This window comes from Haliotis asinina, chromosome 10, assembly GCF_037392515.1.
Source record: "Haliotis asinina isolate JCU_RB_2024 chromosome 10, JCU_Hal_asi_v2, whole genome shotgun sequence".
In the NCBI taxonomy this organism is placed as follows: Eukaryota; Metazoa; Mollusca; class Gastropoda; order Lepetellida; family Haliotidae; genus Haliotis; species Haliotis asinina.
In genome coordinates this window covers 25721427-25865605 of record NC_090289.1, presented here as the reverse complement: position 1 = coordinate 25865605, position 144179 = coordinate 25721427, and the positions used below count along the sequence as shown (strand labels likewise).

Genomic DNA, 144179 nt, shown 5'->3' with positions numbered 1-144179 from the left:
GGTGCGTGGGGCGAACACAGGATGGGTGATCCACTGACTTTGGAAGTAGTCTGTGAGCTGTGGCAACTTGCCATAAGCGGGAACCCGATCAGATATCCTCTGAAATAATCTTGACACATCAGCAGCTTGAAGAAATGGGAGCGCCATCAGGATTGAGAATGGGATTGAGCTTCCTCGGCAATGCTGGCTAGCGACCTGTAAAGGTTTGCTCACTGCTTTTTCCTTCAAATGCAGAACATAACAATTTCAAATTACGAAACGGTTAAGACACTAATCTCAGTTTCACAGGCCGATTAATTACTCAGATAACAATCTACTAAAACACTGTAACTGAGACACTATCGGCAGAGTAGACGTTATCTAAACACACGGCAAGCCGCTTGCAGTATAACAATAATAATCTTTGGCGGGTGGTAAGTGTTCTGTTACTTTGTCGGCTTACTTGAATGTTGATCATACTTACCGAATATATATTTTTATTTCACCCAATACATATTTTCTGTCACAAAATACTAAAGTCATCATATCAATGTTCATCCAAATTTTATATGGTGCCGTTTTCGCCATAACATTTGTAGCCGTTTTCGCTAAAGGGGGGTTCCGTTATGGCCAAATGGTGCCGTTTTGCTGTGGTGGCGTTTTAGCCTAGCCCTTGTGATATCAAACCTGAGCTGTTTTGGATCACGCCACACGCACGGGACGTAGCTTTGGGTGGCTTTAAGGGTGGGAAAACATGATGACAGTCTCACGTGTCGCACATGACGCGAAGGCTAAGACGCAGGGCTTCCGATCCACAGTAAGGACAAAACCATGGGGTCGATGTACGAAACATGACAGGTACCTACAGCGTGAAAAACTGCCGTGAATCGGGATAAATCGGGCTTAAAAGCGCACCGGTGTCGAACCCGGCAACGTCTAGTCACTTCTGATAATGGCACCAGGAACACTGGAAACAATGTACAAATCCTTTATTCCACCATTATTTGATTATTGTTGTCATATCTGGGACAATTGCACAAACGAGCAATCATTGTCACTAGAACATCTTCATTTAGATGCCATACGCACATTATGCGGCGCAGTCAGAGGCACGAGCCAGGATAAGTTGTGTAATGAGACAAATCAAACCTCCTCAGCGAAGAGAAGAGAAAGATGCAAAATTAACATTGTTTTATAAAATGGTAAACCACATGGTTCCTGATTATCTTTGTGATCTTGTTCTAGGGATTGTATATGACAATAATAATGTATTTATAATCTTAGAAATTATGAAAATTATCAAACTATCAGATGCAGATCTACAAATTACGCCAATTCGTTTCCACCCGATAAGTCAGACTGTGGCATAATCTACCTACTAATGCGACTAGTGCTTCTTCTGTTGGACACTTTAAGAATCAAATCACATCCCGCGCACAAATCTCATATTAAGTTTGATCTAGACTATGGTAGTCGATTCTGTCAAATAATACACAGTCGCCTTAGGCTGGGATGCAGTGACTTAAACAGTGACAAATACAACCGTTTCATTTCTGATAATGCTTCTTGCTCCTGCTCACATGTTCCTGCTCACATGTTCCTGAGGATGCTTTCCATTATTTCTTCACGTGTCCTAAATATAACAGTACACGACATGAATCATATTTCTATACGAAAGGTTTCACACTACGTAACGTGCTGAATGGCAATAATTCAGTTTCATACCAGACAAATATGGATATTCAACACTCAGTTCATTATTGCATCAAAACGATCTGATTCTTAAAAAGTTTTGTAGGTAATAACTTCCGTGTATTAACTGGTCACAAAACAAATATGAACAAATATTAGTAAAGCTACTACGTTTACTTCTTAATGTCACTTAAAGCTTATAATACCAATGCAATCTGTTTCTATTTTGATGACTGATCTTGTTTATCGCACGAAACATTCTGACTCATCTAATACAACATTATTGTAATGTATAGTAATATTATGTACAATTTCCACGTACAAATGTGAACAAAGTATTGTTCTGGAGAGGTATTAATATAAGCCATACAGGCTTGTTTGCCGATCCATTTCCAAGTGAATAAACTATGTTTAAACCATAATGGCACTAGATAGTCCTGGGGACCAGCTTTACGTCGATGAGCAACATGTGAATAGGATGTGAATATTCAGCGTTCGAGTGACGTTTAAAAGATGCTCACAAAGTAAGGCTTTTTTTCTTGGTAGAATCACATGTCTATAACAGATGGTAAAATGGGCGTGGACGCCCAACCAGGTGCCCAATCTCGACCCCGTGACAACCTCATGTGCTCCATTTATGATATGCACGCAGTATGTCTCTTTCTCCGGTGAGAGACAGTTAGTGCAAGCAGGATGCAGAGATAAAACCCTTGTGATATCAAATCTGAGCTGTTTTGGCTCCAGTCACACGCACGGGGATTGGCTTTGGGTGCCTTTAAGAGTGGGAAAGGCAGTCGCACGTGTCGCACATGATGTGAAGCCAAGATACAGGGCGTCCGATCCATAGTTAAAGCAATCACTGGGGTTGATGTACGAAGCATGACAAGTACCCGATAACACCACCAAGAGGGGAATCAGTTTTACGTCGATGTGCAACATATGAATGGGCTGTACATATTCAGCTCCCACGCGCTGGCATAATAACGGCATCCAACGTGTCTCTTGCCGCCCGATACAGGCCTAATACCAGAGTATCACATCACAGGTACTTACTGACTGACACATGTCTGATGAAAACCACTTATTGACCGGTACGTATCATATCAAATACACTCACCGACTGGTACTTAACTAATGAAAAACATCACGTCGGCGACAACCTAATGAAAAGAGTAATTAAGCTACATGAGTGGGACCACATGGGTACACTGATGCCATGTAATGATATCCTTTATATAACCAAGGACCCGTGAAGGTCCCGGGGTAGAATAGGCCTTCAGCAACCCATGCTTGCCATAAAAGGCGACTCAGCTTGTCGTAAGAGGCGACTAACGGGATCGGGTGGTCAGGCTCGCTGACTTGGTTGACGCGTGTCATCGGTTCCCAATTGCGCAGATCGATGCTCATGTTGTTGATCACTGGATTGTCTGGTCCAGACTCGATTATTTAGAGACCGCCGCCATATAGCTGTAATATTGCTGAGTGCGGCGTAAAACTAAACTCACTCACTCACTTATATAACCAAGTGTTTACACTGGACATTACTTACAGAAGGTGTCTTACATCTCCTCCACTGGTATTGTCTTTCTCACGAGCATCGCACTCTCCGTAGATTCTAAGATTGCTTCAGGCTAAACAAAACATGTAACGTTGAAGTGAGCGCTTGTTTTTCGATCGTAAATAGACTAACCGATCATCCACATCACATCTGTATGAACGTCTACATCCACCAACACATCTGTATGAACGTCTACATCCACCAACACATCTGCGTGAACATCTATATACACAACACATCTGTATAAACGCTCACATCCACCAACACATCTGCGTGAACATCTATGTACACAACACATCTGTATGAACGTCTACATCCACCAACACATCTGCGTGAACATCTATATCCACAACACACCTGTATGAACGTCTACATCCACCAACACATCTGCGTGAACATCTATATCCACAACACACCTGTATGAACGTCTACATCCACCAACACATCTGCGTGAACATCTATATACACAACACATCTGTATGAACGTCTACATCCACCAACACATCTGCGTGAACATCTATATACACAGCACATCTGTATGAACGTCTACATCCACCAACACATCTGCGTGAACATCTATATACACATCACATCTGTATGAACGTCTACATCCACCAACACATCTGCGTGAACATCTATATACACATCACATCTGTATGAACATCTATATTCACAACACACCCGTATGAACATCCATATCCACAGCACATCCGGATAAACATCTATATCCACAACACATCTGCATGGACATCTATATCCACAACACATCTGCATGAACATCTATATCCAAAACACGCCTGTATGAACATCTATATCCACAACACATCTGTATGAACATCTATATCCACACCATCTGTGTGAACGTCTATATCCACAACACATTTATATCAACTTCTAAATCAATCAATATCTATATACACAACACATCTGTATGAACATCTATATTCACAACACACCCGTATGAAGATCTATATCCACAACACATCTGTGTGAGCATCTATATCCTCAACACATCTGTGTGAGCATCTATATCCACAACGCATTTATATTAACTTCTATATCAATCAATATCTATATTCACAACACATCTGTATGAACATCTATATCCACAACACATCTGTACGAACATCTATATCCACAACACTTGTATGAACATCTATATCCACAACACATTTATATTAACATCTACATCAACCGACGCATCTGTATGAGCATCCACAATACTTATGTAGGAACATCCGCATCCACATACACACACACGTGCACATACATATCTATCAAACATCAGTATTAATTGACACACTCACATCCAACTACACCCCTGCATCCTGACCTATCAGCAAACAATACAATACACTCATTAGTCAGTATTATATAACACTTCCACAGCATCTACCCTATCGTACACACGTTGTTTCCTGACCTGAACATCCCGCTCCACGTCATCCTTGTCTGGCTTCTGGTCTGGATCCATCATAGACATGACGGTAAACACACTGGAGGCATACACACTGTGCGTTACACACTTTAATGTAAAGGATACTTATACACCAGATGGCATGAAGGTGAACAAATAATGGGACAGACTCTGATCAAGTCTATTTATATTAAGGAATTCATGTTCAAATGAGGAAATGTATATTACATCATCTTCATCCAATGTATTTATCCTCGTCAAACTTTAATTTCAGTGTTAAAAAACCTTTAAATGTTAGTGTTAAAAAATGTTTGAATTTCGTACATTCGTGTATCTAGAGGTGAACTTAAAAACCTTCTAATACTCTCCTTCCACTTTGCTAGATACATGCCCAAACATCTGTCATAATCATAGCTAGACATATTCATGGAGAATATTTTGCCATTGTGTGGGATATTGATGACTTTGTCTCCTTGTTTGAAAATGTATGGGCATTCTTAGAGTGTGTCCCATCAATGTCAGCGACTTAGAGCTAATAGTCAGAAACAATTACTCAGTGAAATAAATACTCGAAATGTTCCCACATGCGTTGTTTTATTGTCTATAAATTATCATGAATTATTCGGGCCAGTGGGGTGCCTGATGGGTCAGTAACATTTTGGGTCAACAGCCTCACTGTGACGTGGGACACATACATGCTGTAAGGAGTAAGATAAGATGTACAAGATACACAGAGACATCGGACTGTTTACGTCCGTAAGGTGTGAGATGTACAAAACACACACAGACTTACGTAACGTGCATTGGCTGACACAGTGTGTGTTTCTGTAAGGCGTGAGATAAACAAGCTACACACACACCTCCAAACATCCATGTGCTTTCTACTTCTGTGAGGTGTGAGATGTATACAGAGTCTTGGGACACATACATTGACTGTGTACTTCCGTAGGATGCGAGGTGTACAACACACAAAGTCACTAACATTCAATGTGTACATACAATGTGAGATGTACGAGACCAACACACGCGTAAGTTACACACATTGACTGTCTGCTTCTGTAAAGTGTTATTATACAAGAAACACGCAAACACACATTGACTGTTTACTTCTATAAGATGTGAGATGTACAGGACACACAGACGTTCACAAATACATTGACTGTGAATTTCTGTAAGGCGTGAAATGTACATAATACACACAGACCTGGGACACATACACTGACTGTGTGTTTTCTGAAAGATACACAAAGACTAAAGTCACATTCATTGACGTGTCAGATGTGCAAGCCATACACAGTCTTAAGTCCCATACATAGAGTGTGTACTTCTGTAAGATATGAGATTACAAGATCTACACAGACTTGGGACACATACATTGGTTGTGTCCTTCTCCAAGGTGCCAGAATGCATGCTACACACAGATACATATACATATACATGTCATATACATAGTCTATGTGCTTCTGTAAGTTGTCTGATATGCAAGTCACAGAAAAAAAACTTTGAAACATGATTCAGTATGTACTTCTGTTTAGTGTAAGATGTAGGAGATACACACAGACTGGGGAATTATAAAGTGACTCTGTACTTCTGTAAGGTGTAAAATATACAAGACACACAGATTTGTGTGAATGTGAAAGATTTGCCTGAAACAGTTTGCTACGTTAATGAGAGGCGTTGTTTGCGATTCACCAAGTACCTTATAAAGCATATTCACATAATAAATCCGAGATCTACACTCTTCCAAAAAAAGACATCCACATGTGTTTTCGGCAGTTCATTTCAGCACATTTTGACAGTAGTCGTAATGTATAGACGATTCCGTGGTTCTTGAGTATTGCGGGCAAACGCAAACCCAAATGTTTTTGTAAATGTTTGTCTTTCAACATGAAAACGATACAGTGGAAGTTGTCAAATCCGGCACTCAGCTTGACTGAAGAAATAATCCAGCTTAGACAATGTGCTGGATTGTTAACCTGTTGATAAATGTTCAAGCCACAGACGGGACTAAGATTTTATGCTGATGTTGACACCTTGCCGGATTGGACAGATGTCGGTTTTGAAAGGTTCCACTGTACATTAATAGTGCAGTAAACGTCTTCCTCACAGTGCATGTGCACGTTTTCCACACATGAGAAGAGAAATCGACTGTAAATGGCAAAACCAAATTCATCAGTTCATTGCGAAAATTACGACGTAAACGAAGATAAAATATGCTAATGTCACTGATCGAATTAAATCAAATCAAGTGAAATTAATATTGCGAATCCATATAATTTTATCTTGCCAAATTTAAGTCTTAGATTTTTATTCATCATAGGATAAAAGTTGTTTAACACATGATCATAGATTCAAATCGTTATTACTAGGTGTATTGCAAGGGGTATGCGCAGCAGTTAGAACAGTGAAACAACAGCACGGATGTGATGATCGTTAACTTAGACCAACCCAACTTCTCGGCGTTTTATTTAATGTGCAAACCCCCTTGTAATACAAACAAAGAAAGTGACTTGAAATTATGATCGTTTGTAAAACAACTTTCATCTTAAGTTGAATACAATTCTGAGTATTAGATGCTCAATTGGCAGGGTAAAATTATGAGAATCTTAATCTAATTTCACTTTATTCGATTTACTTTTAGGTTAAAGAGACATTCATCGGTTCGTTTTCACGGCAAACAGACTATAGTCGCAGAACAACACGAGTGAGTCACGAATGCGATGAGCAGTGATAAACACATCACAGTTTACAACATTCCCACCCACGGACGACAGTTTGTTTTAATTCATTTGTATTGCATGATCCATAAACCTATGTCACTGTGATTTAACTTGTAATTTTAAATTAGCCGTTCATTATGGTTTAATTATATTGCCTTACATAAATAATAAAAGAAACTTTTTGTTTCGTTTTGCTTCAATGAAGAATATTACCAGGCCTTACTTGACTCACACTAAATCAGAAAACATGTCTCTACGAAAACACTTGTGATTGAGGTGTTTTCAATACCTTTAACCCTTTGTTTCGGGTTCGGCGACTGGGATTAGGTTGCGTAAGGTGGCTGCTTTGCCCTTCGTTGTCTCCAGCTGCACACTTTAAGCGAGCGACTGAAGCCCGCTTGGAGTCTGAGCACCGACCCACCGTGATGTGAAATATTCGTCTGGGAGACAGAAAGTCTACAGACAGGACGATTCAAGGAAGCCGACAGAGGACCGGTAATTTTTACCAACTTTACTTTCAAGAAAACATACTTGTTTACGATAATGTCTCGTCACTGTATACGGCACACTCATATCATTAAAGTCCAGCCACGTAGATAGATACAGTTACACTATTTTCAGTATGGAAACGGAGAGGTAATGTGGGATAGTTTTTTACGTGCTGGCTGAGTGCCAGCGCTCGAGTCCCAACTTAGGTACCACGTGTCACGTCCGCTGCAAAGACACTCGAAAGTATCCCCACTAAATTTCGTACACGTCAAATCATTTGTCCTGACTATGTATTACTCGTGTGATAAGGATCAGTTTCACCGTGGTTTGTATCTAAACATAGTGAAAGACAATTAGCACATGCCCACTTCTGATGCCCTTCACTGGAATATTGCCCAAAGCGGCATAAAATCACACTAACTCGCTCTTCTTAAACCAATCTACATACATGTGAAATGTCATTCCTGATGCTTATGCATGACTCATTTCTTTCAAACGCAGGAACCCTGGCACATTCTGGATTTGGTGTTGTGTCCCTCCGTCTCCTTCTACACTGTCTTTCCGAGAGACCTATGGGATGAGCTTTTGTCTGATGGTGGCTCCATAGTACGTCCGCTCTCCGCGTAGCCCCCTGCCGAGCGTACATGGAGTAGGTTCGGTGCTAGGGCCTGATTGTACAGTCAGGTTGGTTGTTACAGCAACCCAGCTAGTTTAGGGTTGGCACACTCTGTGGCCCCAGTCTTTTCAGCACCCCCAGTAGACCCATTGCTGACTGCACTTGACTGGTAGATTTAGGTGGTAGAGTAGATAGGTCCCCCTCGTGCATGTCCTGCATGATGCTATCTATAGATGGCATAACTTAGTGTTAACCCACCATTCCGTCCTTCAGTAGGTAGTTTCCAGACAAAGCAAGTCCCGGATGGTCATTTGGAGCATTAGTGTACTGGACGACAGCGTGATCACCTGCTGGTAAAGTATTTCAATATTTCAGTTTACTATTTAGATTAAATATTGTTTTTCACGACCCGACATATTTGTTTTGCATTTCTATCTACGGGGAGCGTCGAATAACCAAATGGTTAAAGCATTCGCTCATGACGCTCCAAACACCCCTAATTCGATTTCCCATATGGGTACGTTCTGTGAAGCCTATATTTGTTGTTTCCCGCTGTGATATAGCCGGAATATTGCTAAAAGCAGTGTAAACACTACTCACGAAGTCATAATCTGTGTGGGAAGCATAAATTATGTCAAGTGTTTTTTGCCTTTCTTAGCAGATGTCTCGCATACGCAAGCAGCTGTTTCTTTCAAACAAGCTGTTAAAGAAATATTAAATGTAAGGCATCCTTGTTTACCATGACGTCTACTGCAAAATTACAACTTGAGTTTCATGTTTGAACGTTTTTCACGTGTATGCATATATCTTGCATTGATACGCACAATAAGTGCCAATGATGTAACGTATATTCACTTTACTGTTAGGAGCGTGGATGCCATCGTCCAGGGGTCGGAAATGGGCCCTGAAGTCCCCCAGAGGCAGGACGACTGCCAAGAAGATATTCCATGGACAGAAGTGGGCCAAATACTCTTCTAGTGGCAGGACGACTGCCATTAAGACGACAGAGGACCAGGCAGGCACATGTTTACAGAAACCATAAACAATATCCTTCTTCACCATGGCGTCATGTGCAAGTTCCAACTTATTTTCAGGTTGCAACGTATTTCTCACGAATAAGCATATGCTTTAGACATGCATTATCTATACAGTAAGTATCAATGATGTGAAACATTAACCTATTTTTACTATTAGGACCGTGGATGCCATCGTCCAGGGGTCGGAAATGGATCCTGAAGTACCCCAGAGACAGGATGACTGCCGAGAAGACATTCCTTGGACCAAGGACTCTTCTAGGAGCAGGGCAACGACCACAAAGCCTTCAGACGACCAGGAAGGCAAGTTCTCCATATTATCTTTTGAACACAACATACAAGATATTCTTGACAATGACGCCATATGAAAGTTACAACTTGGGTTTCAGGCTACAGCGTTTTTCTCGCTAAAAACTATACACTTTTGATATAATAATTCATTTTATGTGTCGTAAGTGTCGGTGATGTGAAATATTAAGCTACTCGTTAACTTTACTAATAGGACCGTGGACACCGTCATCCTGGGGTGCGCATATGGACCCTGAAGTCGCCCGGAGGCAGGACAACTGCCAAGGAAACATTCCATGGACAGAAGTGACCAAGGACTCTTGTGAAGGATAACTGTTAGGAAGGCGACAGAGGACCAGACAGGCAGGTGTTTCCAACTCTATTTGAAAGAAAATATGCGTCTTCATGAATGCTTGCTTAATATACAGTGCACACCCATTCTCTCATAGTATACAGCTATTTAGTTATAGATGGGAGAGACTGATACTGGTTTCTGCATGTAAACAGAGTGGTAGTGTAGCCTAGTAGTTCCATACGTGAGAAATATCATTCCTGATGTTTATGCATGACTCATTTCTTTCAAACGCAGGAACCCTGGCACATTCTGGATTTGGTGTTGTGTCCCTCCATCTCCTTCTACACTGTCTTTCCGAGAGACCTATGGGATGAGCTTTTGTCTGATGGTGGCTCCATAGTACGTCCCCTCTCCGCGTAGCCCCCGCCGACTGTATATGGAATAGGTTCGGTGCTAGGGTCGGTCTTTTCAGCATCCCCAGTAGGCCCAATGCTGACTGCACTTGACTGGTAAATTCAGGTGGTAGTGTAGATACCCCCCCCCTCCCCCGTGCATGCACTGCATGATTGTAACGGTATAGCTAAATGTGCATTAAAAATGGCGGCTGTCGATCGTCGATCCAGTGGTTAGTGTGCTCGACCGTAGTATTTATAGCTCGTGCCCACCTTTATGTTATGTCAGTTTGTAGCCCACCTCTGATAGTATTGTTACATTATTGTTAGTGTTAAGTAAGTTTTGGATACACTGAGAGATTAGCGTTTTCTCAGTCCCTTATTATGAAAGTAGTGAAAAAATAACTACTTTATAATTAAATATCTATATGATAGGTTGTTTTCTCCGACGTCCGCTTCGGTCATACTTAAGCGAGAGGACCAAAATAGTACAGTCAGTAGGTCATATGCATGTAAACAAAACACACGTCAGTCAGGCACACACGTCAGTCAAATTGGATACCTAGTGGAATATATATTGGGCACTTGGGGAAATTTACACTCTGGAGATGGAACAGTGGTCTTAAAACTGAGTGAGTACCTTCTCTAGTGATGCTAAGACGGGGGAAGTGTGACTGCCAAATGTCAATCTGAGCATATTGAAGTTTTCAATCACTGACCTTTACATTCGAAAACGTAGAATGTGCCTGCTTAATAGTTAGGCTATCCTTACTAACCTTGTTGCGTGTTGTTTTCACGTTTAGTCTGTCTACATGAGTACAGGCAGGTCAGATAGATCGTTGAATGACTGTTAGTGCATTCCACCGTAACACACCAACACCTTTCGCGACTAGCGGAAACATTTTGGTGGCTCGTCCGGGATTAATACGTATACAGTAGTAACTAGTGAGAGCTAATACCGAAGCAGACTCGGTGATGTTTTGTTGTAGAGAGGTTGTGTTAAAATATTGGGTGACTTGATGATGGCCAATGTTTCCCGGCAATTTGAACTAGGTGACGGACGTGTGTCTCTTAGCGATGTGTGTGTGTGTGTGAAGTAATTAGCGAGAGCAGGGAATTATAATAACGGGTGTTGGGTTTTCTTGGGTGATGAAAAAAGGCACTAAACTTGACGTCTAGGGATCAAATTGAATTAAGGCAGGAGATGAACGTGGCAGAGATCAGGCGTGCTAAAGTACCAGAGTTAGCACAATTAGCTGTCAGAAATGATATTGAAATTCCTGTGGAGATTAAGACAAAAGTCAGAGCATTGAGAGAATTCTTCATTGAAAAGATGTTTGGTCATGATGGCAAACATACTGAGCAGGAAGAATTAGACCAGGGCGAAGAAATTAAATCTGTAAGTAGTGAAGGCTCGGGTAGTCTAACCCTAAACTTAACTTTTGAACAGCAATTAGAGCTTAGAAGGTTAGATGCAGAAGAGAAAGAGAGAGAGAAGGAAGAAGCAAGGAAACTAAGAGTATGATCCAGATAAAAGAATGTTTGAGGCTCAGGACAGAGAGAGAGTTAGAGAGGGATAGGATGAAGTTCCAGTTGGAAATGAAAAGAGTGAGTGAGTGAGTTTAGTTTTACGCCGCACTTAGCAATATTCCAGCTATATGGCGGCGGTCTGTAAATAATCGAGTCTGGACCAGACAATCCAGTGATCAACAACATGAGCATCGATCTGCGCAATTGGGAACCGATGACATGCGTCAACCAAGTCAGCGAGCCTGACCACCCGATCCCGTTAGTCGCCTCTTACGACAAGCTGAGTCGCCTTTTATGGCAAGCATGGGTTGCTGAAGGCCTATTCTACCCCGGGACCTTCACGGGTCGGAAATGAAAAGAGCAGATGCACAGTTAGATCAGAGGTCACAGGTTAGCAATAGCTACAATGGAGGGTATAGGTTTAGGATCCATGAGTGTTATCAGTCTGTACCATATTTTAATGAAGCAGAACTGGATCAGTTTTTCTCCCAATTTGAGCATGTGGCAGAATTTTTACAGTGGCCTAGAGAATATTGGTGTCTCATCTTACAGTCTAAGTTTCGAGCGAAAGCAAATGCAAAACAATTATGACGTGAAAACTTCCGTGAAGTTGGCTCAGAAATGAACAAGTGAAGCCTATAGACAGCGGTTCCCTGAGATGAGGAAAGAATCTATTGAGTCGCACTGTGATTACTTAGCTAAAATCACTGACGCATTTGATCTGTGGCAACAGTCAGAGCAAGTTGATTCTGATTTTGATCATTGAAGGCGTCTTGTAATCATGGAGGAGTTCAAGAATAAACTACCTCACGCAATTAAAATTCATCTGGAAGATCAGGACATAGGCGAACTTAGAATCGCAGCAGAGATTGCAGATAAATATGCTTTGATCCATAATAATAGTCATAAGTTGGAGCACAATGACCTGTCTAGATCTCTTCCCAGAAAGGATCGGTTTGGTTTTCATAGAAACAGGCAAAAGCCAACCATGTTGATAAGTTCGGGTCACAGAAATCGGCAGCGAATCAGCACTCAAATGACTCTCTTCCGAGTGGTAAACAAGCTCAAACGAGCAAATCACGTGCTGAAAATTCAAAATTTCGTCAAATGCACCTCGTTTATCCCTCAGTGCAATTATTGTGGAAAGTCAGGTCATACTGTGCAAAACTGTTTCAGTAGGGAACGTGGAAATGACCAGGCTGTGGCTTTTGTGCAAATAGATGCAAACCCTAGGGATTCTGATGTGATCAGGCCTGCTGACAACTTCAGTCAGTTTATGTCTCAAGGGAAAGTTGGCAGCTGCGAAACTGATACGTTAAATGACGTAATTGTATTCAGAGATACAGGTGCTTTTTGTTCAATTGTCCGAAGGAGTGCAGTTGATTTGTTGGATCATACTGCTATTCGGAAGACAGTAGTGATACGATTAGTAGGAGGAAAGTATGACTCAATTCCAGCTCATAAAATTTACCTACAGAGTAACTATGTCACAGGAATGGTTGAAGTAAGTGTAGCGGACAAGTTACCTATAGCAGGTGTAGACTGGGCTCAGATTTAACTGAGAAATGCTATGTACATGAAACCTTGAAAGTGTGTCCGGTTCCTGTAGATTCATTTGAGACGTCGGACATAGGTGTATTTGAGGCATGGTAGTCACTCGCTCAATGTCAAAGAAGAAAGTAGCGGGTAATTCTGTGATAGACATCAGGAACAGCTAGTTTGGATAGTTTGTGTGAGGAAACTGAATCTGAACCAACTAAGGCAGTTGTTAAGGAGGTATCGGAGTCTGAATACATTCCAGAGTCCAAAAGTAGTGCTATAGTTGGTGGTGACGTAAATGCCAGCTGGGATATGCTGGATTTGTTTACACAGCAGAAAAGAGATGAGAGCCGGAAAGAATTATGGGATAAGGCTCAGTCAAGGAGCAGACAAAACAGATGAGTCAAGTGTTAAGGAGTTTGTCGTACAAAATGGTGTAGTAGTACGGAATGCAATTTAAGGAAAGCAACCGCAGCATTGGTGGCTAAAGCACTGATCAGATCCTTCACAATGACAGGGTTACCCTAAGAGGTACAGTCAGACAGAGGCACAAATTTTACCTCCAAATTATTCAGGCAAGTGTCAGAGATACTTGGTGCTAAACTTGTTTTCTCCTCACCTTATCATCCTCAGAGTCCAGGTGCTTTTGAGCAGTTTCATCAAAGCATGAAAAACTTACTAAGGTGTTATGTACATGACAATCAGAAGGATTGGGATACTGGATTGCCTTTTATCCTATTTGCCATGAGAGACGTAAAACAAGAGTCATTAGGGATCTCTCCTTTTTGAACTGTTCTATGGACAGCCTCGTGGTCTGCTAAAATTAATCAAGGCTAGCTTGCTTGAACCTAATATTAAGGAGAGTATGCTAGGTTATGTATCTAGAATTAAAGACAAGATGTATAGGGTTACTGAGTTGGCTAAACACCATCTAACTCAAGCTCAAGCTAATGCTAAAGTCAGGCATGATAAGCAGGCAAAAGATAGGGAATTAGCAGTTGGTGATCAGGTCTTACTGTACTTACCTGTTGAGAAAGCAACATTACAAGCTAGATATTTTGGGCCTTATAGGGTGTTAAGGAAGCTCAGTGGCACTGGTTATGTTGTATCAAACCCAGACAGACGCAAACATGAGAGGTACTGTCACGTAAATCTTCTGAAGCCTTACCATTAGCGTCCTGTTGAATCCAGACCAATGGCATGTATTACACCTAAAAGTGACCCAATCGAGCAGACAGTTTCTGCAAGGCTGAACAACTCCGATGCCCTGCCCAACCTTGGCAAGAAGCTAGAACATTTGTGACCCCACGAACACGAAGAGCTGGCCAAACTGATTCGGGAGTTTGCCTGTATCTGTCCAGACAGTCTGACAGCGACCCACCTGATCCAGCATGATGTAGATGTCGGCGACAACAAACCTGTACAACAGAGGCCATACCGGATGGACCGGTATAGATCTGTTCTCAAAGATCAGATAGACTACCTCTTAGCCAATGACATCATAGAGCCATCCAACAGCGAGTGGGCATCACCCATGGTCCTGTTACCCAAGCCTGGTGCAACAGCATACCGTCCTTGTGCAGATCTGAGGAAGGTAAACCATCTCAATACAGGGGATGCATTCCCTTTACCCAGAATAGATGACTGCATCGACAGAATCGAAGCAGCCAAGTACCTGACCAAGATTGACCTTCTGAGGGGATGCTATGCCATTCGAAGAGAATATTGGCAATCTACACACCCACCTGACTCTATCAATACAAACGTCCGCTGTTTGGACTGAGGACGGCACCAGTAGCGTTTCAGCGGCTCATGAACGTTATTCTTGGGGACCTTAAAGATGCCCACAACTTCATGGAAGACGGGGTCCTGACCAGTATGACGTGGGAAGAGCATATGACACTTCTGAGGGCAATGTTTGAGAGGCTAGTGCGAGTTTGGGCGAGCCCAAGTACAATTTCTTGGACATGTAGTCGGCTTGGGAAAAGTGGCGCCCATGGAAGCCAAAGTCAGCATCCTCATTTACTTCCCAGCACCAGCCTCCAAGAGAGATGTTCGCCGTTTCATGGGGATGGCCGGATATTACCGACGATTATGCCCAAACTTTGCCTCAGTTACAGCACCCCTAAGAAACACAGATTTGTGAGGACGCATTCGAACAGTTCAAGGTGATGTTGTGCTCTTCACCCGTGCTTGCCGCACCCGATTTAACAAACCATTTAAGCAATGGATGCCAGACTTGTGGAATCTGGAGCTGTGCTGTTGCAAGAAGGACAAGACCACCTCGACCACCCTGTCAGCCATTACAGCAAAAACTTCAACAAGCACGAACTGAACTACTCTACCGTAGACAAGGACGGTTCTAGGTCTTATTCAAGCTTTGAAACATTTTGAGGTGTATCTTAAGTCAAGTCCAGCGACTGTCTGACAGGTATTTACTGATCACAGCCCTCTCACCTTCATCCACCGGATGAATTGCACCAATCAACGGGTACTGAGGTGGAGTTTACTCTTGCAGGATCTCGACCTGTCGGTCCAGCACATTCCGGGAACACAGAACGTCATCGCAGATGCTCTGTCCTGAGCTCCTGCACAATAATATGATTCTTGTGATGGACGCTATCCAGTGTGACATTGCGAGTGGACTTTCTTAAAGTGTAGGATTTATTCAAATAAGACTTTAATGGACACTGTCCGGAGTGACACTATAAGGAACTTTATTATTGTGGAAATTAGTTCTATTTGGATACTAAAGGACGCTAGTGGGAGTGGCAAAGTTAAGCCGTGTTGGATGCTATTATTGTCGGGGGAGGGGGGAGGAATTTACGCTCTGGAGATGGAACAGTCGTCTTAAAACTGAGTGAATACCTTGTCTAGTGTTGCTAAGACGGGGGAAGTGTGACTGCCAAGTGTCAATCTGAGCATGTTGAAGTTTTATATTTCTGACCTTTAGCCTTTGAAAACTTACAGTTGGCCTGCATAATAATTAGTGTACTGCCTAGTGCCATTTAGAGTATATTGTAGTTTTCAATCACTGACCTTTAGATTTAAAAATGTGCCTGCTTAATAGTTAGGCTATCCTTATACAGTAATACTCTGATAGTTGCCTCGTTAAACCGCATTTATTCATGTCTGGTCGAACATGTGGAAGTTTCCATAGTCTGCTAGTGAGTTGTCACTACTTCCGGCAGAATGTTGTTTTCACCCGCGATAGTAAGTAGCTTCCTCGTTGTTGTTGGTATGGCAGGGCAAAGTATCTCTTATAGTTGCCTGTAGGCAGGTTCATGTTGGTGACTCTGTTATATGACTACCTGTTAAACATTAGTTAATTGTAGAACGTATCTGCATAATATTCCTCTGTGACGAAACGACGCATTTGGTCTTGCGTTGGTTCTAATACAATTTTTGAAATTCATCGACCTTGTTGCGTGTTGTTTTCACGTTTAGGCTGTCTACGGGAGTATAGGCCTAACAGATAGATCGTTGAATGACTGTTAGTGCATTCTACCGTAACAATGATGCTATCTATAGATGGCATGACGTAGTGTAGAAAAACTGGGTTAAAATTCTATCCTAAGCACGGGGCATGGGGGTGCATAAATGTATATTTCATCATTACATACCACGTATAGAATAGCTGTGTATTGGTTAGTCTTGTAGCACATTGTTTCACTTGCCACTGTTATGGGATAACTTTCCGACCGGGGTGACTGGCCATCGTAGCGCTAGATACATTGGGTAAGCCACGTGGTTGGTGCTAAATATGTTAGGTAGGCTCTGATTGGCGGAGACATCCGTGATCAGTAGGTGAAGTCTGACCCATGTCGGAGGTCGTTCTAGAGTGCTATATAAGTGACCTGGCTTTCCATATTCAGTTGTCTAGCTTCGGTCAACCGGCATCAAGTAAAATCGGCCTTCAGATCCTGTTTTCCCTCCCCGTTTAAAGAGTGGAGCATTAAACGAACATTAAACTAGGCCATGTATTGTTAAGTTTCTTTTATTAGTGTTAGGATGGGTTGAGGGAAAATTAGGAGTAGGAAACGAACTAGGATTTATAGCTTTTAAGTAAGAAGAACACATAGGGACAGGGTTGGTTTAGGGGTGGTTTAAAAATAGAAGTTTAACTGATCTGTGTCATTTATCAGTTGTTAGGTTTTTGTTTGTATTTTTCTACGTATTCGCAACCCGTGAAGGTCCCGGGGTAGAATAGGCCTTCAGCAACCCAGGCTTGCCATAAAAGGCGACTCAGCTTGTCGTAAGAGGCGACTAACGGGATCGGGTGGTCAGGCTCGCTGACTTGGTTGACACATGTCATCGGTTCCCAATTGCGCAGATCGATGCTCATGTTGTTGATCACTGGATTGTCTGGTCCAGACTCGATTATTTAGAGACCGCCGCCATATAGCTGTAATATTGCTAAGTGCGGCGTAAAACTCAACTCACTCACTCACTCTACGTATTCGCTTTTGTAATAAATTATTGTCAGTTGTTTCCTTGTTTCTGTTAGTTTCCCTACTTGCCCGATTGATGAACTGGTTCCAGAGTTTGAAAGTAGAGAACACATCAGCCTAAAACACTACATCTTAAAAATACACAACGCAAAGTCCAATGAAGGTTGATTAACTTCTTGTTCCTACCTAATTATTTCTCAAACTCAGATGTCACTGGGCGAAGGTAACGAACATCCGAACCAGGCCTATTACATTAGTGTTAACCCACCATTCCGTCATTCAGTAAGTAGTTTCCAGACAAAGCAAGTCCCGAATAGTCACTTGGAGGATCAGTGTACTGGACGACTGCGCGACCACCTGCTGGTAAAGTATTTCAATATTTCAGTTTAATATTTAGAATAAATATTGTTTTTCATGACCCGACATATTTGTTTTGAATTTCTGTCTATGGGGAGCGTCGAATAATCGAATAGTTAAAGCCCCCTAATTCAATTTCCCATATGGGTACGTTCTGTGAAGCCTATATTTGTTGTTTCCCGCTGTGATATAGCTGGAATATTGCTAAAAGCTGTGTAAACACTACACTCACGAAGTCATAATCTGTGTGGGAAGCATAAATTATGTCAAGTGTTCTTTGCCTTTCGTAGTGGAAGTGTCGCATACGCAAGCAGCTGTTTCTTTCAAACAATCTGTTAAAGAAATATTAAATGCAAGGCATCCTTGTTTACCATGACGTCTACTGCAAAGTTACAACTTGAGTTTCATGTTTGAACGTTTTTCACGTGTATGCATATATCTTGCATTGATACGCACAGTACGTGCCAATAATGTAACGTATAGTCACTTTACTGTTAGGAGCGTGGATGCCATCGTCCAGGGGTCGGAAATGGGCCCTGAAGTCCCCCAGAGACAGGATGACTGCCGAGAAGACATTCCTTGGTCCAAGGACCCTTTTAGAGGCAGGACAACGGACACATAGCCGTCAGACGACCAGGAAGGCAAGTTCTCCATATTATCTTTTGAAGACAACATAGAATATATTCTTGACAATGACGCCATGTGAAAGTTACAACTTGTGTTTCAGGTTACAACATTTTTCTCACGAAAAACTATAATTATACTTTTGATATTCATTACAAATCTCGCAAGTATCAGTGATTTGAAACATTAAGCTACTCGTTATCTTTACTAATAGGAACGTGGATGCCATCGTCCGGGGGTCAGAATTGGACCCTGGTCATGAAGTCCCCCAGAGGCAGGACGACTGCCAACAAGACATTCCATGGACAGAAGTGGACAAGGACTCTTCTGGCGGCAGGTCACCTGCCATAAAGACGGCTGAGGGCTAGACTGACAGGCAAGTTTTGTAAACAGTCTTTTGAAGACAACATAAAACATTCTTGTTCACCAAGACGCGATCGGCAAGTTACAACATGTGTTTCAGGTTACAGTATATACACTTGGTATTCATTATCGACGTAGTATCATTGATGCGAAATGTTAAATTATTCTGTACCTTTATTATTAGGACCGTGGACACCGTCATCCTGGAGGCGGAAATGGATCCTGAAGTCCCCCAGAGGCAGGACGACTGCCAAGGACACATTACATGGACAGAAGTGAATCAAGGACTCTTCTGTTAGGAAGGCGACAGAGGACCAGACAGGCAGGTGTTTCCAACTCTATTTGAAAGAAAATATGCGTCTTCGTGAATGCTTGTTTAATATACAGTGCACACTCATTCTCTCATAGTATACAGCCATTTAGTTATAGATGGGAAAGACTGATACTGGTCTCTGCATGTAAACGGAGTGGTAGTGTAGCCTTGTAGTTCCAAGTGTTGGCACACCATGTTGAGTGTCAGTGTTCGAGTCCCCACTTAAATACAATGTATCACGCGCACTTCTGATACCCTCCGTTGGAATATTGCCCAAAGCGGCATAAAATCACACTAACTCGCTCTTCTTAAACATACATACGTACATACATGTGAAATGTCATTCCTGATACTTATGCATGAGTCATTTCTTTCAGACGCAGGAACCCTGGCACATTCTGGATTTGGTGTTGTGTCCCTCCGTCTCCTTCTACACTGCCTTTCCGAGAGACCTATGGGATGAGCTTTTGTCTGATGGTGGCTCCATAGTACGTCCGCTCTCCGCGTAGCCCCCGCCGACTGTACATGGAGTAGGTTCGGTGCTAGGGCCTGATTGTACAGTCAGGTTGGTTGTTACAGCAACCCAGCTAGTTTAGGGTTGGCACACTCTGTGGCCCCAGTCTTTTCAGCATCCCCAGTAGGCCCAATGCTGACTGCACTTGACTGGTAGATTTAGGTGGTAGAGTAGATAGGCCCCCCGTCGTGCATGCCCTGCATGATGCTATCTATAGATGGCATAACTTAGTGTTAACCCACCATTCCGTCCTTCAGTAGGTAGTTTCCAGACAAAGCAAGTCCCGATTGGTCACTTGGAGGATCAGTGTACTGGGCGACTGCGCGACCACCTGCTGGTAAAGTATTTCAATATTTCAGTTTAATATTTAGAATAAATATTGTTTTTCATGACCCGACATATTTGTTTTGCATTTCTATCTGCGGGGAGCGTCGAATAACTGAATGGTTAAAGCGTTCGCTCATGACGCTCCAAACACCCTTAATTCAATTTCCCATATGGGTACGTTCTGTGAAGCCTATATTTGTTGTTTCCCGCTGTGATATAGCTGTGATATAGCTGGAATATTGCTAAAAGCTGTGTAAACACTACATTCACGAAGTCATAATCTGTGTGGGAAGCATAAATTATGTCAAGTGTTCTTTGCCTTTCGTAGTGGAAGTGTCGCATACGCAAGCAGCTGTTTCTTTCAAACAATCTGTTAAAGAAATATTAAATGCAAGGCATCCTTGTTTACCATGACGTCAACTGCAAAGTTACAACTTGAGTTTCATGTTTGAACGTTTTTCACGTGTATGCATATATCTTGCATTGATACGCACAGTACGTGCCAATGATGTAACGTATAGTCACTTTACTGTTAGGAGCGTGGATGCCATCGTCCTGAGGGCAGAATTGGACCCTGGAGTCCCCCAGAGACAGGATGACTGCCGAGAAGACATTCCTTGGTTGAATTCTCCATCACAAGGGATAAGTATTTTACAGTTAAAACAATTAAGGATCTTTTTACCAGCGTTAATTCTCATTTAATTATAGGTTTTTTAGAAGAAATTGATTATTTGGTTGAATTTTGAATAATATGTTTCTGTAAATAGATGTATTTTAATGACTGGTAGTTTGAATTAGTAACTTGAATTGTTGGTGGCTGTACCCTCAAAGGGGGTTGAAGTATTGTAAAATTATTGTCCTCCTGAGAGGGTACATAAGTCCACAAACATACAAAGTAAATTCTAAATTTCCACGTTTTTAATGGTAGTATAAGTGTATTTTTATTGTATGGCTAGATTTCCGAAATTGCTGACGGCTGAGGGGATGATGTAAATCCAGCTAGGGTCCATGCAGGTAGCAAAAGTACTGTAAGTCCCCATGGTCCCTAGTATGGTGATCTACCTTCAGTTGTTGGCAATCTATAGCCCGGTTTTATATTATATTGTCCTCTATAGATAAATTGTTTTAGGCATAGCTACTAGTTTTACATTCATTTCTGTGATGTTCTAGTTGTTTTACTGTCCTTCGTCGACTGATTGTTATAATACTCATATATTCCATTTTAATGTTCCGTTCCCGTCACGATATGGCTGAAATATTGCCGATGTGACATTAAATTTTAACTCACTCACTCACTCATATTCCTTGGTCCAAGGACCCTTTTAGAGGCAGGACAACGGACACATAGCCGTCAGACGACCAGGGAGGCAAATTCTCCATATTATCTGTTGAAGACAACATAGAATATATTCTTGACAATGACGCCATGTGAAAGTTACAACTTGTGTTTCAGGTTACAGCGTTTTCTTCACGAAAAACTATAATTATACTTTTGATATTCATTACAAATCTCGCAAGTATCAGTGATTTGAAACATTAAGCTACTCGTTATCTTTACTAATAGGAACGTGGATGCCATCGTCCGGGGGTCAGAATTGGACCCTGAAGTCCCCCAGAGGCGGGACGACTGCCAACAAGACATTCCATGGACAGAAGTGGACAAGGACTCTTCTGACGGCAGGTCACCTGCCATAAAGACGGCTGAGGGCTAGACTGACAGGCAAGTTTTGTAAACAGTCTTTTTGAAACAGTCAGTTCACCAAGACGCGATCGGCAAGTTACAACATGTGTTTCAGGTTACAGTATATACACTTGGTATTCATTATCGACGTAGTATCATTGATGCGAAATGTTAAATTATTCTGTACCTTTATTATTAGGACCGTGGACACCGTCATCCTGGAGGCGGAAATGGATCCTGAAGCCCCCCAGAGGCAGGACGACTGCCAAGGACACATTACATGGACAGAAGTGAATCAAGGACTCTTCTGTTAGGAAGGCGACAGAGGACCAGACAGGCAGGTGTTTCCAACTCTATTTGAAAGAAAATATGCGTCTTCGTGAATGCTTGTTTAATATACAGTGCACACTCATTCTCTCATAGTATACAGCCATTTAGTTATAGATGGGAAAGACTGATACTGGTCTCTGCATGTAAACGGAGTGGTAGTGTAGCCTTGTAGTTCCAAGTGTTGGCACACCATGTTGAGTGTCAGTGTTCGAGTCCCCACTTAAATACAATGTATCACGCGCACTTCTGATACCCTCCGTTGGAATATTGCCCAAAGCGGCATAAAATCACACTAACTCGCTCTTCTTAAACATACATACGTACATACATGTGAAATGTCATTCCTGATACTTATGCATGAGTCATTTCTTTCAGACGCAGGAACCCTGGCACATTCTGGATTTGGTGTTGTGTCCCTCCGTCTCCTTCTACACTGCCTTTCCGAGAGACCTATGGGATGAGCTTTTGTCTGATGGTGGCTCCATAGTACGTCCGCTCTCCGCGTAGCCCCCGCCGACTGTACATGGAGTAGGTTCGGTGCTAGGGCCTGATTGTACAGTCAGGTTGGTTGTTACAGCAACCCAGCTAGTTTAGGGTTGGCACACTCTGTGGCCCCAGTCTTTTCAGCATCCCCAGTAGGCCCAATGCTGACTGCACTTGACTGGTAGATTTAGGTGGTAGAGTAGATAGGCCCCCCGTCGTGCATGCCCTGCATGATGCTATCTATAGATGGCATAACTTAGTGTTAACCCACCATTCCGTCCTTCAGTAGGTAGTTTCCAGACAAAGCAAGTCCCGATTGGTCACTTGGAGGATCAGTGTACTGGGCGACTGCGCGACCACCTGCTGGTAAAGTATTTCAATATTTCAGTTTAATATTTAGAATAAATATTGTTTTTCATGACCCGACATATTTGTTTTGCATTTCTATCTGCGGGGAGCGTCGAATAACTGAATGGTTAAAGCGTTCGCTCATGACGCTCCAAACACCCTTAATTCAATTTCCCATATGGGTACGTTCTGTGAAGCCTATATTTGTTGTTTCCCGCTGTGATATAGCTGTGATATAGCTGGAATATTGCTAAAAGCTGTGTAAACACTACACTCACGAAGTCATAATCTGTGTGGGAAGCATAAATTATGTCAAGTGTTCTTTGCCTTTCGTAGTGGAAGTGTCGCATACGCAAGCAGCTGTTTCTTTCAAACAATCTGTTAAAGAAATATTAAATGCAAGGCATCCTTGTTTACCATGACGTCAACTGCAAAGTTACAACTTGAGTTTCATGTTTGAACGTTTTTCACGTGTATGCATATATCTTGCATTGATACGCACAGTACGTGCCAATGATGTAACGTACAGTCACTTTACTGTTAGGAGCGTGGATGCCATCGTCCTGAGGGCAGAATTGGACCCTGGAGTCCCCCAGAGACAGGATGACTGCCGAGAAGACATTCCTTGGTTGAATTCTCCATCACAAGGGATAAGTATTTTACAGTTAAAACAATTAAGGATCTTTTTACCAGCGTTAATTCTCATTTAATTATAGGTTTTTTAGAAGAAATTGATTTTTTGGTTGAATTTTGAATAATATGTTTCTGTAAATAGATGTATTTTAATGACTGGTAGTTTGAATTAGTAACTTGAATTGTTGGTGGCTGTACCCTCAAAGGGGGTTGAAGTATTGTAAAATTATTGTCCTCCTGAGAGGGTACATAAGTCCACAAACATACAAAGTAAATTCTAAATTTCCACGTTTTTAATGGTAGTATAAGTGTATTTTTATTGTATGGCTAGATTTCCGAAATTGCTGACGGCTGAGGGGATGATGTAAATCCAGCTAGGGTCCATGCAGGTAGCAAAAGTACTGTAAGTCCCCATGGTCCCTAGTATGGTGATCTACCTTCAGTTGTTGGCAATCTATAGCCCGGTTTTATATTATATTGTCCTCTATAGATAAATTGTTTTAGGCATAGCTACTAGTTTTACATTCATTTCTGTGATGTTCTAGTTGTTTTACTGTCCTTCGTCGACTGATTGTTATAATACTCATATATTCCATTTTAATGTTCCGTTCCCGTCACGATATGGCTGAAATATTGCCGATGTGACATTAAATTTTAACTCACTCACTCACTCATATTCCTTGGTCCAAGGACCCTTTTAGAGGCAGGACAACGGACACATAGCCGTCAGACGACCAGGGAGGCAAATTCTCCATATTATCTGTTGAAGACAACATAGAATATATTCTTGACAATGACGCCATGTGAAAGTTACAACTTGTGTTTCAGGTTACAGCGTTTTCTTCACGAAAAACTATAATTATACTTTTGATATTCTTTACAAATCTCGCAAGTATCAGTGATTTGAAACATTAAGCTACTCGTTATCTTTACTAATAGGAACGTGGATGCCATCGTCCGGGGGTCAGAATTGGACCCTGAAGTCCCCCAGAGGCGGGACGACTGCCAACAAGACATTCCATGGACAGAAGTGGACAAGGACTCTTCTGACGGCAGGTCACCTGCCATAAAGACGGCTGAGGGCTAGACTGACAGGCAAGTTTTGTAAACAGTCTTTTTGAAACAGTCAGTTCACCAAGACGCGATCGGCAAGTTACAACATGTGTTTCAGGTTACAGTATATACACTTGGTATTCATTATCGACGTAGTATCATTGATGCGAAATGTTAAATTATTCTGTACCTTTATTATTAGGACCGTGGACACCGTCATCCTGGAGGCGGAAATGGATCCTGAAGCCCCCCAGAGGCAGGACGACTGCCAAGGACACATTACATGGACAGAAGTGAATCAAGGACTCTTCTGTTAGGAAGGCGACAGAGGACCAGACAGGCAGGTGTTTCCAACTCTATTTGAAAGAAAATATGCGTCTTCGTGAATGCTTGTTTAATATACAGTGCACACTCATTCTCTCATAGTATACAGCCATTTAGTTATAGATGGGAAAGACTGATACTGGTCTCTGCATGTAAACGGAGTGGTAGTGTAGCCTTGTAGTTCCAAGTGTTGGCACACCATGTTGAGTGTCAGTGTTCGAGTCCCCACTTAAATACAATGTATCACGCGCACTTCTGATACCCTCCGTTGGAATATTGCCCAAAGCGGCATAAAATCACACTAACTCGCTCTTCTTAAACATACATACGTACATACATGTGAAATGTCATTCCTGATACTTATGCATGAGTCATTTCTTTCAGACGCAGGAACCCTGGCACATTCTGGATTTGGTGTTGTGTCCCTCCGTCTCCTTCTACACTGCCTTTCCGAGAGACCTATGGGATGAGCTTTTGTCTGATGGTGGCTCCATAGTACGTCCGCTCTCCGCGTAGCCCCCGCCGACTGTACATGGAGTAGGTTCGGTGCTAGGGCCTGATTGTACAGTCAGGTTGGTTGTTACAGCAACCCAGCTAGTTTAGGGTTGGCACACTTTGTGGCCCCAGTCTTTTCAGCATCCCCAGTAGGCCCAATGCTGACTGCACTTGACTGGTAGATTTAGGTGGTAGAGTAGATAGGCCCCCCGTCGTGCATGCCCTGCATGATGCTATCTATAGATGGCATAACTTAGTGTTAACCCACCATTCCGTCCTTCAGTAGGTAGTTTCCAGACAAAGCAAGTCCCGATTGGTCACTTGGAGGATCAGTGTACTGGACGACTGCGCGACCACCTGCTGGTAAAGTATTTCAATATTTCAGTTTAATATTTAGAATAAATATTGTTTTTCATGACCCGACATATTTGTTTTGCATTTCTATCTGCGGGGAGCGTCGAATAACTGAATGGTTAAAGCGTTCGCTCGTGACGCTCCAAACACCCTTAATTCAATTTCCCATATGGGTACGTTCTGTGAAGCCTATATTTGTTGTTTCCCGCTGTGATATAGCTGTGATATAGCTGGAATATTGCTAAAAGCTGTGTAAACACTACACTCACGAAGTCATAATCTGTGTGGGAAGCATAAATTATGTCAAGTGTTCTTTGCCTTTCGTAGTGGAAGTGTCGCATACGCAAGCAGCTGTTTCTTTCAAACAATCTGTTAAAGAAATATTAAATGCAAGGCATCCTTGTTTACCATGACGTCTACTGCAAAGTTACAACTTGAGTTTCATGTTTGAACGTTTTTCACGTGTATGCATATATCTTGCATTGATACGCACAGTACGTGCCAATGATGTAACGTATAGTCACTTTACTGTTAGGAGCGTGGATGCCATCGTCCAGGGGTCGGAAATGGACCCTGGAGTCCCCCAGAGACAGGATGACTGCCAAGAAGACATTCCATGGACAGAAGTGGATCAAGGACTTTTGGACCAGGACGACTGCCACGGATGTTCGTAGATTTTGTGACAATGTACTATGTGTGTCTACTATTGTAAACCCTCTAGCAGAATAGGTAGTGTTGGATACGTTGGGGGAACACGGTTTCCAGAGTGGGTTTTTTTTTCTCAAAAAAGTTCTTTTTTATCTCTGGTTTTACGTGTCGGGCTTCAGTTACCAGTGGCCTTGTTCAAATCTTAAGTTTGAACAAGGGAAAAGATTTAGACACACATTATGCGGCAACAATGTTGGTGTTTATGTTCGAGAATTTGTTATTGTTGGGAATGATGACAATAAAAACGTAATCTGCACAGCAGATCCAATTGTACTTGCTTTTGTTTTGTTTTAAAAAATTGTGAACTCAAGAAGAACTGTTTCTGTCCATGGAAGTCGTATGTGCCCGGCTTAATCGCCGTGTATGAATGCTTGTTTTTGCAATACACTGCCATGCACTGCCATACACTGCCAACACAGCAACACATCCCACTTTTATTATATTGTAACCATTTAATAATCGGGTTTTTATACAGTGCGTTATATTGTCTTTACAGAATACAGAAATTGTACATCCATAAAAAGTCTTCACCCTTATTCTACCCCGACTCCGTTAAGTTAGTGTTGGACTCGCTAGATACTATGCATGTCATTCCTACTGCAGAATATTAACCATCCCTAAACACGCTCACGTGATAACCTAGAATAATGTACCCGGGTAATCCGAAGTAGCAGATTGGAACAACTTGTGTACAGAAAGGGGGAAAATCTCAACTAGTATGCCATTCCGTATCATCATGTTTTTTTAACCTTACGTAAACTGACATTACAGCGCAGTGACTTGAGAAATCAATAGATTAGCCTTTGAAAAGTAAATATGACTCCCTCCTCAACTGACAGCTCAAAAATTTCCTTTTTGTTGACAACCCCTTGAACACACGGCCAGTCTTCATGGATGACAATAGAAGCCCACATCGTGCTGGCACAGGTGGTGATTTCGCACATCAAAACTCAGTAGAAACCCCTCGCCCCGTCAGGAGTCAAGATATCAATCCCATGGAACATGTTTCTGACGTTATGGCTTGCCGAATACCCTGAGAGGTGATCCAGTATATGATCAATCAAGAATCAAACGCAATGCCTCAACGTCAAATTCAACGTAAGGTCTGTACACGCTATTACAGTTGAAAGACGTTATACCATGTGTTCTGACGTTATGGCTTGCCGAATACCCTGAGAGGTGTTCCAGTGTATGATCAATCAGGAATCAAACGCAATGCCTCAACGTCAAATTCAACGTAAGGTCTGTACACGCTATTACAGTTGAAAGACGTTATACCATGTGTTCTGACGTTATGGCTTGCCGAATACCCTGAGAGGTGTTCCAGTGTATGATCAATCAGGAATCAAACGCAATGCCTCAACGTCAAATTCAACGTAAGGTCTGTACACGCTATTACAGTTGAAAGACGTTATACCATGTGTTCTGACGTTATGGCTTGCCGAATACCCTGAGAGGTGTTCCAGTGTATGATCAATCAGGAATCAAACGCAATGCCTCAACGTCAAATTCAACGTAAGGTCTGTACACGCTATTACAGTTGAAAGACGTTATACCATGTGTTCTGACGTTATGGCTTGCCGAATACCCTGAGAGGTGTTCCAGTGTATGATCAATCAGGAATCAAACGCAATGCCTCAACGTCAAATTCAACGTAAGGCCTGTACACGCTATTACAGTTGAAAGACGTTATACCATGTGTTCTGACGTTATGGCTTGCCGAATACCCTGAGAGGTGTTCCAGTGTATGATCAATCAGGAATCAAACGCAATGCCTCAACGTCAAATTCAACGTAAGGTCTGTACACGCTATTACAGTTGAAAGACGTTATACCATGTGTTCTGACGTTATGGCTTGCCGAATACCCTGAGAGGTGTTCCAGTGTATGATCAATCAGGAATCAAACGCAATGCCTCAACGTCAAATTCAACGTAAGGCCTGTACACGCTATTACAGTTGAAAGACGTTATACCATGTGTTCTGACGTTATGGCTTGCCGAATACCCTGAGAGGTGTTCCAGTGTATGATCAATCAGGAATCAAACGCAATGCCTCAACGTCAAATTCAACGTAAGGTCTGTACACGCTATTACAGTTGAAAGACGTTATACCATGTGTTCTGACGTTATGGCTTGCCGAATACCCTGAGAGGTGTTCCAGTGTATGATCAATCAGGAATCAAACGCAATGCCTCAACGTCAAATTCAACGTAAGGTCTGTACACGCTATTACAGTTGAAAGACGTTATACCATGTGTTGACATTGTTCTCTGTGTTTGATGACTATGTGACTAGCTGGGTAATATATGCTAAAATCTGTAAGATGACCGCACTTGTTGTCATACAACTTCCCTTACCAGGACCAGAAAATGTGTCAATTCATTTGTCATGTATACAGCTATAAATAAACTACGGTTTTTCGTTCTTTTTATAATTCCCTGAGAGTCCATATACCCGGTACCTTAAGTTGAGTCTTAGACCTATTCATTTGGTATGGTTAGTTTACTATGAAACAAATAAAGGTGTTTCGATACTTCTTTCCACGTTTACATTTACGTGTTTGTTATTCCATAGCTGAGTGTCAATGTATCCGGTAGCTTAAATTGAGTCGTAGACATATTCCTTTACTATGGTTATTTCACTATGAAAAATAAGGGTGTTGTGATACTTCTTTCCACGTGTGTATATGGGGCACGGAGGCTCTCCTATCGACCATTTTGAAATGTGTATGACACATATAACATTAAATCATGTAATCGCTCAGTGAGATGAATATCTTGTTTAAAGTTTATGAAAACTTCAAGAACCTTACCTGTGTAGGTGTTGTTTGCTGTTTCTATGTTGTCTGTTTTCAATCGCTGCACTGATCCGTAAATGGAACTCTCCATTTTGTTCCGAGAGCAAGTGTCACTGAAGTGACCGAAGGCTGCAGCCAAAGAGCCAAACGATAGGGTTAAACGACACCTGGACTGTTGGACTGCTTGACACGGGAAACAGTCAGTGAGCTGTGTACATATCTAACAAGGTGTACATTTTGGTCTCTCTCCGTTGAGAGTTTCTCTTTTATTTTTAGTCACACAAGTGCAATTAGCCCCATAATAGTAATCCGTCCGTGACCTCCCCACCATTATTGTCTTCACGTTTAATTTCCTTTTCGTTTACAGTACACACTGTCCAACTCGGACTCTTTTTCGGTCTTTTTCGGATTGCTTCATAAACTCAAATTAACGCACTGTCTGGATCACTGGCTCTAAAACAATAACAGAATTTGAAATCTAAACAAAACACTGTAATTTATTCAGAGAAGCAAACATGACCATAATTTGACTCAGTTTCTACTGCAGATGACAATGGTCGCCATCTCTGAGCAATGTTTAGTTGAGGAGGATCAATGCGCGCTTATCAACAACGAAATCAAATGATTCTGTAGTTAGCAAGTCCCAAGAACAGAGAACGGTTTATTGAAACTTTATATTTACTCTATGACGAGTACATGTATTCGCTGCATGCCTAGTCAATGTAGGGTGCACCCGAAGAGTTTAAGTAATCATACAAAGAAACATAACCTTGACATGAACCTCAATACCTATGTGGGGGTTCATTGATGTAGATGTTGCAATACTACAGAAATACTTGCATGTCTACAGAAACACATACAATGATTTTGTAGGTATGGTAGGGCTTTTCAAAACACACAGATCATATATACTCCGGTCCATGTCCACACAGATTTGCCACATGAATATGACTGAATCACCGTTAAATGGATTATCATTGATGTGTGATAAATGCATGAATGATTGTCGTGGGCAGATGAAAAAAATCTCTTTACACTATACTCAAGGACAACCTCAGTGGTTACATTTACACGTCAGGGCAACCTCAGTGATTACGACACTCGTCAAGATCAACCTCAGGGGTTCAACAACATATTCAGTTTTGAATAAAAACAGACGAACCGTGACCCTCATGCCACGAATGAAGGCTACACACAACGAAATGAGGTTCCACGTTGGTTCCACTCTGACGCAGCTGTTCAGGTACTGTGTTGTGAAATATCCTGAATGATATTTTATTGTAAAATGGCCTGTCAAACATTAAATGTTACTGTGTTTGTCAGTTCCTAGCTGGGCTATGTATATATGTCTGCACCTAGTCAGACTACTAGTCATCATACTTACGATGACGATGAGAAGAATGGGTGCCATGAAAGTCAAGATGAGTCGTGTTCACGATACAGCCAACAGATGATTGGCAACGAAGGGTTGGTTTAGTAGAAGTCATTACGGTAGATCATTGTGGGTCTGGTCTGTATGGTGATGGTCAGAGTACAACCATCCAGGAATCACTGGCTTCTTTATCTTAGGACATCAATCTTGTATCACAATCAACATGGGCCCCGATCCACACAATTGGTAATTGTGACATAGCTTAATAGTTTACCATCTAGTTACTAAAGTCGTAGTGTTACAAACCCTGTGTCGGTTGGGATCCAGAAGAGTTAAATGAGCACTAGTTCATGTTCCGTTCTACCATACCGGACACTACCATAAAGCACACCCAAAAACATATAATACTACTGATCACCTCAAGTACATCAAGATCGCCACCTTGCAGTTCAACAAGCAGATGGGATGCACAACGAAGATAGTTGTACAGTTTGCTTAAATGCGTGACGTTTCGGTGCAGCTGCTAACACCGTTATCATTGAAGTACTGTATGGAATGCGAGAAGGGACATTGTCGCGTTGTCGCCCTCTCAAAAACAAGCAACGTGAGGCAAAAATTAACCATCCTTTATAAAAATAACATCTTTACAATAAATCACAAAACTATACTCAAACGAATCTAACCCTGCGTATAACTGCATATAACTCTTCAATCCTCTCTATGAAGATTAATTTTGTGTAGCAAAAGGTCTTCTCTTGTTCCGCCCCTTGGGCTCAGATTTAAGCCATGTATTGCTGCTGCGGGCACTGAGTTGGAAAAAATAGCTCCTTCCCGTCTTCTTTATTCTCCTCCTTGGCAAATGGTTCGGCCACAGGCTGACCTAACATTAACTACATTTTAAAAAATCAGAAACAAATGACTTACAATATAAACAAGAATGTCATCAAGTAAAAGCCACACCAGATAACTATGATCAGAAGTTCAAATGCCAATGAAAACCAAATATAACAATTACAAATTCTAATTTACAGACGGGTCCAAGAATTATGGCGCAGTAGCTTGTGCCACTGCCATTGGATCCAATAATATCTTCTAGATTACCGGATAGTAGTGCTATTTTCACAGCTAAAGAAAACGCCATATTAACGGCTCTTTAATATATTCAAAGACACTCTAAACATAAACAATACATAATCTATTCAGACTCTCCTTCTTGTCTCCAGGCGGTTAGAAACATACCACATAAACATCGACTTTTAATAGAAATTATTGCGTCCCATGTATAGTGATCTTGTTACTGGCCAACTACTGGGTAGTTGTTTACCCAGTCACGTTGGCATTTCTGGGAATACAGTGGCCGATCTTGCTGCCAAGGCAGCACTCAACAAATCTGTAACACCATTTCATATTCCTTATTCTGAGTACAAAGCTAGCATTGGAGCTTATACCCGGGATCTGACGAAGGAGAAGTGGGACAGCCAAGTAGGTATAAATAAACTACATGAAATTTTATACCCTACATTGGTTATGCCTACTTTAAATAGGTCATCATGCCACGATGCCGTATTGGCCACGCAAGATATACACATGCATACCTGTTAAAAGGTGAAGATCCCCCGTTTTGTATCCCTTGTGATGAGACAGTCACGTTCAAGCATATCCTGCTTGACTGTGTTGAATTTTCCATCACAGGGGATACATATTTCAATGACAAAACTGTTAAGGATCTTTTTATCACTGTTAGTTCTCATTTATATATTTATTTATAAATTGATTTCATAGATGAATTTTGATTAATATGTTCTGAAGAGAGACGTTTTTTATGATCGGTAGTTTAAATTAGGAACTTGAATTGTTGGTGGCTGTACCCTCAAAGGGGGTTGAAGTATTGTAAAATTGTTTTCCTCCTGAGATGGTACGTAAGTCCCAAAACGTTCAAAATCAATGTAAACTTACCAGGATTTTTAAACTTATTATTTTTGTTATTTTCATTTTAGCTATTAAAACTTCTTATAATCGCCAGCCGCTAAGGTATAGTGTAAATCCAACTAGGATCCATGCAGGTAGCAAAGGTATTGTAAGTCCCCAAGTACCATGGTATGTTCATCTACTTTGTTGGCGATCTATAGACCGATTTTATATTGTATTGACCTCTACTGTTAAACTGTTTTAGATTCAATTACTAGTTTTAAATATCTGTCAGTTATAATCTAGTTGTTTTACTGGCCTTCGTTGACAGACTTTTTAACATAAAAAAATTCACTATTAAGGGCTCTCGTCACGATATGGTTGAACTATTGACGTTAAATATTTACTCCCTGACTCACTATACACAACGTATAGAGATCACTGAGATTTAGACTGTATCCATGTAATACTTCTGATCTAACCTTATTAAAGTATCAGTTTTATTCAGTTTGTATCTATGTTTTGACAACCACCAAAAACCGTTTTCCATATATTAATTTCTAATATATCTGCCCGCTGATATGGCGCTTATATCCAGGCACATTGCTCATGGTGCTACGTAAAATTTATATTACCATCCCAACTCACAGGACACTGTCGTACCTTCAGATACCTGTTTTCAACTCCCTGGGGACCATACAACCATGTGTCCTGCTGGCCGCAATAAACTAAACACTCACACTTCCAGCACATTCTCACGGGTACCCATTTTACAACCGGGTGAACTGAGACAATGTGGATCTGAGTATCTGAGTATCCAAGGGTACTACGCAGATGTGCCCACCTCGGAACCCGAACCTAAGTGTCTCTACCGGGGACCGAGCCCCGGTACTTCGGCGTGATGGGCAGACGCCTTACTACTGCACTATTGTGCCCCTTAACGTATGTTTCTGCTTTGATATCCTTCCACCCTGACACTCTTTGTCGCAGTAAGGACTGTATACCGAGCTGTGCGAGTAGAGCTCCCCGAGGGGCCGTCGTCAAAGCAAATGTCAACTGTGTTTATATTACCTAATCTGTAAAATGTAAGCACAAATGCGATAATAATTAATTCAGCAGCTGCAGCTGTCAGAAGAGACCCATAGCGCAGCGCAACCGAGCTAGTCACAGTGTCACAGCGGGTGGTCGGAGATAGTGGGTGAAAGGTTGAAGGGGTGCTTGATTATGATACAGCTATATCTGGTTAACTGACTTCATTCGTTTAAGATTTGACAAGCCGCTAAGCTGTTCGAATGTTGCTAACCTTTGTAGACACATGCCCCATAACGATATGAGATACTCTTGATGTGTAGTACTTTTGGAAAATGATTTATTGTGCATTTACTGAAAAACGAACGTTCCTATCCAAAGAGTAACGCATTTTGCCCATACTTTTACTGTCTACTACCGTCTATTTTGTCTAATCCCTTGCTGTTTTCACTGGTCATTTGTTACTTTGGTCGTTTGTTGTGCCTAGGTAAGCTTCTGGGTGATGGCAGTCGTCTGTACATGTCCGAGTTCGAGCCCGACATCCAGTGATTGAAACCATCACGCTGGAATGAATCATATCTGATCCTTTGAATACCGATTTGCTTATAAAAATATTTGATATTGTTGTGTTAAATATGGTTTGTTTATACACTTGGATTACGTCAGCTGAAGAGCGGGATAGGAGCCTAGTGGTTTAAGCGTTTGCTCAAGATCAGAGTTTTGTTTCCAACATTTGTACAATGTGTGATGCCCCTAGCCCTATTTGGTATCCCCCGCCGTGATATTGTTTTCATATTGCTAAAAGCAGTTAAGACCATACTTTTAATCACTCGCCCACACGCCCACACGCCCACACGCCCACACGCCCACTCACTCACTTACTCACTCGCCCACCCACCCACTTACTCACTCACCCACTCACTCACTCACCCACTTTCTCACTCACTCACTCACCCACCCACCCACTCACTCATAGTTGAATATATAATAGCTTGAGACAGGACTTCGTGTTACAGGAAGTCAGCATAATAGCAATGGAATATAAAAAAAATAAAGTGTGTGGGGGGTTTCAATTCTGTGTGGAGCAAACATGAACTTACGCACCATGAGAAACTGCTGCCATTAGTTTTCTAGTAACAACAGGGGAGCTGGAACGTCGAACAGCATAGCCTGTACAATGTTAGTGTGAACAGGCCCCTTGAGATGCCGCCTGGACCTCGTTAGTCAACAAACTCAACAACAGCAGTTGGTGCAACGACCTCGAAGCCCTTCACTGTAGAAACACAGGTGGTGACACAGGTGGTGTATCGACCTCGTGGTGGTGTAGCGTGGAGTGCATCCATTAGATCTCTGCCATCTTGTTTGGAATGTCTTAAGGCCACTTAAATCGGTTGGACCATGACCAGTTGTCGATTGGTGTCTATATGTTGTATATCAGCTTGACTTCTAATCAGTCAACAGTTATAGACTACTGAAATCAGACAAGTGAATATCAGACGCGTTAGTATGTTCCTACAGACTCGTCACGTCGATTGGACCAGAGCTAGACCACGCTTACAGACTCGTCACGTCGATTGGACCAGAGCTAGACCACGCTTACAGACGTTTACGTCAACTGAACCAAAGCTAGTGCACTCCCACGGACTTGTTACGTCAGATGGACCAAACCCAGTCCACTTTTACAGACAAGTTACATCAGCTGCACCAAACATAGTCCACTGCTACAGACAAGCTACGTCAGCTGGGCAAAAGCCTGTCCACCTCAACGGACAGGTTACGTCAGATGGACCAAAGCTAGTCCATTTATACAGTCAAGTTACGTCAGCTGGACGAAAGCCAGTTCACCTCTACGGACAGGTTACGTCAGATGGACCAAATTAAAGCTAGTCCATTTATATAGACAAGTTACGTCAGCTGGACCAAAGTTACTAGTAGTTGGTCCACTTCTACAGAACTGCTACGTCAGCCGGACCAAAGCTAGTCTATTTCTACAGATAAGTTACGTCACACGGGCAATAATCGATTTGTATATTGGTGTCGGGCTAAAAATGCCAACTGATTTTAACTATATGTTGAAAGACAGTCATCGATTTCCACACTCAGACTGATCGTCAAGACATGAGAGATCGATGTAATGCTAACATAGCCATATTCAAGTTAGATCGAACTAAAAATCATTCACTTGTTTTTAAAACATACAAGGTTGATTTGTTTACATAAGTCATGGAGTCTTTAGATCTTTCAACAAACGACAACTACTCACATTGTGAGTTAACTATGTCAGCAAAATTACTTTAGAAACAAGTTTGAAAGGTCCTTAAGAAACAGCATCTGATTAATTATTCTATTGCTAATTATTCACGTAACACAATCCGAGCGTTAGGTATGCCATTTACAACCAGAATTTGATATCAGAAAAGTCAGCATGGCGTCAGCCTCCGTTATGAAGTGTGTCATATCTCCATTATGTACATATACATATGTATACTACTCTGTCGTAATGGGATTGGTGTAGCTTAAACTGGATAATCGAGGGTTGGCGCAAAAACAATCACAGTCAAGTTAAAGTTTTAAACCATATTTAACGTGTGCCTTCACTATTTGTTATCTGATTGTATTGTGAGATGACAAGCGGCGTTATTAATAGACATGGTTGATGACCTGAGTGTGTCGTGATTTATCACTGTTACTCTATAAACTAACCAAAGATAACATGTCAGTCAACCTGCAGAACAGTGTGGTCTAAACAAACGCGTATCATAATACTACACACCACTTTCCCTGCAGAAAGTGTATGGAGCATTGAGAAATTTGCATGAGGTTACGAGGGTTCTACCATTCCGCGACACTTGTACAGTCAAACACAGGGTGTACGTATCTTACACACCGTCAAATTTGTCACGTCACACACACACGGGGGTTGTACGAATGACCTTGACCTTAGATGGAATGTGGCTGCCAAACGGCTGATCGCTTCGAAATTTTAAGGTCAACGTATACATTTGTGAGTATAAACTGAGTAATAAAATTGTTGCCATATTTTTTGTTTTGTTTGGGTCAATAAATATATTAAAAAATAAAATGCGTCTATATTTGATTTGTCGTTTGACAAAACCTCAAATTCGATCATACATAATCATTAACTAGAAAGCCATCCCGAGTTCTCTTTCTTTATGGCCGTTCAGGAAATATCGTGGTGAAATGTTTTGCGTCTCATTCGAACAAAGGTTGAATGTTGTTGTTTACTGATAAGCTTATTTAAAAGATCTTTTGGGTAATAAATTCGTCACACGGTGTTTTGAAAGGGTGTACAGGACTGTACTTTGACTCTTGTAAATTCAGTATTTCCCGAGGCGCAGCAGTCCCATACACTCTTTCAAAACACCGTGGAGATCGAACTAGATCTAATAGCGTACGTGATGGTAGGGGTGTGGTGGGTAGGTGGCGGTTCCAGATGACATGACTAAAGACACATGGCAGTCACTCAGTGAGGGTACAACGCACACATATGATATCATATGTTCTTAAAATACGTGTAGTTTCCATTTTCTAAATATAAATACATGTGAAAGGTGGTTCTGTACGATTCTCCTATATATATAAAGATGCACTGACCCTTAAGTGTGATTAGCATGTCCAGATTGTTTATTTTACCAGTGTCGATGAGGAACTTGTGGAGAGTTTACTTTTAAATACATGTAGCATACTTTCCTCACATTACCATCCACAAATCAATAATAATTCTACTTTCCCTTTTCTGGCAGCTGTGAAAGGAATGGAAATGTGCACTTCATCGTATTTCCGGTGATCACAAGCTTTCGTTAATCCAAACAAATATGATATTGCTTGAATCCAAACTAAAATCAAATTTGCAATGTCGGCTTTACTGATGCTATAACTGATAAATGCCCCCGTAAAATCTCCGAGACCGATCCAGGATTGAAGCAGTTACTGTAAATGAAACAACAGCCAGAGAACAATTTATACCTTATAGGTTCCTTCTCTGATCATAAGATGTAAATAACAGACAGAGGCACAAAACATCGCAATTTAACTATCATACGTGCTAAAAAATATAAATCACTATCGATGCTTTAAAATTAATAATTTGTTTTCCACAGAAAATTTAGTTATATATAAGAAAACTAGTGGTAATTATTTTGATGTTTTTTGTTGTTTGTGTTCTTCTTTCTAACTTATTCTAAATTGTACTTAAATGGTTAATTCGGGATCACGAGTGGTCTATAATTTAGGCGTGCCAGAAATAAGGTTTTGAATCCCTGTTGCACCAAATCATGTTTCATCATTCTTGATGTCGGCACCATTCCTGTATTCATGAGTTTCACGCGACTAAGGCATCCATCCAACTCTGAGCTATTATCGCATACCAAACAGACAGTCTGTGGTATAACAGAAATTCTGTTCAAATAAACAACCTCACTCACTCCAAACTATAAGTGAAGAAATGCAATCGAACTTATTTCAAACTGTCCGAATTTACTTTTTAACTGGATTTTACTGCAAAATCTGAGATCACTTTTACTGCTAATTCAGTGAAATGTTGCAAATGTTTATTATTTACATATAAACTCCCACACAATCAATGGTCACGTAATCATTCAGCTCAGTGATATACAATCCGATTGCACACGGAATAACACGAGAGATAGCAAGTGCGTGAATGTATCATTGTTTTTTATTGGATACTATTCATAGTCTATCCAATCAAAATATTTCTCTTATCCGTGATCTATCCCGTGTCGGGGAGAGGCTGTGGCTATATACACGACATCGTGTATATAATGCTCTTATATACACGACAAGACAATGTCGTGTATATAAGTCTGTTATATGCACGACGGTCCTTTTATATAATGGTGCCATTCACCCTGCAATTAACTAATTTAATATATGGTAGCATAATAATTGATACTGAAGTTTTTTTGCGTCACTACCAGTGTCGACTCAAATTTCTGTCTAAAATTTGAAGTTATGGTACAAATGCTGTGTAGATATATTTTCGGGGCTTTTTATAAGACTTTGTGAAATGAATTTAATTATTACTAATCTTGCATGCAGATATATTTTGTGCTGCGATTTTTTAAATTTATAAATAAAATCTAACACAAACTAAGTTCATTCAATATTCGTACAAGTGTTATTTTCAACATATTTGTACATGCTCATATATTGAGCATATCTGTAACAAACAATACGATATCTGCAACAAAAGATTTATTTTCCGTAAGTATTAAATGTAGTATTTTCCCTTATAGAAAGGCAATAAGCTCTGCAAGGCAGCTGGTCAGCAGTTACATATGTTTGGAGATGAAATGCTAAAAAGCAGCGGTTACCCCTGTATATGTCAGATGACAAAGTACACACCTGGTGGGAACTAAGTAATTAATTAATGAATATGTAATAAGGAATAAACCACCCTGAAACCACAATAAGCTTGTGATTGTGTATGTGAGCGTGTGATTATCCGATTGCTAATCTGTGTAAATGATTGATTGCGTGTATGCATGGGAGAGTGTATGAGTGAGGAAGAGCATTATTGTGTGCATGCGTGCGTCAACGTGGTTATAACTTCCATGTGATTGTTTTCTCTTATTTTATTGTAAAGCTGTGATATTCTGTCATTTTAGTGTCTCACAGGCCATACAGCCCAAGTGCTTATATATTTAATGTATGTACATATTGTAAAAGCACGTGACACTTTAGAAAACAGTTTCTCTATATATGTCTTAGGAGAAAGGCACCGTGTCCCATGTCTGTGTTAGGAGAAAAAAATCTACAAGGCAATTTCCTTTGAGTGTGTTTGGGGACAAAACTCTACCAAACACAGGGTAAATGCGAGTGTTAAGAGATAAAACCATACTAGGCAGCTGACATCTCTAAATGTATCAGGCGATATAACTCTACAAGGCCGCAGATGCCTCTGTTTATTTTAGGAGAAATAAGTAACCAAGGCAACGGTTACATCAACCGGGTATCAGTGTGTATTAGGAGACAAATTCTACTACGCAGCGGGTACTTGTGTGTATTAGGAGATAAACCTACAACGCAACAGGTACATGTGTGTATGAGGAGTTAAGTCTACAAGGATGCGGGTATCTGCGTGTTAGGATATACACCACCCAAGGAAGCGGGTACCCGTGAGTCTCAGGATATAAAATCTTCAAGGCAGCGGGTGCCTGTGTGTATTAGGAGAGAAACTCTACAACGCAGCGGGTGCATGTGTGCATTAAGAGAGAAACTCTATAACACAGAATGACAAGTATGTGACATATTTTAGTCCAAATAAGTCTTAACATGTAACGGAATACACTTATGCAATATGACAATATTATAATAGAAGACACGAATACAGTACAGGTGGGACAACAAACATATATGCGGAATGACACTCATATAGGTGGGACAACCCCTGTGCAGCTGGAAAAACACCCATGCAGGTAGAACAACACTCATACAGGTGTGACAACACCGACATAGGTACATGAGGTAGGACAAGACCCATATAAGTGGAATGATGCTCATGCAGGTGGGACAACACTTATATAGGTGCGACACTCATACTGGTAGAATGCTCGTGCTAGTGGAATATCATCAGGTGGAATGACACTCATGCAAGTGGGACAGCACCGATACAGGTGCAATGACACTCATACAAGTGGAATATCACAATGGTGGAATGTCGCTCACATAGCTAGAATATCAAACAGGTGAAATGACAGTGAAATGAGTTCCAGTCATTTAAGATTCATGATGTGTTTACGGTGTGATTTCAGTGATATCCCTACTGTATTTGAACATTTGCAAAGGTATATCGTTGTTTACACCTTCGCATATTTCAGGGTCTGCAAACGCGTCGCGATATAACGAAATTTGCGACAATATAGCCCACGATGTGCGTTTGAAAACCATCACATACAGTAGGGTTATCACTTAAATAGCACCAGCACCAAATAATAATAGAACTACATGTATGTCTACGTTCTGAGTAACAAATCTTCTGCAGTCACACATTGTATATAAAACATCCAGTCATTCACCAGTGACGAATGTAAACAAGACGGGGTTCATACTATAGAGCAAAGTGGACACATGTATCGGCCTTTCAGTTGCTCTTCAATTCCAGCACAAACGAAATGGCACCAACGGTCACAACCACCGCAGAAGACCCACTGATGTTTCTTTTGCCTTTCGGGGGGATCACTACAAAATGGTAGGTCGCAAAGAGTGTCTCGATTGTCCTTCATTTTCTCCACAAATGTAGCGGCTGCAATTCCCCTGAACTACTCGCAGTGACACTGTCGGAATACACAACACGACATGCCAATGAGTACCGTCACAGCATTCTGAAGCATACTGACAAATAAGCAAGGTGTGTTTCAAGACTCCACTCATTTTAGTTTGCCCACTTCACATAAGATATTACTCTGTTCATTAAATGTGTACTGAATTGTAGATAGACTTCTCAATGGATGTGTCAAGAGTGTTTTTATTATAGCCGTTTTCTGTATTGCAGCTCTTTTTTGTTTTTGTATTTATTGTTTTTTAGGAACCACTTTACCATAAGAACAAATACGCCACAGCTACTTCCATCCGCCTGTAGGCTACAGGGCACTTCTTTTTGTGTCCAGCATGCATCCCCAGGATATCGTTTTTTCTCATGAACTCCCTGTAATATATGTATTTTGAAAGGTATGCATAATGTAGACACAGTAGCGTTTCACATTCAGTACATTTACGATGATATATATTTTTGTATAAACGAGGCATCTATTAAGCCCAACAGCAAAACTGTGTATCTGGGTTTTTTTTAATATGCATGTACAACGCATATGAGTAAAGAGGTACTCCTCTGCGGAATCACGGCACTATATTAATTTTGATTGATTAGATTAGATGATTAGTCTGGCAAATAGAAAGAATATTAGGTAAGTGGACACCTATTAAATGTAATAAACCTAAGAAAAGTTGCCTGACGACTATAGTCATCACAAATAGTTGACGAATAATTGACGAGTGACATTGGCGTAGTCGTGAGTATCGGGTACTGTTGGGTCCGTCTTGTCGAATTGAGGCTTCACTTGCAATTATATGTCGACTTCACTCGCAATCCATCGTGGAAAAGATAACTACCGACGTCTTCAGCCTGACCAGCATTACCCAACAGAGATAATGGCCGTTATGTCATTGTGACAGGTACATACCATATTGTGTATAGAACGGCAGTGTACAGGGAGGCAGGAACCCTCACAGATATACTTATGTCACGTTGTAAGTTGGACCATTTTAGGTGGATGTAACGGAAGAGGTCAAATTGTTAGTACTTACCGCCAGTGTGAAATGTATCTTGTAGCTCTCACTGTTGACTTTATGGAATCCAGAATGCGTATATCATGCGTCCTCATATTGGCAACCATAAGTATCCAGTGGTGACTAGTGCAGATCGACAGAAGGACCTAGTGGTATTCTGCAAGTGGTACCTATATCGAAGTCAAAACTCATTACTGTCAGAGCATTTATTTATCACCTTTATATAACCTCAGGTGAATTTCATAACTGCAAAAAGTTACATGTAAAACGACGACATATGCCAGATGATACTTACCTGATTGAAAAAAAACAGAACGTTGAGCAGAAAACTGTTTCTTTTAATACACCAAGACTATGTCAAGTTATCCATTCTCCGTTAAATTGCAACATGATTTGAATGCCGATAGCGTTGACAGACATAACAAGGACAGTTCATGCTTCTCTAATTGTCATACTTAAAACAAAGTTACGTGAACGTTCTTGACATTTGAATAGATGTAATCATTTTGCTGACTCTCCAATAGTTGGAGTATAAATATCAAATCGTCCCATAGTTTTCCTAGAATTATTACCCTCCCATAGTTCAAGAAGAGCCATGACCCTCCCATAATACAGCAGGATTTGCACAAAATTATGTTGTGACAAATTCCCGGACGACCTTACACCAGGAAATGCGTTTTATGTTCTCAACTGTCTTAATAAATAACAATAGATTATGTCATGGCCGGTATAACGTTTATTCTCAACTCAGAATGTCAGCGACAAGACAACACCGTCCCTCAGAACAAGTTTCAAATCACGTTCCTTTTCCGAAGCAGTGCCGTCATCACTCTTTTTGGTGGTGGTCAAAACTGGTGCAGCTGTTGGTGACGGTGCCGTGTCTGTCTCAGTAGGCTTGCTGACTGTCGATAGAGCCGCGCATGTACTTTTACTGGACTTCCTCTGAATGACACCATCTACGCGGGCTTCCATCTCTGCTGAGGTCCTCTACAATAAAGGAATGAATTATAGGTTATGGAAATAGTTCCCTTGAGATTTTTCTTATGCGCACACTGAACGATTTTCATTCTTTATATTTCGGAAAAGCAAACAATACAAACAACATTCAAATGTATCAGCAAGCCATGCCTTGTAGCTTCAGATTGCCAGAGACTTGTGTCCTGTCCTCTCAGCTATCAGCTGCTCGTCTAGGCCAGAATCATAGAGACGTGTTACTGTAGTCGCCCTCAGTGAATGATTTGAATAAAATCCACCAAATCCTGCCATTTTACACAGTCGTCCGACAGTGCCTCTCAAAGGGTGCAACCCAACCGGAATATCTGCATACCACGCATCTCTTCGAATAAATTTCAGAGGCCTCAAGTAAAATGCGGTGCACTTTCCGTCTTTAGGTCTTAAAATAGGATCAATTTTCAAATGTAATTACCATAAACACACGTTTCCAAAGTGTGAAGGGAGGGAGTTTAGTTTTACGCCGCACTCAGCAATATTCCAGCTATATGGCGGCGGTCTGTAAATAATCGAGTCTGGACCAGACAATCCAGTGATCAACAACATGAGTATCGATCTGCGCAATTGGGAACCGATGACATGTGCCAACCAAGTCAGCGAGCCGGACCATCCGATCCCGTTAGTCTCTTACGACAAGCTGAGTCGCCCTTTATCGCAAGCATGGGTTTCTGAAGGCCTATTCTACCCCGGGACCTTCACGGGTCTCCAAAGAGTGAAACATAGTATAGTTAAAGTGATTAATGATACTGTCCCTTGCATAGATTTAAGCATCTCATTTTAATTATGCGTTAGTGAGTGAGTCTACTTTTACGTCGCACTCAACAATATTGTAGCGTCATGGCGGCGGTCTGTGAATAATCGAGTCTGGACAAACAAGTGATCAGTAACATGAGCAATTGGAATGAATATACGATTATGTGTGTCAAACAAGTCAGCGAACCTGAACACTCGACCCGTTAGTCGCTTCTTACTAGCAAACAAGGATAAGATGGACTGGAGCAGAAAGAGTTTTACGAGAAGCATGCGCTGTATACGGCAATGACTAAACCCATTTGGTTTGTAAAAGGTAGAGCAGATGAAACTAATTCTGCGCGTAGCTCATAAGACTCCGACGTCTGTACAAACTATGAAGATATATCAGGAAGCATATTTTCCTGCCAAATCCATTGATAACTCACCTGAGTGACACGTATTTTTCATAAAGCTGGACAAGGCATCTGTCTGGACGCACTAAATTCTGGGAGACGTAGACACATTTTCTTTGACACTTTCGATGTTTTAAGCCACCTCTTTTGGTTTTCGATACATTCTCCATGTATCTGAGACGTTTTGACCCATCTACACCTACTGTTATTTCGAACTGTGAGTTTGGACCCGTTCTGAGATACCTATGCTCATCGCCTTCTCTAGGAGCACAATTGAGGCCAATGAGGTACATCACTGTATCTAATAGCTGTTGCGGACTGTGCTCCCCTAAGATCTCCTTCTCCCACAACACGTCCTCCTTATCTACACTGATCACTTCAGCCTGTCTTTTCTCTATTCCAATTCCGTGTCTAGCCAGCGACTTCATTCTTGCATCTAACAAAGACCTTAATCCCTGAAAGAAGTAAGACTCGAAAAGGTTTAAATGCGTCCATTTCTTCTGATGTAATACTGCAGAGAAGAGACAATTTCGTAAAGCGTATTTCCACGATATTCCTCGCCCTTCTGATTTCTGACCTCAGCTATGAAAAACATCAAGTTTTATTTAGTTCACATTCCTTCTGAGCCAGTGGCATAATGCCAGGGTTTAAATCCATATCCTCTCTCCTACCCCTCTTACGCCGTTCTCTCACCCACACTTGATACAAACGAAGTGCCCACTTACTCTTGCTTTCAGTATTCGATGAATATGCTGAGTCGCACAATTTCTTAATGTCAAAATCTGATGCTGGCTGGCCAAACCTTGCTGAATTAAAATCTACGCTATGTTCTGGAGTTTCAGGTGTCGGGGGTTCTTTTCACGTCACTTGCGGGGGAGGGTTACAGGGCAACATATTAAAAAGGTTGGATTCAATTTCTTGGCTTGCTTTGTACAAATCAGTATCAGAACCAGAAGAAAAAGCTTCAAGATCAACCAGTTCACATTTTCCCGCATCAAAGTTTGGAAGTGCATTATAATCACAATCAGAATTTAATAACATCTCAAAATCTGAATTAACGTCAACCTCAAAAGTGTCTGTGAAACGGTGTTGTGTAACAAACACGTCGATGTCGGAATCACTCATACTGCATAATCCTACCGAGTCCCACGATGTTCACTGATGTACGTGTCATGATGTACGTGAATATATAACCACCGCCCTCCCATAGTTGAGCACGTTTATTTGCGTGTTTTAACGACACTTTTGGTCATGGCCATGTACAGCTAGAACAGTCCTCCATTAGTTTGGCTCGTGAACCTCGCTATTATTTTCGCACGTGAAACTTGTCTCGGCCTAACGGCCTCGAACAAGCTTCACGTGCGAAAATAATAGCGAGGTTTCGGACATTCTCCTATACATAATGCCATACATTACTGTTTCTCCACATGCAATTAATACATGTAATTATAACTAAATTCATTCTTCTATTTAAAGGGATTCAGCATGAACACATTTATGGTAACAGCGTGAGCGTGCATGGTGGGCGAACTGGTTGAGGCACCAGGCTCGTGATCTAGCAAGTTTGAGGTGTCGGTATCGAGCCCAACTATACTGACGCTTTAAGTGTTGTCACAAATCCTAGTGTACAGTACACGACCCTGTACGCTTAAAAGAATACAAGAGTCCGTTGGCAGATGACCAGATGATGGACAGTGAAATACGTGCAAACACTTAGTTACGGGTTCAGGAATGCGCAGTAAAATTGGACAAAGCACTGTATGCGTCCCAGCTGATATATGCTGATATATAGCAATTGTATCATTATTAATATTGTGTCAGCTCATTCTATACTTGCTTGTATCTCTATATTTTAACATGGGAGCGACGTTCGTCCATTCATGACTTGTATATTTTCATGAATAATATATGTTTAAAGAAACAATGCAATGCGCCCGCCCCAAACCCCCAGACACAATACATATAATGAAACTGTGAAAATATAGACTTGCCACATATTCTACACTTGCATGGGTTTTCTTGGACATATTTATGTATTTTTGGGTCTGTATGACAGATTATGGATCTGTGAGTGCTGTTAAGGTGGAGGCATGTTCTACTTTCCAACTGAGAAATGTATCCGTGTAATATGCGTCTCTCTCTCTCTCTCTCTCTCTCCCTCCCTCTCTCTCTCTCTCTGCCTGATTACATTGTGGAGATCAGTTCCGTAGCCCCTACTATTGGACAATATGACGGAATATCTTGATTGGGAATAATATATAACTGATAATTTATTTAAAAAGACATTCGAGAACCAAAAATATAATATTGCAATAATAGAATACGAGACAGGGCCCAGTTCAATGTAGCGCTTGTCCTCCGACGGCACAAGGGCTTGTAACCGGTGTACAAGCGATCTACCAATCACAGCGCGTCTTGCAAAGCGGGGAAGGAAATTATCCAGTCGTGTATATTGTACCACAATATACACGACGTCGTGTATATAGACGATTCGTCGGGGAGATAACTCGCGGAAGGTCAATATCTGCCTGGAGCTAGGTTCCTGATCGATTTGAGGACATATACGTGTGCTGGAAAGAATTAAGTTGGTTATCTGTAAATTGTAATTGTATCTTGTGGCCATTCAAAAGAGAAGTCGTCCTCGGATGTGGATGAAAGTCAGCCAGGACAGTTCGACAGGTGTGTAAGACAGAGCACGAGCAGTATGGCAGTGAGGTTCGCTTAGCTGTTTCTGTCTGAGATAATATTAGTTAATGCACGTTCAGTTCGCGTGATTTAATTCAGAGTAGATACAACAGTGTTTGTGTGACAGGAATAGTCATTGAAAAACAATTTCTGCGTTTATTTCCAAGCTAGTCTTTCAGTGAATGTTTCACATTTTGGCGAATTTTATGTTGTGATGCTGCCAGTAACAACTTGTAGAAAAATCAATGACAGTGAGTCAGAGGTAGAACAGCTTGAATTAAAAAATGCTCTAAATATGTTCAAACTAGCTACTAGCGGAACATGATTTAATAGCTATCAGGTAAAGCATTACCAATCAATTCAGGAACAGGTTGAACCCTTGGGCTGTAAGTGTTTCACCTTATGCCCAGTATCTATGATGATCAGTTGTGTCTCAGTGCTTCTGTTTGAATGACACACTACTGATCAAATGAAACATTACAGTACCCATTAATATATCACTTGTATCATGATTGTAGTTGTCATCCTTCATTCTCACGTGTATATGCACTTGATGTAGACACTTGTTTCACCATTAAAGTCACAGTGTAAAAACTAAAAATCGAGGCAAAACACATGATATTGACTGCATGACTAATCTGTATATGAAGTGATTTAGTTTTATTGATGATTACTAGTATTTATCATGTTCCTGGAATATTGCTGAGTGCAGCATTAAACAACAAGGTAAGAGTTCCTCCCATTCCCCCATCCGAAATAACATTTATGTATTGATACATACTAGAATTATTAACAAAACCTGACACAACAATTACTGGAGGACTCACAAAAATTGCAATATATAGGGTTGAACCACTTAGTATTGCCTCTGATTGTCTGAAGACAAAAGAAGTCTTGAAGAAAGAATATGGGAGAAAGGAAGGAATTCTTTCCAACACAAACCAACCAGCCTTCATGTGCCTAGGATGACAAACTGTTTGTCAATTAAAAACATTTTCAGCTTGCTAGTCATGGTAAAGAGTGATGTTTTCAGTGGGAAAGATATCAGTGATGTCATATTTCGAAATTGTCATAGTAACCACGAGTGTTTTCATAATGTCCACAAGGCATTGTGATACCTGCTAGCACTGTGTCCTGTTGGATACTTCCCTGATAAATGCAGTGAAGAACTAACCATATTCATTACCTAGCAGGGTGGTGGGGTAGCTCGTGGCTAAAGCATTAGTAGTATAGGGAATAGGGGTTTTAAAACACTTTCAAGAAATGTCTCTACAAAGCCTTATTTACTAAATAAGGCTTTGGTTGGGCCATTAGCTCTTGCTACTATTACCCCTACTACAAAAAAGTTGGCGGTAATTACTATGCCTACTTTGTGTTGGTAGGAGGTAACACTGTGCCGTACGGTACGATCAATAATTCTTCTCTTACAAACCCCCTACCCGGCCCACCCCTCAAGTAGTACAAGTTAGGTTCATCGGCTTTCATATCCACTTTATCTATGTTGTAAGTTTTGACTGACCATATAGGATCGGTGGCTCGCTTACGGCTATCACCCTCGTGTTCCCCCGGCTGGTATAGATACCTCACTAGGGCCCTATCTGGTATCTGTTTCTCCTTCCCATGCAATGGAGCGGCCGACTCTGCAACTATTGATTTTAGTTTGATAGCGTCTGCCGGTTTCTTACCGGTGAGACGGGTGACTTCATGGTTGATTGCCGACACCACCTTGGGTAACCTCGTGACCCATTCAGTCGATCGTTTTCCAGGGGTGGCCATCTCCCTAGCATACTGATAGCCGAACAAGCGCTCAGCCAAAGTCCTATTAAATCTCTCAACTATGGCTTGGCTGCGATGGGCTCCGGCCGTGCCACGCCTGACCTTTGTATCGTGTTTGGCTAGCAGTTGTGACACGGCACCCATGAACTCCCGTCCGGGGTCAACTTGCAGCTCTGTTGGCCACGTCAGCGGACTGCGTTTGTATATGCGTTCGAATCCTCTGGCTACCTGGGCCGAATCTTTCGTGGTCAAGGGTTCGGCTTCCTTGTAACGACTGGCTACGTCCACTACGGTTAAGGCATACTTGTACCTCTTGTCGTGGGGTAGGAACAGTAGGTCTGCCTGGTGAACGCTATTAGGTATGTTAATACCGAACCTCCTTCTAGGCACGTAGCGTGGTGCCGGCAAATAGATCTGCCACAGGGCTTGTTTTTCAAGCCACGCTTTGGCTTCCTCCGGGGGTACTCGCGCTATTTTAGCTAGCTTATCTACTGCGCTAGCTCCTTTCCAGTACCCACGCGGGCTGTAGTAAATAGCCTCAAATTTTTTCATGTCTATACGCGTATGTGTTTATCCCATCAATAGCTATCCAACGTTTCGTGTCCATAGGCGACAGGGACGTCTTGTTTATAGTCAGTCCGTATATCTTATGTCCATCACTTCTAAGTGTGTTCATTTTATGCCTAAAGGTACGGGTCTTGAACAGGGCTTCCTTGAATCTGGCGTGTTTGATGTGTTGTTTCACCACATACTTCTTAACCCCCTTAGCCTTCCGGATCTCACTATTGTCGGCTTTCAGTATGGAGTACATCTTAGGTCTCAAACCTATGTACTCGGCTATGGGCGTGCCAGCACACTCGTCCTTCATCTTACCTAGGACCTTTTTATTTACAGTACTGTGTATGGCATGGGTCTTAGGGTAATCGCTGGTGTCGTATAAATCAAGGTGTTTTTTCATGTCCTCGTACACGTCCTCGGTTCGAATCTCCATCAGCAGGGAATCCGTGTCAGTGTACAGCACTTCACACCTGTCGCCGTACTGTTTCTTGAGCTCGTTGTAGTAAAAGTCGTACATCAGGTGTTTGGATAAATCGAGGATGCTCATCCCCACGTAAACAGGCCGGTTGAATTTTATGTGACTTTTCTTCATGTGTAGGGCAACCAGGTTGTCTGTGAATATCTTACTACGGTTGAATGCCGGACTGGCTATCAATCTCCTGAGCTTGTCTTCCTCACTCGACCGAACCAGCTTCACGGTCACGCGTTTCCTCAGGTTCTCCATAGTCTTACCAAACACCGAGTTGTTCATGAGCTTGTAGAGATTTTTCTCAAAATCACTGGTGGCTTTTTTTCGTAGGTCTGTGTTCATTCTGATGTAGGGTTCCATCCATGGACTCTGGTCGAACATGAGCACCCTGTGTATTTTGGTCAGCCTCATACCCAACGACAGGTACAGCTGTAGGTTGCGATAGTGAACGATGTACTTGGTCTTATTCATTAAGTTAGGCACGAGTTTTTCAACGTCTGTCACACGCCCACCTGACAAGTTATGTTGGTACTCAGACATCCAGTCTGGGTTAACCCTCATACGTTCGGGGGCCAGGGGGTAGCTGTTGTGCGATGTGTGTAATTCCTTGGGATACTCTAAGTCAACCTCGAGGATATAACCTTTGTTCGAATCTGGTGCAACCCCCATAACATCAACGTGGGGTACCCATTCGAATCCCCCTGTAGGTAGATACTGACTCATGGCCCAGCCGTACAGGTTGTTTGCGTCGAGGTAGAGAATGTGATTGGTTGGTTTGTTAGGATCGTAACCTTTCACGTATTGATTATTTGCTTTCGCGTATCGTTTGGATGCCATGGAAATCCCACCTCGCAAGCCTTTCTCAATGAATAGGTGCATGTCGTAATCTGTGAGCAATTCCAAATTAACTCCGGTCTTTTTAAGCAAGGCATCCCACGACAGACCTGGGCTGGTGTAATACCATGCGGGGTCGAGTTTATACTGCTTGAAACATGTCCGCCTAAACGTTTCAAACACGTCGGCTAACAGCAGTACATCTGTCCTCAAGTACAGGTCGTGATAATCACCCAGGTTCTTACAACCCAGTTTATTCCATACGTTAGTCGCGTGCGAGTAATCATCTCGTGAGACGGACGCCTCATTCAGCTTGCTATAAAAGCAGTCAATAGGGGGTAGTCTGGTCTCTTTGAACTTAGCCCAACTATCCATGTACTCATAGGGGTACACACCCTTCCTCATAAGCAGGGGTCTAGTCTCGGCGTCTGTGTATCGATCGGTGATAGGGAAGGTATTGTTGGCCTTGACCAGACTGTCGAGTGACGACAGGAGGAACTGAAACGAGTCAATGAACCTAAGTCCGTTTAAGCTGAAGGAGATGTATCTCTCCATGTTGTTGGGGATGCACGTTATATTACCATCGATTTTCGCGATGGCCTGCATGATCAAGTGTGAGTCGTACCCTCTCAAGTTGTGAAAGACAACGGGGATGTTTATTGTCTTAGGGTTGATTTTAAGCTTGAGGTTGCACGCGTTGTGAGCGGCGCCTCTATACTTACCAGTTATGTGACAGTGATCTCTCACCGAATCACCGTTAAGTGGTGATTCACACACGTGACAGTTAGTGCTACTAGCGTGGGCTAGCCTGTCGACTCGGGTCAGACGCATGGGAGCGATTTTATACAATGCATTCCTAATAATTTTTTCTTCCTCCTGCAAACACTTTAGAAACCTTTCAGCCGCGTCAGGCCCCCTATACACTACCGGAGCTTTCGTTTCCCCGTCACAACGGACGACAATGTATCCAAACGAACAGGCTTTATGCTCTTGTGTTTTGTGGGTGAAGCTACCACTGGGAGCCTCGCCGGCGGCAGCCACTAAGGCTTCGAAGTCGGCATATATAATATAAGGCACAGACATTTGGTTCTTGTGGTTATTGAATTTTAGGATATTGTCACCTTCCTTAGGCATGTCGACTCGTATGGCCGTCTGCCCCACACCTTGACAATCATCCCGGTGGGATTCTAATAAATCAGCTCGGGTGAAGCCATGTAGACATCGTTCACAGAAGTGGGTCTTTCCTTTGTATGCTGATTGGTCATACAACAGCTTGCTAAAGTGTTTTATCCATGTGTAGTGATACTTTTCACCTCGTTGGATCATGAATATATTGATAACTTGGCGATCCTTCACCGGGCTGACCCTGTGTACTATTGTTGTGTTACCTTCGTGCCCAAAGACATTTATAGCCAGATTATTCTGTTTTTCTATTTTAGTGATCTGGGATATGGGGGTGGGTTCATCTATACCATCCCAGTTGAGCCCATCATCCTGAGGATAATTAGAAGGCCTGTTCGGATTAGTGTCAGCTGGAAATAAGGCTGACCTGATAGCTAACCTCAGGCAATCGTTTCCTCTATTCTTAACGTTTACTATAGCATGTTTGTTCCTATAGTAGGGAGGCAAGGCTAGGTATGACCCGCCTCTGAACGGCACGTAGTTAGCTATGTCTAGATAGATATTATCGATTTTATCTACAACCCACCCGGACCCCAAGTGTGTGTAGCGTTCTAGGTATTCTCGTATCTGCTGAAAACTGGTATCGATTGATGTATCAATGGTCTCTGTATGTGTGGCGATCTCTTGTTGACCTCGGAAGTAAGGCTGAACATACTCAGTGGTACTCCCAACCTGCTTATCGAGCGACATTTTCACTGTGATCTGAAACTTGATACTTCCTAGGTTATTTAGTTCCTGGTTGACCTTATCAGCTATCAGAGGCTTGATATCTGTAATGTCTATATTTCTATCAACGTGCATGCGCCAACCTCTCAAATAGTTGCCTACAGCGCGCTCAGTGCGCACGAACTGTAGGTCAATAGCTCTATTCTGTCGTAATAATTCTATAAGCTGTGGTTTTCTCATACGGGAATACCCGCCTAAACCCAAATCGTGTGCCTCGACTTTCAGTTGTTTTACAGTGGGTACGGGGGCATGTGATAACAATGCGGTTAACCCGGCTCTCCCCAGGTTTGAATAACCCGTGTATCCAAGCTGTTTTGCTTGAGCTTTTAATTGTTTTACTGTAGGAGGGGCTTCTAAACCTAGTAATCTCAACAATGCTGACTTCCGCATTCGAGAATACCCGATCACACCTCTCTGTTTTGCGACCCGCTTGAGCTCGCTTACAGTAGACATCGTGTTTACACCTAAGAGAACCAATGTCTAATTGGTTCACAGTAAGGGGAGGTAACCCTTAAGTGGCTATCTTGAGCAGTCGCCTACGTTCTTTTATGTAGCCTTTTTTATTCTCGTAGATGAGTTGATGTCTTACTACGTTCGCTCCGTGAGCTTTACATAGACAGTAGTGTCCTTTAACTCCGATACCACACACAGAACACGTGTAGTTAGGACTTCCCATATGGAAACAACAGAACCCCTTATTCCTGCATTTCCTACCACAGGCCTCGGTCTTCCCCATAAGTATATATTCGCATCGGTATGGAGCGGGTCTCATGTTTACTTATATAGGTATTTTAATTTAATTGCTTCGCAACCAACGCAGTAGCTGCTATACCCAACACTATGAAGCCCAGTTCACGATTCATTTGTCCCTTGGATGGTGTGTAGTACTGAGCGAGTGTGGGTTTATTGAGCGGTTCCAATTGTTTACCAGTTAGTAGGTAGTATTCTTTCATTGCTTCATCGACATCGTTGAATGTTTTAATGGCATGGTTTTCACGCTTGAGTTGTTCGTTAATAAAATCGATCCTCTGGAGGCGTTTTTTAGCGTACTCGGCCTGTGCTCTTTGTAATTTCTCAGTAGCGAGATCGTGCCGCTTCCTTTCTTCCTGTATTTCAGCCGCGTGATCATCTCGTAGTTTCGAGAAGAGGAAATTACTCCCGGAAAATGCCAGGGCATTCACTAACGCCCCACCGACCATCATAGCTATCGTGGCCATCCCTATATTTATTTCATTATATTATCAGGTATTATTCCTTGTTTTACTAGGATGTCTTTTGTGGCCATCGCCATACCAAGGTTCATTATGAGCATACCCATATCCTGCAGGTTGAAATCTAGCTTGATAGTTGGTTGTTTAAGCACCATTTTAGTCAACCGAGCGTACCCTACGGCTAGACTGGCGACCACTGTGGCGTGGTATGCGTCGTTGACGAACGTTTTCCCCTCAGACATTATGTATATGATATAAAATATTAAAATTATAACATGATATGCGGGTCAATAGTGGGGGATACCCCCACACCCCCACTGTTGGGGGTTACCTCACTGTTGGGTGGTGGCTCACTGTGGGAGGGTACCCCCACGTATAACCATGTTATAACCACGGCAGCAGTTACGCCTACAGCCAACAACAGTCGGGTTGGGTTGGTCACTTTATGTTGGTTACACCACCGTTTTTTACCGGCAGCTACTCTCTTAGGATTCTTCTGCCTGGTCACTTCCCTCACTGGTTCCTGTGAAGGGGTCTCCTCCACTGTTGGGGGTACCTCCTGTGCAGCATCCATCTATACTATTATTATTATTCTTTCTCTCAAATTGACAATGTTTTGCTGTGATAATCGCCGCCGTCACTGGAGCCAACAACATACCATATTTGTGGTACAGCCCGCAGCTGATAGAGCTCACGGCGTGTTCGATAAAAGGGTCTTTCTCGAGGTCTTCCCACAGGTAAAGTCGGCGCTCTGGTGGAATGGGAAGGAAGTGTGATACAATACCGGTGTATATCTGGGTCATAGCCGATCCTATTGTCTTTGTCATTTCTGCTCCGAGCCGGGACTCGTATCTAGTGTATAGCTTATCGATTTCTTCGGCTGACATTTTGTGAATTTTATCCGGAGTGTAGTCTCCAAAGTAATGTTTGGCTTTACCGCCAACAGCCAACGCCACCAGTTTCTCTCGCTTGGGGGAATCCCCCACACCCCCAGTGGGGGAACCCTCCAACGACAATTGTTCGAGCAATTCCTCACACTCCATCTTATAATATAACAAGTAAGATTTACTTTTAACTATATAATACCCGATACAGACAAAACACAGACAAATGAAGGTTAAGTTGCACACAACAAATACTTCAAATATCATAGCTTTGCTTAGCTTTGCTTAGCTTTGCTTAGCTTTGCTTAGCTTTGCTTAGCACACTCTATATGCTACTGGTTGGTCGGTTTTTAGAACGAGCTTAGCGTGTTTAGTTTCAGCGTGCTGTTTCTTCACACGTTCCCGTTCTAATTTGCTCATCACATCGTTCTCTCTCAAACACTCCTCGAACGAATCCCTGTCCTTGCAGTGAAATAAGGCCACCCATCGCGTCTGCTCCCTGAGGTCTTTCAACACCGAGTTGAACTTCTGCGTTAGCACCCAGACGCTGTGATTTGCATGCCGGCCGGAGAAGGCCAGGTACGATAGCATGTCTCTCTTTTTTGTTATCTCGCGATTAGCGCTGCAGTCGTCCAGTATGAACAGCGTCGGTTCCCCTTTAAATTTCTCGTGAAGAGCTTTCAACCAGTCCTGCAGGCGTGTTCCAGGGTCGATTTTATGTACGTCCGGGTCCGTCATCACCCAAGGTCGCGCGTACGTTTTATTCATGCTCAGAGTAGGGCACATGATAACGATGTTATCGAACACATCCTTGTAGTAACCCTCCAACATATCCAACACGAAAACGGTCTTCCCACAGCCAGTCTGCCCGCACACTATGGCACAGTGTGGGTCAGTGGGGAGGTGGGGGTCTCCCCCACTAGTAAATGGCTTGCACGAATCTCCCATTGTCTATATTAAGTTGCGCGTCCATAATAACGTACAGATATAATTTCAACTTACCAGCGGTTTGAGCCTTCTTAGTAATCTGGATGGTTATCCCTTCGCTACCGTTATCTATACGGCGCCCGCTACCGTGCAGTTTATCATCATCCGTGGATCGCATGTCCAACCATAGTGCTTACTTGGTGGTCAGGTATTCACCGATCTGCACGGAGCCGAGGTCCAGGTCCTTTGTTATGTAGTCCCCCACTGGTAGCTTTTTTATCTCATCCCACTGCTGGTGTGGTCTCATACCATGACTGAACAGCTGGTTGGGCACGCCCTCGATGGTCACTTCCACCTTTTCAATCTCGGGGTTGAAAAACTTCTCGCTGTCCCTCCGGAATGGATCGTAATCCTCCACGGGGACGACCAGGATACCTTTCATCGATCGCGCCGGCACGTTCAGGTTGATATTCCACACAGTGTCGCTCTTATCTCGCACGACTGATCTATGCCTCAGTACGCGATCGTACAGGATGGCCATCTTCCCAGAGTACTGGTTTCGAACCTGCCTGGCCAGCTCCGGGCTAGTGACCATGTCGAACTCAAGAGAGATGTTGTCTATGGCATAACTGGCCTCATCACCGTTCGGCGTACGCACTACTTTGCTATAGTCGTTAAACGTGAGCTCGTATTCGAGCCTATCACCCAGCGCGGCCTGGTAAAACGGTGCGTGTCCCGTGAGTAACTCGAAGTCGAGCGGCACGCAGAATCGATTCCCGTATGCTAGAGCGATGGCCTTTTCACCGTCCGATAGCTTGTCTTGCTGGTCTTGCGTGAAGACATATCCTATGCGCGCCTGGGTTGATTTGCTGATGCCCTGGTACACATCATTGACTCGTTCTCTCTCGCTTTTCCAGAGATCCTTGTAGCAGTGAAACACGTCGCTGTCGTCGATGCTCAACACCTCGTTACCGCTGATCTTGACGGTCGTTTTCTTGATGATAGCTCGGCCCACGTTCCGCACTAGCTCGCGTTTGTCGTTGTCGGAGGTCAACGTGATACTGAACGCCAGTCGAACAGTGCCTGGTACAATGAGGTCATTCTCACCAAGATTTGGAAATCTAACCAGCAGAGTTTGATTCTGGTCTGTCTTGCTGGGATTGTTGGTGATGGTCACCGACTGGCGCACGGCTCTGGCTCCTAATGGCTCTCTCAATCTTCTGAAAGGATCTAATTTTCTGCCGTACATTGTTATATAAAAGAAATATATTTTTAATACTAATGGATGAAGACATAGATATGACGGAGATGCCGGGCGCTAGTGCCCAGGCATTCGATGATGAGCAGGAGACCTCATTTACTAGTTCACCATTGAACCAAGAACTCTTGGAAACAACGGTAAATGATTATTACGAAAGTTTAAGAAGAGATAAAAACTACGTTGAACCACAGGGTCGATACCATAAGAATTTTTTTATTGATACAAAGGGTGTTCTACGCCTTAAGTCTGACCCAGGGGTTGACCTCTTTAACAAGAGCAATAAAAAACCACTGGCCTTGTCAACTCTAGCCAGCCGCCATGGTGTTGAATTTATCCGTAAAAATCTAAACATGAATGATTACGGTGGTGCAATACCTAAGGCCGTTAAAGAAGATCTGCAAGCTACCAGATCCCACCTCACCACTAGAGATGAAATGACACCACAGCGTGCTACAGAAGCCTCGGACAGCATAGAAAAACTGTTGAGCACCTACTGGGACAAACCGTTACCGGGGTTTGACTTTCCGGTAAGGGAACTGCGCGGCTTAGACGAAGCCGTAAAACGCGTGCGTGGAGAACTCGTGAACAACATGGGGAAACTGAACGAAATCGACGAGCACATCGCTAGGGAAAAAACCAAACTCAACGAAACTGAAAACGATGATATGAAGCGTCGTATCAATGAACGAATACGTGATTTAGAAGACGAGAGACGTACACGATTGGAAGCCGCTTCCTCGAATCGTGAACAGCTTCGATCCCAGATCAGTCGTATTCGGGAAACAATCGATAGAATACTGAATGAGGATACAACTTTAGCCAACAGGATTCGGATATTGTTCCGGGAGCAAGGGATCACCATCGCCAGTATTCTGACTGCATTGGGTTTCATCATATCAACCCTGGTGGTGTCACTGACAGGGGGTACCCCTGTTGGGCCTACAGGAGGCGGCGGAACTCCAAGTGGCGGTGCGGATGTTAAAGACTGGATAAAAAAACTCGGTGAAGGCCTAGCTAAACTGGCTGGTAAAGCCGCCGAAGCCCTTCCCGGCATCCTGGGTAGCATCGTCTCGTGGTTGTTGGGCGCTCTGTCTAAAACTGCCATGTGGCTCAGTCAAAACCTGTGGGCAGCCATCGTCGCCGTGGCGGGTCTGGTGTACGTAGCGGCTAAGAAATCTTTAACCAAATAAGTCCCAAAGTTACCCCACCAACCACTAGGGCCGTTTTATTATCAATATGCTGCTGATTGGAGGCCTGAATATGGGGGTGTGTGGGGGGTACCCCCACATGAACTTTAGGCTCCGGAGGTGGCGCCACTATACCCTTTTCACGTGGTGGGATGTGTGGGATATAGGGGGTGTTAATATCGGGGTTGATACCCAACTTTTGGTCCGCCGTGGCTATGACTATTTTGTTGTTATAACCCACCACTTTTTTTATTCTCAGTTGCATATCACTCGGAGCCATGTACAACCCCACGCCGAACACGTAATTGACTTTCGATCTGGCGTATTCTAACACGTTTTGGTAACGGTCGATGGCCCTCGGGAGATCAACTGGAGAATTGATAGCATCCTCAACGTTGGAAACGAATTGTGTCTGAGCGTCGTAAGCAGTTCCCTTACCGAGGATGTTGGAACGCGTCATCGACTGCGCACCCAACAGCGCCCACACGTACGTTCGAATCGAGTCGTTCAACCTGACTACCCCGGCACGAGTGAATCCTTTCGACGTGTCCAGCATGAACATTTTCCACCCGTCTGCGGTTGACTGCTCCACTTTCTGGACTGTGAAAGCAACACCACCTTTAAAGTTCATACGATCATCCCTCCATTCATTACTCGACAAAGCAAAGTCCTGGCGTAGTATATCTCGTTTCAGTAAATCATCACTGACTTCTTTCACTGATCGCGCGCCATCATAAGGAATACCCAACCCGTGGTTCGGCCCCGGCAAACGCCAATCCGTCTTCGGGTTTATTTCGAATTCATTGCAAATACGTTCGTAGGCCCGTCTATCGTACGGGTTGTTTGTTGCGCCCCACGCTTTGTCCTGTGGGAGGGGGGCGCTGATCTCTTTAAGGATACGTCTGACCTGGTAGTACACGTGGAACTTGAACACAGACTGACTCAGCGGGCCACGCCGAGTGTCGGCCAATGTCACACCACACCCCGTTGTAGCGCACCACACGGCAAAGTTTAATTGATTCTGCCAGAACTGCATAGGGTTGTTGAACCAAGCGTGGACTGCCTCAATGTTAGTCACCGAAAGCTTATACTGATCGAACACATCTAAAAACTGGGCATTGAAATACAACCCAGGAGCAACCACGATCTTCATGGGGGAGAAATCTACGTCCAGTTTAGGGTAAAACACACCAGGGGAATACATTTTAAAACTATTATATAATGAGCATATATACTCTAACATGTACATAACACTTCCAGGAATAACGAGCGGTGAGGCCGTTCAGCTGACGCACGCGATCGATAACACGTCAGGTCAACTCGAAGTCGCACTCTGCGATATCACCTACCTACCGCAATGGACTAACATTAATATCAGCAACAATAAGCTGTTCGTCAGTGGAACTCGCAGCCAGATAACTGACGGCTACTACAGCGTGTGCTCTCTAAACGACGAGGTCTTCAAACCCCTGGGAGCCGAACTCAAGATGAACGACTCAAACGGTACAGTGGTGTTAATCAACAACGGAAGAAACCCCTTGAGGCTAGGCCGACCATTAGCGAGGATACTCGGTATGTCTCCTGACGAGATAAAACCAACAACAACCGTCACAGGCACGAAGTTACCCGATCTAGTACCGTACCGAGAGCTGTACATTCATCTCGGTCAGGTGAGCACAACGTACAACATTCAAGGAGGTCACCCTTCCACTATACTGAGAGCAGTGCCGGTGAAAACTGAGAAATTCAACGACGGTAGAACCGAGTCGTTTTCACCACGGCAGTATAAGAGATTAACCCAGGGCAACATACCTGAGCTGACAATATCGGTGTTCGATATAAATCATAATCCTGTAAATATAGGATACCTCAGCTTAACGCTTCATGTAAAATGACCAGCGCACAAGGGCCCGGAGTGAAAAAATGCGTCAATATCGGGATCTCCGACCTCGGAGACACGCGCGGTTTCGATGCTCCCGGAGTAGATGGTAAATCGTACGCCTTGCAACTAAAAAACAACATTTACAAACGCGTTGAAATCCCCTCCGGTGGAACCCTAAGTGATATAGTAGATACCACAAGAGCAACAGTCAACACTAAGTACGCACTTGTCAACACCGGTGATAATAATTGGGTAATATACCCATCATTCGGGGGTAAACTGTTCGACTTAGACGATGTTGAGAGCACTACCGTCGTCCAAAACAAACCATATATGCTCGTCTTCACCGATGATGACATGTGGGTGTTGTTACCCGATAACAACTGGTTTATCAATATTAGACTCGTCTCCCCCTACGTGTTCACTGATAACAAAGACAACCACCTAAACAAAGTCGTGAACAATGGAACCCTGCTCGTGGCTTACGTCCCAACTCAGAGACGTAGCATAGTCGTCAGCCCAGTCAACACTATAGCAGCCCACATGCTATCGAGTAAACCAGCCATACAAAACGTGAAATTGCAGTTGGTGTCTGAATTCGAAGGTGTGGTCACTATACTAGAGGATCTACCGGCAAACTCAACACTGATCATCAAAGTCTACCTAGGGGAACCATCGGGGAATGATGTCGAGATCGTGAAGGGGATCAAACTCGGGTGGGTGAAACGACACCAGTATCAAGTTTGCAACATTTACGTGCGGGTGGGTGTCGACTCCAAGACCAGTCTGCAGGGGGTCAACGTGATCGTGGAAAACAAGATATCACTAATCAATATCTTCCTGCCTGACAACATACACTTCATGGGTATGAAGTTAACCCCTGAATTATTATCAGAAAACCAGTTGGAAATTATATCGTAATAGTATAATAATGACCAGTCATCGTCCCAACACTACGCTTAACGACCTGGGAGATACGGAGGGATTCGATCAGCCTGGTGAGGAAGGTGAATTATACATCCTGCACTTCAAAGACAACGTGTACAGACGGGTGCCATTACCAGATTTAAAAGAGCCCAAATGGCTGATCAACTTAACATTCACCTCACCTTATATCACATTAAATAATAGGTTGGTCTCTAAGATTAAGAACAACGGTATCTGGGCCGGGGATTTCATTCCGGAGAGGACATTAATACACATACCATCTACTGGTTACGAAAAAAAGGGGTTAAGTGCTTATCCACACAATAAATTAATATTTAGCAGTAATCTTGATAGAATATCCTCCCCTTTCACCCTCATCATAGAAGTCTTCTTTACGGCTTTATTCGATGGAGCTCCCCCAATAGTACACCAAATTTTACCCGGGGTGTCAATACGCTGGTCTTACATAGACCAATATTGTCGTATTGTTATACAACAGGATACCACGGGTCCTATAAACCACTTAATAAACCTCAGTGGGGTTTCTATTACAACAGGAAATTCTATTAGCCTCTCACCTATTGCCATGACTAGTAGTCTAGAACTTGTAGACTTCAAATTCATTGATAGATTTTTAACTGAAACCCAATTAAAATATCTTTCAAAATATACATTATAGGATGGGTCTGTACCCAGTCGTAGAGGAAGTAGCGAAGACGCTGGAAACCGTAGATGGGTTCCGCTTGAGACAGTTATGTGATATGAAACGTCAACTAGAACAAGACCGTGACACGCGGAAAGCACTATGTAAAAAGTATAATAGAGCTTTCAATATCGTGGACGGGGCTGACACTACCCTTATGGCAACCAGCATGGGACTAGGGGCGGCAGGTGTTGGATTGTTGGCTACCATCGTGGCTGCACCTATAGTGCTAGGTATTGAAATAACAGCTAGGGTGGCAGGGTTGGCAGGGTTGGCGCTTAAGTTAGTATCACGCAGGCTTAATCGTAAGGCATTGAAACACGACGAGATCAGGGTTCTGGCCGAAGCAAAGCTGAACACAGTGAGTGAGCGTATTTCCACGGCACTCTCTGATAGTAAGATCTCAGAAGAGGAGTTTCGTTCAATCCTCTCTGAACTTAAAAAATATAACGGAATGAAACAAGATATTCGATCCAAGTCTCGTAAGTCTGCTATCAGCGAGGACGAGAAAAAAAAGTACATAGAACAGGGGATACAAAAAGCCCAGCAAGCCTTTATTATGAACACCAAAGAGATCGTAGGCGGTTCACGTTAAACTGTTTCATCGATATAAACATAACATAGGGGAACACGAGGGCGATAGCCGTAAGCGAGCCACCGATCCTATATGGTCAGTCAAAACTTACAACATAGATAAAGTGGATATGAAAGCCGATGAACCTAACTTGTACTACTTGAGGGGTGGGCCGGGTAGGGGGTTTGTAAGAGAAGAATTATTGATCGTACCGTACGGCACAGTGTTACCTCCTACCAACACAAAGTAGGCATAGTAATTACCGCCAACTTTTTTGTAGTAGGGGTAATAGTAGCAAGAGCTAATGGCCCAACCAAAGCCTTATTTAGTAAATAAGGCTTTGTAGAGACATTTCTTGAAAGTGTTTTAAAACCCCTATTCCCTATACTACTGCATTTGCTCTTCACACCAAAGACCTGGTTTCGATTCCCCTCATAGGTACAGTGTGTAAAGCCCATTTCTTGTGTACCCCTCTGTGATGTTGCTGGAATATTGCTAAGAGTGCCATTAAACCATATTAACTCACTCATTAGTTATCATGGCCATAGGCGGACATTCACAAAGTCGTTAGTGTGAATTCATCAGCTACCCATCAAATATGTTCAAAGCTCAATTGCTTTGTCACAAGTCAACAACAGATTCTTCACCATGTCCAGCTCCAGATACAACACTGAATGAGTAATGCAGTGTTCATCTTTTCCAAGGTATCATTCATTAACATCACCTGATATACTATAATGGCAGGTTGTCCGACATTGAGTTATTATTGTTTCCATTTTTCATATTTACTGAATAGCAGTTAGTCACTATTACTCAGAAAACTGTTGTGTCGGACTTTAAATAATATGTTACTAGCTTGTTATTGCAATTTTGACATGGGGTTGTGGCCAGTTTGACTCGGGTTTGACGCAATGATTTTCAGACCACTGTCATATAGCTGGAATATAGGTGGGTGTGGCATTAATCAACAAACTTAGCGTCTGACTATTTGACATTTCAATAACAATAACTAGGCTGCATATTGTAATAGAGCTGCTCCAGTGCAAGTAACAAAGTGCTAAATCAAGACCAGCTACCCTTTGTCCTTTTCATTCAGAGCTGTAACATATCATTATCAAGAGTCTCTTAGAAATCATTAGATGTTTAAGGGAACATATACAAACATAGCAGGTACATCCATTATTGAGAACATCTTTGTCTGTTCTTCCAATATTGTCTATCAGTGCTGAGAACAGTGTTAACACTCACTCCAGTGTCCGACCAAATTATTCCGATTGCTTACGAATGGCAACATCATGGATGACCAAGCCATTAACAAACCACCGGATTAATAAATCCAAAAATTATCCTTCAATCAAAAGTTCATTGAGAAATACACTTGGGAATAAGCAGGTCAACTAAAGGAGGCAAGTATGTGTATAGTGCATATTGCTGTGCAGAAATTGATAATGCACATTCTGGAGACATGCTGGGATGAGCCTGATTATATTCCTTATGAGATTGTCCACTTTTACACCTCAAAATATGCTTGAATACCGCCGTGAATACACTTTGAAGACAAAGTAGGCAGGTCTGGTTTAAAGCCTGTTGGTTTGTGCCAAATCCTATACATCAGAATCTTTGTACAATACTTGGAATACTTGTATCCCCAATGGAACAAAGTTTTTACTGGATCGTTTTGACATGTGTCTAATTAGGTCGTTTCTTTTTGCCATCTGATTCTTTAAGTGTCGTGCAGTTTTTGTGCTTATCACCAAGAATGTGTGAGCGCTGGCTGTTATAAAGGTTTGATTAATTGTCTCATGACATGGTTAGCATGGCTGATATCAGAATAATGGGGTTCTTTTTAAGTGTGGTCAAATAATTATAGTTGTGTACTTTTGTAGTTCTTTAGGATCATTTGGTTTGTTTTTTGGATTTTTTTTTCATTAAATATGCAACTCTAAGTCTCTTATTAGTTCTGTATCCTGCCATGATTTTGTTACAATATTGTTAAAAGCAGTATAAAACCATGCTCGTGCACTCACTTGTCACTAAACACAATATACTAAGACATAATTGCACTGCAAAGTGTTTGTACATATTTCAGGGTGATTGTTTATGTTAACCTGTGGGTTATTGTATGTTTTTCTGTGTACAGGTACAGGGCTTCAGGTAAACTGTGTATTTGCGTTGAATACGCTATAGAAAAGTCTTCCTTCTCCAAATCTTGAATAATTCTAAATGTAATTTAGATGCACAACACTGATGGAATTCCAATCATGGTTTGTCAACCCTTCAGTGATTGGCCTGTCTGTAAATATCAACCAATCAAATAGCAGTTTCCTTTCTACATTCTAGAAACTCGTAACATTACCTGTTCGTGGTATCAAAACAAATGTAGGCGTAGGCACATATTATTTCTCTCAGAACATGTGGATAAAGCCATGTTAGCTATTAGCTATATGTAATCATTATTAGTTAACCTGGAGGATATTGTCTTATTTCTATTGTTTAATGCAAAAAATGTGGCACCTCTTAAACTTGTTATTTGAAATAAATACCTAGATCTTAAAAATATTATGGATATCAAAAGTAAGATTTGGAAGTATCCATTTAGCTGGAAAAGTGGGGGTATCATACCCATGTGTTCAAAAGCTTATCTTTAGCTCGACTGATATTATACAGGTATTGCACTACATTGTTCGGTACATCCTGCTAGGTTCTTGATGTCTGAATGCATGTAATTTATTCCATAATGACCAAAATAGCACCAAATTTCAGCTTCTGTCCATGTTCCTTCAAGATCAGCTGTCATTGGTAACATTTACTCAAGGGAGGTAATCCAGTCACAAATAGCAGTGTGCAGGGAAAGTACTATTAATCTGAGATAAAAATAATGTAGCAAGGAAAATTTTGAATTTCCTTCCATTGCTTCTATTTTCATGTATTTTTTTATGTACAAGTCTATTTTGATCATTATGCAGGCACATTGTTGAGCTTATTTCAGCTGTACCAGCAGTCTCACTACTGACACTAGTGCCAGTTGTTTGTATTGTGAATATTTATAATGCATATTGTACCACTGAGGCCCACACCCAACTGTCTGTCACATGCCAGTAAGTAATCCGTGAGGAAGCGTTCGTTGAATTTGCTATTTATGATTACAATCATAATAGTGTTTCTATCATGGCCATAGCAAAAGGTGTAGATATGCCTTTGTTTGAATATTATATGCAACTGAAATTGGTTTGATTTCTCATGTTATTCACAAAACCTTTCTTGATCATTGTTATTTGGGAAGCATTTAGTACCACCAATAAGGCAAAGACTGTCCCCTCACTTGAAAAGGTTCTGTCTTTCTGCTCTGAGGTGCTGAGGGTTTCTTCATAATAAATTGCCTTCCAGAAGACTGGACAATGACTGGAACATATTACGCTGCACATTTAAGGCAGTTACAGAATGAAATTAAGACAGGAAGATGTGGGTGTGACGTGTCTGTGAAAGGTGTCCTCTACCACCAAGTCAGGGCAAAAATCTGTCCTTGCCATTGCTACAAATGCTTTCAACTCCATCAGAACCCATGTTTATCTCCTGATCTGGTAGATTTTAACCATGAAATAAGCTTAGCAAATTCATTTCAACTTAGATGATATCATACGAGTTGTGAAGTACTTTTTCTACAGCCAATACTATGCCCTATAAAACTCGAATAAAAGAATGTAATCCCATGTTTGTTTACAAAATGTTTCAATATGAAGGTAAACTATGTTGAAAAACATTTTCTATCATTTAGAAACTTAGACTATCATTTGACTGTCACATGATATGCATTCATTTATTACCATGATTACTGTTGCATATATTCACCTGAAGTCAGTTGAGCACAACCTGTTTCCAACACATCTATCTTGTACCAGATGTCTAAGTAAAGAGCTTGAGGTGCCAGCTGTCACATGTGTTACTGTCTTTCAAGGCTTGGCTGAATCATAGGACCAAATCAGTTAAAATAGAGCATGAGTGTGTCATATGTGATCTCAAGATGCTTCCGCTTGTGACTGTTCTCTGTAGGTTGTGTGTCTTATTTGTTTTTGTCAATTTTGTTATTTCGTGTTATCCGTTATCAAAATGTTCCTTTACAATTTCGTTTGTCACATATATTGCAAGTCTAGCTTCAGTACTTGTGGAAATTATACTGCAGGATGAAGCTTGTCTATAGCCTCTGAGGAATGGTCTTTCCACTTTAGATTGTGGCCTAGGGTTTGAAGGGTGTCTAATTAGTTATGTAGTTGCATCCTATGGTGTGCCAGCAACTTGCAATCTATGGTTCTAATCCCAGATTGGGAGGTCTGTCAGACAGGTTGCTAGCCCAGGTTGTGTGTTGAAGATATTTTCATAACACTGTAAAACCAAATATACCCAGCAGTTTAACCTGTAATCATGATGATGCACCCATCCCTGGTGTGTCTCTGAGTCCTACATCCACATTTTTTCCCACCCACCCAGCGCTTTCTCAGGTTCTGAATCTCCTAACCCCTTTGTCACTTCTTTTGTTCAAAAGGAATTTTTTGTTTGTACCAATATCTTTTTTATATTCAAAGACTAAGTGTTACTCTAACTCATTCTTTTTAACCTGTGAAATATTCCATCCTCCTTGGCCAGCCAGCCTGAACAGTAGGACACTATACAGGACAATGGACCCATTGAGTGACTGAATAAATAAAAGACTAGGTCAACTGTCCTGCTCTGTTAGTTCCCACATCTACACTGAATATACATCATACAGCCATTGCTACACATTCCAGTCACAGGTCAGAGGTCAGGGGGTCAAGACAAGACGACCAGTCAGCTAAAATCTGTTATGTGTAAGTTTTGAAATTCTTTAAAAATAATCTTGACATTTGAAGTCCACGGCCAAATCATTCTGATTTACTGACATCTGTGTTTGTTTATAAAAGTTGTTCATAGCAAAATGACTTTCTCAGTAATCAGTAGGCGAATAGTGGAAGGAGGAGAGTTGTGTTTTTTCCTTAGGATTAGTCCCATGTTTTTAGCTTCACCATTCTCAAATTATGAATTACTAAAGGACATACATAGCTAAAGTGCTTGAGAAGTACACTGGAAAGGAGTCCCAGTCATATTGGAACTTTGAGCCCGTACAAATGAGTGAGTTTAGTTTTATGCCACATTCAGCAAAATTACAGCTGTATGGTGGCAGTCTGTAGATAATAGAGTCTGGACCAGACAGTCCAGTGATCAACAACATGAGCATCGATCTGTGCAGTTGGGAACCAGTGACATGTATCAACCAAGTCAGAGAGTCTGACCACCGGATCCCATTGGTCTTCACGCACCACAATTATGTGTACCTGGATATCAATTCCAACCAATCTTCACGCCCTGAAGGAATATAGACTTGCCTCATTTAAGGCTTCAACACTGCAGGGTTGGAAATGTGAAAAGGAAAATAATGTGGTTCATGGACTTTGACAGACTGCCAGAACCATACCTTAGTGAAGCAACTCTAGATTTCCTCAGGTTTATTTTCAGAATGCCCCAGTCCCTCTTGGAATCCTTTTGAATTCATGGGAATTAGTTGTTTCGCCCAAAGTTATATACAGATGTGGATTCAGAGATGAAGCATTAGTCTTGTTCAAATACTGAATTATTTAGAAAATCAATACAGATGACGCATACATCAGTGTGTATTGTACACAATATGTACATCATGGAAGTTAATATGATTAACAAGCAATATGACCATAACATTTTGTGTTTATTATATTTATGGTTTGTGCATTTCATAATAAATAACCAGCAGAATCAGATAACCAATAACATCTTTTTTTAATGAGAAATGCATGTGTTCATTGTTAAATGTGCTGTCACCTGAACAGTGAATAATAGATTCAGTGTATTGTGCTTTAGTATTTCCTCATTGGTCTCCTCTAAACTGAGCATGTTGATGTGGGCTTGAATATGAATGGGTTTAGTCTTTATTCATCTTTATCTTTTTGTTTCAGTTTCATCTTTATTACCTTTCTCATTCAGGGCGGTGGCGTAGTCTGGTGGTTCATAGCATTCACTTGTCATACTGAAGACCGGGTTTCGTTTCCCACATTCGTAGAATGTGTAAAGCCCGTTTCTGTGTTCTCCGCCGTGATATTGATGGAATATTGCTAAGAGCAGCATAAAATCTTACTCACTTTTCTCAATCAAAGGTTTGTTCTGAAGATATCCTGTGAAAATGTATTTGTTACCAACCAAGCTGCACAAATGAAGGAGGAAGCAGAGAATTATTTTAAAATTTGAATTACTTTCATTCCATAACCTCTGTAGAGCTCTTATTGTGTTCATAAATTAATGGTTTTTTTACTTTGATGTATCATCCAATCTACTTTGAGTCTGACATGTTTGTGTTTATCATGAAGATTCTTTTTGCAGATGTCTGAGTTTGAACATGTTGGTAATGGTAGTTTTGGTGGATGTGTTGAGATAAATATATTTGAAAATGTCAGTGATAGAGTTATGTATTCAGTCACACCATTAAACTGCTTAGGAAGATAAATGGATATTTTGACACAAGTTTGAAGACTATGCCCCAGGTATTGCAGTAGTAAATGGAAAGATCCAACTCAACTCTTGATCATCTTGTTAGCCAACGTTGTTGAAGAAACGAATGGTTATGGTCCTGCTAGAAGCTTTGTCTGCACTGTGACATGTCAATATGTGTTAAACTTAAGGGACTTGTACGTGTCCTTGCATAAGGGATGACATCTTGATTTTCTGCTGTTACCATGGTAACAATGGCAACAATATGGGTACCTTCACAAATTACTCTTTTTCGGATTTGGGGCTAGATTAGGACCACCTCTTCTTCCTGTAGGCCATTAACAATCAAGAGACTCACTGAGTCACTGTTGATTCTCATTAACGATTCATGTTGTAACCAGAGGGAACAGTATGCTGTTCATAACATTGATCACAATGATAATTGTCACTTTTTTTTAGAAATCCTCACTTTAAGAAATTTGTATTAACTTACCATAACAAAAGTCCTTGACTTACAAGATTTATGCAAGGCTGATAAAGCATCCAGTATGATTTGTACAAAATTAGTAATAAATTTTGAATTTTATATGCATAATATAAGGAAATAAAATGAATAGCAATTCAAACATGTTATGATGGCCAGGAGGATCCCCACCAGACAATACGTGCCAGAGTGCACATGCAGCACACATTCCAGACACTTCCCTTGCACCATGTGGCCGGGTGTCATTGAATAAGAAAGGGCAGGTTTATCGATCATTGTCAGCTGGCAAATTCTATTGATAGATCACACAAATGTGGGTGGTGGTATTGGTGGATAGAGTTATCTCCCTTTGGCTGCAAGGTGTTGATAGCTTGGTAAGAAATGTGATAGGTGATGTACTTACATGTATGTGCGTGGTGAGGCAAGAGGTGACATGGTTTCAGCACTCAGAGATGGTGGATTTGTTTACTGGATAGAAGAGTAATGGTGGTAGAGAAAACACCTCATCTTCATAATCTAAGCAAGGTTGGTGTGAAACAGGTGTTTAAATTGGGGAAACGAGGTTTGAAGGTTATGGGAATATTTTTTGCCCTTTTGTAATTATCATTACCTTAGCCTTATGGGGAGACTGATAACTCATTATTGGCGAAAGACTTGTGTTTTCCAGGGTTAGATTTATCCATCATGTCCTTGGTGAAGGAGGATGATGCATCTGGAAATGATAAATCTTGATGCTGACATTCAGATTATTTTTATCATTAGTCGGCCCATTTTCAACCTAATATAGTCTCACTGCTTTATCTGTGGGCCCAAGCTACTTGATTTTCTTAGAACATTTACAGTTTTAGGATATTTTGTTTCAAATGTTTTTGGGTATTTTCAAATTTATTATAGTTTTAATGACGAGATAATTCTTTCCAACTTACAGGTCTGCATCACCAGTGATTCTGTTAGAGCATTTATAGATCGGAAATAATCTTTTTAAGACATTCATTTTGTCTTTTTTCAAATTCTCAATAACCAGGTGGAATGTTTTCTGTGTGGGTACCATTGTATTCTGGTATATTTTGAAAAAGAAAATGATTTTTAAAACATGATTTTTTACATTAAAGTATATACATTTATATGACTACTCATGTTAATGTTATCAGCTGATTACATGTTAATGATATTTCAAGTAATATTAAATTAATCCACAGTTAATAAACCCGGTTCATTTTAGCTTGCATAGTACCCAGTCGTATAGAAAATAGTTTTGTGTCTAATGGAATGCAAAGTATCTAAGATATTGAGATATTGGTAATTAGGTTCTCGTTTTCCTTAACACAGCTCTCTGATAGGATTGTACAGTTTCGGAGTTACCATAGATAATTGGAGTTTGGTTATCCAAATTTGAAAATATCTAACTTTAAATATAAATATTTGGCAAGCTACATCATAGAAGGTGATGACAAAGTCTAGGTAAACTTGATGATAACTAGATATACTATAAGTAGTAGTTTGTACCTAAGTGAGAGGATTACTGGAGAATGTTTTACTTAAACATGTTAAATATTGTGAGATTGGTTTCCAAATTTCTGTTCTGTCTTCCAGAGAATATTAGTTATCAGATACTAGATACTGAAGCACAGTGATATGCATTCAGTGCCTTGATGCTGTGTTTGTTACGAAATGCCCATATGTTATTAACAAGACTTGATGCACATTGCAACCACCATGTTTATTTTGGCATATGTTCTAACACAACTGGCACCTCCATTGTACTTGTCAATACATGTAATACCTTTCAACATGGGGTATAGACATCTCAAGTTGTAGTGGAATCTGATTCTGTCTTTGTTTATTGGTTGTTTAAGATAAATTGTTGATTTCACCCAGTTCATGCTAATCAGCTAAGGCATGGCAATTAAATGGGTATAATTGACTCACCTTTGTAATGTGTAGTTTTGTTCCCTCTTGATAGATGTTCACACTGAACACACTAAAGGTGATATTGACAACCCCAGGGCAGTATTAATATCCTGTCAGCCATCTGTCACTCAAATCATTGGTCATCTGGAAATGTACATTCTCCATTTTCATGTCATAGAAATAATTGTAACTCTTCTCTAAATATAATATTTTTGTACACATTTAACACATGCAAAGCATTTACACATGAAGACATTTATCGAGAAATGTTCAGCAAAGTCACCAAATTTCTAAATTGCCCAAAGGGCAATGTTGACAAGTAGAGTATGACATACCTCGATCTACTACATTATCTGAATAATCTCAGATGTCAGGACTTGACTTTGGTGGACCAGTGAATTATTGCTCTATTTGACCTCAAATGGCTCTTGTTGTTTTGGAGTACACAGCTGAGTTCAGCATGAAGAAGGAAACACTGCTTTAAGTTGAGTTATGTAAATACCTCTGTGTCAAGGACTGTGTGGATATTGAGGCAAAAGTGACAGTGTTTTGTTGTCACTATTGTGTTTAGAGGTCCATGTGTAAAACTTCCATATGAAGATGGTGATATTGCTGAGATATGAGACTGAAGAAATGTGATTCTATGTTTGAGGATTATGGTGGATGTACACTGCTGGTTTTCTCACATGGAAAAATATTTTCAATTGATTTTGGCCAGGAAGTCGTTTGTTGCCCCTCAGTTTGCGAGTGATCGTCAACACAGTCTGGCTGTGATATTATGGAATATGTGGTTGTTATATTATGGAATATGTGAATATATTACACAATATGTGACTGGAAAAGAGGACACATTTAGGTATAATTTGTGAATACTTTTGGACTTCCCTTCTACATCAGAGATGACATTTTTTAAGGTAGGAGAAGCTGTGATGTATTTAGTATTAGATAGATGTGTTCTTATAGTAGGGCTTCGGCAATGATTTTGTTATACTTACAACACTCTTTGTTATTTCATCCTATTGTGCAGATTTCTTTTTAGTCTAGTATGTATGGTGGAAAAAGTTAAATATGAGTTTATATAGTTGGTGTCTAATGACTTATTTTTACAAGAATGGATATGCTCTAATTCTTTTTATGAGGTCCCTTATGCTTGACTTCTCAAAGTACTGTGAAACCAGCCTAGATAAAGTACATTTGATTCAATTCTGAGAAGGCTCTTTATACAAGTCTTGGGTTTGCTGGCATGAAATGTTTAAAGTGAAATTTTACCTTTCAATTTTCTGATCAATCAACATGGTTTATTGAACATGTATAAGCAAATAAGAAGTCAATTTATATTATCTTGTGAATTTATTATTGTGTTCTTTTTTTCACTTTACCAAATTTGACAATAATAGTTACTTGTGTGAATCATGTTGATTTGAAGGTGAGGTTATACTGGCATCAAGGCTGAAGAGATTTTTAGAAAGTCCTCATGATCAGCTGTTGTTTACAACACATGTATAAGGAAATGACATTATGTAACATGAATTATAAAGTCAGTAGACCTGACTGGTCTTTTGGTATAAACACGCATACCTTGTACATGTAGTTAGTGTTTATAATTAAACAAATGTTGTTTTCTCCACTGAATCTCCCAATACGTTCTGGGTCAAAATTGGCCCCCAGCAACTGATCTGCTTGTCATGAGAGGCAACTTGATGGTTAAAGGTGGTGACTTGAATGGTATTGTACTTTGTTTAGTAAAGACTTGATTTATGCCATTGTCATGTTGCTGAAGCAACTGTATTTATGTCATCATTACAACTGTGCATGAATAGTATGACCAGAAATTATTAAGAATTTAAAGATTGTAAATTTTTATATTTTTTTTCTCTCATTGCTCACTTATTAAATGTGAATATTAGCAGAGCTTAACTCCAGATACAAAGACAAGTGAACAGTAAATATTTTGTCAAGTCACCATGGGCATCAATGCAGGCTTCAGGGTGGCGGGGCATACTACTGAAAGTCGTGGTCCATGCTGTCCCAATAAGGGATCACCTTTTCTTTCATTTCAGCAGTATTTGTTAGATTTTTCTTATTTACACTTTCCTTCATAAGTCCCCAAACATTGTCTATTAGATTTAGGTCATGGCTATGGCTTGGCCAGTCTAATAGTGTCATATTTTTGGTCCGAAACCCGACCTGTAATGTTTTGAAGGATGTTTTGGGTTGTTGTCCTGCTTGAAAATCCACAAATGTCTGTAGAATGAGTGAGCAGACGGAAGTAAATGTCCCTCAAGAATCATAATCTGTGTACCGCTCACTGTTCATATTCCCTTCAAATGTACAGATGGGTGTTGCCCCTAACACAGATATGTCACGCCACATGTTAGATTTCTGACTGTACTTTGGGCACTTATACAAAGGTTTTTCAGTTTGTTTGATCCAGAATTTCAGTGTATCAGCATTAGGAAACAGCCACACAAAACTTTCATCTGAGAAAATCACATTGTCCCAATTAAAATTTCTATGCTGTAAGCACCAATTCAATCTTCTGTTGTTCAGATTTCATCATCAATGATGGAATGAATTCCTCAACTTTTCTGCCAACCCTTTGCATGAAGCTCAGTTCTGATTGTCTCCTTACAGACAGCCACAGTTCTTCTATCAGTCATACCGATCCTTAAGTTATTGTAAACTTCTTCGTTTATTTTTAGAAGAAAGACTGCCAAGCCGCTGCCTGTCACTGACAGTCAATTTTCTGGGCCAACCTGCACCTCCCTGGTGCTGTCAATGTCATATACATTTGCAATATTTTTTTTACAGTTTTTTTTGGATAATTCTCTTTGTACTCCGTACCTCTTGAAAAGTATAACAAAATTCAATTTTCCATGCCTTACTGATTTACAGTACTTCTTTTAGCAATTCTAATTATCAGATTGTCAAAAATATTATTGATCTGATAATCTTGGCATCATTATTCAATTAATGTGGAGACCTGTGAAAAAATTTAAATCTCAGAATTTTATCATGTTTATTCATCATGGGATAAGAGTTGTTCAACAAACGATCATAGATTCAACTTGTTATTATTGGTTTGTATAACAAGGGGGTAAGCACAGTAGCTGGAACAGTGCACGTGGAGTATACGATGAGCGTTAACTAAGACCAGCCCTACTTGTTCACAGTGTTGCATTTAATGCGCATACCCACTGTATTACGAAGAAATATAATGATTTGAATCTATGAGTGTTTGTTGAAACTTTTATCCTGAGTTGAATACAATGTAAACATTGAGTTGGCAATGTTATATTATCATGATTATGAGGATTCGTGGAGAACCGACTATAATAATACCTTATGATCAATTATCTTAACAAGTTCTGCTCAATAATCTTCAACTGTGTTGGATCTGACCAGTGTCTTCACGTGAGAGTCTGTATATGCTACTTCTCCTCTTTGTCAGTGTGACATGCATGATATTGCATCATACAGCACAGTACAATTGGCACTTAACTTGTTAATGTTGTGTCACTCATGGTAGTGAAAAGCATACACGTGTTCAGAGAGTTTACAATGCGTGGGAGTCTCACCTGTAGCTGCTTGGCTCAGCAATTGTTGCCATTTCTTCACAATATATGGCATTATGTGAATAAGAGCTCAATAGCCTCAGAATAGATTAATTCAGAACATGTACTGATAATGCATTGTGATGGGCTGAATGTCCTTTGAGTAGATCATTATGTTTTGGAATGTTCTGTAGTCTTCCGATCTTTGAAATGCATTTAGTAAAGCATAAGCACATAAGAAAGCAGTGGTCTTGACTACAGACCTATAAACAGTATTGTAGATGTGCTCAGCAACTGTTCAGTTTATGTCACAGATTATCTTAAGGGTTGAATATGTTGAAAATTAATTATTTGATGTGACTGTGCATATAAAGTATTTTTAATAACAGTTATATTTGTGAGTTATGCTAATAGTTTACCTGTTAATACTTTTTTGGATTATACTTTTCAGGAAGTATGGAGAACAGAAGATGGAGCATAACTATAGTATAAACCCTTCTGTTCAAGTACGATACTAAGACTTTACAACATTAGGTTACCAACTCATATATTGTTATAGTGGTAAAGGCAAATTGCTTTCATCTTTGCAATTTCAAGTTTTAAAGTAGAACACAAAGTCCTTAAATTAACAGCTGTACTAAAGTCATTCAAGACACTTTTTAATTTTCCTTTCCTAATTTAACTCAACAAGAGGTGCAGAGTTTCCTTGTCAGACTGAGAGACGTGTCTAACTGTGCTGGTGTCTCATGTGTAATTGACACTCGACCTACTGAAATGTACATGCAGAGTGAAGAAGGTCAGCTTGATTCAGACAGAGCTTACCTGTCAAGGTGAAGACTAGCTTGAACAGATGGAGATTGTTTTGTCTTGTCCGATGTTCACCTGGCAGGCTTGATGATACAATGCTTTGATGCAGATAATGAGGGCGGGATAATGTTTTTGTCTGCTGATGAGAAAAAAGATGAGAAGGTAAAGATAGAGTTTGGTGTTTTGTAGGTTGTCTTGATTGTCTGTCATAGCTTGTTTGAATGGTTTGTCATCTCCCTAAGGGTTGTAATAAGAACTATGCATGTTGTGGTAAATAGTGCAAGAAACAAGTCACATCTAGAATATCTAGGATTATGTACATCTTTTTGTGGCATTTGGGCCATGTAGCTATTTATACGCTAGTTGTCATGGTAATAGGGAAGGTTAAAGCATGCATGTTATGAAGATAATTATCATGTGTTTATTTTTTGCACTGCAGTCTGTATATTCTGCTAAGCAATATTTTGTTAGTAATCTGAAGATAATTTTCTGGTTCAGCCTTTCTAGTGGTTGTTGTTATGACCACCTTCCAACACTGATGGTGATACACAATCAATCAATCTTTTAGCTTGACCATCCAACTGGGTTAGCTGCCCTTAGGCCAGCAAAGATCACTGTAGGCCTATGTTCTTTTCTTCAGTGCCAAGATTTTACACACATGAGGTCTATTTGTTTGCTGTTAAGGTTCTTAGAAATGATCTTCAGTAACAAATGCTTGTTGTAAGAGGAGGATCATTGAATTGGTTGAGACATGGCGTCGTATCCCGGCTGCATAGGTTCATATTCATGCTGTTGATCACTAAATTGTCTGGTCCAGACTCAGTTCAAATTTACAGACAGCTACCATATACATGATATAGCTGAAATACTACTGAATATGATGTTCAGCAACAAACCAACAAATCTTTTAGTTTTAGCATTTTGATAAATTACAGATACTTTACAGATTACAGCACTATACTGAGAAAAGGTAGTTCCAAATATGACACATTACATTGTTTTTATTGTTCAAACAACAAAGATGTAAAGTCAGTGAAATTGCGAGAAGCTGAAACTGTGTTTCATCATCTGAAAATGTATACATCTGGCCGTCATGGTCTTCAGTACAACATGATGTACATCTTCATATTATTTTGATGTCAGAATTTTTATATGTTGGTTAGTACTGTTGTTAACAACGTAAAATGACAATCAGATAGACCTGTCTAGCTATCCAAAGATTTGTTTTTTAAAAAATGAGGTCATGTTGCACATGTAGTGAGAGCTACTTTTGATCATGTTAAGAGCTCTCCACATTGACACAATGTTCGCTTCTTCTGTAGCCTATTTACCTAACATGTCTGACAAGAATAGATAGGGATTTCAAGATGAGTTGGGTCTCTGTCAACAAATATTTACTCAAACATTGTATTCATGGTAAATCTGGTTGTTTCATTGAGTAAAACTATCTACAACTTTGTTCTTTTTAAACAGGGAACATGTTTTTATGTTGAAGAGATTATCAATTACTTTTTTCCATACAGATATTAGTGCAAAAAATCATATCATATGATAGAGCTTGAACAGTATATATTTTGTGATATTTAAGAAAGGGATATTCATCTAGTAACATCCATGTATGAGTGTAATAACATTACTATTGTTATCACTGTTCATTCATAGATTGTGTGAACTTGTGAAGTCTTAACACAACTTGGCTTATATGCGTTAAACATTTCAAATTTTGTCAAGACTAGTAGTCTTCAAGCACAATCAATGCTCTAAACACTCATAATAAATGTGTATGGTGCACTCTGCCATGAATATTGCGGGAATATTTCTAAAAGCAGCTTAAAACTGATGATACTGACTCATTTCAATAATTTTATTAAAACTAGTCCACTGAGCTGTTGAAGAAAATTTGGCAGTTGCCATGGTTGACAGTGTAAGGAATGAGTCAGCTGTGTTTAAATGGATCATGAACATTCTGCTTTGAATGCTGTGATAAAGTTGTCTTCAGCAACCCATGCTTGCCATAAAAGATAACTATGCTTGTCATAAGAGGCACCAAGTGGGATCGGTTAGTCAGGCTTTAGAGCTCCAGATAAGGTGCCTATTTGCGCAAATTAATCAATAGGAAAGTTGAAATACGTGAGAAAAATAAATGCCAGCGTATGAAAAAGTACTAAATATTTATGTTTACTCTCAAAATAACAATATGTATTTACCCAATACATCAAAATCATGTTGGATATTGTATCAATTCAAGCCTATCGTATGTAGAATTTTTCCATCTCTAAATATTTGCGGTTAAAAGCTTATTAACACAAGTAAAATGTGCAACATATACAGAATCCCAGTATCAGCCCATCTATTAAGAGTGACCAATCAAACAGTTGTTTTCCTTTCGTAAACTCATCAATAATGGTGAGCAGAAAGCTTCAACATGCTCAAAATATAATATGTACTGTTTAGGCTTACAACAGAAAAACACTTCTTTAGAAGACTACTAGATGTACTAATAAACAAGTATTGTGTTTCACAATCAAATCAATCAACTGCGGGTGATATTTTTCTTGAACTAAAATGTAACATCAGCTATTCAGAGTGTGAAAGAGAAACAACACAATGAGAAGTTTTTTGAGAAGTATCAGCTATCAGCTTTTATTTAGCATTGTTGGGAGGATTTTGCTTATTTTATGATTGAATAAAAAATGTTGCACCTGTTATACTAATTTGAAATGAATACCCGGATTTTAAGAACATGGTTGGTATTTAAAAAGTATAAATACCCACTTGAAAATAGAAATGCCCTCTTAGTTTCATATGTATGCTTCACATAGTCAAAAACTTATCTGGAGCTCTTGACTTGTTGACTTGGTTGACACATGTCAGCAGCTCCTGATTGTGCAGATCGATGCTGGTGTTGTTGATCGCTGGATTGACTGGTCCAGACTCCTTTATATACAGACAGGTGCCATATAGCAAGAATATTACTAAGTGCAGTGTAAAACTGTACTCACTCACTTACTCACTCATTCTTCTTTGAATTATCACGCTTTCCAATGTACAAAACAACAAATGCATGATGGCATGTGTATTTTCATGTTTGGATGTGAGGACAGAAATGTGTGTATAGATATTTTCAAGATCTTGAATCCTTTGAAATAATCACATATTTCCAGGATTCCAGTGATCAACAACACAAGCTTCGATATGCGCAATTGGGAAACTTTGACATGTGTCAACCAAGTCAGCAAACCTGACTATCAGATCCCATTAGGTGCCTCTTATGACAAACATGGTCGTCTTTTGTGGCAAGCATGGGTTGCTGGAGACGTCTCTATCATGGATGATGATGCAAAGCAGAATGTTCATGATCCACTTAAACACAGCTGACTCATTCCTTACACTGTCAACCATGTTAACGGTCAAATCATCACGGACCATTGTCATGATTGGTTAAAATTCTCATGGTAATCATTCTCACAATCCTTAAATTGCTTGGATTCTGGCTGTGAAATATTTTATGGACACTTCAAGCATATTTTGAAACATTTTCTTATTGTGTAGTGTCTTTCCTCTGAAATAGTGTTCTTGTCGAAGTAAATGTTATACATGAACTGACCAACAGAAAACATAGATACAGTTAAGCTGCCAGTCATGGTTATACCACCTTCTGCCTGTTGAATTTGATCATGATGATCATTCTTTGGATTTCTGCCCGGCCACTATTACATGCTTACAGAGTGTAATAATCAGCTTGTCTGTATGTCTGTCTCTCTGTCCATAGATCATCATTTTTGATCTTGGCTCGATTTCTGGAAACTTATGTCTGAGATAGGACTTAAGTTAGTTTTTACTCAATTTTAGAAATAGCAGTACACATAGTATTCAAACTTAGTACACAAATAAATATCTTGGTGGCTTCAGTCTTTGTATTTGATTGAGAATGTATTTTTTTCTTTTCTTTTTTTTTTTGTTGATTTCCAATATGCACACGTCAGATGTGCTGGTGATAATCACTGGCTAAAGCTACTTCCAGTGATTTCTAAATACTGTATGTTTATTTCAGGTGTCTGATGAGAGTTATCTCCCCACCTCCCTGGACATAGCCTCGGCAGCTCCATTTGGGACATGGTCTAACATCTCCGACAAGCTGGCATCCCATGACCCCATAGCTCCCCCTGCCGCTAGAGAGGACCATATCCTCCCCGCCCAACCCGATGACGGGGCATCCGTGAGCACCACACGCGAGATTGGCGTGTGTACAGGTCAGTGTTTCTTCTGACGTCATATTACTGTATAAGTGGTCAGTGGGGTATCTTAGTTGTCAGAGCTTTCTCACAGCACTACTTAGACCCAGGTACCCACATGGGTACATTGTGTGAAACTTGATGTCCCACACCGTGATATTTCTGGAATATTGCTAAAACGGCAGAAAACAAAACTCGCTCAGTGACTGCTGTCTAACTTGATAAAGTCACAAGATGGCTGAAATATGATGATATGAATCGACCACACTCACTCACTTAGGCTTGTTAGATCCAGATGTCAATGATGATGAATGTCAACTGTTACTTCAATTTGGTAGACAAGGGAATATGAAAGTATGCTGCATGAATTCTGTATTTCTCTATCTTGAACCCACATGGAATTTCTCGAAAGAACTTTGTCTCGTGCATTTTCAATGCGAACAGCATCCTAGGAGTGAAATGTTTCTCAGTGTATCATTTGCTTCATTCTGGTCAAGACTTGTTCATTTAGTCACTAGCTGCCTCACTGGATTCTTTGATCCAAGCTTGTTTAGGGATTGTTTGTTGTTTAACACACACTTAACTATATTCCAGCTATATGGCAGCAGTAAATAAATGTTCGTGTCTGGACCACACAAACCAGTGATGAATAGCATGACCATTTATCAATAGAGTTTAGATACAATGACATGAAAATGTTCAGTAGATATCACTGTGACAACTTAGTGCTCAAGGGGTAGTGAAGTAGCCTAATGGTTAAAGCGTTCACTTGTCATGCCAAAGACCCAAGCTCGATTCCCTTCATCAGTAAATACATGAAGCCCATCTCTGGTGATATTATAGAAACATTGCTAAAAGTGGTGTAAAACCAAACTCACTCACTTGTGGTCACACACAGGTTGACAATGGGTATGTGATTGGCTGGCAGGTATTGCACTACTTGACAATCATCACACCAGCTGACCTTACAAGAACTAAGGACACTTAATTACTTAGTGCAACTTGTATAAATAGTGCCTTATTATACATTATTACAAAGCATTAGAAGTAGAACACTGACTAACACCCACTTCAGCCCTGTCAATGGAGAGAAATGGAGTCCTGTCAATGGAGAGCAGTAAACCAAGTCAGTAAGGCTAAATACAAAAAGTGAACTGTTTCTCGGGCATCTGTATGTCACTTTTATTTGTGCACGTAACGCTTTTTTATTGCCATGGAAAAAAAAAATGTTTTTGACTTGTCAGTATCCCGATCATCCATTTGTGCACTATCAGAATAAATGTCTGTAAGAACAAGTGTGGCTGAATCTCCAACTCATTGGCACATTTTGGAAATTTCCAAGCTGTGTTTCTGAGAGAAAAAAGTAAAACTGTGTTCCTCGCTAGTCACTATTTTTTCTATGAAAATATAAAAACAAAGTCCTACTGCCCTTGTCACTTCTGGAAAAAATGTGCCCGAAATACACTTAATATTTTTTATGCAGCCTAAGCCCTTTACCTAGTACTTAACGTAAGTACAGGTGACACAAGCTGATTACCATGGGCATTGTTACTGTTTTGGCAGCTCCAGTTGAGACAGGTGATACATGCCAATATCCAACTGTACCTTGTCGTTTTCATAGTATCTGAGAAGCAGGCCACGTAGGAACCCTGAAGCTTGGCATGGAACCCCCTGCGAGTGAGGACAACTGAAACCATCTTTGTTCATGCTGTTTCTTTTGAATGTAACAACAATGGCCATGTTGGATATCCCTTTCATTAATCTTGTTCATATTAGTACTTGGGCCTATACTTAGGATTTACAATATCCGAGCACCTGACCAAAATGTAGTATTTACAAATATTGGTTGGAATGATACACAAAGGTCAAAACACAGTTCAATTTTTATGAAAGAGTCATGAATAAGGGTCAGTTCAGGGGTCCCCAGATTCAAGCACTTCATAAGCAAACATCAAAGACTTTTCATTCCCCTTAATTCTGAATATGACTATTTAGCAGTTCTTCTTCATTGGTCATTGAGTAGCTATTTCAGATTTCTAAATATTGATTAATTATCTACTGAGAATTAAGCATATTACGAGTCATATTGCCGATCATTTCAGAGTAGGTAAAACATAGTACACATATTTTTTATTTCAATGACTTCATTTACTTTTAAGCACCACCGTCTACTGTGAACTATGACTTCATTTACTTTTAAGCACCACTGTCTACTGTGAACTATGACTTCATTTACTTTTAAGCACCACTGTCTACTGTGAACTATGACTTCATTTACTTTTAAGCACCACCGTCTACTGTGAACTATGACTTCATTTACTTTTAAGCACCACTGTCTACTGTGAACTATGACTTCATTTACTTTTAAGCACCACCGTCTACTGTGAACTATGACTTCATTTACTTTTAAGCACCACTGTCTACTGTGAACTATGACTTCATTTACTTTTAAGCACCACTGTCTACTGTGAACTATGACTTCATTTACTTTTAAGCACCACTGTCTACTGTGAACTATGACTTCATTTACTTTTAAGCACCACTGTCTACTGTGAACTATGACTTCATTTACTTTTAAGCACCACCGTCTAAATGTGAACTATAAGTTCATTTACTTTTAAGCACCACTGTCTACTGTGAACTATGACTTCATTTACTTTTAAGCACCACCGTCTGAATGTGAACTATAAGTTCATTTACTTTTAAGCGTTACTAGTTTCCTAAATTACAAAGAACATTAACTAACATCCAATGCTTCAGTGAAGAGTGAGAATTATAATGTGTATGTTAAGACAGGAAACTTTAGTTTGGACAACTTCTGTTTTATTGGTAGTTACATCCTTGATATCGCCACTATACCCTGGATGCATCTACAGCTAAAGTTACCTCCCTTGGCTGGCTTTTTATTCAGTCAGGTATCAGCACTGGGAAGTTGAGCTGACCTGTCAATTTGTCTGTATGATTTCTCCAAAATTTGAGTCGCATTGTGAACAAATCTCCTCAGCTGTGACTGCTATCTTTGTTGACACTGGCAAGCTCGGGTGTAATGGCAGCTTACCTGATTGGCTCCTGTGAGAATGCCAGGGCCAGCAAAGGGAGGTAAATAAATTATCAGGCCCACTGATGAATGCATCCAGGGTTTAGTGGAGACTCAACGGAATGTATACACTGGAGATATTGAGGATGTGGTAATCAGTGCTTAAGTGATAATCAACTAATTGTTCAATCAGTTACTCTCTTGAGTCAGGAGACTAATCGATTATAAAAACAAAAAAAAAAACCTATCCAATATAAACTTAAGCCAGTATGTTTTTTATTGTTATGTTTGTTAAATCATGACATTACCAACTGAGACAGTTCCCCTCATTTAAGACCTCATAACAAGACAGATAGCCTAGTGGTTAAAGCGTCAGCTCATCATACCCAGGGTCCAGATTTGTTTCCACACATGGGTACAGTGTGTGAAACCCATTTGTGGTGTTCCCCGCTCAGATACTACTTGAATATTGATACAAGCGACAGAAGTGTTTAAATCTCACTTACTCACCCAAGCAAGAGAGCTAAAGAAAAGGCTGATTTTGAAGAACATTTTGAACTCTGTTTGCTGACACTAAAATTGACATGTAAGACAGGAAGTTAGTCATTTTGCCCATGGTAGACTACTTTTTTGAACTGGTCATTTTCTCTTTCCAGATTTGTGCAACAGTGAAGAACCAGATGAGGTAGAGATTCTCAGCCTGATTAATGAGCAGATCCCCAAATACCGTCTTCGTGCTGACACCCTCACTGAGTTCGGTGGCTACAACAACGAGGACTGGATACAGACTCCCATCATCCCGTTAGACACAGATCTCGCACTCACTGACGAACAGATTCAGGAAACGCTCAAGTATTTCAGTAAGTAGTGTTTGTGTTTGTCATGCTTCTTAGGTAGCATCAGCTCAGTTGCCTGAGTTAAGCTTCACATTGAACAGAATAACCCAGATCTACCTTAATCAATAGTGTGAAGAAAACATTCAGTCTCAAAAGCTGCAGTTAAACAAAGACGTTAGGACATGGCATTTCATCTGTTCATTAGAGCATTGGAAAGTGACAATCAGTGTGGGTTTTTCCAGTTATGCAACCCCAATACAATGAACAGTGTATTCAGAATAACAGTTGAACTACATTTTTTTCCATTGAAATCATCATTATCTCTCTCTTCTGTGTAATAAACATTTGACACATTTGTTTTGATTGATTGACAAAACTATCAAACATTATCATAAGTTATGTTTCATATAAGAAGGACCATGTCAAGTTTATCAAATGAATATGTATGTTAAATATGGGCCAAATGGCCTACATTTCCAAAATAAAATCAATCAATCAATCAATAATAAACATTTGAAACTGAACACTTTAAAGGTATGAGAAGTGCTTTCATGCAACCAAGACCATCTATTAGATACTTAGCTTGTTAATGATTTATCAAATATCAAATTTTGAATGGAACTTGAATGAACTTAGACAAAATGTTTTTCAATGCATATTCTAGAAAAGAAGTGGAAATTAAACTCTTCCTTGAAAACTTGAGAAAGTTTCTAGGCTAATGTCCAAATAAGTTTTACCTTTGGTCAGTCGGTTTGCTGAAGGTCACTATGATGTGACTAGTAATGGGCGGTCTTCAGAACTGATGACTTTGAACTAATACGTCTGTCATTGCATGAAATGAGCTATAGGTGGCTAGAACTTATATTGCCAAAAATAACTATCAGAAATGGATAAATGTTTCCTTGAACTTGTAAATCTTGCATTTTGAATACTCATACAGTTTTGTAGAAACAAGTATAGTATGTTTGTTGGAAGCTGATTCAAAACATTCATCACAAAAATACTGGTTTGTCATTTTTCAATTGCTCAAACATACTTACAGTGAGTTATGTCCCTTTGTATATATATATGACCTCTTTGAGTGTGCTTACATAGCACAATGTTCAATGTGCTACTGATTTGCTTTTAGGTATTTCATCATTTTCACAGCTTTATTGTTAAAGAAAATAATCAAAATTTGACAAATATTGATTTGTTAACAAGCCATTCACACACTATCAATAATTATTGTCAAAAATCTTACGCAAACTTTTCATGATGGCAATCAAGCTGACACAGACTAGACACATTTTTCCTGATCTTATCATGTGATCATTGATGTCAATACCCCTGTTTATTGTCACTTTGCTGATAGCACTCCTTCATAAGGCCCTAATTAATGAGGCTGTAGTTGGAGAGTTCTGTTTGTGTAATGACCTAAAATCTCTACACAGTCAATTCAAAATTCACATCAGATAAATTATTTTTGCTTAAATATTGTAAATTTAGATAATGTAGAAGTTAATGGGAAGATTCATCAACAGAATTGAATGAATTGTTTTTAGTGTTCAACTTATGCATTCTTTTATGAACCCATGTTAAGCTAAAGATATGTACTTGTGATTAAACAAAACAAAGATTTTGCTTTATTTCAGTGAATAAATTCCATTTGTTATAATTATCATATTATTGAACCTCAGCACAGGTTTCAAATTACATTTGACATTATGTTTACAACCTGCAATCATTCTAGTGACATTCTCACCTCATCATCATCAGTCATCATGTGTCATGTTTACAATGTGTTTGAGTGTTTCTTTGTCATTTGTCGGTATTGTTTCATGTAGTTACACTGAAAATGTCTTTCCTAGTTTCTTGTAGACAATTTGAAAATATTGTCAACACTGTGTCGTAGGACAGAATAGTTCATTTTCCTGCTTTACATTTATTTTCAACGTTAATTTAACTCATGCTTATTTCGATTGAACAAAAAGAAGACATCATCTTAAAGTTGCATTTATTTCAGTTAAGCAGCTTCTCTCCAGATTAAAGTACATTATAGAGCATGTTGAGATTACTTGGGATTAATTAAGTGTATTTTGCACCATGTAGAGTTGTGAGGATATATCGTATTATACTTTTTCGGATGATAAATGTATCAATACTTTTTCCATTTCGTGATGCTTATCGTTCACCTTAATATTGTTTGTTTTCACTAGAAATTGATGGTTATGTCAAAATTTACACTGATACTTTACATCAAAATATACAGTTTTAAAGAAAATAACAAAGAATACCTTATCGTGATGTGCATCAAATCGTATTGTATTGTTCCAGGATATGGCGATACGTATCATATCGTGAATTTTCTGTATTGTCACACTACTAGTGCCATGTATGAAACTTGTATACAAAATGTTTTATATGTGTCAGTGCACATAGCATAGATCAAGTTTGCTAACCCCACATGGGTACAATGTGAGAAGCACATAAAACCATTCTCGCTCACTCTTTGACTCAAATTATGGATGAGACTTCTCTTCGTATTGACTGGTCATATGGTTGAAGAGATGTTAATGTTTTCGTATCAGTCTGTGTAAATTGCAGTATGATGTTGCACCCACAGCTTTTATGACATTCAGGTTCACAGTGACATATCAAATTGCAGTCAGGGGATTGAACTTTTCAGTCAAGCAAATGCCATACTGGAGCCAATAAATATTACAACACTTCCTGTGGAATATTTATTTTCTGCAGGCATTTGTGTGATACTTGGTCAATATTCAGTGTCTTTATAATGTCTATTATTTGCATGTGCTATGCCTTGTTCTAATATCACCTGTATCATCATCATCATCGACATCATCATCATCATCATCATCAACGTGACCATCATTATCAGTTTCTTAGTACTTCCAGCTATCAGTTCACTTACATTCAGGGTGATCTTTTCCCTTTCTGTCACAATTTCTTCAATTCTACAAACATTTTCAATTTTCAGTCACCTATGTTGGCATGTTGAAAGTTAATTGGCAGAATTTGACTACATTAGAATGTTGCTGATTTTTTAATATGTGTTATACTTATAAACCATTAACCAAATAAAACAATTTGTGTTTTAAAGTACATGAGAATATCCTCAGATGTTGGTAATATGGCAGTTAAAAGCTTGGCCTTTTACCTGATTGAATTTTAGCACATTCAGTTGGGCATCTGACTTCTTCAGGCAATTTGCCTGTCTTCACTTCAAGTGTTTGAACCAAATAGATGATTCGCAATGCCTAGCTGTACATGCTTGGACCATAGAGATGACAGCTGTACACCCATGTATGTTCATTTAGTGGAAACAGTAATATTAATCAATCTCAATAATGTACAGTATTTGATTAGTTGAGTCTGCTGTATGGATCATCTGATATGTTTGTAAAGGGACCATTTCCTCCTAACCGTTATAACCCTGTTCATGTCATTAACCACACATTATTAAACTGAACCAAGTAGATGTATATGTGTGTGTGGCAGATGGGTCGGGGAATGGAAACTGGGTTTTTGGGTGGGGACATGGTAAAGGGAGACAACTCTGCCTGTCTTGCGGGCCTCTCAGTTGGAACCCAGGCAAACTGTAGCTCAAATGGGGTTGCACAGCAAAGAGAATATGACCAGTCTTGTTATATGCGAGCAAAGCAAGCAAAGGTTGGCAACGCACTTCCCTCGCTTCGGATCGAAAATATGTAAAAATAAAATATGGCCACCATCAAAGGTACACTCACATTTCCTCTCAGGGTTGTGCTCTCAGATTTCCTACCCCATGCCTAATAATTACTCACGTGAAATATGTTTTATTCAACATTTTAGATGCCACTCGTAATATTCAGATCATTCTTCACCTCCATTACCCCTGTCAGCTTCCGGTTGAACGTAGTGGCAGAACAAGAATAAGCAGAAATGAAAAAGAAATACCATATTGCCTAATTTTATCATGAACCTGATGGAGTTACATTGCCAACCTTTGCTCGCTTTGTTCACATGTAAAAACTGGTCATTTTCTCCATGATGCACAACCCATTTGCGCTACAGTTTGCCTGTGGTTGGAAACATGAATTTTATAGTGCCATATATGTAGAAGGGTTTTCATTCATTTTCAATGAGAGGAAAGTATGTAGATTTAGTTTATACTGGATATTCCTGTATTTTTATGAAGCTTTAGTGGGTAGTTAAAGGTTCCGTTTTTCAGATTATGCTTTTCCTTCTTGGACCTCTGAATCTTCATCAAACCAATGTTCAATTTTTTTATTATTTTTTTCGTTTAATTTTTGATAACCTTTTTGACAGAAATTGATTAACCAGATTTGATGGATACTGAATAATATGTTCAACAGGAGTTCAAAAACTAAGAAGAGTCTTTGAACATTGCTCGTAATTTAATACATTCTTGTAACCAAACAGTTCCTGGTACTGAATATTCTTTGTCACAAGAATGGTAACAAATGTCAAGAGAAGGTGTATTATGCAGCTGCATGTATGCAGAAGAGTGGTGAACACAGACTCAGTTGAAACAGTGAGCTTGTCAATGACTTCCAGGAAAGAGTAATGCGTCCAATATGGTGAATATTGGCTTTTAGTATTTTACGAATTGAAAAAGAAAGCTCAACAGATCTGTTTGTTGTTTAATACTATAGTCAGTAATATGACATCTTAAAGAACAATCAAGTCCTGGCAAGAAATTCCAAAGACTGATATCATAAGAATCAATCCATGTGATAGGGATATGATAATATTATAATCAGCTAAGCTGGTGTGCGCTCTAACACATTATCTGTGTAGTCACCTCATACAACAAACATTGGTTGTCAGGGACCTATATTCTAACCCAGAATCTCAGGCAGGGGGGAGGGGGTCAGGGAAATTGAATCTGTGATCTGTTTAATATAATGTGTAGCTGATTAAGCCATGCACATTATTTGACAACTGTGATCAAGACGGAAGCCAAGGCTGATTCTGGCACTGTGGGAACCAAGAAATACTCAAGGTCCCAAGTTAACCCAAATGACCCACTTGGCCCACTTGATTTCTATCATCACTGCTGACTTGAAGACATGTTGCTCACTCTTAGTTGCATCATAGCATTGTACATTTTCTATGCTAATTACAACTCAGTGATCCAGGGAAGAGTGTTACTGCCTTATGAGTCTGAACTGCACATGTCTTTACTGGGAAAAAGTATCTTTTACATATGACATGTACATGTCATATAGGTCACATGACTGACACTGATGTACCTTAGCATGTCGTGAGACAATTCACCGTATGTGTTATGTCAGTCTGTTCTTAATTTTGATTACTGACAGTACACAGTATGTAGCATTTCTGATGAAACCCTGCTTAGGTTTTAAGGTTATAAAAAGAATTGATTTTTATGTCGTCTGCGTAAACTATATCCATCATTACACAAATATGTTTTTTGTGTAAAACTTTCCATTGTCTCCTCTCTATGTGCATTGTTTGACATCTGACCCGGGAGTGGTAATAGAGCTGTTTGTCAGACAAAGGTCTCTGTGGCACCAAGGACTTTGTGCCCGAGATTAGAAACCATGTGCATTGATTCTCAGTATTTGTTTAGTACCTTGAAACATCAGTTATATCACTGTCTACGACCTCATTTCCATCTTTTGTCATCAACCATGGCCTTGCCTGTTTAATAGATATTGTTGGGTCGATTTATATTTAGTCAGATACTAGTATATAGAGAATTTCACCCAAGTGTCAACTGATATGAAATATATTAACACAAGTTGATAAAGTAACAAATATTCGAGGCTTGCCAACGATATTTAACCATTATCTATGAGTGTTGATATAACTGATATCAATAGACAAGAGGTTGAAATTCTGTTTATCATCCAAAATCATTCTTCATTAATTTTCAATGAAAAGTGTACATCACTTAGCACAGTACTGCCATCAGATTTGCAGTGCGGTGATGGTCACAGCATTATGACATCATCAAGTTGATGACGTCATAGCATTGTCAGGGCATTGTACAAAATCTACTGTCAAAGCGATATCTCCTGTGGAACACAGTTATGGATGATAAATACTTTTGTTTATTTGTTTATGATGATGAAATTCAACCTTTTGACTGGCATACATGATGAACAGGTATGTTTTGGGGGATAGGTACAGGTAGTGCATCAAAAATTCGTGACGTCAATTTCTATAATTGTTACTTATTTCTTCAAAACTGTTTGAAAGATCTGTCAACCTAGTGATTGTAGCGTTGAGTTCAGATACCTTTGCTAATGAAATTAACATTTGACAGTGTTTTCTGGAATATATGGTAAACAGGCTGTTTCGGCAAGTGTTTCTGAAATGTTTGATAGTTGCAGGCTTTGCACCAATATTTGCTCATTCTGATCTAGCTTAGTTATGGTTGCTTGTTTTGTCAAACTGCTTGAATAATCTGTCAACATTTGTCTATCATTTATTTACCTTCAGACACAACAGCCACAGCAACTGAGGGTCAATATAAATGGATAAATTGACCAGTTAATTCTCTCCTGACTTTTATCATTGAAATACGTAGACACTAATGTCTCTTTTATGTGATATATAGTGGTGTTTTGTCATTGGTTCTTGGAATAATCTTTTTCAGAATGTTAAAAAGATTGGTAATCAAGCAAGTGAAGCCAGATGCCCAGTAGCTTAAGGCACTGTAATTAGCAATGGGAGAATGGTCTTATGTTTTAATTTGAGATTTGTCCTGGTTTCTTATCCCCATTCCTAATGACAGAGGTGTAGGGTACTACCAGAGTGGAAAGTGTCTGACAAAATCTAAAATACTTTCTTCTGTCATGTTCAGAAATATCCCAACATACTGTTTAAAAATCTAGAAATCCAAATAACACACAAACCTCATGTTACTGTACACGTGCAGACTTACAGCTTACCCAGTATCTTATCTTGATACTTTGATGACAGGACATTACGAGGCTGCATGGTAACGAGTGGGGAGATCAGCGACACTGACAAAAACAAAAACGATGGTGGGTGTAAACATAGCAGTGAGGTTACATTCCTGCATTTCATCTCATTCCCTTAGCTCAGTTTGTTTAATGTTATCAGCAGGTGAATGACTTGTCTTCTGCCCCATGTGTGGAATGAAATAGACGTTAACGTGACAATCACGTGAGGTGGTGTATCATGTGAAACAGCTTTCCTTAAACAGTCTACAACTTTTGATGGGACTTATACTGTATTTCTTAGTGTCAAAGAAAGATAATAGTTTGAAAGTGGATTTTATTTCTGGCTCAGTTTTAGACTGGTGTTTTTGAAATGTTGATATTTGTTTTAAAAAATAAACATTGAATTTTTTATTTGGTGTAAATATTTTTGTTGTATTTGATGTTTTGTGCAGCGGTGGTGATATGTCAATCTTATGATGACTTTGGCAGGCTCTTATCACTTGTGTTATTTGCACTACAGAAATTGAAGTATGATAAGAACTGACGTAACAGAATGTAAACAATAGCAGCTGATAAATGCAGAACTGCTTGCTTTGTGTCAAGTGATTTAAAGATGATGGTTTAGACAATTTTAGATTTTAGAAAATGATGGTATTGTGGAGTTTGTTATGGACCTATATACGAGTGATTGGATGTTAATGCACATTTATAGATATCATGTGGTGATAATCATTTTTCTTTGACATAATAGAGTTTTGTTGAGGAATCATTTAAACGTGTTCTACAAAACTTGATTCTATGATCTTTTACCTATACATTTGATGTGAATGTTTGTGGTGATATGTGGCATGTATGGTTACAAGATTACTAATCCAGGCTTAAACAGTGTCATAAAATACATGACAATGGACAATAATGCGGCAGAACATCAACAGGTACATACTCGCAGCAGTATCACTGTATGTTATTTACTTACTATATGAACATGGGACTCCCAAGCATGTATTTTTGTCAGATTTTTAAAATATTTGTGAAAATTTGCATAATTGCTATAATAAACAATGTAACTATTTTTGTATTTTGATTTGGGATCACACTGTTTCATTGCAAAATTTCTAAAACTACCCTTTGTGAAAACAACGGCACTGATCCATTTACTCATGCACATTGCAAGCAGCTAATAGCCTATGTACATTTCAATCAATCATGCGACAGGTAGCAAGTGCCAGGTACCTTCATTTCACTGCAGCCTTTATGAATATACATACCTGGCAATTGACAGCGATATATTGTCCTTGATCATGGCCTGTTGCCTGTCTGGCAAGGATAGTAGCAGGAGACAGCCAAGCGTCAGTCAAGCGAGCATTTTGTCCTCAGTCGACATTACAGAGATGAAACACTATTTCCATCTGTGATGGTTTAACAGATTCTAACAGATTAACTTCTCAGTCCATGGTTTGCTTACAGAATTTGTGGCTTTGGGTTCAAGTTTGAATAAGTTCTGCCCAACAGTTCTTGGAATGTTTGCTTGTCATGGACTCCGTTGATCTTTGCAAGCTTGCAATATGCTGAATGACAGCTCTCGTACAGTGGAGTTGTGTGTTATTTGTGCGTGATCATGTATCGATGATTCTGTCGATTTTCGGATATATTTGTACTGCTGCATGTGGTGCATGAGCTCGACATGTGCAGCAGTCTTCACCAATGGACATACTGAGATAATGGAGTGTAGCTCATAGTTCATGAACAGGGCATACTTTCGGACAATCATTCCCGGCCTCAGTGAACTGGACATGGAATGGGGTGATATTAGTCTTTCTTGAAACTAGGCTCCAGAGATTATTTAGAAATTTGATTTCAATATTTGAGGAGGGCTATGTCAAATATATAATTTGACAAGGCAGTGTCTGTCAGGACACAACGTGTTAGTATGTGGCAACACAGTGAATAATCACCCTTTAAAAGTGCTACATCAAAATTTCGACTCATCAAAGATGGACAGTTTGTCTGTCCAAGGATGACCACTGACTCATGGAGATGGACGATAACCTGGTAGAAACCTTATCAGGTAAGGATCAGTACCCCCTGCCACTCACTTTTTATATCCTGGCTTATAGAGTTGCCTTGCTTAGTGTGAACTTGTGGTCACTTGAAGTACCAGGTCAGCTGGCTTTTGATAGATTCTGGACAGTAGCCAGAGGGAATGTATGATATGTACACAAAAATGCTTTCATGTAGTTGTTCATAATGATATACTGACATGGTGGATTAGATGTGCCTTTTTGTTAACATTATAATATGTTGACTATGAACATGATGACTGTATTAAAATTTATATCTTCTAGGTGCTGTTCCATTCTTGCTTGTGCCCTTTCAAAGACACTGTATGAGAGGTGTCTTGGAAGTTTTTCATGTTTTGGCTTTTTTTCCCCAATTCTGTAATAATTATTTTCTAATGTGATCAGGGGTTCACGGCAAATGTCTGTTAAAGGGCCCATTTTGCATTTAAGATTCAATGTTGTGACTTTATGAAATTACCTTTAGGTCACTGATAACAATGACTGTGGAAGAGTGTTTGATGCTTATTCGGACATTGCTACAGCGTGAAGGTATCTTTGTCCAACGTAATTTATGTGTAATATGTTATATGGTCAAATGTTTCTTGACTGCCTGCAATATTAATAACTAGATTCTGTGGTCCTGAATTGATCTCTTTTTACTAGATGCCATATATACTGAACACCAAAAGAAACACAAGTTATGAACAAATGAAAAAATGAAAGTAAGCATTCATGTTTGTCTTCTATTTAAAAACTTGACAAAAAATCCAGATTTGTTTGGTGTTCAGTATGTTTAAGTAAGATTTTAGACAAGAAAAAATTGTGTTGCTGAAAATACAATATAATATTTATAAATATTGCAGCTCTGTGGTCATTAACCCTGGGGTCCATTCCTCAAAACATAAAGTGCCAAGGCTTTGGTAAGATATCTTTACAGCCTATGAGGTATTGACCCTTCATGGCACAACCTCTGGTACTGGGGTGTTGATACATGTGAATGACCTGTGACAAAAGAGGATAGCAAGGTCCTTGACATCTAAGCAGGGTAACAAGATCAAGGGGAGGGCTGGCAAGTGTTTTTATGTAGAGGTTTCACAGCCTTGTAGGTCAGTCATGTAGATAACCTTTATATCAACCCAAGTTTATAGGTCAGTAGATGACCAGCTAGCAGATCAAAGCTTGAAGGGTCTCACAAACAGTCAAGTAAAACTGTTTCTGCTATGACGACAAATGTTGATTTAAGACGATAATTTGATGAATTGAATTTAAAATTACCTGTTTTCAAATTGTGTAGAGATAATCAATGTCTCTCATGATCAGGTTTAGTTTTAGGTGTGTTTAGTTCTTTGCTAACTTGTGTTGTCAGGAATATTTCAGATAGTTAAATGTTTGCCATCAATGTCATTTTGTGTGTTACTTGTGTTCTATTCTTGTTTTGTCTCTTGTTATGTCTCTACCGTAGGTTTTTTACAGTGAAAGCGTACCAATGAACTTCACTTCAAGCAAAAAGGTAAATCAAAAGAAGTGAAATTAAGATTGCAGATCCTTATAATCTCATGTTTCCAATGGAACATTTAAATCTCAGAATTTTGTTCAACTTGGGATAAAAGTTCTTTAACAAAAAATGATAGTTTCAATTTGCGAAGTAGACTGTGTGTTTTTATTACAAGGGGGCATGCATGCTGAATGAAACACCAAGAACAAGTAGGGTTGGTGTAAGTTAACGCTCATCACGTACTGCACATATGTTTGTTTCTCTGTTCCAACTACTCTGCTTACCCCCTTGTAATACAAACCAATAATAGCAAATTGAAACTATCATCTTTTATTAAAAAATCTTTTAGACAAAGCTGACTAAAATCCTGAGATTTAAAAGCTGGCAGGGTCAAATTATGAGGATTTACAAGCCTGGTTTCACTGTATTTGAGTTACTATTATGTTTAAAGTGACTTTCAACAGAACGTTTTCACCTCAAACAGACCATGTTACCATTTAAACAGTTGAAGAATTTGTTATTTCATCAAGTGATGTGTATCATAATCCCGACATGTATATCTGAAGCAGTTGTGATACATTCCATAAGTGAAAATGGCATGAGAAACTTAACAAATATCAGTACATGTCCCAAAGTAGCAATGTGCGCAATAAGCTGTGATTCTGATCGTGGTTCCCAATGGCACCTTGAATATAAGCACAACCCAAGGTAGCCAAGGATGAGACACTGTTTCCATTCTTTGATTTCCAAATCTCAAGCTCATAAGTCAAAGAACTAATCCTAAGCGATAAAAGGCGTAACAAAACTGAAAAACAAGTTTACCTGCTTGGGTTAAATCCCTGGGGATTCCGGGCCAGGATAGGGTCCCCTGAGGTTCGTGCTTGTGTTCGGCTTTGACTGACTGAAAGATCGGGTTGTCATGCTCTGTGACTTCACGTCTTTGTACCTTTGTGTGGCTTAGAAGAACTGTCGATGATTCAATGATTTACATGTAGCCATGATATAGGTTAAATGTTGCTGACTTTGGTGTTTAACAATATTCACTCTCTCTGCACTTGTTTATTTTGCAATGCTTTGATACACATTAGAAATTCAGCACAGTGTAACCAGCTATTCTAAAACGTAACTTTCAGCCCATCTTGTAGCTCATTTCACTGGCATTTAATCCCAGTAATACATTTGTTTTATAATGTCGTATTTAAGGACATGCACCTGTAAATATTTAAAATGAAGCCGAGAGCTAAATTTGAGAGATGAGGCCATCAAGAGTTACAAAATGATTCTAGACTTGAGTAGGGTTCATTTTTCATTTATTTTCTATTGTCTACGTTACACACTTGTTGCTGAGGCGATTACTGTGTGTTGTTAACAAATGTTGCATGATATTATCTCGATTAGGTTACCATAGTAACCGTGTGTATTAGGATAAGGTTCAGCTATTCTATGCCTGTTTATGAAATTAAATCTAAAAATCAAAGGACGGCAATATTGCTTGTCAATTCTGAACATATTTTAGAGTAGCTTGCCAAGGTTGTTGAAGGACATTCAAACTGTTACCACCCATTTACATGAAATGTTTTATGCATATGTGGGACCAGCAAGTGTAAGGAGGGCATCCACTTGTCATTGTCAGCATGGATTTTGTGGAACATTGCCATAAGCTATAGGTACGGGACAATTGAAACACTCACAGGTCATATGTAGCAGAGTACTGACAAAATTGGACAAGGTGCATTGCACAACGTTGATTAAAACATATACACCAAACGTACACATCATGTTCTCAAACATAGATAGTATGTTATATTTTGCAGTCTGAGATTTTTATGCCAAGTCATCCTTTTGAAAGAATAATACATTTATTATACCCCGCTGTGAAGTAACGTGGGTATATAACATCCATTCCATTCGTCCTCCAAAAATTTTGCCTGGAGCATATCTCTTGAATTTTACATGCTAGGTTCACCAAACTTGTTAATCATCACCCATAGGTGTGCCTTTTGCTGTTTTAATTTTTTTGTCAGAATTTGTCTTGTTTCCATGGAAACATGACTTACTGCAAAATGTGTTTGATGTTAGCTGGCTACAGCATATAACCTAAACTAAACATGCTAGATTCACCAAAATTAATACACAAGTTAATCTGATGATGACCCAGGGATATGACATTTGCTATTATTTAAGTTTGACGTTAACTTCTCACTTTTCTTGGACATTCTTCATATCATATGTACCAATATATGGTTTATTCTCTGTATCTAGATTTGTTACGTCCTTGACGTTATCAACATGTGATATATCTTCTGTATATGCATGGGGTTGTTTTGTTCATGTCATAAGTACAAATATAGTTCTAATTGATTCTAAATAGGAAAGGGTCTCCTGGAGTCAGAATTAAAAGTCACTGTGCAAGGTTGTGTCCCTTGAACATGCCAGGATCCCATAGCCTTGTTTGATAACAAGATGTGCCCAGATTCCTGTGTTTCACGAATATGGTTATAGGAACATTATGCAATAATCAAATGTCTACAATGGTTATTGTACGTCTGTCTTTATACATATATCTGTCTGTAGACAAGACAATTACCTTTGTGTTACATACAACAAATTTAATCATTCACACTGTTCTTAACTTTTACTTTTTACCCTCTTCCTCTTGGCCCTTACTTTAATGTTATAACTCTAAATGAAGCAAGACTAGTTCAGTCTCCAGGCAGTGCTTTTAAATTAAAGAAGTAGTTGTCTCTCCGCATGATAACTGCATATTTTTATACTTAAGCTTTAGTGTAATACATTTGTCTGCTACAGTGAGTGTCTGTATTGTGTTCTTTCAGTGCAGTTAGTCTGCTTCAGTCCTCGGAAGTGGATATTAATGACACCTGTGGCAACACAGAAATGTGGGCCTAGGCTTACCCTGTGTATACCCATGGCGTTCCAGATGCCAGGTGTGGGTTGTCTGATGTGGGGTATGTTTAGTGATGAACTTTGGCCATTGACTTAATTCTTATGATCATTCCAAGCATATCTTATGCTAAAAAATGCACTAGCCTATGTGTGGGTCTGTCTGTCTGTCTGTCTGTCTGTCTGTCTGTCTGTCTGTCTGTCTCTCTGTCTCTCTGTCTCTCTGTCTCTCTGTCTCTCTGTGTCAGTGAGAAAGAGGGTGTGTCTCTGTATCTGGATCTGTCAGGCAGACAGAAGAGAATGCACATTAACCCAACAGCGAAGTATATGATAAAAGGGGTTGGTTTTCACCGGAACAGTATTCTAGACTTGCCATCTATAATAAACTTGCATGAGCTGTATTGGGTATGTTGATTTAGGGTGTGATTGTTGTTAGACTGAATACAAGGATGGTGGTTTCATCACACAGTTTATATGAGCAGCACATCCAGTGTCATTGGTTCCAGTAAACATACAGAAAGTAGGTATTTAAGGCAGTAAACTATCTGTCAAGATTCATGTCTGCACATAATTTAAATAAAAACAATGGGGCTTAGTCAGTTCCTGGTGTGTAATATAAACAATGGGGGCTTAAACAGTTCCTGGTTGGAATGTCACGGTGACCAGATGCATTTAGTACACATTTCCTGGCTAATTAGCCTTGCTCCAAGGCTGAAGGTTGAGCCTGTGGGTGTATAGTAATTCTAACTGTTAAAGAGGCAAATCTTAGATTAGGGGACAGTGTAAAGACGAAAGCTGTTAGATGGAAAATTCTTTTTATTCATGTACTTCCAGGATTTTTTGTTTTTCTTACTATTTATTACCTTGGAGACTTGAGCAAGGTTAATCCCTGATGTCCAGTCAGATGTTAGGAAACTTTGAAAATCAAATCAAGACTATTTAGCATTAGTATCACATTTTGTTCTGTAATGTCTGTGTGATTTAAGAAGTATTGTAACAAAACACAACACTATGGCAGTTGAGATTATGTTTTAAGCCAATATCTGTTTCTCCCGTACCCCTCCCCTGTCTTCCCCTCTCAGCACATCCCCTCCCCTTGTCCAACATCCTCCTCCCCGGTGCAGTGTGATGTAGAGAGAAACTGGCACTGCGGAAGAAGCTATTTTGAGTCATCAGAGGCAGATATAGAACAGTTCTCAATATGGCGGAGGGCTAAGTCAAAGATGAGAATGTCATAGTTTTCGGCAGGTTTTTTGGCGTTACCAAAGAACATTTCGAAATGGCAACTTGTCAAATGGAGCAACTGGGTGAGAGTTTTGAGATTTTTATGTTAGTGAAGGAAGATTCAAATCTTAAATCCTGTAATTGTCATTGTAAGGATGATGCAAAATTGTGCCATGACCTTGGTAGTGAAATTGGTTTGCGATCATTAACAAATTGTTTCACTTAGCATTTATTATTTAGATGTTGGCAAATTTTGATATTTTGCAGTTTTCAAATTCTGTGAAACTTTTCTGACACAATGTGTTGCATGAGAAAATAATAGTTCCTATCTGCCAATATTGACATACAGGAAATATTTGTCTCTTGAAAAGGCTTGCTGTTCATTTATTGGATATTTCTCATGTATATCACAATATGTTTTCATTTATGGTTGATATTGATTTTAAGAAAAAAATATCCATATTGGAGTTCCCAAAGTTGGCAGTTGTGAAAGTACAATCAAATAGGCAGTTGATTAAGTTTCGTTATTGATAGGTGTGGCAGTTATAAATTGTGTGGCCACATCATGCAACATTTCATCTGTATTGTCGTGTAAAATACCTTAACCAGTCAGGCTAACAAAAATGCGTAAAAATAATTATGACGTGAGGCTAAATGAATATGTTTGGATAAATATTTTTCAATCATTGAGTATTTTATGATGCTCAGGATGTACAGTTTAAGTCATGGTCCGGTTATTGTAAACACATGACACAAGACCAAACCAGTACAGTACAATTCCATGTAATAATAAAGGTATCTGAAAGTCAGTGTGACAATATGTTTTAGTACTAAAGAATATATCCCATGAAGATCCGGGATAGAACTGTTTTTAAAGCAGTGAGTGAGGAGTCAGTTAAACTTTGCTCTCGCATCAGCATTGTTTCAACTGGACAGCATCGAGATGCAGTATACACAAATATGCAAGGTCTTCAGCAACATTTTCTTGTCTTAAAAGGCAACTAACAATATTGCTGACTTGGTTGACACAATTGTTTAAATTGATGGTCGTGCTGCTGCTCACTGGATGTACTGGTCCAAATTTTATTATTTACAGACCATTGCCACCTTTCTGAGTGCAGTGTCAAACAACAAAAAAACTCAGTAGAATACAGTACTATACTATTAATCACAACTACAATCAATGTTGAATCAAAAGTCAATTTGACAATATCTTTATCCCTGACTCAACAATGAAACACTGAAACTTTGACATACTCCATGTACAGAGTATCCTCACAGACTACTCAAAGGCTTTCCCGTCTTTGTGAAAGAATGGGGTCTTTAAAAGTCAAAATCTTGTCAGGGTATAATCTGTGATAACTTGCAGTTGATATTTTAACCAATACACATCAGTGTTCATTCTGTCTCTTCTTTGTATATTTATTCATTAACCAGTAAGAACAACATGTTTAATACAAGGCCCTTTATCAGGCTTTGTTGCTATGCAGTGACATGTATCGCTAGGGTGTGGCAGTGTTGTTGAATGATAGGTAAATTGATATTGCACAGATAGTCATCCCAATCACTACCTACAGATTATGGGCCTAATGCACACAGCACGTAACCAGCTTTCCCATGAGCTGACAATGGCGTAGTTGATATGATTGTGATCTGGGGATGTACTTATCATCTGACACACTTACAAGGCCATATCAGAAAACATATCAGATATCAGATATATAAGAGTAGTCTACCAAATAAGTGCAACATTAATTTTAACCCCATGAATTCAGCCATGCTGGTATTTTCTATCTAGAAATTTCTATGAGGATGTCAACATTTGCAAATTCTTACAGTGTATACTGGCTTTTGTTTGTTTGTTTGCTGACCTGTTTGTTTGTTTAATGCTGTCCTGAGCAATATTTCAGCTATATGGCAGTTGTCTGTAAATAACGGAATCTGGATCAAACAATCCAGTGATCAACATTATGATTATAGATCTGCACAGTTGGAATAAGGACATGTTACACAGAACAGATACTGATACTGATAGAGAAAAGAACATTCCCTTTGCAGGTATCAGCTATAAATAGATTTGTCAGATAAGTATTGCAGAATGATTATGATGATGTGTAACCGATATGTGTGCAGAACAAGGGTTGAGTCTGTTAATCATCTAAGGGTTGTGTGACATATTTTCTAGATTTCCGGGGAATGAGATATCAGTTGTATGTGTCATGTAAGTAGGGTGGGAGTGGTACTTCAGTGGTTGTAAAATATGTAACAGGATTTGAGTGGGTAGATCATAGTTGTTTGTTTATTATAATGAATTAGTGTGACTTTTCAACTGTTGGCAATAATTAGTGAGAAGTGAAATGAAAAACGTAATGAGTTTATCATCCTCCATGCATGGCAGTATGTGGTATGTTTTGTTGTCAGTCAACTGTAGGAGGAATTTCGGGAAAAGTTCAGGGTTAACACTGAAACCAGAATGTGTGTTTTGGATGCAATCCCAGTGACATTTGTGTTACTGTAGCAGATCTGACAAGAGAAACCTGTGTGTAACTTAAATCAGGTTAACTATCAGTATCTTGTGTGTCTGCATGATTGTCAGTGCACAAATACAGAAGAGGATGAACATCCCCAAAAATTGCCAGTTAAATACAGTTGAAATTAAATGATTATGCTGAAGTAGACAAACATCAAATGATTCAGACAATAATCAAAAAGTGAATTTCACATTAAGATAGGAAACCTTCTGGAGCCTTCTTTTATAAGCAAATGTTTGTCAGAGTAGGTTTGGGTGGACTGGTGAGAGCTCATTTGGAAAACTTTTCTTTGTGCAGAGTAGCCTCCCTTAGTGGTAACAGGGTAAGTGGTTTGATTTTGAGTCCTAAAGGACTTGTTGTGGTCTTTGGGAGGGCAATTCCCTGTGCAGAGAAGCCTCGTTCAGGCTGTGCCGGCAGCTAATTGGTGTTGAAACGATGTGATTCATACACTATGGTGCATATTGGTAGCCTATATCTGTGGGTATTATGGAAATGGTGATGATTTATGAACTGGACTTTCTTAATCCTCACCTGTTTGGCAAGCCATAACGCTTCTGTCAGGCCCAGTGAGCAGCTAAGCAAAGTGTTAAGTGATTCCCATGATGTTACTGGAGTATTGCTTAAAGTGGCGTAAAACCACTCTCTCTCTTTCTCTCTCTCTTTCTCTCTCACTCTGTCACTCACTCACCCACTCACCCACTCACCCACCCACTCAGTGTCAACAAATCCCATTACTGACCAAACCCATTACATGCAAGCCAGCCTATTTCAAACCAGGATGTACATGAATCTGTCAAGGTGTTATGTTCAATACCCGATGCCTCTGATAAAGGTAGGTCATAGTGAAAGGAACATACTATTCTTGGGAATAAACATTCACATGTAGGCGTGTATATTGTCTTACCTGAGAGGTGAGCAATTTTTTTTACGACCTGGTTTTAAACTGGTAAACATGTGTCAGATCATGCAGTTAGGTGGGCGGATTGTTTATTTCATAGGAGCCATATCAGTTAGGTCAGAGGATTGGACCTGTCATGGGAACAGTTTGATTCCTTGACCTCATATATTGTTCACTAATGAAAATATTTTTATTTTTTTAAAAAAATATTCCCTTAAATCCCAAGATTTGTATTAAAATGCTTACTAACAAGCGCAGTAACCATGGTTACGTTTTTAGTTTCTTTTCGTTTCTGAAGAGTTAGTGATGTCAGAGCAAGACTCAGTATTGCTTATCATGTATTGCCGCGCATGGAAATGTTTCAGTTATGTTGTCATGTAAAAAGTATGTGAGTACATGACAAACCAGTGATTGATATCATGAGGATTTATGTTTAACATCCCACAATGCATGGTGACCTACAGAATAATGTTTAGTTTCAGAATAAATGTACTTTTTAGATTAACAAATGAACCCATTTAAACTGAAAAGTAACCCAATAAGATGAGAAATACAGAACCTGAGGAAATCTAGACTTGCTTCATTTTTGGCCTGTGCATTGCAGGGAGGGCTAGGCAGTAGGGAGAGACAGTTTGTTACACTCTGGCTAAGTGAAAGTAGTGAACCGACTAGATGACCTACAGTTAAGCCTGGTTTTACACTCCATTCAGATGCCTCCAATAGCAAGGATATTTAATTGCTTAATTGACTAATTCTTGTCCACTTGATCCGGCGAAGATCTGGTTTCCAGATACCCATGCTGAGCATATGGAGGTTTTTGATGTGATGGTCAGTTTCTCTGGCATGGTTGATGTGTCTTATTGTTTCAGAATTCCTTAGTTGGATGCCTATGATGTGAATCATGGATTTTCTGGTCCATTTAGCTGAAAGCTGTAGTTTCCTGAATCCCGAGTGTACTGTTAAAGGAACAGCAACAATTGATATTCTGAATCTCTGCAGGGGTTACCTTATGTGGATATACATGTATGATCAAGTTAATTCCACACTTGTTCCTTTTAGGTGTGTAGTAATGCCACATGCTTTGTAAATGACCTTCCTTAGGGGGTTAATAAAAACACCTGTCTCCAAATCAAATACGAAAATGTGTTAAATTTCACTATTGATTCTATGACAACTTAAAAATTACGTCTATACAATTGTGCCAAAAGGAATTATATTAGTTTTATACCACATTCAAACAATATTCCAGTTTAATGACAGCGGTCTGTCAATAATCGAGCCAGACAATCCAGTGATCAACAGCATGAGCATTGAGTTTGAACATTTTCTTGTCTAAGCAGTTTTATGCAGACACATTGATTGTTTGATTAAACAGCATCATCAAGCCAGTTGTCAGTGTTGTCTCACAAGACATTGGACTTGTGTTTTATAATACACACCTCCATTAATCAATACTACCATCCTTAGTGGAGATGGAAAGACAGCTGGTCCATTTGTGTAAGGTGCCATAATTCACTGTGCAGAGTTCCCTGCCTTGGGTGTGTCAGGAACTGAGATCATGATTTCGAGTTGTGTGTCCTGCCCACTTATGCTTTTGGATTTGTCAGCTCCATACCTATGCTCATGGATTTCACTCACTCGTTCACTCTCTCACTCACTCACTGTAAAGATTCATTGATAGGAGTTACTAGTATATTACTAGTCCTTGTGTTGTAATTTCATGGTGCATTGTATAATGTTGAAACGTCTTGTGAGATAAGTGGTAAAGCTAAGATAGCTACTTTCATTTCAACCCGTCGGATTTCCACGATATTTGAATTGGATACATTATGTGAAGGCATAATCATTATCCATATTTTTAGTATTATGAAGGTGAAGTATATGGAATAATTTGGACAGCCTCCATCACCAGCTATTGATGTCAGTTGAATTACAATGGTATTTTCTGCTACAGTCTACACTCAGTGGCTGTCCAATCCTCTATGCAAAATTAGACATACTTCCTGCTGAAACGAACACCCCTTCTCAGCTTACTGTGCAGTGAATCACCAACAGGGATGTCAACAAGATACGTAGACTGAGTCGCTGATATGTACATAGCTGAAATAGGCAGGTATTGGACAGCTGCTACGCTGCACGTAATGATATTTACTGTAATAGTCAGTGTTATGTAAGGCTGTAAGACTGGTTTGGGCAGCAGGCCATTTCATAGTTATATGTGCTCATGGCCATACAGATTGCAAAGAGCTGAGAGCAATTATATAATCTTTTTTATGTTGGGACACTAGTTAATGCTAGTACAGCAGACTTCTTGAAAACTGACATCTCCTCAATCAAACATTGTACTTAACTGTCTTTTTACATTTATTGTGTCGTGTTGGGTTTTTTGTCAAGTGCCAAATAACAGTTGTACCATCACATGACTTCCTTTCTGTTCTGTTTCTCAAGCCAATACATCAAGTCTTAATTAACATATGTCATGTAATAAAGCTCATGTATAATATATTGCTTGACTTATGCTTAGTCTCTGAAGAAATATGATTTGGACGAAAACAAACAGCTCCACTTAAATTTAAAGGAGATCCAGTAAGATAACCTGTAACCTGTGAAAAGTCCAGGCTTCAGAAAAAAGGTACATTTATTGTATATAATTTCAGGTAACTGACTGTTATTTTTTTTTACAAATACCTGTTATCTGCTTGATTTATTACCTGTCTGTAAGTTATCAAGGTAACATTGCCCACGTGACATTCAGGTATGGAGAATTAGGCTGCTCCACAGGCAAATATGGGGCAGTACTGAAGCCTAGTGGTTAAAGTATCTGTTTGTCATGCAGAAGACCCAGGTTGATTCCCTACATGGGTACAGTGTGTGAAGCCCTTTTCTGGTGTCCCCTGCTGTGATATTGCTAGAGTATTTGCTAAAAGTGGCGTATAAAACCATACTCAATCACTGACTGCTTAAACATCTTGTGCTGTGTACATAAACAAAAAAACAAAAATTATTTCCTCCAAAATGTTTTCATCTATATATTTAAAACAAGCTAGCAGTTATATTTTAAGCAGTTAAATAGAGTCCTTAAGGCTATTTGACTGTAGGACATGGAAAGAATTGCCAGGCTAGTCATACAGTGATGGTGAAGTAAGGAAAATGTGTGTGTCTGGTCTGAATAACTTTCTTAGCTCATTTATTTATAAGTGAATGAGTGAGTGTAGTTTTATTCTGCTTTCAGCAATATTCCAGCAATATCACAGTGAGGACCTGAAATGGGCTTCATTCATGGTAACCATGTGGGGAATCCAACGTTCAGTCTGACAAGCAGATGCTTTAACCACTAGGTTTCATCGCTTACCCCAGTTAATTATGAGCTTCATTTATGATAGTGGTGGATAGGGTCTGTGGTTACTGTTGTAAGATTCAGTTAACTCACTTTTCTTCAAGTCATCTCTAAGAAGTGAACTCAGCTGTGTTTGAAGTGCAGTGACATCTCACTTAGTGGTCTGTTCTTTGAGTAAATGCGTGGGTTTGATTTTAGGGCGGGTAATGACATCTCGTAGAGTGTTGTGTACACTTGAATCACACAACACTTGAATCAACTCAATGCTTCATTTTGAGTAGGTCCAGAGTTCACAAGGAAATACGTTTTTATTCCTGTGCTGACAGCAATCCATGTCCAATCCTTTTCATCTCCATTTGTACAAAAGTTTTCATCTTTTAGAGAGTTTTTAAAGAAAACTTTATGTTAAGTTAATAATGTAAGGCTGCATAGTGAGCTTTCATGAGATAAAACAATTTGTGGTGTTATTTTTGGTTTCAGTGTATACAGTTGGTTAAACAGGGCGATGGGGTAGTCTAGTGGTTAAAGCATTCACTCATCAAGCGAAAAGACAAGGTTCAATTCCCATTATGGGTACAGTGTGTAAAGCCCTTGTCTGGTGTCCCCTGTCGTGATATTGTTGGAATATTGCTGAAAGTGATATAAAATTCAATTCACTCACTCAGTTGCTAAGGTATATGAGCATTTTAAGTTCATTACTTACAATAGCACTAAAAGCTCATGTCAGGTTTACCAACATCTGAAGCCAGCATTACTTTTTCCTCCCACTCATTCACTCACTCACTCACTAATTCACTCACTCACTCACTAAAAAGTTAAAATAACAACTAAACAGTATTTGCTTCTCAGATTATTTGCATTCATCTTAACTTTGTAAATTACCTTGCTATCTCAACTGGCTGTCCTCGTTTACATAACAAGCTGTATCTGTGCAAAGTGTAAATCTTGGTGCAGGATCCACAGAAACTCCACTGGTGTACGTGACAGTAAAAAAACAAATTCCAGAGGCGTATACACACTACACATTGAAGCAGTAGAGTATTAATTAAATCAGGGAGCAACAGCCTCAAGGTTTTAATCCTGGTCGGCCTGTTTCAACACCAGGTGAGTCATTAAAGCAGATAAGATGGGCTGACTTGGAAGACGGAGAGTCTTGTGCTGTAACCTTGGGTAACTTCAGTAATAACAGACAGACTCTGCATTTATCACGAGGTAACACTGGTTATACTCACCTTGATGTCTCATCTGGGGAAGTCGTGAGGTATTTCAGATAACTGATGATATTGAGGTGTGTGAGAAAACTGACTTTATGGATCAGGGTTGACACAGTCGCTGTTTGTCAAACACATTTGAAGGACTATTTGTATTCTCCGTAAATCTAGTAGTTACTTAAACTTCAGTCGTGTATTGAGTCCTGAGTGGGATGTCATCATTGTGTTTAGATTAGACGACACATTAGATACTTGGGACAAGATATTTGGTGTACTTAAATGCTGTGAAGTTTCAGTGTATTTATCTTGACTCTCAGAGGCCATCATTCATCATTCATGTCAGTTTACTTACTAAAGGATATTTGAAATCCATGTTTTGTCAGTTAAATCTAAATGTGTGACTGTAGATCTCTTGATTTTCGGTGGTAAGCAAACAAAACCTAACTTTTTAGTTGTGTTAAATACTCCCAGTGATATGATAAATTATATGTCAAAATGCTTCAAAATTTTGATAATTACTTTTAAAGAATGCACTTTTTAACAAACAATGATTATGAAACATGGCCAAGTGTTACATTCAGGCTTGTCTTGTTAGATATAAATGTGTAATACTTCAAAACGGAATCTTATTCCTTGACGTTTTTCCCAAGAGTGTTCACTACATCATGTATTTGTTATGGCTGTTATAGTGGTGGTGTTGGAGTCCTGCAGCATTGATTAAGGACTCCTTCAAGCATGAGTGGCTGATATAAATATAGGACACTTTGAAATATTGATATTTACTATTAATAATGCATCGAGAAGTTTATTGAGTTGAAATTAATTTTATGACAACAATTATTTGGGCTTAGATTGCATGTCCTGAAGATTTTAATGTTGGCCAAATTGACAGCTCTCCTTATCTTAAAATGTCTGCCCAGTGAATATCTTCTGAACATATTATATTTTATATGGTGCAGACTCTGTGTATTGCTAAGGGTTTTGTATCATAAGTTTACATCGTATTTTTCCAAAACTAGCATAAATAAAATTGTTTTGAAACAACTCTAGCTTGAATTTGCCAAAAGCAAACAACTAAAGGTACTATGTTCCACTGAATATGTATTTTGTGGTCATAATTTAGTTTATGATATTAAAACTATATTTCAAAGGGTAAATATTAATTATGAAAATAAAATCTGTCAATGCAAGCAGTTTGTATTTCCTTTAATTTGTCCAAAAATAATTTAATCTGCTCCAAAATTGATATGATTACAGTCGAATGAAATAGAGCTGAGCAAATTATGATGATAAAATTCAGTCATGGTGTTTCTGTTTGCGTGGGATGTTTGGCTGGAGTAATATCTCCCACTTGGTTTGTGTGTATGAAGTGTCACCAAACAGTTCATGTACATTTCACATCAAAGACAGTGTAGTTAATTCATTGTTAGAACTGTAATCAACACGACATTGATGTTGTCGTTCATTGTTTGTTCATAGCCCTATTGAGGAAGTATGCTTTTATATATGTTGTCTCCATGGTTACGTTAGTGCGGTTGTTAGCTCAGGCTTGTCAGCATCCCAGTGGCTGGAGATGTAGGTTCATTGATTCGCACTGGCTGTTGTACAGAGGTGCTACACCTGGGTGTAGCCTGTTGTACTTACCTGTTGGCACATCGTCTATTTCATTTGTAAGGAAATAGCCGCCCATTGCTGTGAAATTTGGACATTAATTACCAGAGACTGATTTTGATTACAAGGTAAGATACCTGAAATAGATGTCTGAAATGCACCCAGTCTGATTACAGGTGTAGATTTCTTTTGTTTGTGTGTCTTACCGCTGATTATGAATATTGGAGTTGACAGATAAGGCAGACTGGTTGGAATATTTGGAAATCTGCATTGTGGTGTTGTCAAAGCAGTGTTATTGAAGTGTCCTTGTGAAGATAAATATCTTATGAATTATTGATTTACAGTCCCGGGTAGCTGTTTGAATAGAGCTCCTACACAGATCAATGCTGTGTTGTTTGGCAAGTCAAATGTGTGTGTATCCTATCAGCCTGTAGGGATTCTATGATGCTGTGGTCATGTAGAAATTTGCAAAGGTTATCTTATCCAGAGAATAGTGTTTTTTCAAGGAATACATTTGTGGATGGTCAGTGCACTTCTTTTCATTTAGACATTTGCAGAAATTGTCAAGAGCCAGAGAAACAAACAATACCATTTTCAGTAGTCAGTGCACTGTCACATTTAGTGAAAGTTGAGTAACACACAAATTTAATCAAGAGTTGAGCAATACAGTCTACCAGTCTTGAAATGCATATTCTTCAGTTATTCATTGATGAAAATGTGGCCGTTTACCTTGTTTGTTAAAGCATGGGCTTATTTCTTTCTTCTTGTTTCAAATCAAGAAATTCTGGGATCACGTTTTGTTACATTGTTGAAATGTATACTCCAATAGCAATGATCATTGCTCATGATATCAGTCACTAGATTATGTGGTCCAGATTTAATTGCTGTCATGTAGTATGAATACTGATGAGGACAGTGTCAAAGAACAAGGAAATTGCATAATCGGCCAATTGATACGTGGTAAGCTGAAAACCCACAGTTAGATTTTGTATACCGTGAGTAATCTACAGTTATGATCATTGACTCAAGTGCACACTGCTACCTTTAGTTCATTCTGATCATAGTTTGTTATGTGCATTTCTTCTGAACCCTGAGATCGTTACAGCATTTTACATGGTTTACTGAATTTGTCCAGGGTGTATTGAAAGGACATCAGTTAAGTATGGCCTGAGGCAGTGTGGTGAAAGATGTTGATTATCCACAGTCGGGTTTGTCCTTCTGCTTTAGTCACAGGTTTATAGCGGCAGGGACCAGCTGTCATCTCACAACATATCCAAGCAGAGAGAGATAATGAGGTAGTCTAGTGGCGAAAGTGTTTGCTGGCTTCATGGGTTTGCTCCACAGGGTACCATGTGTGATTCCTGGTGTCGACTGCTGTGACATGCATTAACGCACACTGACGTCAAGGAAAGGCAGATATGAATTGTTACAGACATCTGAAGTCTGTAAAGTGTAAAGTTTCTGAAAGAGGTGCCAAGAAATTGTTTGTTCATTTGTTTGTTGTTTCCCCACTTAGCACTGTTCCAGCTGTGTAACAGATCTGTAAATAATCATATGTGGACCAGACAATCCAGTGATCTACAGCATTAGCATTGAACCGCACAAATTGAAAACCTTTGACCCGTTTAGTCGCCTTTTACAACAAGCATGGGTTAGTGAATGCCAATATTCTAACCCAGACCTTCACAGGTTGGTCAACAATTAGAGCACCTATCTACACAATGAGGATATGATAACAACCATGCATAGGGAATGACTGACCACTGAGGTTCATTTATAGATATACTGCTACACCGTGCAACAAAGCAAATGGATACCAAATTTTGACATAACAAAGCCAGACCCTTTCAAAAGCATCCTGACTCATTGAACATGAAAGTTATAGATTTCACGTTAAGTACATGGCAGACAATGTCAAATTTCATCTTTGAGGCTGTTCATACCATTAAATATTGATGCCATCACCATGTGTTGCCACACCTATATGATTACTTATGTGGTATATGTATTTGAATAAAGCCATAATATCTGGAGTATAGCTTGAAAAATGATATACACACTGTGTGGTATAGAGCTGTTGTATGCATAGAATAGGCCTAGAGGAACTATTCAGCATGTCGATATTTTAGTGTATCAAATTTTATTATTGAGATGCGGTTGTTCACGTGTTGGATAAAGGAATGATGGCTGCATATAGGCTGAATTTTATGTGAAGATCATTTGAACAATTTACAATTCAAATCCATGTAGAATCATAAAATTTAAATTTGTATTAATTATTAAGAATGTTAAAGTTATTTGATAATGGAGCATGTAAACTAAAGTGTTAAATGATGCTGTGTTTGCATTTTTTAGAGTCTGAGCCACCCTCCAAATAAAATGTTTCTGAATTATTTTTTTCCCACATCATTTTTTAATATTTTTCAAAAAGATTCAGTATACCAAACTTCATCAAAACAGAAATAAAATTTAACTCTCCAGCACAGAATCATGCAGAAAGTGTTGCATCAAATAGCATATCAAGAGAATTGGTTAGTGTTGGTTTAGGACTGCTCAAATTAATGTGCATTACAGTCAAGCACATTTGTATTGAAGTTTGATGAGTCAAACTTACGGTTGTCTTGAAGAAAAGGCTTGGTCACTCTCATATTCCTTATCAGAATTCACCATTTTGCAGTTGCATCAAACCTTGGATAACTGTGGGTATTTACTGAGGAAGCATGAACCTTGATGCAGTGGTGATTGACTATATTCCATAAGAGATGCAATGGGAATGAATGACCTTCAGATCACACATGCTATTGACAGTGATGTAGATACAAATTCCAAGCCATTTGAAGTGTACCAATGAATACCACATTTTGACTTAGGAAGTGAGTATTGTTTTATGCCACACTCAGCTATATTCCAGCTATATGGCAGCAGTCTGTAAGAAATTGAGTCTGGACCGGACAGTCCAGTGATCAACAACATGAATACAAATGAGATACAATGACTTGTTAACCAAGTCAGCAAGCTTGACCACCCAATCCTCTTACAATGTGCATGGGTTACTGAAGGCCGAACACGGTTAAATTTGTCTTAACAGATTTTTCTGAAAAAAACTCACAAACAGAATCAGTTCCATGATACTTCAAGATATTAGACCCATCAAGGTCCCGGGGAAGAATAGGCCTTCAGCAACCCATGCTTACCATAAAAAGCGACTGTGCTTGTCATAAGAGGTGACCAACGGGATCAGATGGTCAGGCTTGCTGACTTGGTTGACACATGTCATTGGTTCCCAATTACGCAGATTGATGCTCATGTTGTTGATCACTGCATTGTCTGGTCCAGACTTGATTATTTACAGGCCGCTGCCATATAGCTGGAATATTGCTGAGTGCGGCGTAAAACTAAACTCACTCACTCAAAATATTATTCATGAAAATGTTATGCCTAGATAGTTCACAAGTGTTTTGGTTTAATTATGAAAATTTGGAAATAAACTTGACTGTTGAAAATGAAATGAAAACATTAGGAATTATGTGCATAACATTCAGGTAATGTTCTTCAGGTTTACATTAGCCTGGGCAACCAGTCCTTTTCCTAAATGTGTTTGTGTTTGCGTAGTAGGGTGAAGCTTACTTCAGAGTTCAGTGAGTATTCATCAGTTGAAAGTTTTCAAAACTGATTTTGCACCACCTTCTACATATTGCTATTAATGCAGTCACGATATATTATGGAATGCCAGAAGTCTATAAAAATTAATATAAGACTGAGATACAGATTTTGATTTCTTTCTCTTTTCATTGTGGCATTTTGGTGCAGTTACTGAATTTGTTATGCTCAGTGATGCTTCAGAGTCCAAAATACCACAGTGTCATATTTAAATGACTAAATGAAACATACCAAAATGTTGATAGCACTTCTAATAATTTCAGACTAGACACATCATCTTTAGACATTTTAAATATACTCTGATCCCTTTTATACAGTTGGTATATATTATATGAGAAAGATGTTACCTGTCCACTCGCTATACTCCATGCAGACTTACCTCAGAGACATTATTCTTTTGATAATACCTCTCCTTTAAAATTTGCACTTCATAAACTGATTTTTGTAAAGCAGCACAGTACACAACTTTGCCTGTTATATCTTCTCTGTCTCTGTTTAGGATTTTCTTTCTTTTTCTCTTTTCGTCTTTTTATATTTAGTCTTTCACCTCATTTCATTCATTTATTCATTCATTCATTCATTCATTCATTCATTCATTCATTCATTCATTCATTTGCATGTTTTATGGCAATTTTACCAAGAAAATCATTTTTCATAAAACGAGTGCTGTTCCTTCCCTTGTGAAGTAAGTAAATGTATAAGGGTTAATAGTTTATATTTAAACCTTTATACACTTAATTATTTCACACTTGTCACCATTTATATGGATGACTTCTTGTCAGAAATATTTATAGGACCTCTTTCATCATATGATTATATAGTAAACTCACAGTTTAAAAAAACACCATTTTGACGCATGTACATGTCAGTTGACAGGTTGTCAATGGCAGAGAGCAATTGACAGACAGGCAATTGACAATCAGTGCAGTGCATTCCTTTTTGTTGATGTAATAGACGACAGACAGGTATGTTTCTTGTACAGACACTTCTCTACCGAGATGATGTTTTCATATATTTCTCTTTTTGCCTTATTTATGCAGAAATAAATCAAGGTGAGTGGTATTTCTAGACAGCACTGTTTGACCCCACCTTAGCCTGCTTGTTGAGAACATGGGCCTTGTCTGTTTCTGTGTCAATCATTTGGGCTGCAAGAAGCTACAGTGGCGATTAACATGTCACATGGATAGCAACGTGTTCCTTTATGTTAACTGTGTTGATTATGATACTAGCAGGAGTTCATGTGCATAAATGAATGTGTTGCTATCGATTTATTTTTTTTTTTATTCTGTACCACAAATTGTTATTACAATTCTGAAACAGAAATGCAAGCATTCAGTTGTATGTATTTGTGGCCATTATCAGGTTTTTTAATGAAAATAAAATGTAAATTTATGTAGTATTTTTCCTTTTACTATACACATTCAGCCATAACTTCTTTTTTTCTTTTCTTTTCTTTTCTTTTTTTTGTTGTTGTCTGAAGCCAAATACCATGATGTTTGTTTTGAAAATATAACTGTCAAGCATGCAAAAAGCAAATACACCTATTTACTTTTTATTACTTGACATACAGCCATCATGGCATTTTTTTATTGCTTCTCCGAAACCACCAATACAAAGATACTTGTTTTGACTATTTTTTCTGTTTGGAAATCTTAACAAGCAGGTCTACCATACGCCCCCCTGTTATAGAAGTGCTGTATATTGTATGGAGTCATGTACCTTATATCTATTTCTGTATTTGTTGCTGTTCAATAGTGTACATGTATTCCTCCAACAACTGTAGACATGTTTTGCACTGGCCGTGTCGTGTCTGTCATGTCAAGTATGCATGTTTCAGTTTGGTTGATATCCAGTAATGGTTTACTTTGAAGTAAAATCAACAAATGTATGATGTAAGGCCAAACTAATAAATGATTTAGTTTTGGCAGAAACCCGGTTAGGGATAACATTCATAATAAATTTATTTTGTCCAAAAATGGATTTCTCAAGGAATGTATTGTGCTTTGTAAGTAAATTAATGTCTTAATCACAATAACCTTGTGTTTGTCAGAAAGACGATTTTCATAGAATTGACAAGATATGATTTTTTCTATGTAATTATTTTGTACTCAGTTGCTTATATGACAGTTAAGATGTGAAGCATGGATGATGCATGGTGGTCAAAAACATAACATTAAAGAAACAAGTGTTGCACTCATGGTTTGAACACACTACAGTTAGATTTAGAGAAGATAATGCAGTGGTCAAGCATAACAGGATATGAAACTGTTGAACCTCAGCCAGTTGAAACACACTGCATTCAGAATGGGAAAAAGATGACACTATGGTCAAACACTACATTCAGAATATGAAACGCACTGCTGTCAGGAGTTGAAACAGATGACTATGGTCAAACTCTACATTCAGAATATGAAATGCACTGCTGTCAGGAGTTGAAACAGATGGCTATGGTCAAACTCTACATTCAGAATATGAAATGCACTGCTGTCAGGAGTTGAAACAGATGACTATGGTCAAACTCTACATTCAGAATATGAAATGCACTGCTGTCAGGAGTTGAAACAGATGGCTATGGTCAAACACTACATTTACTACGGGAAACAGGTAATGACGGTCAAAAACTACATTCAGAAAATGAAACACACTGCTTTCAGGATGGGAAACAGAGGACACTATGGTCAAGACAACATTCAGGATGGGAAACAGATGACACTATGATAAAAAAATGACACAATGAGAATGGGAAATGGATGGACACTATAATCAAACACACTTACAGTCAGTACATGGAACATGATGCATTGTTGCCAGACATATATTTCGTATTTATGCATTTACTATATTTGCATGTGCAAGTTCTTCAAATTCCTCCATCTACAGAATGAATGCAGTGTGTGTGAATGGCATGTTAGACTCACATCACATGTAAACATGTGCTTGACCCTGCAGATCAAGGGTCAAGTTCTGAAACCAAACTTAGAAATATTTTTAAAATTTAAGCTAATTTAAAATGCCTCAGTTTACATGAGTAGGTCCATGCCAAGTCATCTCACACATGGGAAGGCAACGTGAAATGGAGATCTAAAACAGAAACATATGTTTACACAGTGATTTGTTTGTCTTTCAAAATAGAAACACACCTAATGCAGTGACTGGTTGTCTTCTTTTTAACATGAAAATTGCTCTGTATCTCTCATTCAAAGTTATTTATGAGTGGATCTTTGCCTCTTTTGGATTTTAACACTTCTGCTTGATAAAGCCTCAACTGGCAGATTCCACTAATGGTATTTCTTAGCCACATGTTGACTGACAGTACAAAGGCAACTTGTGAAACAATTTCTATTTTTCCATGGGAGCTAAAATGCTTAAGACTCTTTAAGATATAATCCCTCATGACTTATCCTTTCCTGGAAATATTCCAACTCAAAATTTATATTTTTTAAGTATTGTTTGAAAAAATAGAATGGTTTCAAATCAGGTTTCAGTTTTGCATCCGTTTTCATCTTTTGCTCACACCCTAATCGGTTAGATTATAATGAAGAAAAAGCCTGACATGATCACCAGACTTGTTTCCATACTTCCATCCACAGTAGAAACTGATGATAGTCATCTGATGGTATTTTAAAATCTTGTTTACTCTTAAAAACAAATGTCCCAATACTGAAAAAGTTTTCACTGAGTCTTTAGTCATTTATATATATTATAATGGTTCTAAGTCATTAAAATATAACACTGACATTGCAACAGACTGTTTTTGAAACATTTAGTGAAAGATGGTTTGAATATACTTGTATTTGGTTTAGTAATGCCATCAGACCAGTTATAAGTGTGTTTTAACAGTTAAATCGTGGTCATATGTCAGGTTAATATCATTAGTTTGTATTCTTTCTGAGTTGAATAAAATTATACCGGCATAAATTAATCTAACTTGGTTGAATTTGACATTTAAATGCTGATAAAGGGTGTTGTATATTTGTTTAAGGTAGTTTTACTTTTTCTTGTCATTAGAAATCTGGAACGTGTGAAGTTGCATGTGCGCATTCTTGCCTCAGGTCAGTGTGACCTACATGTCGTTTCACAGCATTGTAAACAACAATATTATGAGTCTGAAATCACTGCATACATCTAGAGAGATAGCAGTGACAGTTTACAACTAATAGTGTAATAATTATTCATACCCAAGAGAGGTTCATGCTCTGTTCGGGAAGGGACTGAAGAACTCAAAATAATGAAACCAACCTCACAAATCATTGCAGTATTACAGTGCTGACACTAAGTGATTATATAACATGTGAAAAGATCCTGTTCTTCTGATAATACACACCTAGTGCAGGCAGCAAGGTTGTCACTTGACTTTCATTTCACAACAGTTCTCATAATGTTGAATATGTTGGCAGTCGTTACAGTGTAACTTTTATGCTGTTTCTGAAGTGTGGCACATCCATTTAGCATGAATTTGAATAGGACCTCAGATGGTGCTGTGTTTATGGAGTATCATTATGGAGGCAGTTGTCTGAGACATGATGACTCAGCTGAATGATTGTCATTCACCTTTGAATATGTTGATTGTAGTTCATGACATCAATATCTGGATTTTGAACAGGATGCTGTCATCAAATAGGAAAACTGCAGATTGGGATGTTAAATGGTAAATGAGTAAGTCCTGTGTATCAATTACAACATCAAAACACTAGTTACACCCAAATCATGTTTATGTTTAGATAATATTTGGGTTTTTTTCAGTGTTTTATCTGCAAACTTAATCAAGCAAAAGAATTTTTTTTTGTTTTTACAAGGCATTAAAAAATACAAACTGTATTCAGAAGTCAGACAGAAAACGTGAAATATGTATCTGGTTTTGTATTAGTTGCCGATTTAATTTATGACCAGGCAGTCTTCAGAGGTATCACTTTCTTCAAAATTTCTTGGTAATATTTTGTTTTGGATGCTGTTTTTGTAATTTATACTATGTTTGGCATCATTTTTCTTTGTTTCATCATATTTCTTATGTTTAAGTACTACAGAAACAAATACCTGTAGTTATCTCATGAACAATTATGTGGCATGTTAGGTTTTTAGCTATGGTGAGCAAATTAAATGACCACTCAAAGATTTTATGTGTCACAGACAAAACAGAATTTCCATTTTATTAGGAGTTTTTTTAATATTGCAAGATTTTTAGAAGATGGTTCTATTACTGATTTGATAAAACTATAAAACATAGTCCCCCAGTGTCAAACATTAACTGGAATAAGCTGAAGCTGTTTAACTGTAGTATGCACCCAATTTTTACACAAATGATGTTCTGAAATGAACCCTCATTCGTTAATTGTGTAGTAACCTCAGCTGTCGTCATTACTTGTGGGTGGGACCATATTTCTGGCTTGGTTATCTAAGGTGCTTCCATTCGCTTTAAGCAGTACATGCCTCGCTTAGATGTGCCAGAAAGCTATGTCATGGGTTTGAATCATTCTGTCTCATGATTTGTCAGCCTAATGCACATATTACAGGTTTTCATTGCAGTGGTAAACATCACCTGTAGGCTCTAGGCCCATATTATGATGACATGGTGTGATTTAACAGAAGTACTTTTCAGAGAGGCATTAAACCCAATCTGTTTCTCTAACACTTACCAGTGAATGTGCTTAATTTGGTTTGTCAAAAGTGATTGTTGAAGGATGAAGACAATGAATCATTCCAGATTGTATTGAAAATATTGGAGCAAAAGTTGTAGGTTTTACATCCTGCATTTCAAAGACTAATTTTGATAAAGGTTTCTTCACATACATCACATGACTTGTTGGAGAAGCATTTAGAAGTTGGGGCACTAGGAAAGGATAATATATAGATGGACAACTTTTATGACCATCTGTTACTTCCATTTATCATATGGCTGAAATATTTTTGCAGACATAATTATTTCAAAGAAATATTGCTGTGAACCAACATTAAGATTGTTTGCTTGGATTTTCAATTTGCTTTCATCCCATGAATCAGTAGAAGAAACATGGTATGTCACCAGTGCCATTTAATCAAAATTATTCAGAATTAAACAATGACTTTTTATTAATGTAAACCCTGTGGGCTCTGCATGCTCATATCCTGAAATGGAGGAAGAACAGGGCTATGGAACTGACTCCTTGCATGACCCAAATCTGAGGCACCACTATGGATGTGGTTTCTGTTTGATAATCTCAGGGGCAATCTACAACAGGGATAGGTCACTGCTTGCTTTCTTTACCATTTGTACTAATTAATGTGTGCCTCATCATGCTCCAGTGCACACAGTGACTTTTCTCGTTCCCAGCACAACTCCGGCTGTGTTTACCAGAACTTTAACCAGTTTATTATATCAGTCAGAACTTTACAGTGAATGAATGAATTATAGTAAGAATAAAGAGCAAGAATTATATGTAAATAAATAAGAAAAAGAATAACAGAAAGAAGTACATATGTGAATGAATGAAAGAATAAATGATACACTGCAGCCTTCCCTTTCCCTTTTTAAAGAACACAAGCATATCGCAAGAACACATGTGGTAACATCAGCTGTCCTTTAAAAAAATCTACTTTGAGACATTTTTGTTTACATTAATAATTAATTCAGATATCTTATTGCATGTGGGGAATGGCATGGACATTAACAAAATGTTAACTGAATCTGTCACACACCCGTCAAAAAAACAGAAAGGGTAAAACTGTCATAAAGCATTGTAAACACCTTTTCAGATTTGTCAAATAATAAGATCAACAAGAAAGAAAGAAGTTATGGAACTATAACCCTCAAGCATCACAAGCATCAGTGGCGGATCAGATTAGATTGACGATATGTCATATATTTCACACACATCACATAAACCCTAACATTTTGTTTAGATTATGAAACTATCACTGTTACTTGCAAACACATTTCACCTGATGGTATATTCCCCTCATAAGAATTAAAGGTGTATGTAAAAGCTGTTTTTGAAGAAATAACTGGAAACACTCCAGCAATGGTGTGTAGTATTTCATTGGCGAATGAGAACCGATCAGCGATATGTCCCATATTTCACATACCTCAAATACACACTAACATTTTTTTTACTTGCAAATACCTTTCAACTAAATGCATGTTTACCTTCTAAAAATTAAGCGAATGTGTGAAAGAATGTGAATGTGTCTTATCTTTGCGGTGAATGGAGAATGGAAGCCAGGGAGCGATAACATATCGACTTGAAACTTTACTACAAATCTACTGTCCTATGTACTGACACTAATACCAATTACTTGACTTAAACTGACTGAAGTGACAAAATAGTTAACTTATCTTCTACATGTAGGATTTAAGATGTCAAAACACTCAGCATATTTAATCAGCTGTTGAAAGTAAACAGGGCTCAATCTTAAATACTAGACCCTCTGAGAATCACTGTACAAACCACATGGAATAAAGAAATTTTTATTATGTCAAGAAATCCAATAACTGTTATAAAATATTAAGTGTTTATGAAAAAGTACAAGCATACAATACCTGTGATTTCTAAATAAGTATGTTGACAGAATGGCATTTTATATAAACAGTTGTAAAATATATAGCGAAAATAAATTATTTAATAGTAAGTAACTTGTAATGAGTTTAATATAGGAGTATTAAAAAACTAATAAATTGACAGTTAACAAAAATGTTTCAAAATTCTATCTGATGACTTAAAATAAACTTGAATTCATATACTGAAGCACAGAATTATGTTTTGAAAACCTGTCTGTCAAGGTTGGAGTGACTACATCACAACAATCAGGTAGACAACAGGTGTGGACAGTCCTGTATCAGGTGTATGTGACAGACATCAGCAACAACCCACATCAGCTGATCTGTTACAGACTTGCTTATTTCATATTATCAACACCTAGTGATGAGTTTACCTGGCTGTCCGAAGTAAAGTTTCAAAATATACTCAAAGGTAACTTTCTGTTGTTTTACAATGTGTGACCTAATTGCCAGATATACATTATGGATTTGATACCTGCTCAAATATTTGTTATCAGACTGTTGACATGTTTGTGAGAATGTCTACATGATGTATGTGTTTAGCATGTGTGTTCATTGTCATTCACTGCAAAGTTCACGTGTCTATTCATGACTGGGTCTTCGGGTTATCAGTAGTATTGTAGATATGTACTGTTTACAGGTATATTTGTGATACAATAAGCCTTTGTCAACATTTAGCCATTGCACAATTTGTCGAAACTTGACACGTGTGTGTTACATTGATGTTTAATATAATTGGCAGTTTGACGTTCATTTGCCAATTTTTCTTCCTATTTGTTCCAAAACACATCTGATAGAACAATCACATTTCTTTACGTTTTAGTTGTGCTGATTTTCCTCAGTATAGTATATTCTGCAATTAATTTCTGATCATTCTGCATGGACTCCTTCATATTCACTTTTACTATCAAACTTTAAGGTAAGAGACTGACTTGGAATAATTGCATATCACTGATACTTAAATAATACGTTCATATTTTTTAAAAGTAGAATTAATTGGCTGTTTTATTCATTCTGCATGGAGGAATTAATACTTTTGGGGAATGTGTCATTTCAAAATGAATTTCTCAAACTAATCTGAAAAGTGAGTTAAAAGTGAGTTAGAAGTGAATTATTTGTATTTGAAATTTGGAGTATTTTGATAGTGATAATAGTGGAAAGACAAAATAAAATTGTAATTAACTCATGTTCTGATAGATTCTGTATTTTACTCCAAATAGCTCCTAAATTTCTATTCAGGAAAATTGCGCTACCTTAATAACTGAACAATGAAAGAGACATGTCAGTTTGTTGACTGGACAATGAAGAATGGAATATGTAGCCTGATGATGCTTGCCTTTGGTTTGAATCTCAGATTTTCACCTACAGTTTGTTTTATTTAAACTATAATCAGTTTGCAAAAAAAGCCACTGGCCCACTAGCCTATGGCTAGTAAAAATTCAGTTGGGCCAGGAAGTGTCAACAGTCACTGGCCCGACTGACTTATAAGTGACTTTCATGGGGTCATTTTGTAAATATATCACTTTCTCTGACTTTTTAAATTATAATGCACCTTTAAATCAGTCAAGATTATGGCCTGATAAAAATGTTCACCATGTCAGCAGCTTAATAGTGAAACCTGTGTCTACATTCACATTTTGGGCTGGATTTTGGGCTAGTGAACTATTTTGTGGGCTAGCTACTTCAGCCATAGGCACAGTTCATTCTAAATGTGTGAAACAGTTCAAAATGGCAGCGTAAGCCCTGTTATGTTTTAAGTGAGAAAAGTCGTTCACAAATGTGTTTTTGGTCTTTCTGTCTCTCATTGAATAGAGAGCACCATATGATACTGTCAAATGTCCTAGTAAAGTATATCCCACTTGACTTTTATACCTAAGAATAATGTTACCTAAACCAAAAATATCTTCATGTTAGTATTCCAAATAATCAATTTTTTTTTTCTTGTCTTTGGAGGATATGATTTATGATTATCGAGTTATTCTTTTCTGAGCGTCTCCCTTGTAAGTTGTAAACACCTGGAGCACATTGCAGGTATGCTGAACGGAACTGTCCCATTACCTGTCAGCCAATCACAACCTCTGCACGTAGGCCCCCTCGAACACCTGTTTAATAAACATTTACACCAACAGGAAACATGTAAATGGGAGAAGCGTGTAGTCACCTGATACAGTTATGGCAGAAAGAAAAGTACACCTGTAGTCCTCTGAGACAGTTGGACAGTGGCCGTGCACAAAGTCACGCTGGCCTACATTGACACATCCATGACCTTGTTGAGTGATTATAGTTCGTGCCTCATGGAGAAAGACTATCCTTTACATTTATTTTATTTTTGTAGTTATTCCAAGTACTTCAAAATTCATTTTCAAAGAAGTTGTACTTAGAAATGAACCATGTTTTTTCTGAGGTGCTTGAATTAAATGGTGGATTATTAATCAGACAAAAAGTGTATTATGTTATTGATTGATTAAATTCTTACCTTCTAAAGATCTAGACAAAGGAGCTTTTGGTTTTCTGAACATGTTCACTCTTGTTGAGTTAAATCTGACTAAGTGGGTTTACCAAACTCTTAAAACTTGTTTTTGTAACACATCACGAGTCACTGTGAATTGGTTCAACTGTACCATATCAATATGGCCTTGTGTTCCTTTGAAATAATCACTGACAAAAATTGTAAACACCATCAGATATCAGTGTCCTTGACTGTCAGGAGGTGGAGCTACAGCCCATGTGACAGTCTCAGTGATCATGTAAATAGATCGCAAAGGCTCTGAAGCTTCAGATAAGGTCTTGACTAGTGACAGGCACATGTAGAAACCTCTGAAGGAATTAAGCCCATCCGTGTCCAGTTAAACTTTGACTAATAGGAGATCTTTTAAGGATCAAAAAAACTTTCTCTTGTACTTTTTATCATCCGGGATTTTTTTGTTCAGTGGAGGAAAACTGCAATCATGTAGAATTTGAAGTTTTCAGCTTTTCGAGACAACTTTGTCTCATTTGGACTTGAGGGCCTGTATCTAAAGTGAAATATTTCAACATTGTGGACAGTAGTCATTTCTGAAATGGAGACCATTGATAATATGAACAACAACAGCAGCAGCAGCAGCAGCAGTCATCCCTGGAGGTCTGACATCCGCTATGATCCACTGGTCAACTGGAATGTAATATACGAGGAAACCTCTGACACTGACATGGAGCAAAGTGATGATGCATCATTGTCCGATGATGTGACACCACGCTGCAGGAGTCCATCATCATCAGAAACAGAGACAGAAAATGGTGGAGTTGAAAAACGAAGAGTTCGAAGAAGACGCAGAGCTTCCTTTGATGAAAAACTGTTTCGGAATAGACAGATGTCCAGTTCATCTGAAGACAATCTGAATCGTCGCATGGCCAAAACATCTCCCGGGACACCAATAGAACATAACAGTCTCAAGAACTTCCATTCTGAAAACTTGTCATCTGCATTATTTCTGGGAAGCAGTAAGTTTCTGCTCATCTTTTACTTTGGTGTAAGGAGATCAGTTTTGTTTTGCTGTTTTTCAGTGATGATGATTTGAAGCATTTTTATTTGTGTGAATGTTAAAAGTGAGGTGGACTTCTTTTTGAATAATGTATAAGCGAATGTCAGCTACTTTTTATTTTATTTTGGTACACTAGCTTTGATTTTGTTATCCATGATAATAGCATGGTCTTCCAATTTGTGTCAGTCTAGTGTTAATCAAGAACTGCAGTAGGTAATTTAGTTTTGATAACGCAGATATGGTATCGTTATTATAATTACATCGAAGACCTCAACTGTGTTTTGAGGTACTTTTGCATGATCAGATGTTAATTATTACAGAACCTTCGTCAGCGGGCACAAATTTTGGTCAGTTCACTGAATTCAGTTGCTATCTGTTGTTTTAATACCGTCAAATGTGTTATAGGAGAAACTGCTCAATCACATCCTTACTTAATACAGATTAATAATTCTTGTGAAATTTGGATATAATTAGGAAATGACTTTTGTTCAGAGTTTCTATAATTCTTAAGAAGCATACCTATTTTCAAAGAAAGGGATGTAAATAGATACTGTTTTGCACTATTTATGTGCTGACACTTATTCGAGTCATAGAGGTAGTGAGCTAGGCCTTAGAAGTTAAAGCATTGGCTTGTCATGCCAAAGACCCAGGTTCAATTCCCTACAGGGGTATAATGTGTGAAGCCCATTTCTGGTGTCCCTTGGTGTGATTTTTCTGGAATATTGCTGAAAGTGGTGTGTAACCAAACTCAGTCCAGTCATAGCAACCATATACAGTCGAACCCCATTGTCTCGAACTCGGTTGAGACGAATTCTCGGATGTGTCGAACTGACATCTCGGTCCCTGCCGATTTCCTTATATTTATCATTATTTTTACCCTGATATGTCGAACTAGATGTGTCGAATTCCCGGTTGTGTCGAGCTCATTTTAGGGTCCCCAAAGGCTCTAACAAGTACAAATTTACCCTTTTGTCTCGAACTGTCAAAGCTGGTTGTTGCAACTGAAAACTTCAGTCGTGCAATCGGAAGTCATCCTCATAAACGTGCTACCTAAAGATCAAAAGTAACGATTAGCGGACTCAACAATCAAGTGACATGTTTAACTACGCATCTATACACACATTGTCAGCACACTTACCAACTGAACTTTACTCAAACAATTAACCATAATTAAGTTGTTACCAGTGACACGTTGATCACGGACCGACAGGATATCTCTAAACAAACAATGGCGCATGTTGTTGTCATGTGACAGTCTATGTTAGTGGTCATGTGATTTCCTTGAAAATACAAAATGAGAAGTGAGGAAAACGGAGTTGGATTATCTAAATTGATGTTTTGTTTTTGGTTTAGTATTTAAGGTGTAGGATCAATTTTTTTAACCAGTACGGTTAGTAACATGGTAGAGCAATTCAGCGAAGGATCCGATCAGCCCGGGGGGATAACTGGATCGCATGTTACACCTAAAAAGCGAAAATTATCTGTGAAGACAATAGAGACAAAGTACGAGGCTGTCATAGCTGTGGAGTCGGGTGGAAAATCCAAAGCAGAAATTGCAACTGAATTTGGCATATACATGGATTAAAAATGCTTAATACAATAAGAAACTTTTTTGAGCAATTCTGCTGTGATGCCATGCCCGAACGCCAAACAGACTGTAATTTCGGATTTTTTTTAAGAGATAAATTCCCCACATGTACGCGTATGTACATTCCGATTCCGTTTGTATGAACTATACAACTTTTTATACTGACTGAAAATGAATTAGTGCTGTCAACTAAATGGGATCGCTTGTGAGTTTGTTAAATTATTCTTGTTCTTGTCTTTTTGTATGCATATTTATTTGCCATGACGAATAAAGTGATTGAATTGATTTACATTTGCAATTTAAAGATCAATACTGCCGTAAACGTTTATTGCAAAGATATATTTTTCGTATGTGTATCCTACTGCAAAATAACGATGTGTTAAGCACCGTGGTCGTGTTGATTCTTGGTCTTTTCAATGCTGACGGATGTGGACGGAACATTGGCATCCTTTGCCTATTGGTATTGCACCACATTTCATAATTTCATCAGAATTTAACAATAGAAATGCAACTAGGAAATTATGAAAGTGAAAGTCTGAGTGTATTTTCTGGCATCTGTAACCTCAAAAAGGTAAAGGCAGGATATTCTCAGAAGCGTTTAAGGTATGTAAAACATAGTGTTAAACAAAAACATATTGCCTCTCAAAGCTGCTTCTTTTATTCAGTTTGCAACTTGCTTAAAATATTTCACAAAACATTTGAAATGGATGTCATCAGTTTTAAACGTGCCATATAACACAAGAAAGATGATTCTGATTGGCTAATATTGACTTTATCTAAGTTGCTTCATAAAAGTTAATCCTACACTTGGATCTTTCCACATTTTATTATGTGATAATTTAGAGAACATTAGATCCGATTTTTCCAAGTTTGAATGACTACTGTAGTTCTGAGACTTTCCCGTTCTTATTGATCATGAATCAATTACTGATTGATTTTGAAAGTAATGATTGATCTTGAAAGTATAGTCACACTTATGTCAGATATTAATTTGACAAATACTAAAAGAAAAATGTTGTTCCATTAGAAATTGCACTTGCACAGGAATAGGAATAAAACGCTCAAAGTGGTAAATTTGAATTTATGCTAATGAATAAAAAACATTAATTAGGCCAAAGTCTATGCATGAATATGATATTAATGTTACTGATTTGGAAACTTATCAGTGATGATCGTGATGTCACAGTGATAGAAGATATGGGTTAAAAATCAGGATGCATGTTTTTGGATCTAATGATATTGCCAAACTGGAGCACATTATGTAATTGAAATGGTCAATTTTATATCTAAACTTTGAATTAAAGTAGAGAAATTTGAAGAAGTGTAGGACACATTTCAAAACCATGTTATTTAAGTTCTAAATTGAACCAAGATGATGGGGTGGCCTAATAGTTAAAGTGTTCGCTCAGCACACTGAAGACCCTGGTTCGATTCCTCACATGGGTACAGTGTGATATTGCTGGAATATTGCTAAGAGTGGCATAATGCCAAAGTCACTCACTCACTCACTCTAAATTGAACCAGACTGTCTGAACAAGTTATCATCAAATAATGATATTAGCTGATATGTCATCACTTATCATTGTTTAAGCTGACATAAGGATGAGTTGATACTCAGTAACTGATAACAATGTGCTTCATCACCATGTCATAGTTGTATCACGTGATTTGGTATTCAATCAAACTTCAACACGATTAGATAAGTAAAAAGCTGACACATAGGGTGGATCCTACGTAATTGTGTTGTCCACCAGATTATGAGAATAAATTAACAGAAATTCATACCTTGCTGTACAAACACTTGATTAAAAAAACCTGAGGAGTTGCCAGGTATTCTTTTAAGCTTAAAGAAGGACAAAGTCCAATGGTCTTAGCCCTCATGAGAACAATGAATGTGTGGCCCATTTCTTGGCTCTTACTGTCATGTTGTTGGATTGTCACGATCCATACGGATTAAAATTAATCAATTTTGTGGAAATGTCTTTTACAAATGTGACTTAAAATCTGTTTTGTAACAGATGTTCATAGCAAGTCAGTCTGTAAGTCAACATGTATGTCGGCCTTTCATTGAATAAGGAGATATGTACATATCCTGCCTGACTACATCATGAATAGGATGTTGTTTAAGTGAATTATACATTGTATCTGGAAAAAAAACTGGAGGATTTGCCTTTACTTACCCTGTAGAAATATGTTATCTTGCCTATACATGTTTCAGAGCAGTTCAAAAGTTGCTGTTGACTGCCTTGCCCAGTTTTAATGATCTCAGTTCTGTATGCTCCGAGCCAAGGAATTTTGGGTAGCCTATTGGAGCAATTGCTCTTCATGACAAAGACCCGAGTTCACTTCCCCACAGTGTTTGAAGCCCATTTCTGGTGATCCCATTGTGATGTTGCTGGAATGTTGCCAAAAGCAGTGTAAATAAGTAATATGTTTGTTTCTTCAGTGGTAAGATCTTGAGACAAAGTATGTGTGTTATCTTTTTAGTGGATCCAAAGCTTTATCTGTTGTATGTGGTGCATTGTTTTCAAGTGGTGTACTATGTCTGTACTCAATTATTGATAATTCTTTGTCCAGCGTTGTATGTCGGACAGAGTCAAAACATAGAATGGAACAGTCTTAATATCTCCAGGGTATGCGTTCTAATAAATCTCCACCATACCGTGGATGCATCTACAGCTCGAAAATTGTATTACCTCCTTAGACTGCTTTTTTATCCAATCATGTATATGTGAGGGGAAGGTGAGTGTATTAAAATCCATTTTCGCTTTTTAAATTATCCAACCGATTAAACTTGGCAACACAATTCATTCGGAGGAACTCTGAAAGAAGTAGAAAGAGTTCTTGCATGTGTATCTTTTAAAGTTTCTGATTTGCCAATTTGTCTATATGATTTCCCCCAACGTCTGAGTCACACTGCAAACAAACTTTCATAAGTGCAACCTGTATCTCTCTTGACACCAGCAAGCTCAGTTGTAACAGCAACTTAGCTGATTGACTACAGGGGATAGTGCGATTTATCGGAACATATACCCAGGAGATATCAATGATGAGCATGGTACTACTGTCTGAATTCTTTTACTGTGAATGGGAGGAGTGGAACTTGAAGGCCACAAACCACCAGTGAATGAAACATATCGATATATCACAGATTTACATATGTCAGTGTGATACATTATTATTGTATTAAGTATCATTACCCATGTATTGATTAAAGTTTTGATTTTGTATTAACATTGTACATTTAATTCACATTTTTTTTATTGATTTTATTTCCATTTTGAGAATTGACATTAACAGGCCAAAATTTAAACTTGTGATACATAATTACCAATCTTGAAAAAAACACGGTATGAAAAAAATATTTTTGAGCTAATGAACAGAATGTGTCTGAATTTATCCGTGTGATTTAAACAACCAACCAGCTGTCAGCTGGGAAATGTGAATCTTAGATATTTGTGTTAAAACAGTGAAATATTGATAGGTGTATAAAATCATGAATCATTCAAAGGTTACAATGCACTGAATTGATACATGAGGTGGATGTATGGTGACATCTCTAAATGGGAAACATTTGAGGTGTGCAGTCCTTTTAAAAAATGATAAGATGATGATGATGATGATGATGATGATGACACCTGTTTTTGATTATGCTTGGGTGATACCAAAAACAAGTTTTAAGACCTTTGATTCCATCTTTTCAGATCAGCCTGAAGAATGATGTAGCTTCCTGACATGTGAATTTTTGTATATTTCAGTCCTATGTGCGGACCGGGTAACACAGATGACCCGCACATACAATGACATTGGGGCTCTTACTCGTATGCTTGAAGAGGTAACATTTGTCTTTTGTAACTCTTTAGTTAAATCCATTTCTCTGAACAAGAGCCTTATGCTCATTTACGTGTACATTTTTGTATATGATTTTATCACACTCAGCAATATTCCAGCTATGTTGAAGTATGGAGGTAATGAAATACAGACCAGGGGCCCCTTTCACAAAACTCTCGTAAGCCTAAGATCTCGTAACTTTTCTCGTAGCATCCGTAGCTCCTATGTTTCAGTATAGGAGGCACAATGGCTACGACAAAACTTACGAGACCTTAGGCTTACGAGAGTTTTGTGAAACGGGGCCCTGGCAACCTAATGAATGGCATAATGGGTCACATGCTTCAATGTCTGGCTGAAGCAACTTCCTTCTCAACCAGGTCTTCATTGGGTGCATAGAACTGGGGCTGAAGGGTAGCCTCATGGTGAAGGCATTCACTCGTCATGCTGCAGACAAGGCTTCGATTTCCAACATGGACACATTGTGTAAAGGTCATTTATGGGGTCCCTGCCATTATTTTCCTGGAATATTGCTAGAAACAGTGTTAAACCATACTATCTCACTCTTTCACTCACTCACTCACTCACACACTCACTCCAAACACATCCAAAATTTGGCATTTACCCTGGTACAAATGTAATTGTTTTGAGCTTTAACTAACAAACCCATGCTTGCGATTAGAAGCGACTGTGCTTGTCGTAAGAGGCACTAATAGGATCAGGTGGTCAGGCTCGCTGACTTGGTCATCACATGTCATCGGTTCCCAATTGCACAGATCGATGCTCATGTTGTTGATCACTGAATTGTCTGGTCCCGACGTGATTATTTACAGACCACTGCCATATTGCTCGAATATTGCTGGGTGCATTGTAAAACTGAATTCAGTTGCTCATCTAAGGATCCAAACATTTAGCATGTAATTTTCACACAGAGGCTAAAATGTTCCCACATTACCTACGAGCGTGAAATTGTTCCCCATTTCAATGCATGATAAAGGAGGACGTGGGAATGTTTTTCCTGATCACTGTTTGCATAATGCCTGAGCAGAGAGATCTACATCAATTTGTTCAATGTAGTATTTTTGTAGAATTGGATCACTGTTGTGAACTACACCTGTTTCTTAAGATGAACTAATACCATATTTAATCTGCACTCCAATCTATGTTATGTATACCCTGAGTTGGCCTATTGCGTGAAAGGTGAAAGCCCAGTTTGTATTCCCATTCTCACTAACTCACTCACTCTTGTTATAAGAACACCTGAAGATGAATGGGAGCTTTAGTAGAGCCTTCAGTCACCGGTACCATTTGCCTAAACATGATAACTTGAGTCACTTGTACCATTTGCCTAAACATGATAACTTGAGTCACTGGTACCATTTGCCTAAACATGATAACTTGAGTTTCATGTTTTATTTGGAATATTGATCAATGAAACATTAAGAAGATATGCTAGCTCATAACAAAATCATTAATTTTCGCTAACAATTTTACAACTGAATGATCCAATTTAAGTAACAATTAATCTGAAATATATTGTGAAGAAATCTGACTTGTGACCAACAAGTGTATGTTGTTTCCAATGGCTGTGCTAGAACTGCACGCACCAGAGAAATGATTTGCATAAGTTACATGGGTTGAATAACTTTACTGCCTTCCACGTTATCACAGTTACCACATGACCCACTCAGGTGCCGAGTATACAGGCCAGGAGAATGATCGACAGTTGATAAGGATATGCCATGATAAACTGAAGTTGGAATGGCCATACTGAATGAACTTTGCTCATTTATGGCTTTTATTTGTTGTTTCTCACCATGATGTGATTGAAGAGCCAAATGAGTAATGGTGAGTGAGTGAGTTTAGCTCTATGCCGCACTCAGCAATATTTTAGCTATATGGCAGCAGTCTCTTAATAATCAAGTCTGGACCATACAGCCAAGTGATCAACAGCATGAGCATCGATATGTGCAATTGGGAACCAATGACATGTGTCAAGCATGTCAGTGAGCGTGACCACCCAATCTTGTTAGTTGCTTCTTACAACAAGCATGGGTTACTGAAGGCCAATATTTAACCTGTACCTTCATTGATATGATTAATTGTGGCTCATGCTTGAAATTAGATTGGACATACGTGAACTGGGTGATTAAAACATTATTTTAAGGTAGTGTTAAGAAGGAAGTCATCTGTGCTCCTGCTATCATCCCCTGGTTTATCTACACTGGACATCATTATTATATAGACTATCATTTCATGCTTATGTAACATTGTTGACTATTAGAAGTCCTGTCTACATCAATTTCTTCACAATTAATCGCCCCCTCACTCTGCACGTATTTGAAATAGGCATACATGATAGCCACCTAATTGGCACCACCAAGGAACTCAAAAAGACAACATTTACCAGCATTCTGCATCCACAATAGGCGCTGCAGTTTTCAACTGTAATAGGCACTAACAATAGGCTCACTTAAAAAATACGGCAACTGAAATGAGCACCAGACTGGCCCAAACCATGTCTCCCCCATACATGACTAGCCACCACAAATAGAACATGTGTATCTGACAGGCACTACTTCTTATCTCTGTTATCTGGGACAGCTGTCATTTACAGTTATTTGTCAGTCCTTCAAACAGAAACTACAATTATGAAGTAATTCATATCAGTACCTCTCAGAGCACTTCATGATCCATGCCCTATATACTCTTATCAGTACTGTTTTTTTAATGACCTTTGAACACAGTCTGAAAATAGAAAACATTTGTAAAAGCCCACTCATTTCACAGATGATAAGCATATGTTTCAAGGCCGCTAGAAATAAATTAAATATTCTAATGATTTATTATGGTATTTTTTTCATTATGATATATTCTTTTTCTGATCTATAGGGGTAATAGTTTCTCTTTGTAATCTGTAGATTCCATTTTTGTCCGCAAAGACGTATTTTATTTGAAAAGGCATCTTGCAGTATCTTTTCAGTCAGTTCTATGTAGAAGGTGTGTCTGTAATAAGGACATAGCTAGCAGGTCATCGACACATGAAGACCAGTATTAGAACTGATCTTCAGTAACCCATTCTTGTCGTAAGAGGCATACAGAAGGACAGGATGGTCACACTCGCTGATTTGGATGAAACATGTCATCATATTCCAATTGTGTGAATTGATGCTCATGATGTTGATCATTCGATTGTTTGGTCCAGAAATGATTATTTCCAGAAGAAATGATTATTTTCTGACTGCCACCATATTGCTGGAATATTGCTGGATGCAGCGTGAAACTGAATTCAGTCACTCATCTAAGGATACAAACATCTAGCATGCCTGAACAGAGAGTTCTAAATCAGTTCAATCAGCACCAATCAATCAGTCCAGTCTCATCCAACATGAAGTCAACAAGTTATTGAAATGCTGCTTAAGTGTCATTAAACTTAAACACTCATCCTCTGACAACAATTTTCTTTTTCCATAGTCTTAGTACAACTTCATGTTGTCAAGTTATTAAACAGTAAGTGTCCCAGATACAATGCAGTTTAAAAAATCACTTCACTCTTGATTTGAACTCTAATATATCCCCGTCTTATCATGTTTGGCAACAAACTGAAAAAAATGAAAGACTGATAGATTAAGGTATTAAAGTCTTCAAATATAGAGGCTTTTCATTCTGATAACACCACAAACAGGAAGAACATTCCATGAGAGTTTTTCTACTTCCAAGAGCTGATGTATATAGGGTGGAATTCATCATGTTTGAAGGGCCAGATAATTTGTCTTACACTATCTCATAGAGTATTTGTCAGCATTAGTTCTGATTTGCTTTTGAAATACTTTTCGTCAAACCCATACTGACTAAGTTTGTGATTATTGGAAAATGATATTTACGTTTGGGTTTTGTACCAAAGTGATGAAAGCATATCAGAAGTTGGAGAATTTTAGCCAAGACAATACAAGAAGAAACCCATTTAGCAATGAAGAGCAGGGGATTTTTTACATAAATAAAATATAATAGTACAATAAATCACAATATTTAACTAAGGAGACAAACTTGTATGCACGGCCAATTACCTTGGGCGTAGTACACCTTTAAGTTTTCTGATAACCTTTACCCTCCTTTACATCAATCATGCATTTCTTCACTGCTGGTATGTGGATTTAGTGGGGGTTAGAAACATCCAGTCAAACTTATATTTTTGGTCATATATTACACCGAAAGAACAATATACAAGCTGTACTCATGGGCTGAATGTTTGGCTGCTTGAAAACTGTTGCATGTGCAAAACTAGCTGGATGATACAGTTTGACTTTATATCCAATACATGTGTTATCTTTAAAGGTGTTCTGCCTGCTAAGTGATTAACATTTTGAATATTCCTCAATGAAGTCTGGATCCTAGTCCTCTTTCAGCAATCCATATGCTTGTCGTAGGAGGCAACCAACCACTTTGGGTGGTCTGGCTCATTGACTTGGTTTACACGTCATTGCAATCCCAATTTCAAAGAATGATGCTCTGATGTTGATCACTGGATTGTCTGATCCAAACTCAATTATTTACAGGCCACTACCATATGGCTGGCATATTGCTAAGTGCAGCGTAAAACAACAAAAAACCAAACAAAAATCTCCTTCTCATCATGCAACATATGCCCCTGTTGATTAAATTTTGATAAAAAAGTGTGTGGTCTTGAAAACTGATGTGGGAAATATATCCAGAAATTGATGTGAGTTTTTGATATTCACAAATAATCTTGTCATGGTTCATTTCCAGCAAAACAGCAAAGGAAACGCAAGTTTAGAAAACAATGAAATTTAAAAAACTCAGTGTCTATGTTTATGTCTTCTATTTAAAAACTTGACAAAAGACAGTTGCGTTTCTTTTGCTGTACAGGATATACATGGATATGACATGTAATTATTTTGTGTGTTTTTAACAGAAAGAGCGTGACTTAGAACTTGCAGCCAGAATTGGACAGACCCTTCTTGAAAAGAATAAAGACTTGACTGAGCGAAGTGATCTTCTAGAAGAACAACTGTCTGCAACCAATGATAAGGTAATTTATGCTCTGTCTCACATGCTGGACTTGCCATGGTGACCCAGCCTTGTCTACACAGGCCTCTGTCTTATGTGCATTGTTGGCCATGTCATCACTCTCAACTTCCTTATTGTGGAGTTGTGTCCCTTTGCTGTGTCAGGATTTGCTGATCAGCATTAATTCACAGATTCAGACATTTGTTTCTCAACACCATGCCCATGCGTGGAGGGTGTAGGGCAATGGGGTAGCCTAGTGGTTAAATTAGGGCATAGGCTCATCACACTGAAGGTGTGGGTTAGATTTCCCATATTAGTACAGTGTGTGAAGCCCATATCTGGGGTCCCCTGACCTGATATTCCTGAATATTACTAAAAGTGGCATAAAACCCTACTTGCTCAATTGGGTTGTCCATCAGTCATCATAACAGTTATAAATTAAGATGTTTCATCTTCCTTTCAGGTCAGCCAACTCCGCCATGATGTGTCTATGAAAGATGAACTCCTCAAGTTTTACTGTCAAGACTATGACAATGAAGCAGAGTCAGATGCAAGCTCACCTGGGTACGTTCATGCTTTCTACCATTGAGGGGATGTTTCCATCATCCCAAGATTACTTCCCTTTGTTCCCAGACAGAATAGTACCCGATACCTCATGTTGCCTACCTCTGGTCCCAGACAGAATAGTACGCAAAATAGTACCCAATACATCATGTTGCCTACCTCTGGTCCCAGACAGAATAGTACGCAAAATAGTACCCAATACCTCATGTTGCCTACCTCTGGTCCCAGACAGAATAGTACGCAAAATAGTACACAATACATCATGTTGCCTACCTTTCGCTTCCCAGACAGAATGGTACCTAATACCTCATGTTGCCTCCCTTATCTCATAAAGAAATTTGTTTTGTATCATTAGCTGCAAAACACATAAATTGGTTTGAAAAATACACATTGTAAAGACACATAAGCACAGACTGTACAATGCCATTAAGAAAAATATACATGATTTTGTACCATTGCGGGGCCAGATGATATACAGTACTGATTTAATTTAAGATATAACTTACTTTTCAAGCACTGTGATACATAATATGCAATGCGATTGAGAATGTGGTCAGATGCAACGCTGAGGACAGATATTACCTTACAATGATACTGAAATGAAGAATCATTTGAAATCACTTTTTATGAATTTGGCTGAGTCAGATGATTATAATTTATAAATGTATTTTCAGTGAAGGCAAAGGCTTCAACCTCAAGCTGGTTAACATTGACTCACTGCAGAAAAAGGTGTCCAGCTTAGAGGAAGAAAATATACTCCTCAAAGTTGAGGTGAGATCTTGGTTTTCCACTGAGATTTTCATCTGATTATAAAATCAAAAGTTATGAACTTTAAGAGTACTGTAAGATGTCTGTTTATTAAATCACTAGGATATTATTGTAATTCTGTAATTATTTGTCATTTCTTACCGTAGCATACTGTAACAAGTATCAGTTCATGTGCATACTCTCTCTTGTTAAATCTCTTAATGTGCGTTGTCACAAGTCATCATATCCAAATTGCCATGCTCATGCTATTGATCACTGGATTGTCTGTCCATGTATTGGGAATGAAGCAGTGACAAAACCTTTAACATACCATCTCGTGTTACAGAGTAGCCAGCTGAAATCAGAGACCGCCAACTATGAGGAGAAGGAGAAAAAGCTGGTGGAGGACTGTCTCTCCCAGCTGGGTCAGTACCAACAGAGTTCACCTGTCTTACCTTTACAGATTTATCTCCACCATCCCATGGTGTTAGATTTCCCACTGCAGTAAAAGTCTGGGCTCTCCTACAACATGATGTGATGGCATTGAACCCATCACTCACTCATATGGGGACTATAAGTAGGCAAAGACTCGGTGTGCCAAGTATGGGAGAGTAGCAGGTAGTAGAGGCGTGGGGAGATTATTTTTTACAGAATGTTCTGGGGAAAAAGAATAATTTTGACTCATTGTACAAGAAAACTTTCCTTTCCCTGACCTATTTAATTCATGTTGATCCGTCTCATGACAGCGGAGGTCAACATGCAAGTGGAGACCTTTGCCGAGGAGTGTGCACGAAAGTCAGAGGAGTCCGCTCGACAGAAGGAGGAGATCACAGCACTGTTGGCACAGGTTGTAGACCTGCAGAAGAGAGTCCGATGTGTAAGTACATCAAACATTGTTGCATTTATGATGGATATGCCAAGTACATATATTACTCTTATTGGACAGTCATGTTGGCATAGAAAATGTTTGGGCATCAGTTCAGATTATCAAAGACTTCAAGGACACTGAGATCAGTGTTATAGTTTACATAGTTTCGATTCACATAGTATTTGAGAAGTAAGTAATGTGAAGTAAATGTGACAATTTCATGCCTTCTTACCTCATAAAGATGATGCAGTGCAAGGACTAGCAGGAACCATGACTTCAGTGCCACAGATGGTAAATTATATTATGGAGACTGCCTCTCTCTTACCTTTAACATTATATGGGCCATGGGGTAGCCTAGTGGTTAAAGTATTTGTTCATCACATGAAGGCACAGGTTTGATTCCCCTCATAGGTTCAGTGTGATGATTGTTTCTTATGTCAGTGCCATGATATTGCTGAAATGTTACTAAAAGTAGCATAAGATCATATTCAGTCATTCTTTCTGACTACAGACTCGCTAACATACAGACAAGGGGAGATAACCTCAGACTTTGTGTAAGTGGTTTGGCAATATGTTCTACTGTGTCTAAGTCAACTGTGTGTCCTGTGTTTTAAGTTGTATGATTTATGTCTGCAGTTGACCATTGAGAACATGGAGCTGTCCAAGCACCTGCAGGCTTCCCAGGAGTCACAGCGCAAGCTTACCAAAGAGGTAACCATCGTCATTTATTTCATACAGGTCATTCTCCAATACTTGAATATATCATTATCTTGTTTTCATAGCTATAATATTGCAGACGGTGCCATAAAACAATCTTCACACACTTAATGTGCATAAACTAAACTAATGTTAAGTTTGCTATGTAACCGTGGCAACAGGCTACCACCTTCAACTATTCCCTCCTTTCCTTGCAGCTCGGCTACCGCCAAGACAAGTACGATGAGCTACTGGAGGTATTGGCTGACGCCCAGGAGGAACTGAAGACCCTGAGAGGGAAGCAGCGCCCTGGTGTCAGTCGCCAGTACCTGTCCAGCTCCCTCCTCAACGTCCCCTCTGACTCCCTGGCTTCTGAGCTGGAGTTGTCTCTCAGGAGCGACCTGGACTACCCCAAAGGATTCTCCCCATCAGAGAGGAAGTATGTTGCATAATCCATTGACAAAACCTCTCTTTATCTGCCAAACTTTCTCATTTGCATCTGTTCTTGTCCAAGGTAGCTAAATCAATGGTAATTTGAATAAATATATAGTCAATATGGCAAGAAAGCTTTCTGATAATGTATTTTGAAATGTGTAGTTTGGTAATTTCTGCATCATGCTCCAATATCTGTTTGGTCTTCATCTTAGATGACTCATGATAGAAGTTTACAGTTGTACATAGTCATAGTCAGACATACCGAATAACACATAGCCCATTCTGTCAGGGCCCACAACTGGAAGATATTTGAGACGGCCAAAGCAGCAAAGAAGGCCAGCAAGAAAAGCCCCAACAGCGCGTCCCCGGGGTCCAACTCCCTGAGTCCCAGTGGAGCCGAGAGTGACTCTGCATCAGGACACAACTCAAAGCGAGCCTCCTTCTACCTGTCTGAGACTGAGTCTGCTGATGGCTACAGTGCCGATCTGGACAGCCTTCATGGGTCAGTGGAACATTGTTAGAATGAATTTTTAAGTACCTGTATTCTATACTTCTCTTCATGCCAACTAAAATGCTTGCGTTGTCACGCTTGACAACTTGTTTTTAATTGTGTGTCATCTGACCCTGATAACATGAGAGGCTGGTTATAATATCAATCACTGGATGTTCTGGTCTAGCAGCAGTTGCTCACTTGCTGTCATATAACTTGACTTTCTGAGTGCATGATTGTGTCAAATTCTTCAGGACATGAGTTGTTGTCTTTCATAATTTGAGATTTCTCAAGTTTGTATGATATGTGACTTGAGGAGTATTCATAGTTGAGGTATTTGCCTTCCATCAGGTCCAACCCTGACCTGGGTCGACCTGGCATCCCCGGCTCTAATGACCTGGAGACGTCCCTGAAGCGGCTGGCCATGAGACGAGCCAATGAGCTGAATGAGAAGGACTACCGGGAAGATGAGGAGAGGAGGAAACACAGCCAGTCGAGGTGAGGCGCGGGCAGGGACATACAAGGGAGGAACATGTGAGGGAGGAAGTGGGAGGGAAACGTGAGGGAGGGGGTTAGATATGCCATGTGGAAGGGGATGGGAGGGACATGAGATGTGAAGGGGTGGATGGAGGAGGGGAACAAATCCATGTTGATGGGGCACATATGACTCAATGACACCTCAGAACCCAGAGAGTTTATGTATCACTTTATGGGTTTAACCAAAATATAAAATCTGTATTGAAAATATGAACAGTTGTCATATTTCTTCTCTGCTATTTCTTCAGACAACAGAAATGTGAAGTATTTATGTTATGTAACTGACATAGTGTCATACAACAGCAATCAGGTTAAAACACATGGTGAGAGTGTATGTACGTGTTTGGATAGTGATCACCGTGAACTTTCCATATGAAACAAGTGTGTTCATTGTCTTCCAGTGCAACACCCCGCACCCCTGAGAGTGTGCCGTCCCCTGGCAGTGGTCTCTCCTTCCTCTCCTTCCCAGGTAGCACCTCCACCTCCTACTTCAAGATCCCTGACAAACTACAGATTGTCAAGCCCCTAGAAGGTGAGTAACATTTTCACTGGTCCAACTTCAGGCCACATTTCTTGACTCATGGTTTCAGGTTAGTACTTGAGAAATCTCCAGAAAATTGTTTTTAAAGGTAAATGCGAATTATGTTTCAGGTAATATATCCTTCAACCTATAAAAATATACTATTTCCTTTTTCAAAAATGTTGCAAAGAACTGAGCAACCTGGCCTTGTGCAATATTCTTCATCGAAAGAAAGAATCAAATTTTAATCATCAGGACCCGTTGTAAATAAACATGCACATTATCTGTGTTAATATGTCCAACATTTTGAAGGGATGCCACATTTCTGTGTGTCAACATCTTCAAAAACTGAAATACTTATGTAGATTCCCAGACAAGACCAAGCAACACTCGCTTACTTCAACCAATGTACATTGCAGGGTCTGCTACACTGCGGCAGTGGCAACAGCTGGCTACACCCAACCTTGGGGGCATCTTTGAGGAGCGCCCCGGAGTGCAGATCAAAGGGGAGAGGAACCTAGACCTGCAGGAAGAAGTGTACACCCTCAGCGACTTTGAGGAAGATGGTATGTTGGAGATGTCTGATATTGTTATGCTCACACATATCAGTTCAAGGTCAGAAAACAATGGCTTGATCTGTCAGTTATATGTAGCTTCTAAGTATTGTCTAATTGTCAAGATGCAACAATTTAGGCCAGTTTGTGCTGTGAAAAATGTGGAAAAAAATTGTTCTTATCCAATCATGTAGTTAGTAATTTGTTTAATAATGGCTGCAATATGTTTGTGATATTTACTGAATAAGAAATGAACTTCAGTGACAGCAGACAAGGTCCTGTTCAACAAAGCCATTGTAACTGTCTTATTCTAGTCTTGATTTTCAATCATCGTAGCCTTATGGGCAAAGAGTTGTCTTATTGCTACAAATATCATAATTTTTTATTGAAGTAAAAGACTGGTGACAGCCATTATCTTTTGGAGAACGTTGCAAAGTGCTTTTATGTCTGCATTGCTGAGGAATAGTGTGTGTTATTTCAGATGATGTCTCTGAATGTCCAAGCCGGCGCTTTGAGGAGAGCTCCACAATCTTCACACTGACCGATTCCATGGTGAAGAATCCCAACGATTACTTTATGCTGGCCCCATCAGCAAGGTGAGCCGGAGAATTACATGTCAAACAAGCTGGTTGATGCCCTGGGCATCAGAGAAACTTCTTTGTCAAGTCAGGTCTTGGCTGGCTCAGTTAAGGCCCAGTCATTCATTATGCTGAATTGTTTCCCCTGGGCACTTTGGAAAGTCATGAATGCCTTCCTGAGTGTGTTTCTGCTGGCAAACAAGCATAAGTTGGACCAACACAGAGAAAGTCTTTACAAGGAGTAGACAGTGAACGACAATGATCAAACCCATTTGGTTTGTGAATAGTAGAGCAGATGGATGCTAGTGCACATGCAGTGCATGATGATGGAATTAATTCCATGCATAGCTGCACACAGCATGCTCACACAACCTGTCTGTAGCAAGTTGAAAGCTCTCTGAAAACTGAGGCAAGGGCACTCATACATGCTGATACGAGTCAGTTGTCAGGTTTTTTCATTGCAGTACCTTGTCTTAGGTATTCACCATTGTGTCAGACCTGCACAGTTGATATGCTGTGATATAGCTGGTATACTGAGCAGTCGTAACCAAATTCATTGCTTTTGTCTGATCAGTACGTCAGTTTGGGGTTTTTGAAGCTCTGTTGTCAAATTAGCTCCTCCATTTTATTCAAACATCAGAATTGCTGAACAGTATTCTTGACTGCAGTGTTTTTTTACCATGAAATTTGAAGTATAGTATTACCTGTTTTCAGTGCTGACAGTATCAACAGCCAAGCCAGCATTGCATCATCAACTACACCAGTGATATCTACACCAAAAGGAAGGATGGCTTCAATGAAAGGGAGCAACACTTCTACCTACAGCATGTCCCTGGGACTGGCAGCCATCTTGCAAGAGCGGGATCTGGCCAAGCCAGTTGAGCGGAAGCCAGGCATGCCCCACAACCATTCCTTCCCTTCCCGTGTTCAGTCTATTGTTACCGAGACACCATACTCTCCTGCAAAACCACCTCTGGAAGTATCAACAACTTCTGCACCATCAACACAGAATGATGGAACCACAACATCATCAAGTATGGCGTCAACTCCTACCGATGGTGGGTTCTTGGACAAACTAAAACACACCGGGTTCTCCATCTATGGCTTCCTTGGTGGCGCCAAGAGTGAGGATTCAGATTCTTCATCATCAGACACAGCAACTGTCTCCTCACCGACCAGCAGTGGCAGCATCACCACAACGACAACAGTTGAAGGAGCAACAGCATCTACAGGAGCAGCATCTCCCAACAGTGACAAAAATCTAACCCGGAAACTGCTTACCCAGGGTGCATCAGCAGGGGTCCTAGGAGCGATAACTTCTTTTAGGAGAAGTGGAATTCTGTAAAAACTTGTAGCTGTCTCTAGACCACAGACATTTATATAATGAGGAAGTGGACCCAAAATATTCCAGAATGAAATAATCAACATAGACTTGTGTGTTGCCCCTCGTCTTTCATGTGTGATTCAGTCAGAAGTTGATTAGCATAATTACATGATCTCTGATCTTTACGTCATTTAATTATCTTCCAGGTTACCTCAGTCATGTCTCAGTCAATGATTTTGGAAATATGGGTTAAAAACTTTGTTCTAGATTTGAACACACACGTATCAATTTCAGGAAGTGGAATGAGATTGATCTAATGTTCCATGACAAATTATTTAGGATTTCTTCGACATGAAGGAAATGTTTGTTGTGCACCAACTATATGTACATGCACATTACTCGTCACAACTTCCATGTGCCAAAATACTGATACGGCATTTATATTGAAAATAATTACTGAATTCATTTAAATTAGATTTTGTGCTGATTTTGATGCCTTTGACATTTTTGTTTGGTTCAGTGATTTTCTTGATGTTTGGCATATTAAATGGGAACAGGAATTTTTATAAAAAAACACCTTCAGGGAAACCACATTGGCGTTTTGGTGATATATCAGGGATAATTATATTATGATTATCTTTGAAATGAAATGTTTGTGTTATTCCATGGTTTAGACTTGTGATTCTTCTCACTGAAAAGGTTATGAAAAATAAGGTCACAAAAATGTCATCAGTCAATTCTGTGTTACGATCTATTATGTGTTTTCAGGACATTTTCTTTTTCGTATTGTGTGAAACTTTCATCACAAGCTGGGAACTAATCCTGTTGATTGTTGCAGTGTCTGCACTGGTAATTTGTAACCATAAAATCAAAATGATTTTGGTTTTCCTAAGATTTCAGTTTCGAGTCTATTTGAAAGTGCTATGATTTTGAGAATGTCATTGTTTGGTGCTATTAAGTTATTTTAAATTTTGTTATCAGGTATTTAGTCTCAGTGGATAGGTCCACACCTACCCAGTCTTCTCCTCTGTTGAATTCTGAATTTTGGTTTTGTAGTGAATGATTATACTCAGAGGTTGAGAAATTGGGTTTGTATGTGCGCAATGAAAACCAAAGACTTTAGTCATTTCATGCACCAGATGATGCAGTGATTAGTTAAATCCACATGTCATTTGATTTTATGTGGCACCAAATCCAGGTACACTGTAATTCCAACTTTAGAAGTTACAGATAAACAATGGGGAAATCTCAAATTTTATCTTCGCTTCTTTTGTGGATGTTCTTAGGAGGAAGGTGGTTGATTAAATATGTTGAATTGGTTAAGTCAGATATTATCACTTCTCCATAATGTAAATGGTGATTTTTCTGTGATGGATCATATCCTAAGATGTATTTAGATATTTGAATATGTTTTAGAAAAACCTTTAATCTGTATGTTTTATCCAATTGTTTTAATGACAGTGTTTTTCAATAGCTTGTGTAGAATATAGAGGGATGAGAACTTTTTGTGACTTGAAATTACTTTTCACTTTCACTATTTTTGACACTCAAAATTTAAGGGACAGTATTATTAAATAAAGATTTTGACAAATTGATTACTGCAGAATCTGGTGTTTGAAAACACTGACTTGTTATCAACAGTGATGAAGTATCTGTTGTGTGATATTGTATTCGGTGAAGTATGTAATTGTATATAAGAATTGTACATAGAAATAATTGTAATGGAAATTATTAGAAATATTTTAAATTATTTGTACATAAAATAGGTTTTATGCAGTTTGGCGGGTTTCCAAATGTCTGTATGTCTCTTTGTGTTGTGTCACTCAGTACATGTGAAATGTTTTCTCTGTTGGTCAGAGTTTAAGCATATACTCAAGAAGTCACACCACACCTCAATTGTAACATGTCATGTTCAGACAGAATTTTTATTCAGTTTCATGAGTGAATTCTTGGTGAGGTTTCTTTTATCAAAATTATGAAAGAAATTTTAAAAGAAATTACTTTAACAATGTCATAATTTAAATGATATTTAACTTTCTTATTTTTTGTTTTTATGAAATTGAAACATTCTATATGAAAAAGATTGCTTCCTGAATTAATTCTTAAATTTTGTAAAAAATGGAAATTTGGCATAATTTTTCATTTGTTCAAATATATGATCTCAAAAGATTTTGATTGGCAGAATATTAGGATCAATGAGGATTTCTTTTATAACGTTATTGGCACAATATTGTTATCAGTGAAGATTTATCTCATAAAGCTCTTGATACAAGGGTGTTCCAGTAATTGTCAAAACCATGCAGATGACTGATTAAATTATATACACATTCTGACATTGGAAATTGTGGATATTAGGTATCTTTACAAACCGCCACCCTGTATACTATGCAATTTTTTATCAAGAAAACAAAACCTTATAGGTGTGAATAACTAAATAAAGCAACTTAAATTTTGCTATGAATTTTTGTTCATTTGACCAAATTTCATCAAATTAAAATTCAAACAGGTATTACCTTGGAAAACTTGGCTGCAATATGTCACAGTGGTGGTCAACCAATTGACTTGATAGTTATTGGTGGCATGTCATGATCCCCTAACAGTATGGATTTGTGCTCACAATATCAATCACTGGATTTGTGGTTGTGATGCAGGTATTTGGGTGAGTGAGTTTAGGTTTTTGTTACTTTTAGCAGTATTCCAGCAATATCCTTGTGGGGAACAGTATTAAATGACTTCACACATTTTGTCCACAAGCGTCGGGAATCAAACCCTGGTGTTCAACATGACAAGTGAAGGTCTTGACCTCTGGACTGATCTTGCAGGTATTTACAGGCTGCATTTGTATAGCTGGTTTGCTACAGACTGTGGCATTAAGCAATGCAGTGGCTTACATGAGAGCTATATAGTAGATAGGAGATTAGTTGTGAGACAGCATATACTTGGTATCTGTACACAAAGAACAAAGATTTCACTTCATTTAAAACTAACAATCGAGATTTTCCTTCTTTGGGTGACATTTAGGAGCTGGTATGACAGGAGCGTGTTCTTATGGATTTTCATTGTTGTAATTATTTCGACCTTTCACTGCAGAATCATCTACACCATTGCCACAAACATCTACACGGGAATGTCACATCAAATGCAATGAAGGAAGCTGTCTTCCATAAAAATCATTCCTGTTAATTGGGGCTCTTACCAAACCCAGCCCTAACCTCAAAACAATTCAAATATTGTAACATTTCAAGTCGTAGAACAAACCACCTGTGTGTTGCAGATAGGGCGGTTGAGAAGGAAAAAGATGGTCATTTTGTTTTTTAATCACACAGATATATGTGACTATGTTGTCACCTAATCAATTTTGACAGTGACTGTTGAACCCTAAGGCTCGACCTCACTTGTAAATGAGTCTCTTTTCTGCCCAGATGTGTAACCTTTTGGTTGACCTTCGTGGTCAGTGACAATAATATCCGCTAGTTTGCTTCATGACGTTATCACACAGTTGCGTGATGTATAACCCGAGTTCATTCTGGTGTGGGGAAATGTTGGGCTATGACTCCATCCCCCATGACTCAACATTAGTAGGCCATTCAGATATTATGTTTTCAATCCTGGATAGGTGTTCGATTATGTTATGAATAAGAGTGGTATGAGTTTAATTTGCCGACTCGAGTACAGGGTTCACACCGCAAGCATTAACGGATTAATTATGTGCATAGATATGTTGCACTTATTTACATCGACGTAGAGTTATTATGACAATATGAATGTTGGGGGAATTTAGTAGCAAAAGACGCTAGGTCAAAAGCCACTCGTGTTCGATATG

At 39.2% G+C, this 144179-nt stretch overlaps 1 protein-coding gene, 1 long non-coding RNA gene and 1 pseudogene across 7 annotated transcripts; 1 reads left to right on the top strand and 2 right to left on the bottom strand.

The window, feature by feature from the left end:
* Positions 1–25979: 25979 nt before the first annotated feature.
* On the bottom strand, positions 25980–95067 carry LOC137297644 (uncharacterized). 2 transcript variants are annotated; one of them, XR_010957693.1, is made up of 4 exons: positions 94997–95067; positions 75586–75709; positions 71228–71353; positions 25980–26205 (listed from the first exon to the last, which is right to left on the bottom strand). It is a non-coding gene; the product is annotated as an uncharacterized lncRNA (long non-coding RNA). The 2 variants fall into 2 exon arrangements; XR_010957694.1 differs by lacking the exon at positions 25980–26205 and adding an exon at positions 69117–69142.
* On the bottom strand, positions 42665–68355 carry LOC137297748 (uncharacterized protein KIAA1958-like; annotated as a pseudogene).
* Positions 46980–142048, top strand: LOC137297643 (trafficking kinesin-binding protein 1-like). Of its 5 annotated transcripts, none has more exons than XM_067829541.1 (17): positions 46980–47176; positions 79625–79823; positions 83499–83702; positions 127946–128022; positions 132949–133065; positions 133507–133607; positions 134282–134378; positions 134701–134779; positions 135101–135231; positions 135859–135933; positions 136137–136357; positions 136643–136855; positions 137195–137341; positions 137782–137912; positions 138320–138466; positions 138936–139050; positions 139747–142048. In XM_067829541.1, the coding sequence occupies exons 4-17, from the start codon at positions 127972–127974 to the stop codon at positions 140375–140377; spliced, it is 2256 nt and encodes a 751-aa protein (XP_067685642.1). In that variant the 5' UTR covers positions 46980–47176; positions 79625–79823; positions 83499–83702; positions 127946–127971; the 3' UTR covers positions 140378–142048. The 5 variants fall into 5 exon arrangements, with proteins under 5 accessions (XP_067685642.1, XP_067685637.1, XP_067685639.1 ...); XM_067829536.1 differs by lacking the exon at positions 46980–47176 and adding an exon at positions 75609–75732; XM_067829538.1 differs by lacking the exons at positions 46980–47176; positions 79625–79823; positions 83499–83702 and adding an exon at positions 91935–92687.
* Positions 142049–144179: the final 2131 nt, after the last annotated feature.

Coding starts and splice junctions, on each gene's coding strand:
- LOC137297643 (XM_067829536.1), top strand. CDS start 75,658: ATGATACAATGCTTTGATGCAGATAATGAGGGCGGGATAATGTTTTTG. Junction 133,608..134,281: donor TCAGATGCAAGCTCACCTGG/GTACGTTCATGC, acceptor ATGTATTTTCAG/TGAAGGCAAAGGCTTCAACC. Junction 134,780..135,100: donor GGACTGTCTCTCCCAGCTGG/GTCAGTACCAAC, acceptor GTCTCATGACAG/CGGAGGTCAACATGCAAGTG.